The 141,184-nt window shown below is 44.1% G+C and overlaps 7 protein-coding genes across 12 annotated transcripts; 3 read left to right on the top strand and 4 right to left on the bottom strand.

The window, feature by feature from the left end:
* The first annotated feature begins 39,709 nt into the window (after window positions 1-39,709).
* haus7 (HAUS augmin-like complex, subunit 7) lies at window positions 39,710-44,826 on the top strand. Its single transcript, XM_084916472.1, has 9 exons — window positions 39,710-39,852; window positions 40,231-40,346; window positions 40,422-40,492; window positions 40,569-40,630; window positions 40,745-40,935; window positions 42,550-42,661; window positions 42,783-42,995; window positions 44,315-44,426; window positions 44,503-44,826. The coding sequence occupies exons 1-9, from the start codon at window positions 39,796-39,798 to the stop codon at window positions 44,562-44,564; spliced, it is 996 nt and encodes a 331-aa protein (XP_084772598.1). The 5' UTR covers window positions 39,710-39,795; the 3' UTR covers window positions 44,565-44,826.
* Window positions 44,827-44,920: 94 nt separating this feature from the next.
* LOC146364446 (ninjurin-1-like) lies at window positions 44,921-47,919 on the top strand. Its single transcript, XM_084916477.1, has 2 exons — window positions 44,921-46,209; window positions 47,641-47,919. Exons 1-2 carry the CDS (start codon window positions 46,003-46,005, stop codon window positions 47,872-47,874), a joined length of 441 nt encoding a protein of 146 aa, XP_084772603.1. The 5' UTR covers window positions 44,921-46,002; the 3' UTR covers window positions 47,875-47,919.
* Window positions 47,920-52,188: 4,269 nt separating this feature from the next.
* las1l (LAS1 like ribosome biogenesis factor) lies at window positions 52,189-55,154 on the bottom strand. The gene has a single exon (XM_084916471.1). It carries the CDS (start codon window positions 54,988-54,990, stop codon window positions 53,260-53,262), a length of 1,731 nt encoding a protein of 576 aa, XP_084772597.1. The 5' UTR covers window positions 54,991-55,154; the 3' UTR covers window positions 52,189-53,259.
* Window positions 55,155-57,270: 2,116 nt separating this feature from the next.
* Window positions 57,271-62,348, bottom strand: emd (emerin). 3 transcript variants are annotated; one of them, XM_084916473.1, is made up of 7 exons: window positions 61,646-62,348; window positions 61,384-61,462; window positions 60,930-61,025; window positions 60,534-60,568; window positions 60,407-60,432; window positions 58,466-58,519; window positions 57,271-58,378 (listed from the first exon to the last, which is right to left on the bottom strand). In XM_084916473.1, exons 1-7 carry the CDS (start codon window positions 61,712-61,714, stop codon window positions 58,213-58,215), a joined length of 525 nt encoding a protein of 174 aa, XP_084772599.1. In that variant the 5' UTR covers window positions 61,715-62,348; the 3' UTR covers window positions 57,271-58,212. The 3 variants fall into 3 exon arrangements, with proteins under 3 accessions (XP_084772599.1, XP_084772600.1, XP_084772601.1); XM_084916474.1 differs by having other exon boundaries at window positions 61,384-61,494; window positions 61,754-62,348; XM_084916475.1 differs by having other exon boundaries at window positions 61,754-62,348.
* Window positions 62,349-62,464: 116 nt separating this feature from the next.
* On the bottom strand, window positions 62,465-76,962 carry nlrc3l (NLR family, CARD domain containing 3-like). Its single transcript, XM_084916470.1, has 12 exons — window positions 76,634-76,962; window positions 75,360-75,545; window positions 74,732-74,827; window positions 73,953-74,127; window positions 73,125-73,272; window positions 72,653-72,745; window positions 71,439-71,788; window positions 70,557-70,769; window positions 69,532-69,707; window positions 69,167-69,443; window positions 68,396-68,611; window positions 62,465-63,062 (listed from the first exon to the last, which is right to left on the bottom strand). Exons 1-12 carry the CDS (start codon window positions 76,657-76,659, stop codon window positions 62,676-62,678), a joined length of 2,343 nt encoding a protein of 780 aa, XP_084772596.1. The 5' UTR covers window positions 76,660-76,962; the 3' UTR covers window positions 62,465-62,675.
* Window positions 76,963-83,666: 6,704 nt separating this feature from the next.
* LOC146364442 (zinc finger CCHC domain-containing protein 18-like) lies at window positions 83,667-85,346 on the top strand. The gene has a single exon (XM_084918055.1). It carries the CDS (start codon window positions 83,667-83,669, stop codon window positions 85,344-85,346), a length of 1,680 nt encoding a protein of 559 aa, XP_084774181.1.
* Window positions 85,347-93,539: 8,193 nt separating this feature from the next.
* On the bottom strand, window positions 93,540-135,922 carry flna (filamin A, alpha (actin binding protein 280)). 4 transcript variants are annotated; one of them, XM_084918050.1, is made up of 49 exons: window positions 135,625-135,922; window positions 126,384-126,854; window positions 117,317-117,568; window positions 115,386-115,483; window positions 113,816-113,963; window positions 113,576-113,694; window positions 113,424-113,501; window positions 113,128-113,290; window positions 112,847-113,047; window positions 111,328-111,465; window positions 110,584-110,710; window positions 110,374-110,510; window positions 110,091-110,287; window positions 109,532-109,645; window positions 109,306-109,449; window positions 109,106-109,229; window positions 108,757-108,917; window positions 108,579-108,669; window positions 107,510-107,679; window positions 107,243-107,360; window positions 106,911-107,023; window positions 106,465-106,614; window positions 106,026-106,344; window positions 105,639-105,812; window positions 105,372-105,534; window positions 105,136-105,314; window positions 104,839-105,006; window positions 104,612-104,735; window positions 104,050-104,206; window positions 103,791-103,980; window positions 102,679-102,702; window positions 101,961-102,208; window positions 100,803-100,877; window positions 100,056-100,155; window positions 99,843-99,983; window positions 99,623-99,751; window positions 99,349-99,522; window positions 98,782-98,943; window positions 98,439-98,642; window positions 98,205-98,357; window positions 98,000-98,122; window positions 97,587-97,853; window positions 97,358-97,495; window positions 97,067-97,182; window positions 96,076-96,208; window positions 95,811-95,987; window positions 95,500-95,718; window positions 95,207-95,404; window positions 93,540-94,820 (listed from the first exon to the last, which is right to left on the bottom strand). In XM_084918050.1, the coding sequence occupies exons 2-49, from the start codon at window positions 126,751-126,753 to the stop codon at window positions 94,636-94,638; spliced, it is 7,653 nt and encodes a 2,550-aa protein (XP_084774176.1). In that variant the 5' UTR covers window positions 126,754-126,854; window positions 135,625-135,922; the 3' UTR covers window positions 93,540-94,635. The 4 variants fall into 4 exon arrangements, with proteins under 4 accessions (XP_084774176.1, XP_084774177.1, XP_084774178.1 ...); XM_084918051.1 differs by having other exon boundaries at window positions 105,136-105,296; window positions 135,625-135,921; XM_084918052.1 differs by lacking the exon at window positions 102,679-102,702 and having other exon boundaries at window positions 105,136-105,296; window positions 135,625-135,921.
* Between the last annotated feature and the right edge of the window lie 5,262 nt (window positions 135,923-141,184).

Genomic DNA, 141,184 nt, shown 5'->3' with positions numbered 1-141,184 from the left:
AACACAATTCAGCAACTGTAACTGCTCTTCATTCTGATATCATAAATATTCAGGCAGAAGACTACAGAAAAGACCCACGAACGGGTGAGATGGTCCTCCTGGCAGAAATGATGAAAGGCAACAAAAGAGATTTACCTGATAACATACAGGCTGCACCTGGAGTGCGTGTTATGATTATTAGAAATTTGGATGTTGAAGATGGGCTTGTTAATGGGACATTTGGAATAATCACGAACATTGTGACAGCCACACAGGATGGACCAAAAACTGAAACTCATTGGACTTACACTGGACAATCAAAATTCTGGGCAAAAATTTCGCCAAAAAATACAAGGATCCTCAGACAACCTGGTATATATTGAGAAATGTGAAGAATGCACAAGTAAAAAGAGTTGTTGGCAGGCAATTTCCAATGAAGTTGGCCTTTGCATGTACAGCTCACAAAGTACAAAGCATGGCAATGGAGTCAGCAGTAGTATGCTTGAAGCGTGTTTTTGAACCTGGAATGGTCTATGTTGCACTCAGCTGCACAACCTCACTTAAAGGACTGTACATCACAGACTTTGATGAAAAGAAAATCTATGCTGATCCTGCCATCACAGATGCACTCAAAAATATGAGACATGCATCATTTGAGAATGCAAGACCACTGTTGCAATTCTTAAAATCAGTAGTTCCCACAGTCCCCCCGTTGACAATTATCCACCACAATGCACAAGGTCTCCCAACTCACATGGAGGACATGAGATGCCACCATGAACTCAGCCTTGCTGATGTTTTATGTATAACAGAAACACACTTGTCTGGATCATCTGTTTCTCCCCACTTCCAGCTGGAACAATACAACATGGCCACACGCAACAGACACGTCTCTTACACAAACCATACAGACATGGCAAAGGTAAATGGCGGTGGAGTTCCAATGTACTACAAGACAATTCTTACAGGTGAGTCTCGAAAATACCTGCAAAATGTGACTGACCTTGAATTTGTTGTTGTAAAGGTTGAATCGCCAGTCACAGCTTTGATTGCAACTGTATACAGGCCACCAAATTACAGCTACGTGAGGTTTTTACCACAAATGCAAAGTCTTTTGGACTCATTGGAAATGATGAATCACCAACCAATTATTGTTTGTGGAGACTTCAATGAGGACCTTATGAGCACAAGAAAAAACCCCATCCATGAACTGTTTCAGTCAAGAGGATATGCACAACTTATTACTACTTCAACTACCGAAAAACACACACTGATTGATCACCTTTACAAATCACAGCCATACGCCTGCCTCCAATCACGTGGTCTGAATACATATCACAGTTATCACAACCCCATTTATTGTGTTATTCACTAAAACAAAATGACTGCAAGGGTATGACGGATATGGACTTGCCAAGTGTGGGCTGTGTCGCCCATTCCTGTCAACCCTGTGTGAATGAGGAACTGCTGTCTCAGTGCAGCGTGACAAAGACCCTGCCCAATGAAAGGAAGATTGTAGGCCATTTAAACAATCCCCATTGGCCTACTCTCGACTAGAAGTCATACAGATGGACCTAAATACAGGGAGTGCAGAATTATTAGGCAAATGAGTATTTTGTCCACTTCATCCTCTTCATGCATGTTGTCTTACTCCAAGCTGTATAGGCTCGAAAGCCTACTACCAATTAAGCATATTAGGTGATGTGCATCTCTGTAATGAGAAGGGGTGTGGTCTAATGACATCAACACCCTATATCAGGTGTGCATAATTATTAGGCAACGTCCTTTCCTTTGGCAAAATGGGTCAAAAGAAGGACTTGACGGGCTCAGAAAAGTCAAAAATAGTGAGATATCTTGCAGAGGGATGCAGCAGTCTCAAAATTGCAAAGCTTCTGAAGCGTGATCATCGAACAATCAAGCGTTTCATTCAAAATAGTCAACAGGGTCGCAAGAAGTGTGTGGAAAAACCAAGGCGCAAAATAACTGCCCATGAACTGAGAAAAGTCAAGCATGCAGCTGCCAACATGCCACTTGCCACCAGTTTGGCCATATTTCAGAGCTGCAACATCACTGGAGTGCCCAAAAGCACAAGGTGTGCAATACTCAGAGACATGGCCAAGGTAAGAAAGGCTGAAAGACGACCACCACTGAACAAGACACACAAGCTGAAACGTCAAGACTGGGCCAAGAAATATCTCAAGACTGATTTTTCTAAGGTTTTATGGACTGATGAAATGAGAGTGAGTCTTGATGGGCCAGATGGATGGGCCCGTGGCTGGATTGGTAAAGGGCAGAGAGCTCCAGTCCGACTCAGACGCCAGCAAGGTGGAGGTGGAGTACTGGTTTGGGCTGGTATCATCAAAGATGAGCTTGTGGGGCCTTTTCGGGTTGAGGATGGAGTCAAGCTCAACTCCGAGTTGTAGGAGTGTTTAGCTGATTTTAGAGTTTAGAAATGTGTTAACATAGAATGTAGAACTATTGTAGAGACACTGCCCTCAATATAATAAAGGCCTCACTGTGTTGTGAACTTAGGAGTAGATTGTAGGAGACCCCTCCCCCACTTGAACTGTGAAAGTAAAACAGAGAGGAGTTAATGCTGAGTGGATATTTCCCAGAGAATGTTTGGGTGGGGGTCTCAACATTTGTAACTGGATAACTGTGGTCTGGAAGGGAGATGGGTTTTATGACCTAGGGAGTCACCTACACCCACAGTGTTTTAACTGTCACGCACACACATCCACACGCACACTCACTCATGTGCACTCACACATACACACAGGTATGCGTACACAGTCACACACGAGCACTCACAGACACGTGGGAACGCGCACATGTAGGTATTCATGTGCTCGTGCACATAGACACAGACACAGAGTTTGCAGCACACCGTGGGGGGGGGTTTATGATGGGGACGCCTCTATAAAGCTGGCTGTAACTAACAAAGGGGTGAAGATTTGCAGAGGGACACACCGGCCTCGTCTTCCCTTCTAGAAGTGCATGCTTAAATGAAGATGAATAAAGGTTTTGTGAAATAACTACTGAGTTCCGGTGCCGTCTCTGGAAGTTTCGACGAATAAAAGAACAGGGGTAAAACTGATTTCGTAACACAGTCCTACTGCCAGTTTCTGGAAGACACCTTCTTCAAGCAGTGGTACAGGAAGAAGTCTGCATCCTTCAAGAAAAACATGATTTTCATGCAGGACAATGCTCCATCACACGCGTCCAAGTACTCCACAGCGTGGCTGGCAAGAAAGGGTATAGAAGAAGAAAAACTAATGACATGGCCTCCTTGTTCACCTGATCTGAACCCCATTGAGAACCTGTGGTCCATCATCAAATGTGAGATTTACAAGGAGGGAAAACAGTACACCTCTCTGAACAGTGTCTGGGAGGCTGTGGTTGCTGCTGCACGCAATGTTGATGGTGAACAGATCAAAACACTGACAGAATCCATGGATGGCAGGCTTTTGAGTGTCCTTGCAAAGAAAGGTGGCTATATTGGTCGCTGATTTGTTTTTGAATGTCAGAAATGTATATTTGTGAATGTCGAGATGTTATATTTGTTTCACAGGTAAAAATAAATCATTGAAATGGGTATATATATATTTGTTTTTTGTTAAGTTGCCTAATAATTATGCACAGTAATAGTCACCTGCACACACAGATATCCCCCTAAAATAGCTAAAACTAAAAACAAACCAAAAACTACTTACAAAAACATTCAGCTTTGATATTAATGAGTTTTGTGGGTTCATTGAGAACATGGTTGTTGTTCAATAATAAAATTATTCCTCAAAAATACAACTTGCCTAATAATTCTGCACTCCCTGTATGGATATCAGCACCTACAGCAAGATGTACAGGCGAGTCGTCTTGTAACATTCTTTAATGTACTTCTATTTTATTATTAATTCTTTTACACTCTTAACCGAATTTGTTCAAAAATAAAGTCAATCATGTTCTCTTATACGCAGACACAATGGAACAGCAGCCTCTACATGGTGCAAAGCCTACTGCAACAAAAACGTGATCTTAGTGTCTTTGCGGCTGAGCACACTCTACCAGCAACAGTGACAGCTCACCAGTGGGAGCTAATAGATAAGACTGCTAATGTGCTCTCATCCATTGAAGAGCTGACCAGAAACGTGAGCAGGGAGACTGCAACTGCACCTGATGTGATCCCTGCCATAACAGGTCATTTGTATTTTTGTTTCTTACTTTATATTGTACCATTTATTGATATTGTTTGAAACAAACTATAATATTATCCATTCATTAAGTCATCCATTCATTCATAACTCCTCAGGTGTGTTCTGTCCAGTGAAGGCAGTGAAGAAGCCCTATACTGATGTTGAAACTGTGCCACTCTTCTAGAAACCAGCTACAAGGATGGGCAGGTATAGTAAAATTAAAATGCACCTTTTGTACAACATGTTTATATACAGTCAAGTGATCAAAAGACACCAACTGTCTTTTTTGATTGCAACTGTATACAGGCCACCAAATTACAGCCACTTGTGGTTTTTACCTCACATGGCAACTTACCTCATCAAAAGACACCAGTATTAAGGCAATTTCTTTTTTACTTCCTTTTTAATTTAGTTTTGGCTAATTTAGTTCTAAAGTTACTTTTGTTTTGCAATTATTTATTAGAACTTCATGACTAGGCAGTTGGCTAACTGAAGAGCTGCGCTTTGTGATGTCTCTGGTTTTATTGTTTTAAATTGTGTTTTACTTTTATCTGTTTCTAGCTTTTTCGCAGAGTCAGCCAACCTCTTGCTTGCAAAGGAACACCTTATCCAGAAGTATCCGTGAGTACCTCATCAGCAGAAACTAAAGTGGAAAACTACCTCTCAGAGAAAAACGCACACATAAGAAAAGCGACCCACTTCAGTACTGGAAAGAACATCCTAATCTGTTTCCCTCTATGGCTGCTGTTGTGATCACAGTGTGCCCCCTGTAGCTCTGTGGACAGTTTTTGATTTGTTTACATCTCACCCCAACCGGTCGCGGCAGATGGCTGCCCCTCCCTGAGCCTGGTTCTGCCGGAGGTTTCTTCCTGTTAAAAGGGAGTTTTTCCTTCCCACTGTCGCCAAAGTGCTTGCTCATAGGGGGTCATATGATTGTTGGGTTTATCTATATACATTAATGCTTGTATGCTTTTCATTTATACTTTTGCCTTACTCGTTGGTTCATAATATAAAGTTAGTGGAATTGTTTCTTTTTCCTTTTATCATATTTAAATGTAATACATTATTGTAAATAGTATTTGTACAAAATATAGTTTGAATAAGATAAGATACCTTTATTAGTCCCACACGGGGAAATTTCATAATTTGAATGTGGTATTTTCCCTTTTCACATTAAAATAACTTTGAAATAAAATTTGAATGCCGCTTAATGGACTTTTTTTTTTTTTTCCTACCAAGAAAACTTACCTCGGTTTACAATCTGCTAGACTGTTCACTTTAAACGACTCAAAACTGTAAATTCTAAATTGTAACTTATCTTGAACACCTGAGACTTAAACATATATTTATTTTCCTATTTCTTTTATATCTATTAACTTCTTTTGTAATCGTGTAACTGGAGCCTCTTTCTCTTGTCTCTCTGTATGCTGCACTGCATATAGCAGAGATCACAATACAGCTTACTTTGATTTAACTTGAAAATCAGCTGTATTCCATTTCCTTCCCTCTTGTGGTATAAATAGCAAACTACAGTCATGTTGCATTTTGCTCCCTCTAGAGTTATAAATGGCAACCTGCACTAATTGCACCACATTAAAGGCAAACTACACTCATTGGCAGCGGCATAGGCACACTTAAAATTTCTTCTGAAATTTTCGCTTTCTAGTTTTTGTTTTACTCCTCATCTTTCTGTTATACTGAAATTTAGTTTAAAAATGATAAGGTTCATTAAGATTTATTTTGTCGTTTCTGTCTGTTAAGTATTCCTTTCACTGTTTATTTTAATGTACTTGATTAATTTATCATGATAGACTTACCACCAGAATAAATAAATGATAATCTAAATGTCTATAGGTTGTCAGTCATCCAGTTCCTGGTGATCTAATCTCCTTATGGGAGGAACTGGTACAGGTGCAGGGAATGGCTGGACCTCAGCGGCCTGTTGAGCACATTTGATCGCCTGGGAGAATCACCATTTCCAAGCTGGCAAACAGACTCCGACCTTGATTCACAACTCTTAGTCCCTAAACACACAGTCACAAACACTATGACCATAGAGTGCTGGGTCAGATAACTCAGAACCATGACAACCTCCAATCATCGAGTTCTCCATTTCAGCGGTGCCCAACCCCCGGGCCATGGACCGGTACCAGGCCGCGAGAGTTAAGGCTAGTGATGGCCCGCTTGAAGCTGACGCTCCAGTGCGTGTGTCAAAAAAATCAACACACTGCTTCAGAAGCACTGTGTCGAAGCTTGATTCGTTTGGCCAGAGTCACGTGATCAGTGACGTCCGAAGCTTCATTTAGAACCTAACTGCTTCGGTATCTGATTCAATGGTTTATAAGGAAGTGAATCATTCGCGGGATTTGTGGAGCGTTTTGATGGTGACAGATAGCGAACCACTGATCATTCCACTGAGAGATTTGGAGCCAGCGAGGAATAGAGGAGGTTCTGTTGTGTGGGAGAATTTTGAATTGATATTCGTCAATCGGGTGGGTTTTCCAGCTTTGTGTTCTGGCCGTTTGCTTTTGTTTTGTGCGTGTTTATTTTATCTGAAAACGGGAAAAAGGTAAAATCTGCTTCCATAATATAAATATAATTAAATAACTTGGAAAAACTTCCACTTGACTCTTTACATGTAATGTTGTAAAAATATACATTTTATTGTTTAATTAATCTGAAAATGTTAGTCTGCCAAATGTGCAGCAATTGAATTTATTTATTCTCTTTATCTGATAGTTTGTGGGGCCCAGGTAGACTGTATAACTGCATCTCTACCAGTTTCTCTGCATTCCAGGCTCTTCTGTGCCATGTGAAGGGATTTTCCTTAATGCAAGAAAAATTATCTCCACGAAAAGGAACAGGTTCGGCCATCGCACACTAGAACAAATTCTCTTCTTAAATAAAAATGAAAAAAGGGCTACTTTAAATGCATCATGTTTTTAATTTTCAAGTTCATAAGCATTTTCCCTTTCCAGTTCACAATCAATTCTACCCCCAGGTCAAAAATATGTCTGGGAAAATTTCCCTAATATAATATTATTTATAAATATACCCATCTAGCGGTTAATTGCATAAGTGCATGGAGGCGGGACCTCACAGCAGAAACATACTCCATAATGTGTTGTACATTATCATATGTATATTATATGTAATGTGGTATTTTTCAATTATTGTATTTACCAACATCAAGAAGTCACAAGCAAAGAAAGACCACACAATGGTGCATGTTTAAACAAGGAGAGTTTACTGGTCAAAATTATTTATTAAACAAATAAACCACATTTTTTTTAACCACCAAAGAATACACGTTCAAAACAACACAACGGTGTTATCAATACCAATATCAGACAGAATTCCACTCTGTAGAGTGGGCAATCATAATGAAGGCTCTCAGAGTACAAAAGAACACCTTTGACCTGAAAGAAAAACCTTCATGTGCAGCGCAGCTGCAGCAATGAAAGACATGCTGTTAGGTTAGCAGCCATTTTATGGACTTTGGCCACGCCCACTCCAGGTGAAACCAACCAACTCAGATGAATCTTTAACCTCAGGCAGTGACTGAGAATGCACATGTGTAATCTGTGTGGAAACATTTTCAGCTGTTGCAGTAGATATCCCTTCTACAAGTTCCATCCCTGCTATTGAAGTGGACCTTTTTGCTCTAAAGCTGTAAAGATTATCATTTAGGAGATTAAATTTTGTTTTTGTAACATTTCTGAGAACTGTGGGAGCAGTGATGTTGGTCTATAATTGGTAAACTGGCATCTCTCTCTGCTTTTATGGATGGGAATAACGTTTGCCATTTTCCTTTTGGAAGGAAACAGACGAGTTCGAAAGAACAGATTACAAATGTATGTGAAAGATTTGACTATATATTCTATAATACTTTTAACTAATATCATGTCAATGCTAGAACAACCAGTGAGCTTTTTATTTTGAAGTGTTTTCACAATGTCAAGTATTTCTCTATGACTCACAGCACCAATAAACATGGAGGACACATTCTGAGTAATAAGTGTTTTTATCTCATTATTATTTCTTGGATCTGGAATTTCTTTTACTAAAATAAGCCAACATGCACAAAGAAATCATTAAATTCATTTGGTGTCTCTTCAGTTTTATCAAGCACAACATCTTTATCTTTTTTAAAACATGGAGCTTCACACAGACCATAATGTTCTAGACTCAGAAAAGGACATAAACCCGGAAAATAATTTCTTCTACAACATCAGCAATAACTGCTGCTACTTCACTGATGAACAGTTTAAACACACCATCAACACGGAAAACAAATTATCAATAATCCATTTTAATAGCAGAAGTCTGTATGCCAACTTCAACAATATAAAGGAATATCTAAATGAGTTGACAAATCCATTTGGAATTATTGCCTTTTTTTTTTTGGACTGGAGGGGTATGATGTGAATTTTGTAAATAGAAGGAACAAAAGTGGAGGGGCAGTAGCTGTGTATGTGGATAAAAACCTAAATTACAAGGTGGTGGAAAGTATGACAACTGCAATTGGTAATTTATTAGAATGTATAACAATTGAAATTTATAAGGAAAAAGAGAAAAATGTAATAATTAGCTGTATATATAGATCACCTGGCTCTAGTAGTCAAGTATTTCATGACTTCATAGAAGAAATATTCTCTAAAACAAATAAAAAAGTTACGTTTATCTGTGGTGATTTTAATATTAACCTGTTAAATCCGAAAAAGCATAAAATGACCGACGAATTTCTAAACACTATGTGCAGCTTGAGTTTACATCCTAAAATAACCAGGCCTAGCAAAATTATACCACATTGTGCCACCTTACTCGACAATATTTTCACTAACAATATGGAAAACGACATTGCGAGCGGATTATTAATTAATGACATCAGTGATCACCTACCAGTTTTTGCAGTTTATGACACTAATTATAAGAGAAATCAGCATGAAGAACAACTGAGATACAGACGTGTAAGGACAGAAGAAACTATGAATACACTTAAGAACGATCTATTAAATCAGGACTGGGACAATGTTTACAAAGAAACTGATATTGATATTGCATATGGCATATTTTTAAGAATATTCATGGAATTGTACGATAAACACTGTCCATCAATAAAATAGAACAGAAAGCACAAATATTCAGATAGACCATGGATCACTAAGGGTTTACAAAATGCATGTAAAAAGAAAAATACACTCTATAGGGAATTCCTAAAACAAAGAACGAAAGATGCTGAAAATAAATATAAAAAGTACAAAAATAAGTTGACCAATATTTTACGTGTATGTAGAAAGGAGTATTATAGTAAAACATTGATCAACAATAAACATAATATGAAGGGAATATGGGATGTTTTAAACAGTATCATTAAAAATATAACAAAGTTATCCTCAATAATTTATTGACAATGGCAATGTTATGGAAAACACTGCTGATGTGGTCAACAGCTTTAATCATTATTTTGTAAATATTGGACCAAATCTGGCAGAACAAATTCCTGAGTCACTGCCATCAGTAGACTGTAGTGAATGCCTGATCGATAGGAACCCTAACTCAATGTTCCTCACAGCAATGGAGGAAAAATAAATAATTGACACTGTACACATGTGTAAAATAAAACATCTACTGATTGTAATGATATTGACATGAAAAATTTTCATGTGATTTCCGGCTCTTTTTAGAGAACCGGCTCTTTCAGTTCGGCTCACCAAAAAGAGCCGGCTCTTCAGGTTGTTTTGTTGCTTTAATTAATTTATTATTAACAACAATATAAAATTATGCACAAAAGGAATTACTAATGTAAAAAAAAAAAAAAAAGTAGTTTTATTTATATATGTTTATATATAAATATATGCGGTGACCACTAGAGACAAAACACGTATAAACTCCAAAAAGCACATACAAACTCCAAAACACATTTCTAGCATGAATTGAACTTCCAAAACAGAGCTACCTAGATCACTTAAATTACACAATTGAAAGCATGAAAGCATATGTGTATTGTTTGTGTATTAATACACAAGCATTCATATATAGTCAAATAATTAAAAAAAAAAAAAAATTCATTTACCTGTTACTACCACACACCAAATCCGGTCGTTGGTACTTGCTGGCTTGTGTAGCCACTAGGTAACAAAAGCTCAACACTGCGTCTAGCATCCTGGAGCACTTCTGTTGTCTTTTGTACGTGTTTTGAGTTTTTATGTGCTTCTGAGTTTGTACGTGTTTTTACGTGTTTTGGAGTTTTTACATGTTTTGGAGTTTTTACGTGTTTTGGAGTTTTTACGTGTTTTTGGAGTTTGTACGTGTTTTGGGAGTTTGTACGTGTTTTGGAGTTTGTACGTGCTTCAGAGTTCGTACATGTTTTGGAGTTTGTATGTGCTTTGTCTATAGGGGCCACCGTAGATATACTTTTACTTATTCACTCCACATAAAATGTAATAAATAAATCATATAATACAAAAATCAACTATTTACATTTCAACTTTTAACTATTTAAATTTTCAGCTTTTTCCTTTTACAAATTTAAAGTGAAACAACACAAAACACTGCAAACCACAACACAATTAAATATAAATTATAATATGAAAACAAAAAGAACATGCATATTCTCTGTCATATGGGCCTGCATGAATAAACTTTCTGAATCCTTTATCATCCGCAACTGAAAATAGTTGTGGATGATTACTATACCTTTCTAATGTGACGTTGTTGTCCCTGGCTCTCCCTCCCGCTCTGTTCCTGTGCTACTGAGTGTAACTACCGCCCCTCCCTCCTCTTCCCAGCGTAAAGCACAAGGCTCGCATGCAGAGTGAAGCGGGAAAAAAGTGCGAGAGAGAGGGTGAGAGAAAGAAAAAAAAAAAACCACGGCTCGCGATAAGGGGCCGGCTCGCATCGTTCACGTCAAAGCTCCGGCTCTAAGAGCCATTTCGTTCGCAACCGACCTATCAGTAATGAAAATCGTCAAGAAGGTCATAGAAGGAATTGTAGGACCTCTAACATATATTTGCAACTTATCATTTCAGACTGGAAAAGTTCCAAACAAAATGAAAATAGCTAAAGTTGTGCCGCTGTATAAAACTGGGGATAGACACCACTTCACAAATTACAGGCCTGTTTCTTTACTACCACAATTCTCCAAAATCCTAGAAAACCTGTTTAATAAACGATTACACAAATTCTTAGATAAATATAAATTACTCTCTGACAGTCAATATGGATTCAGATCAAAAAAGATCAACATCTCTGGCATCATTTGAATCAATTGATGAGATTACAAATGCTATAGATCAGAAACATGACATATTAATCAATAAACTGGAACGGTACGGGATCGGGGGGGGGGGGCTGTACTGCACTGGGTGAAAAATTATTTAAGTGACAGGAAACAATTTGTGAAGCTGGGTGTCCATTCCTCATCATGCTTGGACATTGCTTGTGGTGTTCCACAAGGTTCTGTACTGGGTCCAAAACGATTTATTATTGACTTTAATGATATTTGTAAGGCATCTGATATATTAAAATTAGTATTATTTGCAGATGACACAAATATTTTTTGTTCTGGGGGGAATCTAAAGGAGCTGCTGGATACAATTACTTCAGAAATGTGCAACATTTAAAAAATGGTTTAACAGGAACAGACTATCGCTAAATCTAAGTAAAACTAAAATCATCTTATTTGGGAATTCCCTTAGAAACGTCCTGCTTCCTGACAGTATTCTAAAACTGTTTTCTAAAAGGGAATGGGGGTACAATTTGAGGGGGGAATTAAATTTAAAACATCCTTGTATCCGTACAACATTAAAAAGTTTTTGCATCTCTGCATGTGGAGTGAAGCTGTGGAACAGACTAAGTACAGATATGAAGCAATGTCCAAGCATGGTGCAGTTTAAACAGCGCTTTAAGGATATGGTTTTTACAGGGTGCAGGGAGGAGGTAGAGATTTGATAGGGTGTTCTTGTATTACTAGATAGTGGAAAAGGGGTGGGATTAGATAAGCTTGTGCTTCTTCCTGCTCCTTTTTGAACATGAAAGTTATTTGTAGTTGTGGTTGCTCGTTTTCCTTTTGTTTTGCTTTGTTCATTTGTCTCTTTTTAATTCTATGTTGTTGTACTTTTTCAACATGTTCAAAATAAAGATTCAATCAGTCAAACAATCAATCATTCTGGATGATCCTTATTTCATGAGCCCTTTTTGATTAAACTATTTAATAATCTCCATGTTTCTTGTGTTACTCCTGCTTTGCTCCAATAATGGTTGGTAATATTCTTTCTTACTTGTTCTTATAATATGTACTAATCTATTTTTATATGACTTTTACTTTATTTCAGCATCTTTTGTCCTCTGTTTTATAAATCTCTTATATAGATTATTTGTCTTTTAACATACATGTTCAACCCCCTTTGTGATCCATGCCTTATTTGATCTGTGATGCTTTCTACTGATTTTCATAAAAGGAAAATGTTTCTCTTAAAGTGAGGTTATAGTTGACAAGAATGCATCACAGGCTTTGAACTAAAAAGGGAGCAAAGCTAAAACTGTACTCTTAATGTTCTTTTGTGGTAGCACATTTTACTATCTGGAGAAGTTTGAGATGTAGTTAGTCTCTATCACTGAGTGTCACTCACTGACTGTATTTTCTCAGCTGATGTAATGATTTAACCGCCGACCTTCCAAGCACGAGCATTCAAACCCAAAGCAAAACTACAAGGACCCACAAATGAGAAAGACAAACAATTATTTGTACTTTCTTCCTTCGTTGTTCCAGCAGAGGTTTGTGTGCCTTTCATTCATAACAGCTGAAAATGTTTCCACACAGATTACACATGTGCATTGTCAGTCACTGCTTGAGGTTAAAGATTCATCTGAGTTGGTTGGTTTCACCTGGAGTGGGCGTGGCCAAAGTCCATAAAATGGCTGCTAACCTAACAGCATGTCTTTCATTGCTGCAGCTGCGCTGCACATGAAGGTTTTTCTTTCAGGTCAAAAGGCATTCTTTTGTACTTTGAGAGTCAAACATCATTTATGACAGTAGATTCATTCCTGACATGTTTTATGTCATTTATGTTGACTGAGAACCAGAAAATTAATCACTATGTAAAGTGCTGTGACCACCTTACCATCTTTGTGGAGCTTGTACTCGTATGGTTTGGGGTTAGCATGTTCCTATTTATTAAAGATTCAATTTATGTCATGAATGTCCTCTGTGTGAAATTGAGAATTTAATTAAATTTATTGCAGTGGTTCCCAAACATTTTTGCTAGGTCCCCCTCAGTTTTACAAGAAAATCTTCGCGCCCCCCCCCCAACCCACACATCCTCCAGCCACACATGCCATATTTTGTTTTCAAACTCCATCGCAGATTATTTCACATCTCAAACCTTTAGTAAACAAACTAATAAAAGTAAACTGCAATAAATTACAGGTAACAATAAAATAAACTCTTTTATACTACGTCCACACCTACACGGGTATTTTTGAAAACGCAGTTGTTTCTATGCATTTCGTCCACGCGTAAACGGTGTTTTGAATCACCGAAAAACTCACTTTTAAAAACTTGGTTTTTGCATTTACGTGTGGACGAGGAATACAGAGTTTGTCACGCAATGTCCCTCCATTTAGAAAAAACGCAGAGGCGTCACGTGAGGTTTTTTTTTTTTTTTTTTTTTTTTTTTTTTACATGTAGCTTATTTTCCTGTGTAATAATATTCAACATTGCGATCAATACATTCTTCAAAAAATGCCTCTCTGTGCAAAATGGGTTTAAAAACATAAACAGCTGTAGGATACTGTTTGTCCGTGATTTGAACAGGGGAACAAATCGTGGCAGGATCAGCCTGATGTTATTTGTATCCCGCTGTAACTTTACTGTATAAAGAGCTAATATCTCCAAAATGTCAGGAGTAGTTAGTCATTACAACAAGTGTTTGTGAACTAAAAATCAAGATTGTGGGATACTGTTTGTCCGTGATTTGGAGAGCCAGGCGCATGCTCCCCACGAAGGGAAAACCAATTCTGCAGGAGAGACCTACCTCGGCACTTGTGCAGGTGAAGCCAAAGGGAAGATATGCTTCACCATATTTTCTAGTCTTTGGCTTAGAATGAAGTTGGTTTGGAAACATATTAGGCTTTGTTTTTGTTTTGTTTTTTGTCATAAAGTTTGTGTAAAGGTTTCATTGAATAAATGTAAGCATCATCAGAGTATCTGTGAACTCTTTAAAAAGAATATCCGGTCTTTAAGTCTGCCGCCATTAGCCATTTCCCGGTCCAAACTATGTAACTCTCATTGATGCCGCAGTGATTATTTGACTGGGACCTGAAGCAAACAGTTTAAATTCTTTCATCTTTAATAAAATGATCAGTGTGGCTGCTCTACCACGTGTAACAATTAAGTTTAACATCCAGGCACAGTGGTTGGCACTGTTGCCTCACAGCAAGAAGGTCCTGAGTTCAATTCCACCATAAGGTCTTTCTGTGTGGAGTTTGCATGTTCTTCCTGTGTTTGCGGGGGTTCTCCCCGGGTACTCCGGCTTCCTCACACAGTCCGCAGACATGCAGTTAGTGGGGATAGGTTAATTGGAAACACTAATTTGTCCATAGGTGTGAAAATGCGGAAATGAATGTGAGTGTGATTGGTTGTCTGCGTCTGTGCATTATTCGTGGTGCGTTGGCTCCCTCTAGTGGTATGAGAGTATTTCAGATTTACAAATAACGTTTGTTTCAGGGTACCAAATCTGTCCTCCTGTGATTTCACTCAGGACAAGAGAACAAACTGCTTCATTTCCAATCTCCTACATGGATTTTACCAAAAGACCTGAAAATTTCCCTGATTGTTCCTCAAAGCCTGCTGATTCTTACAGTGCAGGAATGATATAGATAGGCTGCCGACCTCTGATGATATGGTATTTTCCACTTTTTGCACTAACATTTTCTCATGATGTCACAAAACACAACCCCACAATAACAAATATCTCATGTTCACCATACAGATGGACAACTGTTGACCTTGTAAAAAAAAAAAAAAAAAGTTTTCTATACTTAATTTTCTAACGACGACGACGACGACAACTGTTGCCATGACATTTGTAAATATGTACACAACCTGGAGTATAACTCTTCATTGAAACCTGTCTTATTAACCCTGCTTCTCAGATTCTTTCATAAACACGACACTGTATGTATTTACAACTCTTAATGTTTTCAGATAAACAATACACATTTAATACCTCTGTAAACTAACTTTTTGTCATTTTTAATCTATCACTACCATCTTTTTCAGAACATTTTAACAACACACACAAATCAATGCTTTTCTTTCACTACTGACGATCTGCTTTTCTGTTTCAGTAATATGCTTGCCTTTCACTTTGATCGTTACACAAACAGTGGGCTTTTCCAGGTCTTTATCAAATGGCTTCCACATGTCCGTTTCAATATACAGTTTCTCCACTTTCTAACAGTAGCTCCATCTGGTTGGACATGTCAGTGGTTATAACGGCAATCACATGCACCTCCACTCTGTCTTCTTTGGTCTGTCAATACACAACAAGCAACTACTTAGCATAAGGGGTGTCAGGCAGATTTCCAATTAATTTCCTAATTGTAAATTATTTTTTTTTTCATCCAGAAACAACCCCAATATGGCCATCACGGTTTCCCAAATCCACACATCTCTTTTGTGTGTGCGTGCGTGCGTGCGTGCATGCGTGTGTGTATTTACATTTCCAAACCTATGATTGTAAACATTTGTTCACATCACATTGCTATTACATGTTGAAACAAACATACAGTTTCTTCATACCTCAATCTTTGTCAAGGACATCGAGTGCAGCTCTGATCCATAACTCGACTGTTTCACCTTCAGACACCATTATTTGGTCTCCCACATGAAACTGCTCAGTGCCTGCCTCCCTCCACAGACACACTCGCATGGTACAACCATCCTGAGATCAAACAAATTACACAGCACCACATTTGTTTGTAACTAATACAGAAACTTTACATTTCATACATTGAATCACGGGTTTTAAAGTAAAGTATGCAGTGACACCAACATCAATGTCCAGTTTGCCACTGTCAGGTATGAAGTCAAAGGAGCTTGCAAAGAAAAGCGTCTGGACTTCTTTAAGTTTACTTGAAGACGTTTCACCTCTCATCCGAGAAGCTTCTTCAGTTCTAAGGTCAAATGGTGGAGAGTCCCAGATATAAACCTAGTGGGAGTATCGCCCCACAGAGGGACAAAAGGACCCCCTGATGATCTTCTAATCGCCTGAGCCAAGGTGTGAAACTGGGTGTGGGTCCCAATCAGCCAGAGTTTCGGGTGTGATCATTGTGAAACCTGGCCCCACCTTATCATGCGAATTCCTGAGGTCAGATGGCCCAGGATGTGAGTGGGCGTTAAGGCGTCTGGGAAGGGATCTCAAAACTGGATTATAGATGGCAGAGAGTTGGTGTCGTAAACCCCCGCCTCTGTTCAAAGATGGTCGCTCACAGTGGACATAGATGGCTTCTTTCACTCCTCTTTCAAACCATCTGTCCTCTCTGTCTAAAATGTGAACATTGGCATCCTCGAAAGAGTGTCCTTTATCCTTAAGATGCAGATGGACTGCTGAGTCTTGTCCTGTGGAGGTGGCTCTTCTGTGTTGTGCCATGCGCTTGTGAAGTGGCTGTTTGGTCTCTCCAATGTAGAGGTCTGGGCATTCCTCGCTGCACTGTACAGCATACACCACATTGTTAAGTCTGTGTTTTGGCGTTTTGTCTTTCGGGTGAACCAGTTTTTGTCTGAGCGTGTTGCTGGGTCTGAAATGCACCGGGATGTCATGCTTGGAGAAAACTCTCCTAAGTTTTTCTGATACACCGGCTACATAGGGGGTATGTAGCCGGTGTATCAGAAAAACTTAGGAGAGTTTTCTCCAAGCATGACATCCCGGTGCATTTCAGACCCAGCAACACGCTCAGACAAAAACTGGTTCACCCGAAAGACAAAACGCCAAAACACAGACTTAACAATGTGGTGTATGCTGTACAGTGCAGCGAGGAATGCCCAGACCTCTACATTGGAGAGACCAAACAGCCACTTCACAAGCGCATGGCACAACACAGAAGAGCCACCTCCACAGGACAAGACTCAGCAGTCCATCTGCATCTTAAGGATAAAGGACACTCTTTCGAGGATGCCAATGTTCACATTTTAGACAGAGAGGACAGATGGTTTGAAAGAGGAGTGAAAGAAGCCATCTATGTCCACTGTGAGCGACCATCTTTGAACAGAGGCGGGGGTTTACGACACCAACTCTCTGCCATCTATAATCCAGTTTTGAGATCCCTTCCCAGACGCCTTAACGCCCACTCACATCCTGGGCCATCTGACCTCAGGAATTCGCATGATAAGGTGGGGCCAGGTTTCACAATGATCACACCCGAAACTCTGGCTGATTGGGACCCACACCCAGTTTCACACCTTGGCTCAGGCGATTAGAAGATCATCAGGGGGTCCTTTTGTCCCTCTGTGGGGCGATACTCCCACTAGGTTTATATCTGGGACTCTCCACCATTTGACCTTAGAACTGAAGAAGCTTCTCGGATGAGAGGTGAAACGTCTTCAAGTAAACTTAAAGAAGTCCAGACGCTTTTCTTTGCAAGCTCCTTTGACTACGATGACCTGGATGACTGAGAACCTTCACAGACATATTGCCGTACATTTTGGGAGGAACACCCTTCAACTGGTGCGGGAGTATGAAAGGGAATCAAGGAAACTAGCGGATTATAGGAACCATCTCCGTTTCAACCTAAGATGTAGACAAAGCAGAGTTGTTCCTAAGAGCCTGCGCCTTGGATCCACTGTCAGGGGATACAGAGCAGACTTGATTCTACAGAGAGCACAAAATCACCTTTTAAGTGAAAGGATAAGACAGGTCCATTTCACCATAGATGCCCTCCAGATCAAGATCAGCCAGACCCTGCAGGAACTGGAAATCCTTCTACCCTCTCCAATCTTAGAAGAGGTTTACAAGTTTGTGGACAAGGCTCAGCGGGCCCAACACTCTAAAGGAAAAGAAAGACAACGCAGGAAATTTCACACCTTGCTTTCAAAAACACACACTCCTCATCCTGAACCTACACAACCCAGAGAAGAAAACACACCTGAAGTCAGTCAGGAGAAATGGGTTAAGAACTTTTCAGACAGGATTCTCACTGAACCTGAAAAGAGAGTATTAGCCAAAGGACTCAATTTTGCCATTTCTCCACAACAGTTGCCCATAGTGGACCTCATCACAGCCACAGAATCTGCCATACGGATTAATAAATTATCACAGACAGAAGCAGAGCAAATCAGGATGAAAGTCTCAGCCACGCTCTCCAGTGCCAAAGTCCCTCCATCCAACCTCACAATACAGGAAAAGAAGGCCGTCGCTTCCCTGAGCAAAGACCACAACATCACTGTTTTACCAGCTGATAAGGGAAGATGCACCGTGGTCCTAAACACTACAGATTACCATACAAAGATCACTACTCTCCTCAGTGACAACAATACCTACGAAGCCTTAAAGCGAGACCCCACAAGCAGCTACAAAAAGAAAGTTATAGTTTGCCTTCAAGACTTTGAAAAGGACAAAATTATTGACCGCCTTACATATCACCGCCTTTACCCAGGGGATGCCATACCCTGCATCTACGGACTTCCTAAAATCCACAAGGAAGCTGTCCCACTCAGACCCATAGTCAGTAGCATAAACTCAGCCACTTATAACATTGCTAAACACCTTGCTACCATCCTTGCTCCTCTTGTGGGGAACACCCCACACCACATCAAGAACTCCACCGACTTCACCGACAAGGTCCAGAAACTTACCCTGGATCCAGATGAAACCATGGTGTCCTTTGATGTAGTCTCTCTCTTCACTTGCATACCCACCACGGAGGCCGTGGAGACTGTCAGAAAACGACTACAAGAAGACAGCTCCTTGGAGGACAGGACCAACTTCACACCCGATCAGATTTGCACACTGTTAGACCTCTGCCTCACCACTACATATTTCAAATACAACGAAGGCTTTTACAGACAAAAACATGGCTGTGCCATGGGCTCCCCCGTGTCACCTATTGTAGCCAACCTTTACATGGAGGAAGTGGAAAGGAAGGCTCTTGGCTCTTTCAAAGGAAGAGTACCCAGCCACTGGTACAGATATGTGGACGACACCTGGGTCAAAATCAAGACACAAGAAGTGGAATCCTTCACTGCGCACATTAACGCTGTGGATAAAAACATCAAGTTCACCAGGGAAGACACAAAGGACAACTGTTTGCCTTTCCTGGACTGCGCTGTGCACATTGAAGAGAACGGCAAACTCAACATCGAAGTTTACCGGAAGCCCACACACACGGACCAGTACCTCCTCTTTGACTCCCATCACCCTTTGGAACACAAACTTGGAGTAATTAGGACCCTACACCACCGGGCAGAACATGTTCCCTCTAAGCCTGAAGGAAAAAAGAAGGAACACACACATGTAAAGGAAGCACTCAAAACGTGCGGCTATCCTAAATGGGCGTTCTTAAAGTCAGCAAAGAGGCACAGAAAAGACACCAACGAGGGAGGATAAGAAGGACAGACGCAACAACATTGTCATCCCCTATGTAGCCGGTGTATCAGAAAAACTTAGGAGAGTTTTCTCCAAGCATGACATCCCGGTGCATTTCAGACCCAGCAACACGCTCAGACAAAAACTGGTTCACCCGAAAGACAAAACGCCAAAACACAGACTTAACAATGTGGTGTATGCTGTACAGTGCAGCGAGGAATGCCCAGACCTCTACATTGGAGAGACCAAACAGCCACTTCACAAGCGCATGGCACAACACAGAAGAGCCACCTCCACAGGACAAGACTCAGCAGTCCATCTGCATCTTAAGGATAAAGGACACTCTTTCGAGGATGCCAATGTTCACATTTTAGACAGAGAGGACAGATGGTTTGAAAGAGGAGTGAAAGAAGCCATCTATGTCCACTGTGAGCGACCATCTTTGAACAGAGGCGGGGGTTTACGACACCAACTCTCTGCCATCTATAATCCAGTTTTGAGATCCCTTCCCAGACGCCTTAACGCCCACTCACATCCTGGGCCATCTGACCTCAGGAATTCGCATGATAAGGTGGGGCCAGGTTTCACAATGATCACACCCGAAACTCTGGCTGATTGGGACCCACACCCAGTTTCACACCTTGGCTCAGGCGATTAGAAGATCATCAGGGGGTCCTTTTGTCCCTCTGTGGGGCGATACTCCCACTAGGTTTATATCTGGGACTCTCCACCATTTGACCTTAGAACTGAAGAAGCTTCTCGGATGAGAGGTGAAACGTCTTCAAGTAAACTTAAAGAAGTCCAGACGCTTTTCTTTGCAAGCTCCTTTGACTACGATGACCTGGATGACTGAGAACCTTCACAGACATATTGCCGTACATTTTGGGAGGAACACCCTTCAACTGGTGCGGGAGTATGAAAGGGAATCAAGGAAACTAGCGGATTATAGGAACCATCTCCGTTTCAACCTAAGATGTAGACAAAGCAGAGTTGTTCCTAAGAGCCTGCGCCTTGGATCCACTGTCAGGGGATACAGAGCAGACTTGATTCTACAGAGAGCACAAAATCACCTTTTAAGTGAAAGGATAAGACAGGTCCATTTCACCATAGATGCCCTCCAGATCAAGATCAGCCAGACCCTGCAGGAACTGGAAATCCTTCTACCCTCTCCAATCTTAGAAGAGGTTTACAAGTTTGTGGACAAGGCTCAGCGGGCCCAACACTCTAAAGGAAAAGAAAGACAACGCAGGAAATTTCACACCTTGCTTTCAAAAACACACACTCCTCATCCTGAACCTACACAACCCAGAGAAGAAAACACACCTGAAGTCAGTCAGGAGAAATGGGTTAAGAACTTTTCAGACAGGATTCTCACTGAACCTGAAAAGAGAGTATTAGCCAAAGGACTCAATTTTGCCATTTCTCCACAACAGTTGCCCATAGTGGACCTCATCACAGCCACAGAATCTGCCATACGGATTAATAAATTATCACAGACAGAAGCAGAGCAAATCAGGATGAAAGTCTCAGCCACGCTCTCCAGTGCCAAAGTCCCTCCATCCAACCTCACAATACAGGAACAGAAGGCCGTCGCTTCCCTGAGCAAAGACCACAACATCACTGTTTTACCAGCTGATAAGGGAAGATGCACCGTGGTCCTAAACACTACAGATTACCATACAAAGATCACGACTCTCCTCAGTGACAACAATACCTACGAAGCCTTAAAGCGAGACCCCACAAGCAGCTACAAAAAGAAAGTTATAGTTTGCCTTCAAGACTTTGAAAAGGACAAAATTATTGACCGCCTTACATATCACCGCCTTTACCCAGGGGATGCCATACCCTGCATCTACGGACTTCCTAAAATCCACAAGGAAGCTGTCCCACTCAGACCCATAGTCAGTAGCATAAACTCAGCCACTTATAACATTGCTAAACACCTTGCTACCATCCTTGCTCCTCTTGTGGGGAACACCCCACACCACATCAAGAACTCCACCGACTTCACCGACAAGGTCCAGAAACTTACCCTGGATCCAGATGAAACCATGGTGTCCTTTGATGTAGTCTCTCTCTTCACTTGCATACCCACCACGGAGGCCGTGGAGACTGTCAGAAAACGACTACAAGAAGACAGCTCCTTGGAGGACAGGACCAACTTCACACCCGATCAGATTTGCACACTGTTAGACCTCTGCCTCACCACTACATATTTCAAATACAACGAAGGCTTTTACAGACAAAAACATGGCTGTGCCATGGGCTCCCCCGTGTCACCTATTGTAGCCAACCTTTACATGGAGGAAGTGGAAAGGAAGGCTCTTGGCTCTTTCAAAGGAAGAGTACCCAGCCACTGGTACAGATATGTGGACGACACCTGGGTCAAAATCAAGACACAAGAAGTGGAATCCTTCACTGCGCACATTAACGCTGTGGATAAAAACATCAAGTTCACCAGGGAAGACACAAAGGACAACTGTTTGCCTTTCCTGGACTGCGCTGTGCACATTGAAGAGAACGGCAAACTCAACATCGAAGTTTACCGGAAGCCCACACACACGGACCAGTACCTCCTCTTTGACTCCCATCACCCTTTGGAACACAAACTTGGAGTAATTAGGACCCTACACCACCGGGCAGAACATGTTCCCTCTAAGCCTGAAGGAAAAAAGAAGGAACACACACATGTAAAGGAAGCACTCAAAACGTGCGGCTATCCTAAATGGGCGTTCTTAAAGTCAGCAAAGAGGCACAGAAAAGACACCAACGAGGGAGGATAAGAAGGACAGACGCAACAACATTGTCATCCCCTATGTAGCCGGTGTATCAGAAAAACTTAGGAGAGTTTTCTCCAAGCATGACATCCCGGTGCATTTCAGACCCAGCAACACGCTCAGACAAAAACTGGTTCACCCGAAAGACAAAACGCCAAAACACAGACTTAACAATGTGGTGTATGCTGTACAGTGCAGCGAGGAATGCCCAGACCTCTACATTGGAGAGACCAAACAGCCACTTCACAAGCGCATGGCACAACACAGAAGAGCCACCTCCACAGGACAAGACTCAGCAGTCCATCTGCATCTTAAGGATAAAGGACACTCTTTCGAGGATGCCAATGTTCACATTTTAGACAGAGAGGACAGATGGTTTGAAAGAGGAGTGAAAGAAGCCATCTATGTCCACTGTGAGCGACCATCTTTGAACAGAGGCGGGGGTTTACGACACCAACTCTCTGCCATCTATAATCCAGTTTTGAGATCCCTTCCCAGACGCCTTAACGCCCACTCACATCCTGGGCCATCTGACCTCAGGAATTCGCATGATAAGGTGGGGCCAGGTTTCACAATGATCACACCCGAAACTCTGGCTGATTGGGACCCACACCCAGTTTCACACCTTGGCTCAGGCGATTAGAAGATCATCAGGGGGTCCTTTTGTCCCTCTGTGGGGCGATACTCCCACTAGGTTTATATCTGGGACTCTCCACCATTTGACCTTAGAACTGAAGAAGCTTCTCGGATGAGAGGTGAAACGTCTTCAAGTAAACTTAAAGAAGTCCAGACGCTTTTCTTTGCAAGCTCCTTTGACTACGATGACCTGGATGACTGAGAACCTTCACAGACATATTGCCGTACATTTTGGGAGGAACACCCTTCAACTGGTGCGGGAGTATGAAAGGGAATCAAGGAAACTAGCGGATTATAGGAACCATCTCCGTTTCAACCTAAGATGTAGACAAAGCAGAGTTGTTCCTAAGAGCCTGCGCCTTGGATCCACTGTCAGGGGATACAGAGCAGACTTGATTCTACAGAGAGCACAAAATCACCTTTTAAGTGAAAGGATAAGACAGGTCCATTTCACCATAGATGCCCTCCAGATCAAGATCAGCCAGACCCTGCAGGAACTGGAAATCCTTCTACCCTCTCCAATCTTAGAAGAGGTTTACAAGTTTGTGGACAAGGCTCAGCGGGCCCAACACTCTAAAGGAAAAGAAAGACAACGCAGGAAATTTCACACCTTGCTTTCAAAAACACACACTCCTCATCCTGAACCTACACAACCCAGAGAAGAAAACACACCTGAAGTCAGTCAGGAGAAATGGGTTAAGAACTTTTCAGACAGGATTCTCACTGAACCTGAAAAGAGAGTATTAGCCAAAGGACTCAATTTTGCCATTTCTCCACAACAGTTGCCCATAGTGGACCTCATCACAGCCACAGAATCTGCCATACGGATTAATAAATTATCACAGACAGAAGCAGAGCAAATCAGGATGAAAGTCTCAGCCACGCTCTCCAGTGCCAAAGTCCCTCCATCCAACCTCACAATACAGGAAAAGAAGGCCGTCGCTTCCCTGAGCAAAGACCACAACATCACTGTTTTACCAGCTGATAAGGGAAGATGCACCGTGGTCCTAAACACTACAGATTACCATACAAAGATCACTACTCTCCTCAGTGACAACAATACCTACGAAGCCTTAAAGCGAGACCCCACAAGCAGCTACAAAAAGAAAGTTATAGTTTGCCTTCAAGACTTTGAAAAGGACAAAATTATTGACCGCCTTACATATCACCGCCTTTACCCAGGGGATGCCATACCCTGCATCTACGGACTTCCTAAAATCCACAAGGAAGCTGTCCCACTCAGACCCATAGTCAGTAGCATAAACTCAGCCACTTATAACATTGCTAAACACCTTGCTACCATCCTTGCTCCTCTTGTGGGGAACACCCCACACCACATCAAGAACTCCACCGACTTCACCGACAAGGTCCAGAAACTTACCCTGGATCCAGATGAAACCATGGTGTCCTTTGATGTAGTCTCTCTCTTCACTTGCATACCCACCACGGAGGCCGTGGAGACTGTCAGAAAACGACTACAAGAAGACAGCTCCTTGGAGGACAGGACCAACTTCACACCCGATCAGATTTGCACACTGTTAGACCTCTGCCTCACCACTACATATTTCAAATACAACGAAGGCTTTTACAGACAAAAACATGGCTGTGCCATGGGCTCCCCCGTGTCACCTATTGTAGCCAACCTTTACATGGAGGAAGTGGAAAGGAAGGCTCTTGGCTCTTTCAAAGGAAGAGTACCCAGCCACTGGTACAGATATGTGGACGACACCTGGGTCAAAATCAAGACACAAGAAGTGGAATCCTTCACTGCGCACATTAACGCTGTGGATAAAAACATCAAGTTCACCAGGGAAGACACAAAGGACAACTGTTTGCCTTTCCTGGACTGCGCTGTGCACATTGAAGAGAACGGCAAACTCAACATCGAAGTTTACCGGAAGCCCACACACACGGACCAGTACCTCCTCTTTGACTCCCATCACCCTTTGGAACACAAACTTGGAGTAATTAGGACCCTACACCACCGGGCAGAACATGTTCCCTCTAAGCCTGAAGGAAAAAAGAAGGAACACACACATGTAAAGGAAGCACTCAAAACGTGCGGCTATCCTAAATGGGCGTTCTTAAAGTCAGCAAAGAGGCACAGAAAAGACACCAACGAGGGAGGATAAGAAGGACAGACGCAACAACATTGTCATCCCCTATGTAGCCGGTGTATCAGAAAAACTTAGGAGAGTTTTCTCCAAGCATGACATCCCGGTGCATTTCAGACCCAGCAACACGCTCAGACAAAAACTGGTTCACCCGAAAGACAAAACGCCAAAACACAGACTTAACAATGTGGTGTATGCTGTACAGTGCAGCGAGGAATGCCCAGACCTCTACATTGGAGAGACCAAACAGCCACTTCACAAGCGCATGGCACAACACAGAAGAGCCACCTCCACAGGACAAGACTCAGCAGTCCATCTGCATCTTAAGGATAAAGGACACTCTTTCGAGGATGCCAATGTTCACATTTTAGACAGAGAGGACAGATGGTTTGAAAGAGGAGTGAAAGAAGCCATCTATGTCCACTGTGAGCGACCATCTTTGAACAGAGGCGGGGGTTTACGACACCAACTCTCTGCCATCTATAATCCAGTTTTGAGATCCCTTCCCAGACGCCTTAACGCCCACTCACATCCTGGGCCATCTGACCTCAGGAATTCGCATGATAAGGTGGGGCCAGGTTTCACAATGATCACACCCGAAACTCTGGCTGATTGGGACCCACACCCAGTTTCACACCTTGGCTCAGGCGATTAGAAGATCATCAGGGGGTCCTTTTGTCCCTCTGTGGGGCGATACTCCCACTAGGTTTATATCTGGGACTCTCCACCATTTGACCTTAGAACTGAAGAAGCTTCTCGGATGAGAGGTGAAACGTCTTCAAGTAAACTTAAAGAAGTCCAGACGCTTTTCTTTGCAAGCTCCTTTGACTACGATGACCTGGATGACTGAGAACCTTCACAGACATATTGCCGTACATTTTGGGAGGAACACCCTTCAACTGGTGCGGGAGTATGAAAGGGAATCAAGGAAACTAGCGGATTATAGGAACCATCTCCGTTTCAACCTAAGATGTAGACAAAGCAGAGTTGTTCCTAAGAGCCTGCGCCTTGGATCCACTGTCAGGGGATACAGAGCAGACTTGATTCTACAGAGAGCACAAAATCACCTTTTAAGTGAAAGGATAAGACAGGTCCATTTCACCATAGATGCCCTCCAGATCAAGATCAGCCAGACCCTGCAGGAACTGGAAATCCTTCTACCCTCTCCAATCTTAGAAGAGGTTTACAAGTTTGTGGACAAGGCTCAGCGGGCCCAACACTCTAAAGGAAAAGAAAGACAACGCAGGAAATTTCACACCTTGCTTTCAAAAACACACACTCCTCATCCTGAACCTACACAACCCAGAGAAGAAAACACACCTGAAGTCAGTCAGGAGAAATGGGTTAAGAACTTTTCAGACAGGATTCTCACTGAACCTGAAAAGAGAGTATTAGCCAAAGGACTCAATTTTGCCATTTCTCCACAACAGTTGCCCATAGTGGACCTCATCACAGCCACAGAATCTGCCATACGGATTAATAAATTATCACAGACAGAAGCAGAGCAAATCAGGATGAAAGTCTCAGCCACGCTCTCCAGTGCCAAAGTCCCTCCATCCAACCTCACAATACAGGAACAGAAGGCCGTCGCTTCCCTGAGCAAAGACCACAACATCACTGTTTTACCAGCTGATAAGGGAAGATGCACCGTGGTCCTAAACACTACAGATTACCATACAAAGATCACGACTCTCCTCAGTGACAACAATACCTACGAAGCCTTAAAGCGAGACCCCACAAGCAGCTACAAAAAGAAAGTTATAGTTTGCCTTCAAGACTTTGAAAAGGACAAAATTATTGACCGCCTTACATATCACCGCCTTTACCCAGGGGATGCCATACCCTGCATCTACGGACTTCCTAAAATCCACAAGGAAGCTGTCCCACTCAGACCCATAGTCAGTAGCATAAACTCAGCCACTTATAACATTGCTAAACACCTTGCTACCATCCTTGCTCCTCTTGTGGGGAACACCCCACACCACATCAAGAACTCCACCGACTTCACCGACAAGGTCCAGAAACTTACCCTGGATCCAGATGAAACCATGGTGTCCTTTGATGTAGTCTCTCTCTTCACTTGCATACCCACCACGGAGGCCGTGGAGACTGTCAGAAAACGACTACAAGAAGACAGCTCCTTGGAGGACAGGACCAACTTCACACCCGATCAGATTTGCACACTGTTAGACCTCTGCCTCACCACTACATATTTCAAATACAACGAAGGCTTTTACAGACAAAAACATGGCTGTGCCATGGGCTCCCCCGTGTCACCTATTGTAGCCAACCTTTACATGGAGGAAGTGGAAAGGAAGGCTCTTGGCTCTTTCAAAGGAAGAGTACCCAGCCACTGGTACAGATATGTGGACGACACCTGGGTCAAAATCAAGACACAAGAAGTGGAATCCTTCACTGCGCACATTAACGCTGTGGATAAAAACATCAAGTTCACCAGGGAAGACACAAAGGACAACTGTTTGCCTTTCCTGGACTGCGCTGTGCACATTGAAGAGAACGGCAAACTCAACATCGAAGTTTACCGGAAGCCCACACACACGGACCAGTACCTCCTCTTTGACTCCCATCACCCTTTGGAACACAAACTTGGAGTAATTAGGACCCTACACCACCGGGCAGAACATGTTCCCTCTAAGCCTGAAGGAAAAAAGAAGGAACACACACATGTAAAGGAAGCACTCAAAACGTGCGGCTATCCTAAATGGGCGTTCTTAAAGTCAGCAAAGAGGCACAGAAAAGACACCAACGAGGGAGGATAAGAAGGACAGACGCAACAACATTGTCATCCCCTATGTAGCCGGTGTATCAGAAAAACTTAGGAGAGTTTTCTCCAAGCATGACATCCCGGTGCATTTCAGACCCAGCAACACGCTCAGACAAAAACTGGTTCACCCGAAAGACAAAACGCCAAAACACAGACTTAACAATGTGGTGTATGCTGTACAGTGCAGCGAGGAATGCCCAGACCTCTACATTGGAGAGACCAAACAGCCACTTCACAAGCGCATGGCACAACACAGAAGAGCCACCTCCACAGGACAAGACTCAGCAGTCCATCTGCATCTTAAGGATAAAGGACACTCTTTCGAGGATGCCAATGTTCACATTTTAGACAGAGAGGACAGATGGTTTGAAAGAGGAGTGAAAGAAGCCATCTATGTCCACTGTGAGCGACCATCTTTGAACAGAGGCGGGGGTTTACGACACCAACTCTCTGCCATCTATAATCCAGTTTTGAGATCCCTTCCCAGACGCCTTAACGCCCACTCACATCCTGGGCCATCTGACCTCAGGAATTCGCATGATAAGGTGGGGCCAGGTTTCACAATGATCACACCCGAAACTCTGGCTGATTGGGACCCACACCCAGTTTCACACCTTGGCTCAGGCGATTAGAAGATCATCAGGGGGTCCTTTTGTCCCTCTGTGGGGCGATACTCCCACTAGGTTTATATCTGGGACTCTCCACCATTTGACCTTAGAACTGAAGAAGCTTCTCGGATGAGAGATGAAACGTCTTCAAGTAAACTTAAAGAAGTCCAGACGCTTTTCTTTGCAAGCTCCTTTGACTACGATGACCTGGATGACTGAGAACCTTCACAGACATGTCAGGTATGAAATTACACTTGCCATAGATTCAGCCAAATGTTGACTACCTCTGTTGTACCTCCTTATATTTTTACATTACATTCACTAAACCCCTTTGTCTCTAAATTTATACACGAAGCTGTATAAACTCATCATTCAATTGTTATTAGCGACTACAGGATATATACAGTACAAACTGTTCATTGTAATCCAGCCCATGCAAAGCCCATGTAGGTGTGATGACCATGGACTGCATAAATACCACAAACACTTCCAAATACTAATTACAGAATAATAGTGGTTGATCATGTTCCCACTATTTACTGTTTGTTTGACAACAACAGATATTATTATTTATATACATAAAACCACTGATGCTTTCCTTGCAAAGCTGAAGCAATATCAATTCTGATGGAACCACAAAAACCTCACAATCTCCCCTTCTACTGTCATAAGCCCACCCATGGTTGAGCTCATCCTCACAGTTGTTACAGGGGCAGGAGGATGCAGAGCATCCTCTCCTTATGCAAAAACACTTTCTGCAACTGGAAGGTCAGGTGCCCTGAAAAACTGTCTCCTTGCGGTCACATTTATGACATAAGGTGAAGCTATCCCTCTCACTTCATGCCCCCTCATCACATATGACACCTCCTCATGGACTTTTGAGGAGAACTCAAATTGTTATTTTTATTATCATCTCCCCATCGGTGATGGCTGCCAGCTTATTGTACTTTGTGATGAGTGGTTTAGCCACTCCCTCTTTTACATCAAAGCTGATCACTCTGACCTGGTCGCCCATTTTCAAAACTCGAATTCGCAACGGTGGGGGGCGGAAATAAGGGGTGTCAGGCCGACTCACAATTAATTTTCTCAACGTCATTCTGAAAACAACAAAGTAACACAAACACATTAACAACTTAATACATTTTGCTGGATTCACTTGTGATATAATACAATAACACCTGTTACTTTCATGTAATCTCTTTGCATTTTGATATCAGCAAAGAAATTATTCACCTCTTACATTCACCTCTTAATGCTTTTGCTTTCAATTTTTACATGCCTCTAAATCTTTGCTACTTCAGTATTTTTTTTTCAACCCTCACAGAGTGAAACACACACATAGTAAACCTTGGAAGTGTGTGGGGAAGGAGGACCCAAGATGCAGGACTCTGCGATGCAAATACACCCATATAATATATAGTCCATACTGCTCACGGACCCAGAGTCCCTGGAACCGGGGACACATGAGTGAGCTCACATCATAAATAAATGTCCGTCCGTCCATCCATTTGCTTCCGCTTATCCTTTTCAGGTTCGCGGGGGGGCGCTGGAGCCTATCCCAGCTGTTATAGGGTGAGAGGCGGGGTACACCCTGGACAGGTCGCTAGTCTGTCGCAGGACCAACACACAGAGACAGACAACCATTCACGCTCACATTCACTCCCACATTCACACCTATGGGCAATTTAGATTTTCCAATTGATTAACAAAGCCCTCAGCTACAAATGCTACAGCTAAGCTACCGGTATTACATCCAGTCATGAATGCACAGATTGCTGAGTATTTTCAGCGTGGCTTCACAAATGATGAAGTCCTTGTGTTATTAGCTGAATCACTTGGCGTTACTATCAGCAAACGTACTCACGAAAGAGCCAATTTGTTGCGATCTGGTTTTGAGTGCGCGTTCCTCTGTGCCATATGCTTCCGGGTAACAAGAAAGTGACCTCATTCACGCAGATTACTGATTGGCAGAGCCAACTCGAAATTTTGACCAAGGCACCCTAACAAAAAGCAGGATTTGGATTTTGTAAATGTTTAAGTGATTGACTTTGTGGAGATCAGAGTACATGAGTGCGTTTCAAACACGTGGCCGTTACAGTATCTGTGGGTGGGGATGATCTGTGTCAGCCACAATTTAGCAGAAGGTGACACTGAGGATTATCACAATCAGTCACCGATCATCGATCGGCCGCATCACTGTGGTCATCTGAAGGCAATTGTCTATGGTGTGAAGATAAGAGATGTGCAGCACCTGAAACTATGGATACTGGATGCCTGTGCTGGCATTTCTCCTGCGGTGTTGCTATCAGTGTGTGAAGAGTGGGAGAAGAGGGTTGCATTGACAATCCAACACAACGGGCAGCACATTGAAGACATTTTATAAGTGGTCAGAAACTTGTACATAACTCATGAAAGAATAAAGTTACGTTGAAACCAAGCACACCATTGTTTTTCTTGTGACATTACCAATAAGTTTGATGTGTCACATGGCCCTCTTCCTATTGAAAAAGCAAAAGTTGTATCCAAGATGGCCGACTTCTAAATGGCCACCATGGTCACCACCCATCTTGAGGAGTTTGCCCCCTCACATATACTAATGTGCCACAAACAGGACTTTAATATCACCAACCACTCCCATTTTATTACGGTGTATCCATATAAATGGCCCAACCTTTAGATGACAACCAGAAGGAGCGTGTTTGGAGGCGTGGTCCTGCTCCTGAAATTTGATACATAATCTCTATTAAATGTCCAACTGCCCAAAACCTAACAACACAACTCCTATAAATACTTAACTTTAACACCAGATTTTCATATATTTACATTTCAAAGTGATTTCCTCTCCCGCTTCAACCGCCATGACTATCTGCAATGAATCCTGGGATATGGTGGGACATGAAGGATACACCGGACCCATCCTTCAAATTCGTGGAAAACAAGGACGTATTTGGACAGCCTTTGTCGCGTTGCTTTGACATCATTGCCCACAAATGCGGCCATCGAAGTATGCAACCTCTGAATTTGGACAAAGCCGCAGTGTACAGCGGGTGGGAGGAGTGAGGAGTGGTGTGTGGGTAGTGTTTGGGGAGTAACGGAATACATGTACCACTGTTACGTATTTAAAATACAAATATGAGTAACTGTATTCCTGTCACGGTGAGTAGAGTGAGCCGTGTGGAAATATTAAAGGAGGATCCAGTCGCAGACACTCGTGAAGGTGAGGTGGTTTATTGAACACAAAATAAAAATAGACAAACGGCAAACGGAACAGAAGGCTATCTAAACTGAGAACAACTAAGCTAGTGAACACAACCCAGGACATGAACATGAAGGAGGATGAGCAGCGGAGAATGACGACAGACAGCAGGGTGAACACACAGAAGGAGCACGGTGGATACACAGACAGACCAGCAACTACAAAGACAGAAGACGCAACTTAAATGCACACAGAGAAACACCGGGAGATTACACACAGGTGGGGGACACAGCTGGGAGTAATCAACGAGACGAGACAAGAGGTAAAACTGAACACACTCACATGAGACGCAGACCTTCACAATAAAACAGGAACAAGAAACCATCACACAAAAGACGCAGACTCGACACTGAGAGACAGACAGAAAATGACACATGGAACTTGAACTAAACCAAAAAACATACCAAAACATGACAACTCAAAATACTGGGTCAAACTGACCCAGAACCGTGACAATTCCGTTACAGTTACCATTTAAAAAGGTGGTATTTAGAATACTTACTTTGCTGAAATAAAGGTCGTGTCCAAATTCATGGGCTGCATCCTCCTGAGACGCATTTGTAGACCGATTGCGTCACAGTGACGCGCCGAAGGCTGTCCAAATTCGTAGAATCCTCCGAATGCAGCCGACAAATGCGTCCTCCTTTTCCCCGAATTTGAAGGATGGGTCGGGTGTGTCCTTCGTGGCCTACCATATCCCAGAATTCATAGCGCGGCCCAGCCAAACTCCAATTTCCAACAATGGCGGCAGCTACTAAGTTTTAAAATTACTCTTACTAATCTTTCTGGGTCACAAAATAAACTTTTATCATATTTTCAGGCGAGAATGTAGCTGTGTTAACATCAAATATCTGCTCGGTTTATCAAGATATCTCATATTTGCAAAAGTGCTTCGACATTCACTTAGACCAGCGGTCCCCAACCTTTTTTGCGCCACGGACCGGTTTATGCCCGACAATATTTTCATGGACTGGCCTTTAAGGTGTCGCAGATAAATACAACAAAATAAAACTAGTACCGGTACAGAAAAAAAGGAAATTTATTCATAACACATATGAAAAGACCAAGGAAAACCGAGTAAACGATAACAAAATAACGCTGAAAACCGATAAAAACCCTGAAAACTATACATTTCACACCTGAGCCTCAACTCTCGCGGACCGGTACCAAACGACTCGCGGACCGGTACCGGTCCGAGGCCCGGGAGTTGGGGGCCGCTGACTTAGACAACCTAAAAATGTTATTGTTTGGCTTTTTTCTGTGTTTTCTTTGTTCGTGAGTAAATTGGTTTGGCTGAGATTAAAGTTATGAGATTAGATTAGAGAAAATAAAACTATTAATCCCCCGGGTGGTTTTTACAAAGCTGAATAAACGTCAAACAGAAGTGTGAGATGGTCGAGAATTTACGTGTCCTGTTATATTTTAGGAGCAGACGGCCGAGTTTATTAAACTCCACCGAGACAGCAGAAGGCTAGACCGTCCAATTTCCCCAGCCGTTTACTTCCGGCCTATCCGACCTTCTGAGCACCCAGCCCATGCAGACTGCGAAGACTGGGTCCTCAGAAGGATGCAGCCCATGAATTTGGACACGACCAAAGTGATTACACAGCGGTCTTCCTGTTTCATATGTTCGGCTGTGCCCTCTCTAATTTTGGTTTCCACGCCCCAAACAAAACACGCATTAAGAGGCCTGTGTCTCAATCTCGCGGCCCATGTCACCTCTACTACACCCCGCATAATGATGTGAAGAAATATTTTTAAAAATTATTCACAAAAATTATTTAATATGAAGGCAATAGGCAGAGTGTTACAGGCATCGCACTAAAGAATGTAGCCTCATGGGCAGTGTAGTCCGTGCTGCAGGGAGAATGGACTGCCATACCCATTATGTGTCTGTGAGCGAGGGAGGGAGAAAAAAGGAAAAGTACGAGCTGTACCCGAGCAGAAACGGGAGCTGGAAGCATGCAAATATAATAATAACCACTGTAGCCAAAAAGAGTGCCTGACGAGCCCAGTTGTAAGTAAGCTATTAAGACTTGACTGTACACCGTGTTCGTGTTTTCCTCCCAAACAATAAGTTCCGTTGGAGCAGCCTTTCAACGCCTCTCTCTGTCTCTTGCTAGCAAAGTTGACCCAGACAACAAAGTAAAGCTAGTTTTCAGCTACAAGCCCGACACGAACCCGCCGTATTAGCCAGAGGTCCCTTTACTACGGTTCGGAGCCGCGGACCTGTTTTATATACGTGTGGAATAGTTTTCTATACAAGATCGCTGCAAAAAGTGCAGCCTTACCTAATGTCCACCCTACTGTTACTCATTTATATTAAGATTTTAATATGTAGTCAGTATTGGTATGGCGAGTAACCTTCAGTAAAAGTCATAATTCACACAGCAATAGCACATTCATGTAGTTGTAAAAGGCATGCTAGTATTATAGGTAATCCAAAGTATTCAGAATTCATTACTGTCATTGAGTAACGTAACGGAATACGTTACAAAATACATTCTGGGGCATGTAATCTGTAATCTGTAGTGGAATACATGTTAAAAGTAACCTTCCCAACAATGTGTGTGGGTAACCTTCACACAGCAATGACGGCCTCAGGTGATCAGGAGAAACTCACCTGGATTTCCTTTTTCCACAGCAGACTGAGAGCTGCAGGTGGACACTGAAGGAGGTCTCAGACAGAGGTTGTAACTTCAGTACACATACTACTGTTAAAGGACTGAATACACTCCCCATACCAGCATAGGCAAAAATACACATGTTCTGTACTAAAGTGCTGTAGTAGAATTTGAAGTACTGATTCAACTTCTTTACTCAAGTAAAAGTACTGAAATGTACTCGGAGAAAGAAAGTAAAAGAAGCTGTTTGCAGGATGTTTCAGAGCTCACTGAACCTTGTGCTATATTAATACCTCCAGTAGATTTTCGTAGTGTGATCAGGTGACCTGCTGCTCTCTGTGGATGGACACACCTGAATCCAACCAGATGTGAGCAGATGTTTCATGAGTTGTCCTGATTTCATCCTCCACACTGACAGTACACAGTTTATGCTGTCTTTATATTAGACACTATACAACCATCATCAGCTAAGTCATCTGAATCTCTGCTACACATGATGTAAGCTAACTGTGCGCATCCACAGCCACTGTGCAGCAGTCACACACTGTTCTTTACTTTAAACCATCGCAGCAAACTAACCTGTTTATCCTGCACTAACCTGCAGAGGATTTTCATGCAGCCTTTAAATGTCACAGTCGCCTCAGTTGGATTTCACAGTATGAACAAACATAATGTGACATGTACAGATTTGAAAACATGAGGACATGTGAGCTTTAAAAGCTGGAAAAACTGATCAGGAAGGATGGCTGTTGTTAGCATGAAGCTGGACACTCTGGTGACAGTGGCAGAGAAAAGGACACTAAAGAAACTGCTGGACATTATGGACAATGCTGGGCATCCTCTGCACACGGCCATCAACAACCAGAGGAGTCTGTTCAGTGAAAGGTTGCTTTTCCCAAAGACAAGAACCAAGAGACTTACTCTTTTGTCCCACATGCCATCAAACTGTTTAACTCCTCTCTGGAGGGGAGAGGGAGGGGAGACAGGAGGACAAAGGAGGGGGGAACAACTGAGCTGTAGTGCTTTTTCACTGTACAATACTTTTGTTAATATCCAACAGTGCACTAGACTCACAATACTTGAAATGTGCAATTCCCTTGTATTCCTACTCCTATTTATTCCTTTCGTATACTCTGTATTTATATATGTGTGTATATATGTTATATTTCTGCTCACATGCATCCTGTAACTTCTGTCGGTGCTGTGCTATTGGAAACCGAATTTCCCGGAGGAACCCACCCGAGGGATTAATAAAGTTCGAAGAAGTTTGCTCTTTCTTTTCTCACCCTGTGAAATAAGCAGCTGGACCTTTAGCTGCAACACACTGCAAGACAAACTGCACAAAAACAATTTGTGTGTTTGCTGATCTTTGTAGAGCTGATAGAAACGCTGTATTAAAAACTACCTGGCACTCCCTCCTTCTGTAGGGCTGGCTGGATGCTGAAGTACCACAAACACAACTTAACACCTGCAGTCCTTCAGATGTTGTGGGGAAAAAAGAGGGGAAAAAAAAAAAACACTGTCCCACTTTAATCCCTGACTTTGGCACACATCTCTTTTCATGCTCCATCTCCTGGTGATTAATGAATGAACAGGATTTCTGTTTGGGCTCAGATTGGTTTGGAGGCTCGCAGTGACATGAAATGACAACTCGAGCCAAATGAGCTAAACCTGAAGTAACAAGCCTGTTCTGAAAATGTGAGGAGTACAAAGTTCAGATATTTGTTTAAAAATGTAAGGAGTAAAAGAGGAATAGTAATAAGAGTAATGAACAGGTGCCGTTCAGTGTACCCAGCCAGGAGGCCCTATATGTATACATAAAGACTTTTTAAGCCTTATTGACTCTTTAACCTGGTGCAGGTTTGGATCTGGTCTCAGGACTGAGAGGGCAGCATCTACAGTGGCTTGCAAAAGTATTCGGCCCCCTTGAACTTTTCCACATTTTGTCACATTACAGCCACAAACATGAACCAATTTTATTGGAATTCCACGTGAAAGACCAATACAAAGTGGTGTACATGTGAGAAGTCATAGTTGGACTGGCCATCGGGCATACCGGGCATTTGCCCGGTGGGCCGATGGTGATTTTTCGTTTTTATGGGCCAATGGGTTTTTTTTGTTGTTTTTTTCCATAACGGTATAAACACTGCACATGTGTCCAGGCTAGCTGGGAACATTCCCGCGTCAATCAAGTCAAACTTCTGTTATTGCGCAGCTAGCCGCTCACAATGGTGGAGAGAAAAGTTGATTCTGAAAGCAGAGCCTTTCAGCGCCAGTGGGTGACTGAATATATGTTTACAGACATTGCTGGTAAACCCGTGTATCTTAGTAGTGGAGCTAATGTGGCTGTAATTAAGGAATTTAATTCAAGACGGCACTACGAGACAAAAGGTCAGGATAAGCTGAAAACCTATATGCAGAGCAGAAACTACAGAAAGTAGAAGAGCTAAAGAAGAATCTGACATTTCAGCAGACCTTTTTCACCACAGCAGTATCACAAAGTGAAGCTGCTGTGAAAGCAAGTTTTATTGTAGCAGAGGAGCAAAATCCACCTGGTACCACTCTGAAGAGCTGCATGATGAAGCTGTGCAACGTCTTGCGTCCAGACAAAACACAGATTTTGGCAAATGTGAGCCTGAGCAGAAATACGATTGCTGATCGGGTTTGTGAGATGGCCACTGATTTAAGAACACAGTTGTGTGAAAGAAGCAAAAACTTTATTGCATACTCTCTTGCTGTGGATGAAAGTACAGACATGATGGACATTGCACAGCTGGCCATCTTCATCCTTGGAGAGGAAATATTGGACATTAAATCGATGCACGGGACAACGACAGGAAAAGACATTTTTTAAAACGTATGTCAAAGTGTCACCGACATGAAACTGCCCTGGGACAAACCTGTTGGACTTACAACAGATGGAGCGCCGGTGCTGTGCGGTGAAAAAAGCGGACTAGTCAGCAGTCCGCTTTTTTCACTGATGCAGTGAAAAGATGCAGGAGGAGAACTGTACCGGTGAGTTAACAGCATATCACTGCATCATACACCAGGAAAGGCTGTGTGGTAAAGTCTTAAAAATGGAGCATGTAATGATCACCGTAACGCAAACCGTAAATTTTATCTGAGCTAAAAGTTTAACTCACCGTCAATTTCAGTCTTTTATGTGGGAAATAGATTCAGAGTTTGCCGACATTCCTTATCATACAGAGGTCCGCTGGCTGAGTTGGGGAAAAGTTCTCAATAGAGTTTTTGAGCTCATCAAGGAAATCTGTCTGTTCGTGGACATGGCATGTATGATGCGATGAAGGCATTTCAAGTGAAGCTGTCACAAATGCACCAGTGCAACCTGCCTCACTTTCCCTGTTGCCAAGTAATGTTGAACCAAGTCAGCGGACTTTGCTGAACTGCACCTGTGCAGATTCAGATGGAGCTGCAGTGTAATGATACACTCAAGGCAAAGTACGACACTGAATGGCCCGCACAGTTTATTAGTTCCATTCCTGAAGCAATGCCCAGCTCCGTCTACATGCGGCTCCAACCTTGTGTTCGCTTTCATTTATTTTTTCTGGGGGGTTTTGGCAGCATGTTCATATTTCTAATTTTTATGAAGAGCAAAATATTTAAAGTTAAAGTTTTTTTTTTTTTAAGTTTATTTAATCTGGAATAATATTCCTGTCTGTTTTTATTCATATTTTGTGGAGTTTATATACTGCTGGGCGGGTGCTCTGATGTTATTGATGTTGAACTTTTTTTTATCTTATTTTATTTATAAGGTTAGTTATTAGAGTTTCCAACCGTCCCGTAAAAAACGGAATGGTCTCGTATTCAGAGAAAATATTGCGCGTTTTTCGTATTGAGGTGAAAAGGAACACAGTTTGTCCCGGACTTCAGCTACAATGAAAAAGACACAAATCTGGAGTTATTCTGTCTTTGCTGCACAGCTGCCTCTTCTTCTCTCATTCTCTCCCCTCCCTCTCCTGTTTCTACTTCAATCATGAAACTGATCAATGATCAGCTGATTTTGCCAGTATTTTCCCACATTTTCTAGATACTGTACCAGTACTGTGTGTAAAATGCCATCAAAAAGTCAATTAAGTTTTATTCTTTCTCACCTGTCTTTCTATCTCCTTTCACTTTTTAAAGGTTGCCATGTTAGAAAAAATATTTTGCCCTGCCATGCTGTTTATTGATGTGGCAAATGAATGGTTTATGAAAATATATCTAAATCTGTCATCAGTCATCAGTAATGATCATGTCTCTCCTCTAGTCTTCTGTCTTAATTTCAGGTTTTCACCATGTGTTGTAGATAGTTTAGAAGGTTAACTCGACCAAGCAGTCTACTTTCGGGTACTGTTTAGAATACCAGAATAGGGAGGATGGTGTAGGTTTAAGTTTATTAGACTGATACATATATACCAACAAGACAGTGTACATCACTGTGACAACAGCGTTTGTTTTCATTCAAAGGATTTATGGTTTTTCCTATAATACCATGGTGGGCCATTCATTTGGACATTTCAGGCTATTGTTGCTTTCATGATATGACTTGACTAAAAGAAATGTTATTAAGGAACCGGACCACGGCAGGTTTTAGAAAACCCATCCAGAATAATTTTGTAGGCCCATACAGGGACCCCAAAGGTCAAAGCTTCTGTTGCCCTGCTCACGCAGTCCTACCAACAACTACCCACTGTGAAAACAGGCAGGTAATAACGTTTTGGCACATTATTTATGATAAGAACCCACCGTGAGGGGAAATGCAGTTGTGGAGAAGATGAAACCACAGAACATGTTTGATGACGCTGTCAGAAATATGAAATTGGGAAAAAGCGACTGATGCAAAGCCCCAGTAAAGTGAAAGTGAAAGTGGATCTTATTGATATACTGTAAAAGAACTGAAGAAATGAACGATATCAGGCTATATTGCATTTTCTCAGACAGACTAATTTATCTGATAGCCTTTGATTTTTGTTTTCTTTCTCTGAGGGCAGCTGGATTCACAGCGTATTGATTTATAGGATAAAATATCGAAGAAAAGATGTCTAGTTTGACTTTGGTAAGAGACATAAATCCCTTGAGGACTGTCAGGAACAGCACCCCGTGTAAACATCAGCCGACATTCCTGAGTGGCTTTCCTCTGGTCCTCACGTCACGCCGAAGGATGGCGGTAATGCACACGGTCGCTGTTTGACAACCGCCAATAAAACCCACGAAGAAGAACCCGAGGTCGGTTTGGATAATGGCGGGTGTTCTGACAGAGAAACAACTTGCTCGTCATGTGTATTCTTCATTGGAGGTAAACATTAAAGTCATAGTTGTGCTCACATAGCATTAAACGCTGCTCTGTGATTTGTTTGAGCGGTTGGACGTGAGCGGCTCATTAATGCACTGAAATGATTAGTGATGTTTTCTAAGGGACTGTGTAGCTGATTTGTCTTCGGTACATATTGGACTTGTTCTACATGAATATTTTTACAGCGGTTTTCCTGCTGCGTCCTATCTTCTTGATCTTTTGACTGCTGCCTCATGCGGTCGAATAGAAACCGTACTGCTGGAGCCACAGATCCGCTGTGCTTTTGGTCATGACTCTTTTCCTTTGCCTTGATGTGACTCTGTTGTCGTGTGTGTGTGTGTGTGTGTGTGTGTGTGTGCCGTGTGCCGTGTGCGTGTTGAGGCTGCTTCCTGCCCCTTGGTTGAAGGTCTGTACCTGCAGGAAGCAGACAGTATGCTGCAGCTGCTGTGCGCCCCCTCACAGCACCGCACGGACATACTAGCGTGGATCTGCAGCAGGTAGGAGAAGCTCTGCTCATGTACCACAAATAATCTGTTCATTATTATGAACTCGGCCGTGTGTTCACTTCACAGTATCAGCCCAAGCTTCACCAGTTCAAAGCCGATGTCAGTGAGATCCAAGGAGCCTGATGTTCTGACTAAAGGTAACGTAGCTGTGCACAGAGTCCACCAGATGTTTTTGCTGCTTGACACTAACTGTGGTGGTTTATTTCCAAGCAGATATGGCTGTTCTTGGGCAGGAACTTTTGCTATGCCGAGCATCTGATGTGGACCTGATTAGGGTGAGAGTTTGTATTCAATTAGTGATGTTATTGATTCACACATATAGACATGCAGCATCACAATAAACACAAACAGTAATCACACATCCATGGTTCTGTGTTTAATCTCTGAAGGGTGATGCAAGTCCGCGGCGGCAACTTCAGTTTCTGGAGCAGCTTTTAGCTTTCGTCCCAGGCTGCGTGAAGTCTGCTGGGCACACAGCTGATGGAGAGCTGCTGCTGAAGGAGTTCTTTGGTGCTGAGAATCTGCCGCACCTCACACAGACGCTCAGTCCTGCGTTTGACCCTTGGCCTACACACATCAAGTATGTTTGCTGTCTGATGATCTCTTCTTACACACATTGCTGAAAGACTCATTCATGGATGCTTGGTGAATCCTAATCGAATTCATTGTGTGCTGTTGTACAACCACAAATCAGAAGAAGTTGGGACGTGTGTTAAAGTAAAATCAAACTGAAACCGTGCTTCGTTAAATGATCTTTGACCTGTATTATATTGAAAACAGTACAACAGCACATTATTTAATGTGTTCTTCATGAATTTTATTGTTGTTTTCAAAATAAACACATATTCCAGTTTTGGTTCTTCCAACACATTTCAAAAGCATTTGGAACAGTAAAGCATGTACTGCTTTGTAATGTTGTCACTTAAAAGACGTTTAGAGACTGAGGACACCGAGCGATGAAGTGATTCAGGTGTCATTTTGTCCCATTTCTTCCTGCAAACAAGTCTTAAGCTGGGCAACAGTACGGGGTCTTTGTTGTCACCACACATTCTGGACTGGAGACCTGTCAGGACTGCAGGCAGGACTTTGTAACCTTGTTCTTTGGTCCGGAGCACACAGCATCCATTTCTCCCAAAAAACAGTGATTGATGGTAAACGGACTGGTTCTTTTCTACTCTTCTGAGCACTCAAAGTGCTGTACACAACTTGTGTATTCACACAAGCACATTTTCTGAGTGCTTTCTAACTAACATTCACACTCTGATGGATGCATCGGAGAGCAATTTGGGGTTAGTATCTTGCCCAAGGATATTTGGCACGCAGACTAGGGGAAGCCAGGAATTGAACCATCAACCTTCCGATCAGTAGATGACCTGCTCTACCGCCTGAGCTACTGCCACCCAATTGATATGAAATTATTGATGTGATCACAGTGTACGTTTCCACTGTGACGTGGTCCATCCCAGATGCCTGTGAGCCCAGAGAAGTCCACGGCACTTCTGTTAACACACGGCTTCCCTTTGGCTCAGTACAGTTTTAACTGCCGTTTGTGGATGTAACTACGTACTGTGGTACTTGACAAAGGTTTGCCAAAGCGGTCCTGAGCCCATGCGGTGATATCGCTTATAGATGAATGACGGTTCTTAATGCAGTGTCGCCTGAGGGATCGGAGCGGTTGTTCAGCTTACGCTTGCGCCCTTGTCCCTTACGCACTGAAATTCCTCCAGATTCCTTGAATCCTTTAATTCTATTATGCACTGTTGAAGGTGAAATATCCAAATCTCTTCCCATCTTTCTTTGAGGAACATTGTCTTTAAACATTTTATCTCGTATTTGTTGCAAACTGCTTCTCCTCGGCCCATCTTTGCTCCTAGAGACTCCAAGAAAGGACTAGACCTTTCTCAGATGTTGCTTAGACATCACCTGTTTCCAATCAGATCATTATTTAACCAATTTACGTGATTACAAGCACTAAATTGCTCCTGTCACAACCTTTTTTGGAATGTGTTGCAGGTCTGAATGACAGAAAAGGACAAAACATTTTGTGTTCATATTCTCTGCAATGATACACGAGTCAAAGGAAATTTAGAAATCACTACTTTCCTTTTTTAATTTGTTTTCCAAACTGTCCCAAGTCTTTCTGATTTGGTTTGTAGGTGAGAAGCCTCTCTGACTTCTTTTCTGTACCACATAGGGCTCTGTGGAAGAACACCAAGTCATCTTATAAGCCAAACAGAGAAGAAAATGGAGATATTGTTGCCCTTCTACAGGCGACTCAATCAGCACTGGAGCAGCTGCAGTCAAAGGTCTGACAAGGAGGAAAAAAAGGGAAACTGTTATTAAAGCACCAACAGAAAGCTCAAACATCTTGTTTGACATGTGCGACTGTCATGGTGGTAAAGCATGCCGTTTGCTTCGTCCCCTCAGTGTGTATTCCTGAACAGCGAGGCCCAGAGTCCTCCCGCCTTCTCTCCAAGCTCACTGCGTGTAGCAGCGTCTGACCTCCAGCAACTGATGGCCACCTTCAGCCATGTTTATGAGACAGACCTGAGAGTTTACTGCAGCAGAGACCCCCCCAGCTTCAGCTCAGAGACAGAAGTCTTCCAGAGGGTCCAACAGCTGCTGCTGGCCTGCAACACGGTACTCACAAATAAACCCACTCTGTTAAAGTCACACCTGTGTCATTTGGACACCCACAGTCCCAGAGACTTGCACATTAAATCATTTTAGGGCTGCCCTTAAATCATTGACTAAATATTAGCAAATGAGGAAAGTCTCAGTTGACCGAGTTTGGTGGAGGGAAAGCAAAGCAAATCATTTACCTTCTTATTTACAGACGTGGCCAAATGTTTTGAGAATAACACAAATATTAGTTTTCACAAAGTTTGCTGCTTCAGTTTTTACGATAGCAGTTTGCACACACTCCAACTTCTTTACCATGAACTTGACCGAGCAACCCAACAATCATATGACCCCCCTATGACAGGGGTAGGGAACGTTAGTCCTCGAGGGCCGGCGTCCTGCAGGCTTTAGATCTCACCCTGGGTCACCACACCTGAATCACATGATTAGTTCATCAGGCCTCTGGAGGACTTTAGGACATGTTGAGGAGGTCATTTAGCCATTTCAATCAGCTGTGTTGGATCAAGGACACATCTAGAACCTGCAGGACACCGGCCCTCGAGGCCTGGAGTTGCCTACCCCTGCCCTATGAGCAAGGACTTTGGCAACAGTGGGAAGAAAAATGGAGATGTGTCTTAAATCTGGGAGTGTGACTGCACCTCATACACTCCCCTTTTAGTTTTGTTACTGTTTGAATTCCTGCATTTCACAGCGTCTGTTCTCGTTTTTCGTGCCCACACTCTGCTCTTTTGTTTCGTCTCAGTAGTACCTGGGATCTACCTGCTGTCAGTCAGAGGGCTGCCGTGAAGCTTTTCCCAAACTCCGGTCACAGACTCAGATATTAGCTTCCAGCTGTTCTCTTTCTATAGACACTGATGATCTAAGTGAAGACACGGTTAAAAATAATACATTTACAGTCAGAAACAAAAACCTGTTTCTGTAGCTAAATTATTTTCCTCCTCCTTAAACTGAATGGTGTTTTGATCGTTCTGTTTTTATAACCCAGCAGTTGGTGCCACGTTGATGGGAAGGTGTGCAGACACAGGCGGCTGTACAGCCAACTTCTGCCTGGTCTGACCTGAAACCTCTTCAGGTCCTAGCTTTGCATACTAATGGCTTATTCAGGGTTGTTGTAGTGGCAGCAGATACCTTGGACGTGTTTCACAGAGGTGTTGAATCTATCCCACCAAACATCTCTGAAACAGTTAGTCTGAACCTTCATTTAGTCCGGACTGTTTGCAGGCCTGATAGCAGGTCGGTGTAACTAATAAACTGACACTGCTCGTAGGACAGGAACATAGTGACGTGTTCTGTCCTCTGGTGTGTGCGTCTGTCAGGAGCTGGAAATGCTGAAGGAAGTGTCAGAAGCTTCTGAGTCGGTGAGCGAGGAGGTGAAGCAGCTTCAAACGCAGCCTCGCTACTGGAGCCATGGAGAGAAGCACACGTTACGTAAGTCAGTTTAACACTCATATTTAGAGTTTCTTACATATTGTTTATTATTTGTTTCCTCTTTTTTCTCCACTAGCTGATCAACTGGAGAAGGTTATTGGGCGAATTGGAGGCTTTCTGTCTCAGCTTAGTTCATAACGTCATTCAGAGGGATGCACTCATCAGATTCACTGAGGAGGCTCTGGTGGTGTTAAGACGGAGACAACACAGCTTGGACGTGTTTCACAGAGGTGTAAGGGACAGACGTGTGTGTGGTCACTGCAGTCAGACACCCTGTTTAATCTGAGCATGACTGACATGTTGTTGTGTGAAACAGAAAGTGTCACTGTTGGTGAGTCGAGAGTTTTTACATCGTTTTTTTGGAGAAATCAGTGATGACATTAAACATGTTGCTATGCTTCTTTGTTTCATGATGATTACTGAAACTGACCATTTTACACTCAGTGGTCACATCACATCTCACTGCAGTCGTGCTGGGAAGTACTCCAGACCAGAGTGGGAAGAGAGTATGTTCCCTACAGTTGGGGTGAGGGAAGCGCCATGCGTCGCAAAGACCAAAATCACTCATGTACTGTCTGATTATTAGGATTCAACTTCGTCATTACACATGTATAAATACAGGGTAACTGGTGGACAGTCGAGTTCCTGCTGTATTGAGCCTGTTCACGTCTTCATTAGTCCAAAGCTGAAGTCGCCTCAGAGAACAAGGGCACAGTCTAGGTGCTCAGAGAGTAACAAACATGGAAGAATGAGGGGGTCATCAGTATCTGGGTCATATATACTGCTATTCAATTAGAAATCTACTCTCCTGATCTGTAACTGAGTACTGTGAAATTCACATTTATTGTTCTATATTTTGTTAAACACTCGACTACATGTTAAGAAAACAGAAATGAAAACATTGTTTATCACGCCACAATTATTAACAGTAGTTCAAAGGTCTTATTAGATAAACGTGAGCTCAACTTATCCTTGTTTTATATCTCATGTATATATGGCTTCAAGCTCATGTACAGGAGTGTGATTCAAATATTCAGCCTTCAGACCACCAGCCACTCTATTTCACACAGTTCTACTCAGCCTGCTTCATGTGACAGAGAGCAGCTATCTCATCCACCCTGTTTACAAGGGGAGCCTTTCCAAAGACACTGGCTGAAACAAAAGCAGAGGGGAGCTAAACCAGTCTGTCCAGCTCGTACACCCAGTATGAGATTGGAACACAGTCTAATAAATAAAAATCTAAAATCAGGAGCAGAGAAATGTTATTATGGTTAAAGAGATCTAAAAACAGCTGAACTCTTCACTTTTGGTGAAATGTTGAAACTTTTCTAATCACAGAAATAGACAGTTTTTAGGTTTTAAACTGGTCTGAATCCATCATAATGGGAACAAAAGGATAACAAATCCCTTGTGAACCCAACAGAGCACCTCAGTAAAGGACGTATAATTCTTCTCATTGCTGCAGGCAGGCTGGCACACTGATTCGTGTTGATTTGTGTACAGCGATATTAAAAGACAAGACATTTGAGAAAGATGAGATACTCCAGTTAAAGGGCTCAAAGTTCTTGTATTATGAATGACACGAGTGTTGGAAAGTGACAGAGGGGCATGCAGTGGGAGTTGCTTAACAATCCTACAGGAGGAGCAGCCAGACTTGATCCTGTCTCCAGCCTCGAGTTTTTCTGCAGCCAGTACAGCACAGACTCCAGCAGCAGAAAGAAGAATGGCAGAGCACACGCTTAATGCAGAGGACATGGCTCTAAATAAACTGGGCGACATAGAGGTAAGCATCAAGCCTGTCTCGTCCTCTCTGCCCTCGGGGGCCACGGTGCTCGTAGCTGAAATGCGTAAAGTTTGTCCAGTTTCTGTCAGCACATCATGAAGCTGTTACTGAAGGTAACGGCAGAATTGTATATGGAATTATAGCTTGTGTGGGGAAAAACAAACTTTTTATCCTGTCTTGGGGCAAACTGACCAAACTTCTGAAGCAAAAGTAAAGCTGTGGCTCTCTCCCCACCGATCATTTAGACATGGGGCTTTTTCATAGAACCAGGTGTAGCTTCTTTCTAGCAGGACTTTAGTCTCATCCACATGATGTTCTACATTTCTGTTTCTGAGGAGCCAAAAGAAAGGTGGATCAAAAAGGCTAAAACAGCTCATTTTTGACCTTCGATGAACACAAAGGCCCAGCATGAGATAAATATGGATCATGTTGAACTGTGATTCAATAATAAAATTAAGGTATTTGATGTGAGCTTAAGAAGTCTCTTTTAATCTCATCCTACCGATAAATTTAACAAAGGCTGGGGCCGTGCCGTCTTAATGTCTTTGGCTTTTGTTATTCCTGATTTATTTATATGGTGAAGCTAGCAATGGGCATTCTGAACCTGCTTTAAAGTAGCTGAAAGTAACTATGTGTTCTCTTAATGCTCAGATCCACGTCAGGCATGTGCAGGCTATGCTATAACAAAGATAACCTGTACAGTGATGAAAACTGAGAATGTTCAGGTGAACAGAACCAACCTTTTGGGATTTACCTGGATGTTTGAGCATGCAGCACTAATCCCTGACATCACATCAACCTCGAAGAACAATCAGAATGGCAAAGTCACAAAAAACAAAAAGATTAATGATTCAGTTCAGTGTCACTTCATCATTATGCTATTAAAGTCCATGATAACAGGGAGAGAAAATAGGAACGACCCCTCTCCAGTGTCTGTTCCACTCATCAGCTGTACAGAGAGCTGAATGATAGCTTTGGGGCTGAGACAGGGCTGCACCCCGGTGTGACGTCTCACACCCTTGTGCTACACAGCTGGACTTAAGTAAATGTCTCAGCTGGTTGAAACTTTCTCCCAGTATTTCTGAGATACATGGCGGCGGTCACCTGGATTTATCAGCTCAGACACAGGACCAGTTCAATTGTTCTCCACACATGCATGTTTTCATGTGATAAGTTGGCAGGTATGTAGAAAACCACACCTCTTTGCATGTTAGCACATGTTAGCTCAGGTGAGTCAACATATGTTATTCTGCCACTCCTACCTTTGTCCTTAATGCCACACCCCAGGGACAGGTAACTAAACGTGCGTGGAAAAAAGCGTGGACACGTGTGCAGAGACGTCACACTGTTAAAGAGAGGAGAAACATTGTGAAAAGTTATTTGACTTTGCATTTGTGTTCCTGCTCTCGTACCTAACCTGTCCTCTCACAGGCCCAGCCTAGAAAAGCACTCCGACCTTTTGACATGAATCACTACGCCACTAAGAAGAGTGCAGCTCAGAGCATGTTGGACGTGGCCTTGCTCATGGCCAACTCGTCTCAGCTGAAGGCCGTCCTTTATGTGGGTCCGCAGTATCGTTTCTATGTCCCCCTCATCGTGCTGCTGACCCTGTCCACCGCGTTACAGGTCATAGTGGGGCTGCTGCTCGTCTTCATTGGCAAGTGACATCATTGACTTTGTCTGAATGAAAATGGCTTAAAGAACAGCTGTGCTTCTCTCTGTGTTATTCCAGTTTGAGTGAAAAATACTTTCAAAGTATTTTTAGAATAGAAAAGAATAGAATAAACCTTTATTATCCCACGGATGAGAAATGTGGGTGTTACAGTTCTTATAGCAGGGGCAATATAAAATATAAAAGGAAGACACAAACTGTTCCTATATACATAAGCAACTGAAGTTCGTATATACAGGTAACAATGCACAGAGCTATGTATTAATTGTGCAGTACACAAACAAGCTGGTGAGTAAGATGATCAAAGAATGTTGAGCTGCATTATAGAGTCTGACAGCCCCTCTCCAGGCTGAGACTGAGGTTAAAGATGGATGTGGTAACCTCACAGAGTTGATCTGCACAGTCCCTCAATAGTCTGGAGCTGATTCCATCTGGACCCGTGGCCTTCCTGGTTTTCATCTTCCTCAGCTGACTTTGCACCTGGTCAGCTGTGACGGAGAGGCTGCAGTGTGGGACAAAGTAAATGATGATTGCTGCTAAAGAACTGATTGAAGTTTCTTCGTAACTTTTTAAAGAGCAGGATAAGTTCGGGGGGGGTCTCTCTTCTGCGTAGTGAAAAAATGACAAGAGGATGTGAATCTCAGATTGATTGTGATTTTAATGAAAGGAAGAAGTGACGCTGAAAAACTACAGGGAGTGCAGAATTATTAGGCAAGTTGTATTTTTGAGGAATAATTTTATTATTGAACAACAACCATGTTCTCAATGAACCCAAAAAACTCATTAATATCAAAGCTGAATGTTTTTGGAAGTAGTTTTTAGTTTGTTTTTAGTTTTAGCTGTTTTAGGGGGATATCTGTGTGTGCAGGTGACTATTACTGTGCATAATTATTAGGCAACTTAACAAAAAACAAATATATACCCATTTCAATTATTTATTTTTACCAGTGAAACCAATATAACATCTCCACATTCACAAATATACATTTCTGACATTCAAAAACAAAACAAAAACAAATCAGCGACCAATATAGCCACCTTTCTTTGCAAGGACACTCAAAAGCCTGCCATCCATGGATTCTGTCAGTGTTTTGATCTGTTCACCATCAACATTGCGTGCAGCAGCAACCACAGCCTCCCAGACACTGTTCAGAGAGGTGTACTGTTTTCCCTCCTTGTAAATCTCACATTTGATGATGGACCACAGGTTCTCAATGGGGTTCAGATCAGGTGAACAAGGAGGCCATGTCATTAGTTTTTCTTCTTTTATACCCTTTCTTGCCAGCCACGCTGTGGAGTACTTGGACGTGTGTGATTGAGCATTGTCCTGCATGAAAATCATGTTTTTCTTGAAGGATGCAGACTTCTTCCGGTACCACTGCTTGAAGAAGGTGTTTTCCAGAAACTGGCAGTAGGACTGGGAGTTGAGCTTGACTCCATCCTCAACCCGAAAAGGCCCCACAAGCTCATCTTTGATGATACCAGCCCAAACCAGTACTCCACCTCCACCTTGCTGGCGTCTGAGTCGGACTAGAGCTCTCTGCCCTTTACCAATCCAGCCACGGGCCCATCCATCTGGCCCATCAAGACTCACTCTCATTTCATCAGTCCATAAAACCTTAGAAAAATCAGTCTTGAGATATTTCTTGGCCCAGTCTTGACGTTTCAGCTTGTGTGTCTTGTTCAGTGGTGGTCGTCTTTCAGCCTTTCTTACCTTGGCCATGTCTCTGAGTATTGCACACCTTGTGCTTTTGGGCACTCCAGTGATGTTGCAGCTCTGAAATATGGCCAAACTGGTGGCAAGTGGCATGTTGGCAGCTGCATGCTTGACTTTTCTCAGTTCATGGGCAGTTATTTTGCGCCTTGGTTTTTCCACACGCTTCTTGCGACCCTGTTGACTATTTTGAATGAAACGCTTGATTGTTCGATGATCACGCTTCAGAAGCTTTGCAATTTTGAGACTGCTGCATCCCTCTGCAAGATATCTCACTATTTTTGACTTTTCTGAGCCTGTCAAGTCCTTCTTTTGACCCATTTTGCCAAAGGAAAGGAAGTTGCCTAATAATTATGCACACCTGATATAGGGTGTTGATGTCATTAGACCACACCCCTTCTCATTACAGAGATGCACATCACCTAATATGCTTAATTGGTAGTAGGCTTTCGAGCCTATACAGCTTGGAGTAAGACAACATGCATGAAGAGGATGATGTGGACAAAATACTCATTTGCCTAATAATTCTGCACTCCCTGTAGTTCATGCATTTATTACTTCCAGGCTGGACTACTGTAATTCATTATTATCAGGATGTCCTAAAAACTCCCTGAAAAGCCTTCAGTTAATCCAAAATGCTGCAGCAAGAGTCCTGACAGGGACTAGAAAGAGAGAGCAGATTTCTCCTGTATTGGCTTCCCTTCATTGGCTCCCTGTTAAATCCAGAATTCAAAATCCTGCTCCTCACATACAAGGTCTTAAATAATCAGGCCCCATCTTATCTTAATGACCTTGTAGTACCATATCACCCTATTAGAGCACTTCGCTCTCGCACTGCAGGCTTACTTGTTGTTCCTAGAGTATTTAAAAGTAGAATGGGAGGCAGAGCCTTCAGTTTTCAGGCCCCTCTTCTGTGGAACCAGCTTCCAGTTTGGATTCGGGAGACAGACACTATCTCTACTTTTAAGATTAGGCTTCAAACTTTCCTTTTTGCTAAAGCATATAGTTAGGGCTGGACCAGGTGACCCTGAATCCTCCCTTAGTTATGCTGCAATAAACGTAGGCTGCCGGGGGATTCCCATAATGCATTGAGTTTTTTCTTTCCAGTCACCTTTCTCACTCACTGTGTGTTAACAGACCTCTCTGCATTGAATCATATCTGCTATTAATCTCTGTCTCTCTTCCACAGCATGTCTTTATCCTGTCTTCCTTCTCTCACCCCAACCGGTGGCAGCAGATGGCCGCCCCTCCCTGAGCCTGGTTCTGACGGAGGTTTCTTCCTGTTAAAAGGGAGTTTTTCCTTCCCACTGTCGCCAAAGTGCTTGCTCATAGGGGGTCATGTGATTGTTGGGTTTTTTCTGTATCTATTATTGTAGGGTCTTGAGGCGACTGCTTTTGTGATTTGGCGCTGTATAAATAAAATTGAATTGAATTGAAGGCAAATTACAGCGCAGGAACACGAGAAAACACGGTGATGCAGGACGCTCGCAATACTTTGGTCACTTCAGTGCATGCAGTCCCACAAAACTGGATGTCACGACGCATAAATGTGACATATTTTACTCCATATTCATTCCTGCTGTCTTACTGTTTATATTTTACTGCTGCACAGTCAGCGTGCAGCACCTATCATGGCATTTTGCTTGTACAAGGACAGTAAAAGGCCATTCTACTCTATTCTATTCTATTGTCATTTGCAAACACTGATGCAGCCGTGTATTTATGTGGAACATTTGTAATATTTCTGGACATTTGAACCTAGGCCAATATCAACGAGTTACAGCAGCTTTGAATTCATTTCAGACTGGATGTAGCCAGTTACAATTCAAGTCTCACATAAGAAGTATTTTGTTAACTTTCAAATCAGATAAAAGCTTCGTTGAAGAGTGTACGGCATCACTAACACCTGAGGGTGTTCTATAGCAAAATCAACTGTGATGTGCAAACGTTTGGAGGCCTCGAGGGCCAACAGGTCAGATTGCTGACTCACTGACTCAGAACAGGACGTCTACATGGAACTTGCTTTTGACAAATATCACAGTACCTCCACCTTTTTTGGGTTGATCTGTCCTATATACATTATAGCCATCAATACTTATAAGCCTACTTGTAATAGATTTGTTTAACCAGTCCAATGTGCCCATACACGGAGCATATCCATCATGGAACATAAGCGACCAAGATGGATATGATGTGGTTTAACATTCCCAGAGATAAGAAGTAGCAGAAGAACGACACGCTTCAGCTTAAAGATTTCCTAGAATTATTTTTTAGAATCTAATTCTATTCTAAAATCATGTTTAAAGGAAAGTACAATTGTTGTGAAGAGCCATAACACAAATCATTTGGGGCAGTTCCACAAAAGAGAAGAACAAGGGCACAGGTAAAGACTTCATTCACCTCAGTGCACCGTCACTTTTGTACACCACGACATATATTTGTCCTTATTTATATTCATACCTACATCTCTGTATTCATCAAGTCAGCTTAATATTTATCTTACAATGTCTCTGCTTCGAGTTTGTTGTATATTTGCTGCTCTACGATGAATAAGGTTTCTCTGATTCCAGTTAATGTCCATTAAATCTGTGTGATCAATGGCATGCAATAGAATTTAATGGCAAAAAAGCATTATTTTTTTAACAGGTTGGGGGGTTTACATATTGTTTTAGTGAATGACCTTGGGTGAAAATAACTCTGATCAGCTGTATGGAAACAAAATAAACAGACTCTTCATATCAGAAGCTCAACCTGCACTGTGCTCACAGCACAGTCAGCGCTGAACTGACCAAACTATACAGTACCTGTATGAATACTATGAAGGCCGGAAGTGAGAGGCTGTGGAGTGGGACGGTCTGTGAGACTGAGATTACCCAGAATGCACCAGTGAACGACACAGGAAATCATTCCTGGCTGTGGATACCTCCCTGCACAGCTCCTCCATCTAATGCACAACACACACTTTTGTTCTACGGTGAAAATAACAATTTGTTACAGTTTAGCCTAAAATGTCAATGATATATATTTCTCCTCTGCAATATTTTGGACATTTATAATGGAGCTATTTATATATATTACAGCTACACCTTATATTTTGTAACTGTGTAATGTTTTGTGTTATTTAATTTTGTTCAGTGTTACTGCTCTTATTGACTCGGAGCGACTGTAACCACAGAATTTCCGCAGGGATTAATAAACTCTTTTTATTTCACTTTCCAGCATGCAGAGAATGTGTTAAACGTTTTTCTCTGCCACCTACTAACAACATACACAAAGAACATAAAGGCTTCCACCTGGCCCAAATGACCACAACTACGACATATTTTCAGTGTCAGTTCATCAGATGATCAGTTTTCAGGATTCAGATGTATTGTTTGGTCTATTAAATGTCACACACTTGCAAAGAGCATGGTTCATTTGAAGACACAGAGTAATCAAACACCTCATTTTGTTAAATCAGAACATTTTGTCTTCTGAACGTTTTATTTCTGCTTCTGCCAACATGTTTAGTTAACGAGCTCGACTGGACAGAAACAATCACAACTGCTGAACCTGCACTGTGCTCATGGTTAAAGCTCCCACAACATTTTGTCTTCTGAACATTGTATTTTTGCTTCAAAACTGCTTCTAGCACAACAAGAGTCAGCGGAGGCTGGAATGAGACTTAAAAAAGCTTCAGTCCACATTTCAGTTTGTTGAGCTCGCTGTTGCTCCAGAGGAGGCCCTCAGCTGGCCGGGCTGGAGCCGAGGCCCCGGGGATGCTGCTACGTGTCGCACTGCTCTCCAGCTCCACTGGCTGGTCAAACACAGTCATTATCGAATAATTGTCCACCATGAGGCACGACGGGTCGTCCGACTGTCCAGGAACTTTACCAAGGGCATAGTTCTTCCATGTGACATTATCAGTGCACACCTGCCACGGAGAACCTCTGAGGGCAAGTGCTCTTTCAGCCTGCACGTCTGCCCATTTGCGCTCCTCACTTCTCTCCGAGTCCATCGGTGAGGAATGCAAGGGACGGGCGTCCTGCCGGGAGTGTTGCATCTGGTCCAGCAGCATCCTCACAGTATATATGGGCTGCTGCTGCTTCTGCTGCAGAGGTGTGCTGGCCTCTGAGCGCTCTGTCTGTGTGTAGATGGAGCAGAGCTGGAACAGCTTCTCTCTGGTTTCCTGAGGGGGGGGATGCTCCATGTCATCCAGGACTAGCTGGATCAGGTGAGGTGTGCTGATGCAGGGGGCATCCAGACATGCAGAGAGAAGCTGCTGCCACCTCAGCTGGATGCGGTTGATGAAAATCCTGTCCTTCGTTCTGGCTTTCTTCTGCAACTTTGTCTCAAAATGATATTCAAATTTGTTGTTGTTGCAGAGGAGGACTTCTGAAATCCATGCAGAAATATAGAAACACCTGTGACCGTTGGGCTCTTTGCTGAGCAGCTTCAGTTCCACAAAGAGCTTCTCCAGGAAGAGGTGAATGAAAGATGGAGAGTTAAGCATCTTTAGCAGGGGCAGCCAAAAGCGCAGGAAGGTTTGTGGGACTCTGGGCTCAGTGGGACTGGCACTGTCAGAGGTTGCACAGCCTAATGTTTCCAGCTGCTCCATGGTAGGAACAAGAAAACCGTCTTCCAGCAGCACATCAATCAACAGCTCACTGGAGTCCAGTGCAAACTGCTTGATCTCACCCAGCAACCAACTCATGTCTGCTAAGGGGGCCTGCCACAAGCTCTTCTCCTTGTCTTCAGGAGACCCATCATCAAAAGCTTGGTACTGGTCCTTCTCATAAGAGATCAGCAGCTCCCGAGCGTTTCTGTAGGCATCCACTTCTTTCTGCCTGGCAGCGAGCTCATCTTCCTGGCGCTTGACGTCCGCTTCCTCATCCTCGCCATCCGACTGCAAGTCCCAGCGCTCATCGAGGGCTCCTCCCAGCTGTCTGGACCAAAACTCCTGCTGGAGCCACTCCAGGACCACCTTACATCCCTTTCGGCACCATTTCAAAGAAGGAAGCGTCCGATGCGTGATTTCGTGCCTCAGATCCACCACCCACTCGGGGATGTTCAAGTTTCCAGCCAATCGCCTCAGCGGCCGGGCCGTTCTCCCCTGCTGGCGCTCCGTGATAAGATTAACAAATCTTACCAGGGCCGTCCCGTACATCAGGATCAAGTCATCTCCGGTAAGCTGTCCGGACCGGTCCCGCACCTGGCAGCGCACGAGGTCCGCCGTGCAGTCCACGGCCACGGGAAAACTATTAGCGCACCTGGCCCTCCAAGCCGATATCCTCTCTAACGCAAACCTCTGCAGAGAGGAGTCCATCGAGTAAAGGTAGTCCCGAACCTGATCCCACTCCGCTTTGTTAAGCCAGGCTACCACATGGCGTTTTTTCTCAGAGCCCTTTTTCTTCATTGTGCGCGCTCCGGACCTCACGCTCAATCTCTCACTCACCGGGAAAAGCCGCTCGCCTCACGCAGAGACCACACGCAGATTTATATGACAGAGGACCGCGTTCAGAGCTTCGAGTTTTACCGTCGCTTGTCGCACAGCATCCAGGAAATGACGCTGACGTTTTCTTCGGCTTCGTTTGCGGCTGACGTTCACCCTGCCGGCACGCTGACGCCACCTGCTGGATTGGAGGATGGAGCGATGGTTCTACAGAGCGCTTATTTACATGATGCTGGTCATAAACGAGCTTTCTTTGGCTATGGTGATGATCACAGTTTATTTTCATACTCTATAAATTCACGCTGTTTAGTTTTAGACACTGCACTTTTTTCTTGCATCGCATTCATTTGGCCATTTCAGGCTATTGTTGCTTTCATGATATGACTTGACTAAAAGAAATGTTATTAAGGAACCGGACCACGGCAGGTTTTAGAAAACCCATCCAGAATAATTTTGTAGGCCCATACAGGGACCCCAAAGGTCAAAGCTTCTGTTGCCCTGCTCACGCAGTCCTACCAACAACTACCCACTGTGAAAACAGGCAGGTAATAACGTTTTGGCACATTATTTATGATAAGAACCCACCGTGAGGGGAAATGCAGTTGTGGAGAAGATGAAACCACAGAACATGTTTGATGACGCTGTCAGAAATATGAAGTTGGGAAAAAGCGACTGATGCAAAGCCCCAGTAAAGTGAAAGTGAAAGTGGATCTTATTGATATACTGTAAAAGAACTGAAGAAATGAACGATATCAGGCTATATTGCATTTTCTCAGACAGACTAATTTATCTGCTAGCCTTTGATTTTTGTTTTCTTTCTCTGAGGGCAGCTGGATTCACAGCGTATTGATTTATAGGATAAAATATCAAAGAAAAGATGTCTAGTTTGACTTTGGTAAGAGACATAAATCCCTTGAGGACTGTCAGGAACAGCACCCCGTGTAAACATCAGCCGACATTCCTGAGTGGCTTTCCTCTGGTCCTCACGTCACGCCGAAGGATGGCGGTAATGCACACGGTCGCTGTTTGACAACCGCCAATAAAACCCACGAAGAAGAACCCGAGGTCGGTTTGGATAATGGCGGGTGTTCTGACAGAGAAACAACTTGCTCGTCATGTGTATTCTTCATTGGAGGTAAACATTAAATACAATATTAACTAAATAAAGTCATAGTTGTGCTCACATAGCATTAAACGCTGCTCTGTGATTTGTTTGAACGGTTGGACGTGAGCGGCTCATTAATGCACTGAAATGATGCAATGTATTTATTATTTATGCATCTGTAGAAGTTTACTGGCTCAATGGCGCCATCTTTCAGAGGCAGTAGATAAAAGGCTGAGGTGAGCCTGAGGTGGCTTGTAGAGCAGAACGCTGTATATCAGTGGTGGGGAACTCCAGGCCTCGAGGACCGGTGTCCTGCAGGTTTTAGATGTGTCCTTGATCCAACACAGCTGATTTAAAGGCTAAATGACCTCCTCAACATGTCCTGAAGTTCTCCGGAGGCCTGGGAATGAAACAATCATTGGATTCAGGTGTGGTGACCAAGGGTGAGATCGAAAACCTGCAGGACATCGGCCCTCGAGGACTGGATTGGGAGACCCCTGGACTAATACCATTGTTGGTGAGCTTTTTACTCCCCAGTGGTCTGTACCATACAGCAGACCATAGTTTTATGGGTACAGTTCAGTAAAAATAGTCCACCAGGCCCCAGCAGTGTGCACACAGTGAGAAGGCTGGGACACCTATCACAGCAGCCGTACCCTAATTCAATTAATCAGAAAAGAAAAGAAATGACCCTACTCTCTCTTTTTAAATAAAGATCAAAACTATTAATACAGGCCAAAATGGTTTGTAATGGTTTGCAAACATGCTTTTTATGCTATACAGCTGGATGTTTTACATGCGGCCTCGAGGCCGCGTGTAAAACGTGTTTGCATGTTTGCAGACCTCTAAGCAGCACTTAGAGGTCCTGCAGTTTTTTGGCATTTCTTAATTTGGCTTCATTTTTCAGATCCAGAAGGGCCCAAGCAGGGTGTGCTGGTACACAGTACTTTAAACCACATCATGGTCAGTGTGTTAGCGCAGCATCCCATCTGCTGAGACATTCCAGTAACAGTCCAGCTCATTGACCATAACACAGAATCCACATTACTGTCATTCTTAGCCTACTGCTGTTTCTAGCCAGAAGAACATGGAAACATTAGATCACTAAGGTCTTTCAACATAGCAACAAAAATGATGTCAGATATGCAGACATACGGTTTCTCGTAAAATGTCTTCATTGCATTTTCTGATTTTTTTTATTTTTACAAAAAATACCTTTAATAATTTGCCTCGTTACATTTCTTGTTAGTGACATTTTATTAAGAGTGTAATTCTTTCTGCTTTACAGTGACTAAGAAACTGTATTATTGTTATTACACACTGTTACACTGACACACACTGTTTAGGAGTGATACTTTACAGAACAGCAGGAAGACAGCATTTCATTCTTTTGAGTCATTAAAGGACAAAGTAACATTTTAAATCCTATGGAGCAGGTTTGGATAAACTGGACAGAGGCAGGTGTAAACTTGTTACACAGCGCTGTAATCAACTTGTGTACTTTCACTGTGGACACAACGAGTCAGTGTGAGTCCAGTGTTTTGAATCTTCTTCGGTTTTCTTTCTCTGGTGCTACATGATTAAGTACATCTCAAAACTCGGGTAAATAGAAAATAATAAAAAAGAACACTCCTTAAAACTGTAATACAACAATTACATTTGACCCTGAATTGGATAAGAAAAAGGATAAATGGATGGCTTTAATGTTAGGAGCTAAAACAGATGTTTCAGACAGAAGATGCTCCAAAGGCCAGTAACAGATAAATAAGTATTATTTTCAACAGTAAAATGATTCCAGCAGAGGAATAATAACTGCAAGGTCAGCACAGATATTACCTGACAGTCCCACTTTTTTTTTTGTATTAATAACATAATTGACAGTATTACAGGTGTACAAAATCAAAACTGGCTGGTCACTAGAAGCTTTGGCTTTAAAGTTGGGCAGCAGAATCTGAAGCTACTGTAGCAGAGTCCAAGTAAAAAGTGGTGAAGCTCAAAAATAGAGTCTCGATGTGACATCGATGGAACAATCCTTCCACCCAAAGGAAGATGATTCCCGAATGAACAACTTCCACTGTTCATCACACGATGTAGGCGTAGGCGTAGTAGCACACAGCTGATAACACAGCTAAAGGCAGCAGCACCAGAATCATCTTCCACAGGCTTCCTGTGGACTTGTCTCCAGTGGGCTCCCCTGATCGTACAGATGTGTGATTGGTGGAGCTGTAGGTGACCTGCACGGCAGCCCTGAGACACAAAGGAGAAGAGGTGGGTTAGATCCGGCTATAAACTCACGAGCTCAAACATGTGACTGCTTCATACTGCAGGATTCACTCTGTGTCAGCGTCTGGTCCCTCCACTCCATGTTGCTCAGTGCTTCGCTTCACCCTGTGTGCAGGAAACACACAGTTCAATACTTAATGTTCAAGCCAGCACTGGGTTTGTTTCACTGCACTACATTTATGATGCATTTTAGGGAAAGTTACCCCAGGGTTTACCCTCAACGTGTCATCACCATTATGACTCTGAGCTGACAAGAACAGTGGATTTTATTAACACACATAACAGATTTGCACTGGTAGTTAGGTGCATGCACTTTTTGGTTTAAGGATGGCTGGGTATTAAAATGTTATCAAGTCCAATTAAACAAAATATCCTCAAACAAAGGTCAAGAACGTGATAAAGTCCCTCACGTGGAACAAATGGCAGTAAGTACCCTGGCAGCTGCATCAGCGTCAGCAAGCTAAAATAATGAAATGCTGCAGTTTGAGTTTCACATGTAAACCATCTCTCTGCTTCCCTCGTCACCTCCTGGAGTTCTCCCATTTTCACATGTAAATGATTTGATTGGCTGAATAGCGTGTGTGTAGTGAGTTACAAAGCACACAATTGGTTGGTGTACACACAACAAGAGATAAAGGAAAAAGTTGCACAGATTAATATAACGTTAGTGTAAATACTAGAAAATCCAACCTATCATCTTACAGTGTAAATCACAACACTGTACTAAGAAATGTGACTCTGCAGAGTTCTTACCTGCAGGTTAAGACTGACTGACATCTGGTTAAACAACAACAATCTGCCCTTTCAGTTTTACTTCCATGGTAGTGTAGACCATAACACAGATGAGGTGTGATAACACCAGTGCAGTTTGGGAGAATTTCATAGAGGAAATAAAAGCACAGTGTTGTATGTGGGCGGTGCAAAATAATCAGCTTTAAAACTATCCAACCGGAGCGGTGCATAAAGGCGTGCACATTAGCCTGCAGGGCTAGCAAAGCAGCACTGCTAATGTTCCTCACACTGCTAGTGCTGCCCCATTACTTGGTAATACTACAGTAACCAATATTATTTAACCGTGTGCTGTCAGTTAAGTAAACAACATTTAACTTCTTTTTACAGTTAACACTGAATGGAACGATGTTTGCTAACTGGGTATTAGTTGTTTGTAAACCAGTCTGGTGGTTGTTGGCAGGTTGCAACTGGTGTTTCTAAATGGTTAGTAAAGAGAGTGGTGCATCGAGAACCACCAGTATCTCGCCAGTCAAGGTGAATGTTGTTTACCCATGAATGCCACAAACCCACACTATCATTTTTATGTGATTCATGTTCTGTTTAATCTGCTTCACTATAGTTTCATGTCCACATTTGTGCATGCACATGCATGCACCATGTTTGAAATGCACGTGTCAGCGGAGCGGCTTCATCGATCCATCATTGTCTCAGAGCACGAGAGGATCTTAAATTAGAGCCTCATCCAGATGCTCTAACCCAGGGATGTCCAACTCCAGGCCTGGAGGGCCGGTGTCCTGCAGGTTTTAGATCTCACCCTGGGTCAGCACACCTGATTAGTTCATTACCAGGCCTCTGGAGAACCTCAGGACATGTTTAGGTCATTTAGCCATTTCAATCAGCAGTGATGGATCAAGGACACATCTGAAACCTGCAGGACCCTGACCCTCGAGGCCTGGTGCTGGACACCGTGGCTCTAACCTCTCCTCAGTCATGCGTTTGCTGCTGAAATAGTGTCACTAGTGTTGTTTGTGGGGACAATGAAGACAGGCCTCCATGAGATCATTAAAGAGTCACATTATAATCAAGGTAAACGTACTTTGCAGGTGATGATCTAAATAAACCCTCAACACCTCAGCCTCGCAGATCTCGACAGAACAGGTTGCTGCTCTTTTTCTGCTAACAGGTTAATCAGGATGTCGTGTTGCATCAGTGTCTTTAATGTGCCTTGTGATGTTCTGTGTGGGTTATAGCAGTACTCACGTGTTGGCAGAGCGCTTACGTGTAGCCTGTCGAAATGAAAGCAGGAGTAATTGTAAGATTATTGTCTTTTTCCAGAGTAGAGGAGTTGGCACAAAAACAAAGGGGTAGGCAGACAATCAGGACTCACTGCACTCTGGTATGTGATGTAGGTAACTTCCTCCTCTGTAAAAAACAACACGAAACACAAATCATGCAACTATTACCTCAAAGTTACACCTCCAAATCTGATCAGAGGACAGAAACAGGAGGAGCAGAGTGAGCCTGAGAGCGAGCTGCTGGGGCTGACCTCTTCATACAGACCAGTTATCATCACTGCTGCTGTTTCCATAACACTAACTGATTCAAACTTCAAATTCACAACTATGAAGGGAAGAGAGTTACAGTTCACCACCAAATACCACAGTCTCCTGACTTTACCCAATCACCGTTTGTGTGTTTAAGATTGGAGCTAAATGAGCCCGATCCTTAGTATTCTTCACTCTGACTGAAACACTGACGGCTTCTACCTCAGGCTGCTTCCTACCTTCCTCTCTGTAGTAGGTCTTATCAGAGGACGTCTTCACTGAAGCCTGCTCCATCGCCTTTTCAAGCTTCCTCTCATACAGATGCCGAGTGGAGTCTGTGTTCACACAAAAACACTTCTTCAGTATGTGAACAAAGTACAGACACTTATTTAAATAAATGCTCGAATGAATTAAAAGCAGTTTTTTGGTTCACATGACATTTTGTAATGAATGATTTTAATGTCACGTGGATCCATTTTTATGATGCAGTGTAAGCAGTTTCCACATACTGTCCACATATACCAAGCCAGACCTGACGTAGCGGTAGCCTCGCGTTATAAACTTCCAGTATGAAGGAAGTTTCCCGCAACATTTTCCTCATGTTTCAGATGCAGAACAGCGCTCACGTGGATAATCTGCGTGTGTGGAAAACACTTCACGGCGCAAAACTGCGATCCCTGTGTGTGTACTTACCCACGATGGGTCCGTGTTTGATGCCATACTGAGAGAGCAAGCTGCCGAGCTCCTCGTCGCTTTTCTCACTCAGAGACATCTGCAGACAGACAGACTCAGACATGCGCCACCCTGCGCTCCAGCAGGGAAACCAACAGGCTACATTTCAAAACCAAACTTTATCAGTCAACGTTTAAGACAGTAGTACATGTTGTAAAGCGTTTACTTCTTTGGGCCCCGTTAAAATGAGTTTCCCCGCAGAAACATAGTTCCGAGAACTGACCTGGCGGCTTTTTGCGTCCCTCTCGAGAGAGTAAATCCACGCTGCCACAAACAAATGAAAGCGGCGCATGAACAAAGCTGACGGTAAAGTGGGCTGAATGTCACTCACCTTTGGAATAAGACGACGGCTGTGCTGCGTGAACTGAGACGAAGGAAAGTCGGGCACAGCAGTAAAGCTCACATGTGGGCGTAACTTCTCCAGAATTTGGAGACGTTAGGTTGGCACACCCATAGAGCACTGCTGATCCTGCTAACCTTGCCTAGCCTTGTTCTGTAGCACGGTTACCAGTGCTTTGCTTTTAAACGAGTAAACAGCGCACAGAGCGGGTCCAAGAACCTTTGTTATCGGCAATCTGTGTAACATAATAGACATCCCCCTCCCGCCCCTGCGGGCGATCCATCCTTCCAGCCCGGGTCCTCTACCAGAGGCTTTGAGGGTCCTGCGCAGCACCTTGGCTGTTCCTAGGACTGCGCTCTTCAGAGACTGGGAGGACTCCGATTACCACTGGGACCAGCGGGAGCTTCATCCTCCACATCTTCTTGAGCTCTTCTCTGAGCCCTTCTAAGCAATTTCATGTCATAAACTTTTGTCTTCTCTCTCATAGCTTGTGTGTTTTTTGTTGTTGTGAACTGGTGCTCTATTAATAAAACAAACAATGAAACAATCTTTCATTCTTTTCGTGGAAGTTTGTTCAGTGTATGATACGCATTTAGTTTCTATTTCACTCGTCTGTAAATTAATATCGGCTCCCTTACATTAAGCTGGAGGGAAATAAAGACAACAGATGCTGAAAAATGGCGACTAAATGAAGTAAAGACATTGTGTGAATACATTTTTATTAGTGCTCTGTGTAAGACTTTATAAATATAAAGCAGTACTGCAAGTCTCCTCTGCTGGAATGCATAAAAACGTGATTTTGTCTGGTACAACGGTAAAATGATCATCATCTTTGATGTCGTACTCCAAACAAGAAAAACTTTAATGTTCATTACATTTATGTCAAGTTTTCATGAAACCATGCAGAGTTGAATCACTCATCGCTCTGTGTCATCTCTCTAAGGCACTCCTTCAGGTTATCCACCCTTTCAGGTGGAGCCTTCTGTATGGTCTGCTCCAGCAGCCGCTGTGCTTGATCCAGTCCTCCCACCTTAGGGGCGTTCTGGCGGAAGAGGTAGCCGCAGAGCTGATTGTCATGGCAGTCAGGGGAAAGCAGGCCACACAGAAAGCGCAGGAACATGTCAAAGTGACCCAGTGGGTGGTTAAAGGTTCGCACCAACGCACACTGGATCAGGCCTGCGATGGACTTGGTTTGTTCTTTGGATGCAAAGATCTTGGGCATGTGCAAGATCCCAGAGTCCAGGACGTTCTTCTCCTCTGTGCGAAACATTGTGAAGACATACAAAGCAGCCATGAACTCCTGCAAGAAGAAAGATAGAGCTTCTTAAAGCGTGATCTCTACAACATACAAGTTTTTCACATTTTTGTGTATGTCACAAGAAACAAACAGTTGATTGCAGTGGCTCCTCGTTTATCGCGGGAGTTACGTTCTAAGAGTAACCCGCGATAGGTGAAATCCACGAAGTAGCCAGCTTTATTTTTTTACAATTATTATAGATGTTTGAAGGCTGTAAAACCCCTCACTACACACTTTACACACTCAGACAGACACAAACATTTTCACACTTTTCTCTCTTGTTTAAACGCTCACAGTTCAAACCTTGGTAGGAAAATAAGTCCAGTATTATAGAATGAAACCAAACACACCCGCGGCTGCCTTTCAGGGTGCAAAACGTTTCGTCGACAGTGTTTGTTGGAGCAAACCTACAAACATACAGTGCAGCACTTCAGAGTCACACTGCTAGCGATCAAAGATTTATATAAATTATATAAGTTCAGATCTAATGCTCTGCTAACCACTCCCTGCAAACATGATATAAATAGAAATTAAATAGAAAATAAAAATCTACACACGGATGCTAGGGTAGCTGAAACAGAGGGAGAGATGGGAAAGTCTGCAGCTTCAACAGACCCCTACATGTGAAGTGTATGTTTGATATACTAGAAGGCGTGTTAGTGTGTAAGATGCAATGCAGCTTGAGTTGTGCTAGCTTCACTACCTTTATAGAGTCTAAGGCTACGTTCACACTGCAGGTCTTAATGCTCAATTCCCATTTTTTTATCAAATCTGATTTTTTTCTGTCTGGTTGTTCACATTACAAATAAAATGTGACAGCAAACATGCTCTACTGTGAACGGTTCACGGCCCTCAAAGCAGCCCGCATGCGCAAAAGAAGACGTCACACACAATATGTCTGTGAAGGTTCTCAGTCATCCAGGTCATCGTAGTCTAAGGAGCTTGGAAAGAAAAGCGTCTGGACTTCTTTGAGTTGCTTGAAGACGTTTCACCTCTCATCCGAGAAGCTTCTTCAGTTCTAAGGGTCAATGGTGGGGAGTCCCAGAGGGTCCCAGAGTCCCACACCAGCGAGGGAGGATAAGAAAGACAGACGCAACAGGCCTGTCTTTAAATCTGGGACTCCCCACCATTGACCCTTAGAACTGAAGAAGCTTCTCGGATGAGAGGTGAAACGTCTTCAAGCAACTCAAAGAAGTCCAGATGCTTTTCTTTCCAAGCTCCTTAGACGTCACACACAACGCGCTCTGTTTATGGAAGTAAGTAAGTAAGTAAGTAAGTAAGTAAGTAAAATTTTATTTATATAGCACATTTCTAGATAGAAATCACAAAGTGCTTTACAAGATATAACAGATTATAAAAAGAAAAAAAACAAACAAGATACAAACAAAGTTAGCAAAAAGCAATTTTAAAAAGATGTGTTTTTAGCTGTTTTTTAAAAGTAATCAATGAATCAGCGGATCGTAAGTCCTGAGGAAGGGAATTCCACAGTCTGGCGGCCACAGTAGCAAAAGCTCTATCACCCCTAGTTTTCAGTCTCATATACTGAGTGACAAGTAGGCCCTGACTACTCGACCTCAGAGACCTACTAGGGGCATAGGGCTGTAAAAGTTCAATAATATATGGTGGTGCTTGTTGTTGAAGAGCCTTAAAAGTTAAAACCAAAATCTTAAAATGGACTCTACATTCGACAGGAAGCCAATGTAACTGCATAAGCAACGGTGTTATATGTGAAAATTTAGAAGCTTTCGTCAAAAGTCTTGCTGCAGCATTCTGAACGATCTGCAGACGCTCCAAAGAACCTTTGTTTAAACAAGTAAACAGGGAATTGCAATAGTCCAGTCGTGATGAGATAAAAGCATGAATAACAATCTCCAGTTCGGTATAGGATATTATAGAGCTCAATTTAGAAATATTTCTTAAATGATAAAAGCAAGACCGAACAAGAGATTTAACATGACTATCTAACGTAAGAGCAGGATCAAGGATAATCCCTAAGTTCCTGACAGATGGTTTTACAAACGTTGAAAGAGGACCAAGAGCATTTATTATACTGGGTATATGTCTATCTGGGGCACATAAGAGGACTTCGGTTTTATTTTCATTTAGTTGGAGGAAGTTTTCAGCCATCCAGCCTTTAATGGTTTCCAAGCACACATTTAAAAGCCGCAGCTTAGAAGCCTCTTCCGGTTTAAAAGATATATAGAGTTGGATATCGTCCGCATAACAATGGTAACAAATATCCTCAAAAGGGCTCAAAATGTGCTGGAGAGGGAGTAAATAAACTAGAAACAATAAAGGCCCCAGCACAGAGCCTTGTGGCACACCAAAAGACAAGGACGCAGAAGATGATCTATACTTAGAAACTGCCACAGAAGAATATCGTTCAGAGAGATAAGAGGAGAACCATTTCAATGCAGTCCCAGAGACACCAACCCAGTATTTCAGCCTGTTAAGTAAAATATAGTGGTCAACAGTATCAAAGGCCGACGTAAGATCCAACATTAAGAGAACAGAGCATTTACCTGCATCGCTTTGTAACAAAATGTCATTAGAAACTCTAAGAAGGGCTGTTTCAGTGGAATGAACTTTACGAAAGCCAGATTGAAATTTGTCGAAAATACTATATTTATCTAAAACTGCTGTAAGCTGCTTAGCCACGATCTTCTCTAGAATCTTAGCAATTAACGGAATTTTTGAGATCGGTCTATAATTGCTAGTGAGAGATGGGTCCAGCATAGGCTTTTTTAACAAGGGATGTATAACAGCAGTTTTAAAATAGGCAGGGACTATGCCCGAGGCCAAGGAGGTATTAATTATAGTAAGAATACAGGGACCAGTAGAGTAAAAGACATTTTTGAATAATGATGCAGGTAAGAAATCAAGAGAGCAAGAGGATAATTTTGTTGCACTAACTATTTTTCCCAGCTCTGGTAGTGAAACAGGTGAAAAACCTTCTAAAACAACAGGCCGAGCTGGAGTGGGAACTGACAGCACAGACGCTGAAAAAGACAAGTTTTTCCTTATGTTGCTAATTTTTTCTAAAAAGAAAGCAAGAAAAGTTTCACAATCTTCAACAGAAGAAATAATGGCAGCAGGTGGAGCAGGAGTAATAATATTAGTAATAGTATCAAATAAAACTTTAGGATTACCTCTGCTCTTTGCAACCAACTGAGAAAAGTAAGCAGCCCTCACAACTCTAATAGCATTGTTAAAGGAGGCTAAAAGATCCTTTAAATAAAGGAGATGAACATTTAAGTGGGTTTTCCTCCATAACCGCTCAGCTTTACGACAATTACGTTTTATAAGATGAATGTTGTCATTTAACCAGGGTACAGACTTGGAAACAGGCACAGGTCTCATTTTAATCGGACAGAATTCATCTAAGATCGAAAGACAATGATAATTGAATAGATCTATAGAAAAATCAACATTGTTTTGTGGGGATAATGTTAAATCAAAAGCATCAGAGAACTTCTGTGCTGAGGAGGAGTTTAAGGTGCGGGAAATAACTGTCCGATGAACAGGAGACATAGGCTCATAAAAAGACATATTAAAAAAGACACAATAATGGTCAGAAATAAAAATGTCCTTAGAACAAATACAATCAATATTCAGACCCAAAGAAAAAACAAGGTCCAGTGTATGGCCTTTGTTATGTGTGGGGCCAGACACATGCTGGATAAAATGAAAAGAGTCCATGATGCTGGTAAAACCCCTAGCAAAGAGGTCGGACTGATCATCAACATGTATATTAAAATCTCCCACAAGAAGCAATTTAGACAACCTCATAGTAGAGGACAAAAAAATCACTAAACTCAGCTAAAAACGAGCTGTTTGGGCCAGGAGGGCGATAAACCAACGCACAGTAAAAAGGATCCTTCTTCCCGATTTTGATAAGCTGCAGTTCAAAAGACAGAAAGTGTCCAACTTTCACTGAACAGCAGTTAAACCGGCTCCGAAATGCCACCGCGAGGCCTCCTCCACGACCAGATCCTCGAGGCTGGCAAATGACAGAGAAGCCATTTGGGCACATTTCAATAGTAGACGAATAATCCGAACCCCGTTGCCAGGTCTCAGTCAAGAACAGGAAGTCCAGATTTTTAGAAACAATAAAATCGTTAAGCACAAACGATTTATTCGTCAAAGATCGGGCATTAAAGAGCGCCATAGACAGCGGGGTGAAAACATTGTTGTTGGAAGAAGCTCGAGTTTCTCGAATTAAAGGGCGTAAATTCTCGGGATCAGAGCCTCACGTTCATATATTCCACTCACCGAGGGGATGAAAGGCCAGTCGGCAGGAGAGTCTGGATAAACCCTTCTGAGACAACACGGCCTCGGAGAGCCGGGCCCCCTATATCCAAGTAGGGCCTTGGGAGACAGATTTCTCTCCGTATAGCTGTCATGTGCGTAGGCAACAGAAAACGCCCGACATCGCTTTCCAATCAGCCCCCGCCGCCAGAGGAGCCTAAACTTCACCTGGATGCCCGATCTCTTTCCTCTTCTTCTCCGTAGTCTACGGGGAACGCCAAAAACGCTGGCCGAAGATCCAGTCACAGGCAGAGGGTGGAAGGTACCAAAGGAGTGCGGGGGAAAGTGTGGAGAATGGAAAGTCCCACAAAAGGAAGAAGAAAAAACATCTTTGGCCGTCATTGACGAACGGATGGATAACAGCGTCAGACGATCGTAAACCAAGGCAGCCAGTACATCATTAAAACAGTTAAAAAACAGCAGAGTAGAAAGAAAAAACACAACAATAGAGCGAGACCAACTACACCCGGCAGCGGCGAAGCCAAACACAGGCGCCATCATGCCGTGAAGCACAAAAAGTAAAAATGGCGGCTACAGAGCGAGTAGGTGTTGTTGCAGCAGTCTATCAACTTCTGCACAGTCGTAACCGACATAATTTTGACAAATTAATTAGAGAAAGAAGGACACTGAGAAAACAGAGAGCCGTGCTTCAACAATGGCCGCCATGCTTTCTCGTTTGTCTTCTCCGGGCTTATAATTGGCGTCTGTCTTGTGTCACTGACGTAAAAGACGGATTTAATGCAACATGACCATTCGAACAGCAGTTGCTTTCTAAAACATCAGATATGTATCGGATTCAGTACCACAAAAGTGACCCAGATCGGATTTGTGCCGTTCACACTGTCATACCATGATGGGATATGGGTCGCATAGGGTCAGAAAAGTCCATTTTGATGCGCTTTCGCCTGCAGTGTGAACGTAGCCTTAGACAGTAAAGCTTATGGGAAGGTTGATGTCCGAGTAACAAGGACCTGTGAAGAGAGCTTATGTCAGGTCTGTTTGAAAAGAATAAGCACGAACATGTTTACCTGGAAGGTGAAGTGGATAAAGGAGTACACTGTCCTCCCATTGGCAGCTGGGGCGGGGAGCGCAGTGCACATGCCGCACAACACGGCCACCTCGTTCAACTTCAGGCCGTACTCCCTCACATCGTCTTCATAGAACACGCTGGTATCCTTCTCCAGCATTTTCAAGGCCATCCTTCCCAACTGTACCACCAGGTTTTTATCATCAGTGGACCATTTCTGAGTGCAAAGAGCACAAGAAGATAAATACAAAGCTCTGACACCGAACATAAGCTTTGCAGTTCCAGGGCGAATGCCTGTTCATCGGTCTTAATGGAAATAAACTGGGATTTGACTGTGTTTGATTTATTGCTCCTTTAAAGCTGGGCCACATCTGGACTTTTCTGTTTCAACAGCTCTTCTTTTCACAGCAGCTGCGATGTCATCCACTCTGCTGCTTTGGGACTGCAGCGTACACCCGACAGTCATACATTAACACTCAGTCACCGACAATATAAACATTATATGACCCCAGCACAGTTTCAAATGCCAGTCTGCATCCATGTGCTGCACAGAAACAAGCATCAAAGTCTTACTAAGGCTGTAACTTGGCCAGTTTAAAAACAAAGACAGTATATAAAAGATGGATGCATCCTCTGTGACATCACTTCAGAAACTCGTGTAATACACGCTGTGGACAAAGCCGCTCTTTTTCTCCTAAAGCTAGCAAACTAGAGCAGCAGTAGTCTGCAGCAGGACTGGAAGCTGTTTGGAAATGAAACACAGACACGTTACCAGCTCATTTTCCCTCCTGTCATAGTAAAACTGTAGCCTGCGATTCATCTGGACCATCAAAATGTTGACGTAGAATGGCGTCAGTCTGGGAGGATCCTTCCCGTAGCCCCGGTAACGGTAGCAACGCTCGAACACCGTGGCCACCATCCAGCACACAAACGGGTGGCGAGCGGCCATGACAAGTGTGGGGAGTCGCTTAAAATGAGACAAGATCTTTGCTCCCAGATCCGTATTGCTCTGCCAGCGATTCTTCAGGTAGGACTCTTTCATGTTATCGCTGCGGACAAAGGGGGCAAACGGATTAACTCACAGCACTGAAACTAAATCACGTGCACACAGACGTCAGAAAGAATCAGCCGCCATACTTGAAGCCCTGGATTTCTGTGACCGCATCGATGAACTTGGAAGGTATCTGTGAGACAGCCCCCCGTCTGCCCAGGATCCAGAGGCGGGCGCCGCGGAGCACAGTACCTCTGATGATGTTTACTACCAGGACGTCAGGATGTGCCGGAGTGTCGTTGTCATGTATGACTGGAGCATTCTGGAGACAGAAAAAGGAAACAGACAGAAATGCGTCTGATTGAGTCAGCCACTTATCTTAGCAGCCAGGTTTATTCCTGTTGGCTAAACCTGCTCAGTTACAAACAAGATCGTCACAAGTACTTTACTCCATCTTCATTTAACCTCCTAGGACCTGACCTCCACATGTGTGGACATCACATTTCCTTTAGAAACGTGTGGTTTCTTGCACATTGAATTTTGGGTTGTCCAGACCACAACACTGAATGTTGGGCCTGATATCCACTTACAGGGACGTTATGCTGCCACTGTTCTAACCAAATGTAAAATGAATGTCCTCGTGTGTGGATCTGATTTTTCTCAGAAACAAAAATCAGGTAAGAAAAAAAAAAAAAAATCACAAAATTCTTAGTTTTTACATTCATCAGGTCTCAGTGACAGAGCTCAGGTCAGTAGGTTAATATAGCTGTGTCATGCCAGGATATCATTGCAAAAACAACGCCATGTGCTCCTAGCACACACAATGCCACTGCTCAAGCATTGTCCTCTGTGGGGAACATGATGCTGTTTTAGAAGCAGAACAGCTCTGCTGTGAATGATGCCGGTGACATTGTGGGAACGAGATGAAGATGTGTTACACTGACACTACATATCAAAGATGGTTTGATGAGTGTGCAGCTTGTTGTGTGGTTGGAAGGAGGCGCTGCTGCTGTTCTGTTTAGTTAGTCTGAGAACAGGAAGTTAGTCTCACAGAATAAAAAGGGTTTTCACTCAAATCTTTAAATATCCAAGTGTGTTTGTTTCCTTTATGTGACTTGAGCCAATGATGTTAATAAGTCAGACATCAAAGTATGTGAATGGATGGGTTTACCTCCCAGTCCAAAGGACTCTGGTAACGATCAAATGAGTCCATTATGATGAGAAATTTACATTCGTCCTCCTCCAGGAAAGGCTTTACGTCTTTGCAGTCGGAATAAAAATATTCAATGATTTCCATGATGGACATCGTCTGAGAAGGAGGGAGGTGTTTGTTTCGCAGGACCCACAAAGATCTGAATGAAAGTTTGATGACAAACTGGATATCCTGGATAGAAAGAACAACAGAAAAGCTTTTGGTTATGAGCGAAACACAGGAACAGTAGCACAGCTCGTCTCTGCTGCAGCTGGAAAACCAAATACTGGCGACTCAAACCAACTACGCTGTGTGCTACTGCAGTGCTCAGGCTTCACACAGTATATAAAATGATAAAAAGGGAAATGTAGACAAAATATTGTGTAATTCCAAATATCAAACACATCTAGAACTCACACTGGCTTTCATTTATGGAACGAGCTAATTACAGCCCCTAACCCAGCATTCAGGAGGATGAATGGATGGATGACATATACAAAAAGATCGTTCCCCTTACAGCTGTTATCAGAGTGAAACAGACCGAGTGAAGCTGCTGGGATTTCTGTGTTCTTTCAAAGTAACTGCTAACGCTCTTCATGTATCAAGTGATCAAGCACGAGACTGGAAAATAGTTCAAACAGTGAGCTCCTGCTGGAGTGACGGTATAACCATGTGTTTATCCACAGCAGGGTCCAACCCGAACGCTTTTTCTTGTCAGGACTGGCCTGAGGCGCTCATTGGGTCAGGATACGCAGAATGTAAAGCATAAAGGCTCAGAGAACTCAGACCTCCCCACTCAGGACCAGCCCAGAACACACCCTGCTGTGGCTTTACTGAAGCTGTGATTTGTAAACATCTCACCTTATTGGCCCGCTGTTCAGCCCAATCCAGGCAGAATTTTCCCACACACACACTCATGCCAACTCCTGGAAGCCCTGTGGTCACCAGCGTCCTCACCGGAGCGCTGTCATCTTTCTTTAGTCGGATCAAATTGTTCAGTCCAACAAAGGTGTCAGGGCTGGGGACCGGGACAGGGGACGCAGGTGGTCGTAAATCATGGGTGGGATAAATTCCTCCACAACCAGAGGTGGAAATCTCCGGCTCCACAAAGACCTTGTCTAGAAAGTTCTGCTTCCCAGCTTGAATGACTCCCTCCCGGATGACTTGATGTTTTCTGAATAAAGCCTGCTGCAAGCGGAAACGCATCAACGCTGTGTCGGAAAAAGATATGGAGGAAAGTGAGAAAATGACATGTAGGAAAGAAAGAAACATTCAGTCCTTCAGGTACGTGTTGTCTAAATTCTGAGAGCTAAAATGAGATCATTGCCATCATTCAACAACACATCGCCTACAGGGGAAGTAAGAGGTTAAATCCAGGACGTCACACAATCTATCTACAAGTCAAGAAGCTTGCAGACAGAGCAGGGGTGTCCCACCCCAGGCCTCGAGGGCCGGCGTCCTGCAGGTTTTAGATCTGACCCTGGGTCAGCACACCTGAATCACATGATTAGTTCATTCCCAGGCCTCTGGAGAACTTCAAGACATGTTGAGGAGGTCATTTAGCCTTTAAATCAGCTGTGTTGGATCAAGGACACATCTAAAACCTGCAGGACACCGGCCCTCGAGGCCTGGGGTTGGACACCCCTGGGACAGAGGTCAGAGAATAGATGTTCGAGTGTCGGCAGACAGCAGGAGCATCAGAGTTGCACATCGAGCTACAGCAACTTTCTTATTTGTGATGATTGGAGCAGCAGATGCTTTGTAATGGCCGAGGCATGAAAATATAAAATGTCGTTTCATTTTACACACGAGTAACCCTGTTAGTATATGAATTGTTGAGCCATGGCCAAAAACAATTATATTGTCATTCTGACTTAAACAGTCTCATCTCTGACACAGCGACCACAGCGATTCTGAAGTAATCCCATTGAGGCTTCCCAGAGCTGTTCCCGCAGATATTGGATGTCATTTGCCATGAGGCATAAAAGCACTTTGACCCTTCTTGAAACAGAGACATGAACATACTCTGCTGATGATGCTGAAACCTCCTGAAAGCCCATGCACTGTCCGCTCACCTCTCTTACACGTGTTTGACAGCTCCTCTGCTTCTGGCTTCTTGTTGATATTTTCCAGATTTGTTATTGTGTGAGTCAGAGCTCGATCTTGTCCTGCAGAGCACAGTTTGCATCCAAAATAAAAGCAATAAGAATGTGTGACACAAGTGTCCATCACAGCAACGACTGTTTCAGCTGTGAAATAAACTTTTACACCAAAATCCCCCCACAGCTGTAAAAGACTGGTTGGCAGCTGTTGCTCCTAAGCGTGGCCCAGCCAATGATTAGGCTCAGGGGAACACCTTTCCACACGCAGGTTTGGATTTTCCCCCCATAAACTCCTTCATTTAGAAACTGCTGCTTTAGTTTACTTGTGTTGTCTGTGTTTGACATTTCAACTTGTTTGATGAGTTGAAACATTTAAGTGTGACAAACACACTTAAATGCAAAGACTTTTCACATCACTGTAGGTGCCACAGCTGTGCTTCCTTACCGAGGACCTCCATCAGCCGGTCTACAAAGTCCAGTATGTCTCCATCGTACATCTGGTTCAGCTTCAGGTCAGCCTCCCACTGATAAAACCACGACTTGAATTTCAGCATTTCTTCCCAGGACAGCTTGGTCAGGGTGCTCTGAATATTCTACAAATAAAGAGCACCTTATGAAAACACAACTTAAGACGCTGTCTTGTCTTGCTGAATGCTCACGTACTCAAACCCATGGACATGATTTATCAATAAAACTTGTAACAAAACAGCAAAGTTGCTCTGAAATTTGTCCCTCGACTGCCAAATGGACTATCGGGATTTGTTCCACCCTGAATGTTTCATGTGTGCGCCCACTGCAGGAGCCTGCTCTGCAGGACTTCACTCTCAGGTGTGTTTTGGGCAGAAAGATGAAGTAACAGCAGAACAAGTGGAAAAGTCTCAAATGGACTGCTTGGGTGTTTCAGGGTTTTCTGGCCCCGCAGTCCTCTGACTAATCCAGAGAAGCTTCATCTGTAGCTTTCTCTGACTCTGTGTCAGCCCCAGTGTGTATGGGACAGCTGTCACACACACCTGCAGCTGTGACCAATCACAGCCAAGATGTAAAACGTCTTTATAACCTGAGGAAACATGACGGCTGCTGTTTGTCATTGTGGCACTGATCTTCATCACACTGGAAATGCAGACAAACGTCTGAAGGAAAAGCCTCCTGACAGCAACAAGTTCCAAACACTTTGGACAGAAAATGGTGATTACACTGTGTTATTAAATGAAAACGTCTTTAGCGTGGACACCAAGCGATAGCTTCAGTAAAGACAGACAGGCTTTGTACCAACCCTAAAGACATGAGGCAGATCCTGTTCTGGGTGCAGCCTGCCGGGCTGGCTGTTCTCGTCAGGCATTGGATCATCTGGTTCAATGGGCTCAGGCGGTTCTGGAGAATTAGTTATTAAATACTCATCTTCTTCCTCATCCTCTTCATCTTTATAAAAGTCTTCCAGATCAACAGAGCTGGGAGACAACCAGAAGCACAGGGTAGAGTCAGAGACTGCTGCAAACATGGTTACTCAGCACGCGTCCTACCTGACCCAACACTGCTCTTCTAATAATAACGACTCTCTGTTGTCAATTGTATAACGTTTGTCAACAACATTTGTTTTTTTAAGTTTAATGTATTTGAAAAACAGAAGACAAACCAGCCCGGGTCCATCGTCATGTTAAACTGAAACAGTGTGTGTGTGTGCGTGTGTGTGTGCGTGTGTGTGTGTGTGTGTGTGTGTGTGTGCGTGCGTGTGTGTGAGCGTGCGTGCGTGTGTTTGTGTGCGTGTGTGTGTGTGTACGTGTGTGTGCGTGTGTGTGTGCGCGTATGTGCGTGTGTGCGCGTGTGTGTGTGCGTGCATACGTGCGTGTGTGTGTGCGTGTGTGTGTGTGCGTGCATACGTGCGTGTGTGCGTGTGTACGTGTGTGCATGTGTGTGTGCATGTGTGTGTGCGTGAATACGTGCGTGTGTGTGTACGTGTGTGTGTGTGTGCGTGTGCGTGTGTGCGTACGTGTGCATGTGCGTACGTGTGCGCGTGTGTGCGCGTACGTGTACGTGTGCGTGCGTGCGTGCCACCTGGTATCAATGACCACAGCTCCGGGCGCTCTGGTCTGCTGCGTGGTCATGGTGTACAGGGTTTCTGGAGACTCGGAGCGATCCTTGATCTGTATCCTGGTCAGTATGAAGAACAACAAGCTGTAACAGGCTGCAGCAGCTCATATCATCCACACCTGCCATCCTCTGTAACTCTAACAGGATATTCAAATGTACCAGATGAGCTGCTGTAAAATGACTGCCCTGCTTCCAAAAGCAGAAAAAGAATTATTGTCACTTCTGTGTTGCTGAGCATTGAAGAACAAATCCAGAATGGCTTGTGGCAGCGCCCCCTGCATAGAAACAGCGCAGGTCCAATCCACGACATTTTTTAAAAACTCTGTACTTCGTTAGCCTGTATTTAAACATGACAGTGAAGTTGAAGCCTAATCCTAACAGCAGGATCAGCTGTGTTTAGCTGCACTGTCTTGTGCATCGTGCTGACTGTGCAAACTTTCCTGCAGCTCAGACAGTGGACAGGCTTCATTTTTAATACGGACAATTAACTGGAACTAAGGGTGGCAGGCTAACTGTCCCAAAAACACACAGCAAAGAGCAGAAGTCTACAGACTGAAACTTCAAATCAGATAAAACACTCAGGACCAAGTACCCTGTCCCTGTGGGAGCTCTCGGTTCAGGTAGTTTTGCTACCACATCTGCAGCTTCCTGCTTCTCCTCCACATTGTCCTCCATGTCGTCACTCTCGCTCTTCATTGAACCGTAGCTGGACGGTGGCCTTTTCCACTTCTCCTTCTCCTCGTCCTCCTCATCCATCTCATCCTCTCTCTGGAAAATGCTGGGTGAAGGAAAAGAAAGTTTTAGTGTGCACCTGACTGTTTCTTAAACATCATTCTTCTCACAGATATTCACTCATATATGGTTTTGGTTGTCTGGCTGTGACAGAGAGGTGTAAAGGTAAACGGTTTTTTTTCTGAATTGCCACGTTGCTTTCAGAAAGAAGCGCCTGCACTTACTCGTTATTGTTTCGTTACTACATTATTGGCTCCCTCGTCAGCGCTGACGCTTTGTGAGCCACTTTATGTTTTCCTCCTCTGTGTTTCAGATTTCTGTGACCGAAGCTAAACTCGCTCCATCACATCCTAACTGGCTCCAACTTAAACAAATTAATTCCTGATGGTGCTAAAGACTGTAATACTAAAGCCAACAGGATGGTAAAGAACAGCAGACAGTATGAGAGCAGAGGGATGTTCAGAGTAGCTTTAACAGCTTTTTCAAATTCTAAATGTATGTGTAGCTTATGGCATTGAAACATGAAACATGATGTGCACTACTTTGTTAGTTCGGTGCTGCACAGCATACAGTTGTGTTCCTTTGCAAAGGACGGCCCAGTGTATCCAGGTACAACAAAGGGAGCAGTGAACATGTTTCTGGAGCACTCACAGCTCCCCGGCTGCCACGCACGTACTGGATCCATGACAGTGACACAAGCAGGAAAAAGAAGTCTGACTGGAAATTCATAGACTGGTTTTCAGCAAAGATGGCGGTTGGCGCACACCTGCCTCCCTGAAGTTAAAAGCTGAAACGTGAAACATCAGCCAGTCACAGTGACGTGACGTTTACTTCACTTTCCTCGCTCGCTGTAAACGCGGATTTCACTCGCTTTCTTGAACTCTTGCCCCCTGTGTCCACACAGCTGGGCTCTTTCTTTTCATTTGTCTCTGCTGTGACAGGGAAAAGGTCACGCAGGAAGAGGCGTGTCGGGGGGGCTCGCTGCATACCTGATAGTAATAAATGCGTGTTAACACTTGAGTCAGAGCTGAGTGTTCTGTAGCGCACAGGGAGAGTAAACTACGAGGTCCCGTCGGAAACACTGCTTCTCTCCTGAAGTCGCACACAAGCTGGGAAGATAATGACAACACCCACCTTTCAACCTCAGTGTCCGGGTCCATGTTTCTGGTTGGAGCAGACTGGCACGGCACGGCACGGAGCTTAGGCGGCTAAATGTTGCAGCACACAGTTACTTTAACACGAAAACAAGCCGACCGGCCTGCCGCGCTGATTACGCTAAACTATACCACTTCCAACTTTCGTTTTCGACTCGTTTCCTTCCGCGAGCAAAGTGCAACGCAAACCCTAAGACTTCCGGGACAGCTTTTCGAAATAAAACCATGATCGTCGTTAGATACGAGTATATTTTAGAAAGCTACGTGTGTATGAAAACAGACACCACGGGCAGTGCTCGGGGCTGCAACACCACTGCTGTAGACCGCAGAGCTGCGCATGATCGTAATCACGGTCATAGAGCAGCTCAGAGGTTAGTTTGAGACATATTCGGGCTTCATAAGTTAGTCCATCCATTTTTATTGTATTAATTATTAGTAGGATTTTTAAATAAGGTTAAAAATAATCCCAAATAGTAGAAAAATCAGATTAAACCAAAGAAATATTTCAATAACATAAGCATAACATTTATTTGTAACATTTAAAGCTATTGTTAGTGCTGGACATGACAAACGTGGACCTGAATGAGCTCCTCATCTAAGAGAGATGCAGTGTTATGTTGTGAGAAAAGCACAGGGCAGCTTAAATCACCACCTTTTCAGTGTTCCAGGGTCTCCTCTAAATAATTGTCTTTACATGTTCAAGTGTACCACTTCCTACTTTATTAGGCAGATCTGTAAAATCCAGTGTTGTCTGTACATTAGTAATTCATATCAGTTCTTAGCAGGTCAATTCAAACATTATTTTCTGTTTATTTTCTATTGTTCTAATGTCCTCATAAACACAGGACAGGCAAACTGTTAATGCATGAAAACACTGCAACACAAAAGTTCAAAGATGACTTTTTGTGGGGACTTTCCCAAGCCCTAGCAGGAAAACAAACTAAACAAAGGTGCAGCACAATGTCAAGGAATTGGCACATCTGAAGCCGTTAGACTTGTTTGGGAGAAATGTTTGTGCAACCACATTTTTAGCTGGTTTGTGGTACCACAGAGGATTCAGTTTTACCACCACAGTGTAAGACTGTGAAGTGAGCTTACAGCAGTCAACTACAGTGCAGGCCCTCTTTTCTTTAGGTCTGGTTTTCAGTGAGCCAGACTTACTTTTTATTTTTGAAAGTTTTCCAGGCTTTCTTTCAAAGCTTTGCCTTTGGAAATTTACTTTTTTTTTCTAACTGATTGCAGTCTAGTCTTTATAACATTTCGTTTGTGCGATATGCCTTAACACTAACATATGAACCATGTAAACATGAAACGCGCCAAGCTCAAGTGCAGAGGCGGAGGCAGACATTTGAAACACCCGGGGCTTAGCCCTAAAGGGTAGTATGCATGTGGGATTTGTGGGGGGGAGGGGGGGAGGGGGGGGGTTAGAAATGACTGAAAGATTTATTGGCTCTGTTTTGACTTTTGTTAAAAAAAAAGAATGACTTCATATAGGGAAAAATATATATCACATATGCAGGACACCTTAAACTAGATTTTAATTAAGCAGCAAGGCAGAACAAAATCAGGGCTGTATCAAGACACAGGGACTAAACCCCAATTCAACCAGACCAAGAACTAATCCGGAATTAAAACAGGACTACAACAGTTCAAAATCAGGACTACTTCGGATTTAACCAAGACAGAACCAGAATCAGAACTAGATGATAGTAGCACTAAAAATCATCATAGACCTGCACTACACTTATTTTTTAATTCTACCAAAGTACAGATTCAGAAAAGTTTATATAATTATTTAGCCTTGTTGTGCAAACAAGCCTGCATAACTTAGTAAATATAGAATTTGAAAAGTAACAAACCTAAAAAGAAACACTAGGTACGAGATACATGAGTACCTATGATACGGTGATACTTTTGGTAAACAACCATTTGACTAACATGTGTGTCTCACCTGCTCTTGTTCCCTCTCTGTTTTGTCCTCATTCTCCTCTCTCTCTCTCCCTCTCTGTTCCTCTCTCCCTCTTTGTGCTGAAAATCATCAAATATACAATTGAAACCAGATATTTACACACTCTTCAGATAAAAACAAACACTTTTTTAATTGTAACATCAAATCAGACTAAATGTTTATTTTTTTAGACTGATAAATATAAAAACTTGTTTGTTAACTTTAAGAGTAAAGAAAGAAACTATCTGTATGTCTTAATTGCAAATGGCACCAAATTGTATTCAAAATTGAGCCACACTTATGGAGCTCCACAATTCTTTTCCTGGTGTTTTGGTTGATATCTCTTGATTTTCCCATTTCAAAGAAACAGGCTCTGTGTTTTGCCTTATATGCATCCACAGCTGTGCCACCAATTTACTCACATGGACTCTACTAACCTATCAGAAGCTTCTTCAGCTCAGAATGGAATTGTCTGGAGTTTTCTTATTAATTAACAATAAACTTAGTGTATATGTACTCCTAAATTTGATGAAAGTGATAAAAAATAGACAGCTCTGTCTCTCTTTATTCTGACATTTAACTAATTCAAAAGATATTTCAATATTTATTTATCCAAAACAAAACAAGTTTACTCTAAATTGATGTTGTACAGTAAAAAAATATTCTTGTGTTTTCCATAAAGTGTATGTAAATATAAAATAACATCTACCTGAGTTTTTTCTTTGAAAGAAGCCCCTTATGTCCATTCTTGTATATCAGTGCATTACTGAAACCGATTTATTTAGCCGTGGAGGGTAACAACTGAAAATATGAAATAAACACACGTAAGCTAAGACTCTCTAAAGCAGACCTTCCCAAAGTGTGGGAGCCATGGGGGGGGGGGTGAAAAGGGAAAAAAACAAAAACAATGCTTGGACACTGCTAGCACGGGGCGCCCACACAAACGCAAAGCTGGAGATGAAGCATCGCTGAATATGTTTCCAAACCAACTTCATTCTAAGCCAAAGACTAGAAAATATGGTGAAGCATATCTTCCCTTTGGCTTCACCTGCACAAGTGCCGAGGTAGGTCTCCCCTGCAGAACTGGTTTTCCCTGCGTCGGGAGCACACGCCTGGCTCTCCACATCACGGACAAACAGTATCCCACAATCTTGATTTTTAGTTCACAAACACTTGTTGTAATGACTAACTACTCCTGACATTTTGGAGATGTTAGCTCTTTATACAGTAAAGTTACAGTAGAATACAAATAACATCAGGCTGATCCTGCCACAATTTGTTGCCCCTGTCTAAATCACGGACAAACAGTATCCCACAGCTGTTTATGTTTTTAAACCCATTTTGCACAGAGAGACATTTTTTGAAAAATGTATTGATAGCAATGTTGAATATTATTACACAGGGAAAAAAACCACCTACACATATAATAATTACACCGTGACGCCTCTGCCTTTGTAAATGGAGGGACAGTAACTGCATGTATATGTAAGCCTGTAAAACCTGCAGATAGAGACAAAATACTGTTAATCTGACTATCTGCCATTCTGCAATTCATCTCATGTAAACAATAACGTGGCGCACAGCGTGACGTGAAAAAAGGCACATACCTTTGACAAACTCTGTATTCCTCTCCACACTTAAACGCAGAAAAGGAGTTTTTAAAATATCCGTTTTCGGTGATTCAAAACGCCGTTTACGTGTGGACAAAACAGCTGCGTTTTCAAAAATACCCATGGAGGTGTGGAGTGAAAGAGTTAATAGTTTATTTTATTACTGCCTGTAACACATTGCAGATTACTTGTATTTGCTTAATTGTTTACTAAATGTTTGAGGTGTGAAATGAATGCAATGGAGCAAAATATGGGTGTGTGTGGTTGGAGAATGTGTTTGTGCGTGTGTGTGGGGGGGCGAACATTTTTCTTGTAAACCAAAAGGGGGGCCTAGCAAAAAAAAGTTTGTGAACCACTGCTCTAAAGAAACAGCATTGTTGTTGTTCGGCTTTTCATTTCTCCATTTGTTGATTCACTTGAAGAGCAAGTAACGTAATATGGGTCAAGTGATCCGTTTGATATCAATCTTTCGTGATACACCGTCATATTTACATTATTTGTACAGTACAAATGATTTGCTTTGATACCTGGTCAAACTTCAGTTCTCCTCTGTCTGCCCAGCTCCGTTTCTCCAACAGCGCACTTGCAGGCAGCAGCTCCCCCCGCCCCCTCGCTCAGTCACTTAGTGCCTGAGCTTGGATCATACCAATATTAGGGGGGATTTATGCACAGTCGTAAATTTCCACAGTGTGCACTATGTGCTTCGAATATTGTGTGTAGTTTTTTTTTTTTATATACAGTTGTCAGCCAGGCATCTAACTATGAAAAAATTACACTCCAAAAGACCCTGGGCTTCTGAAAAAACAACCTGGGCTTAAGCCCAGTAAGCCACCCCTCCCCCGCTCCGCCACTGCTCAAGTGTCTGAATATAATGTAAAACTTAGCAAAAAAAAACAATTGTAGATTCCCATGATGCATTGAGTTTTTCCTTTCCAGTCACCTTTCTCACTCACTATGTATTAATAGACCTCTCTGCATTGAATCATATCTGTTATTAACCTCTGTCTCTCTTCCACAGCATGTCTTCCTTCTCTCACCCCAACCGGTCGCAGCAGATGGCCGCCCCTCCCTGAGCCTGGTTCTGCCGGAGGTTTCTTCCTGTTAAAAGGGAGTTTTTCCTTCCCACTGTCGCCAAAGTGCTTGCTCATAGGGGGTCATATGATTGTTGGGTTTTTCTCTGTATCTATGAAGCGCCTTGAGGCGACTTTTGTTGTGATTTGGCGCTATATAAATAAAATTGAATTGAATTGAATTGAATAGATTTTCAGGCATGTTTGTTACAGGCGCCTGCTCAAGAATAAAAGATGGTCATACCATAATATTGCCTTTCAAGCTAACTGTCGGAAGTGTACAGCTGTATTTGCCTTACATGCTTTCCCCCCATTTGTTTGTACGTTTCAGTAAATTTCGGCACTTCCCAGTTTCAACAGCACAAAGCTGTCACGTGGTGCTGGTAGAGCCACCTGCAATGTTTACAATGCACTTCTGCATGAATCCTTGTTTTCAAAAGAGTTTCAAACTTTATGAAGTTAAACTATCAGAAGAATGCACATAAACAGCTACGATGTCAGTCCTCAAAGTATTTCGTTAGAGGTAAAAACAGGGCGTGGCTTTATTTTGGCATAAGACCACTTTTAACTACAAAATGGGAACCATAGTCAGCATCCAGTCTGTCCAATATTATTCAAGCTGGTATTTGGCTTTTTCAAAATCATGTTACTATTATACATAACCGACTTATTCTGACAGCCAGAAGAGACTAACGTTTTAGAATAGTTAGCAATAAGAAACTATTTCTAACATTCATTTGACAACACCGGCCGCCTGGAGCGGACACCTTCAGTAAAATCCTGCTGAAACACTGCCACCTTGTGGTGAAAGTTTTGCATGGGATTTTGGGGGGTTAAGGGATAGGGATGTGTAGCCCAGATGAAAAAATCATATTTACTCTTTATTTTAACTGTCCACATCAACAAGCGTCATATTTCCTATGACCATTGAATGCACCTCTCAGTTCACCCCACGTGAGGGCACCTAGCTCAGCGACCAATCAGAGCCTACCCAGGCCGCATTGACCCTGTCAGCCAGGAAGTGAGGTGAAGGTGCATGGTGCTCCCGGGTTTTTTTTCTCTCATCTCAGCAAGAGGAGTGGAGGCATCTGCTACTCAAACCGAGAAATCCACGGACAAAAGAGAGGAAAAACTCAGAATTGAGAGGAAGGAAAGCCAGCCTACTTACCTGCTGGAAGTCCGGAGTCGAGTGGCTGGATGAAGGAGAGAAGCAACGTCGGTAAGACGAGTGTTATTCCGACAGAAAAAACTTGTAGAGACTTACCGTCGTGATCACGCTAATGCTAGCTCGGTGTCTCACAGGCTAACCACTCACCTTTCATCCGGAGAGCTGCTGCAATTCTGACACCATTGTGTGTTGGGCTTTTGTGAAACAGAGCAACGGTGAGCAACATGTTCTTAGCCGCTCTAAAGCTAATTTTTGTCAGTTCACTGTGAGTTTAAAGTAATCTAGAGGGTAATTTTTAGTGCATTTCTCTCTCACGAATAGGCCTATAGTGTGGAGAAATTAAGCACACTGCTTTAATGCCTCTGAACTGAACTCACATGTATATTTTGTTGCTTATTTGCACATAGTTCTGAATTTGTTATGGTGTATTGTATTTTGAATGTCAATGGTTACTTACCATAAGTATTGTTTAATTAATGTTTACATGAATAGAGAAATATTTGAGCAACTTAGATGTTTAGTTCTCATATTTGATATACTTGAAAATTGAATGTTGTACAACATAACTGTGAGATTTGATAAGATTTAAGATGTTGATGCAATGAATATGAGGTTGATGCAATATTTTGATTTTGTATTTTAACCTTAAACAATGCATCTGAAACATACTGATTAGAATGTACATTTTATGACCTGGATTATAGGTCAGGTTTTTGGAGAGGACAGAAAAGTCCAAGGACCAGGACGATATTCTGGTTGTGATAGATGGCGAGCCAACCACTTTGAGGACGATCTACCCCAAAGAAGATACACACCCACACACTCATACATTCCAGTTACACTCACAAGGACCTTTGAAGTTGGCTATCGCCAGCTTAACTCTAAATTCTTAAAGGGCCCCAACGAATACTTTTATTTTGTTTGAGTGTGCACACTATTTATTTTATTTTATACTTTATCTGTACAAATTGGACAAATACCTGTTATACCTTGTAACAATACAAGAGTGGCTACTCAAAAGTTAACATTGTGTCCAGGTCATTATTGCTGCTCAATACTTTGGCTCCATACGAATTTGGTGTCTTCTGATTCTGGCCAGGGTCTTATTACGAGCCCAAGTAATTATTGCGCTGTAATTCACCTTTATACCTTAAAGTTGGTTACAGAAGTGGCGAGCCAGCCAGGAGCCATTTGATTTGAGCATCAATATTGAGGCAATGACCAGCATGGATTTCATACAAAAGTCTGGTGTCAAAATACCTAATGCGGTTGTTGTCGCTGGGATAACACGGGTATCTGAGAAAGATGAACAGGTCATTGACTTTCTGAAACAGTATGGTAAAATCGCAAGAGTCCTTTTTGTTGATGATTCACTGTCCGACTTCTACCAAAACCTGATCGTTGAATACTCTAGCAGTTCAGCCTTAGAAGGTTTAGAACCTTGTTTGCCATACACGTACACAGCACAAGTTGATCCCAGCGTTGTCTATGAAATTAAAACACTCAGTAGCATGTACACTACCAAGGTTGGGAGTAATGTTACAAAGACCTACTTGGCTGAACTCAAGGAACTAGCCAAGCTGAGTGGCAAAGACTACGGTGAGGTGTTGAAGGAGATGATGTGTCAGATTGGGGAGGATGTTGAAGCCATGCGACCTACCACTGAAGAACCTTCCCCCACGTATGTCGAGACTACTGTTGTATCTCTGCCCGTTCCTAAAGAGCGACAGTGTCACACCTCACATTCAGATGTTACACCAAGTGATATTGGTGCTACTGATCATGTTCCCCTCACTAATGGAAGGAGAGCAGCGTCCCTTTCAGTAAGTGACTTGAACCCACCTGACATTCAGAAGGTCGTGGTAGAGCATATCGTACGAAGGCAAGATGTTGTCCCACACATCCAGTCTCAGGTGAGACTCCGTTCTTTCTCCGGTAAGGTTCCCAGACCTAACAACGAAACTGATTATGACACATGGCGCACACAAATTGAACTGCTCCAAAATGATCCCAGCATGTCCCCCCTGCAAATATCCAGAAAGATCCACGAGAGCCTGCTCCCACCAGCAGCTGACATAGTTAAGAGTTTGCGGCCTGAGTCACCATCTGTGACTTATTTGCAGCTTCTAGATTCAGCCTTTGGCACTGTAGAAGATGGCGAGGAACTTTTCGCTCAATTCCTGAACACCCTTCAAGATCCAGGTGAGAAGTCATCCACTTACCTTCACCGGCTACAGCTAGCATTAAACAGAGCCACGAAGAGGGGGGGAGTCGCATGTGAAGAAGTGGACAAACATCTACTTAAACAGTTCTGCAGGGGATGTTGGGACAACGACCTATTCAGCGCCCTGCAACTTGAGCAAAAGAAGAGCAGCCCACCCCAATTCTCAGACCTGTTGTTAATGATTCGCTCTGAGGAAGATCGACAGCAAGCAAAAACTAGCCGTATGAGAAAACACATTGGCACCACAAAGCAGAGAACTCAGTTACAGTTCCAGGGTGCACATGTTTGTGAACCAGAGGAGAAACATGAGAGTAGCATTGCTGCTATTGAGGATCTGCGAAAGCAGGTGGCGAGTCTGCAAAGTCAACTAACTACATTCATGTCACAGAAAAAGACAAAGTTTGCAAACAGCAAGGGATCTGCAGGGAAGCCGCAGAGTAAGATGTCAAAGCCACATGATGTAGATGGACGTATGCAAAGACAGACTTCAAAGAGGCAAACGGGCAGACCCAAGCCCTGGTATTGTTTCAACTGCGGTGAAGATGGACATATCGCTCCATGCTGTGTTGACCCTGCTAACCCCAACCTAGTAGCAGAAAAAAGGAAGCAGTTGGAGGAGAAACAACGCCAGTGGGAAGCGCGAGATTGTACAGATTTGCCTTTAAACATCTAACAGTTCCTGTTGTGGGACAAACAGGAGCTGAGGAGAGTCAACAACGTCCCTCAGACGCAAACAATGGCGACAAATTCACAGCTGAGGTTAACAAAATAAGTACCCCAGTAAAGATTGTCAAAGCACAAACATGTTCTGGCTTAAACCATTCGGAGCAGAAACAATCTTTCCAACTCCCTAAACAGTTGATTGGTGCCAGAAGTACATCTCAAGTGACAGTGAGAGGTGAAGAAGTCAACTGTCTTCTTGACTCAGGCTCCCAAGTTACCACTGTTCCTGAGTCATTCTACCAGCAGCACCTTTCAGAGCAAAAGATCAAGCCACTACATGACCTCTTAGAAGTGGAAGGTGCTAATGGCCAGCTAGTGCCTTACTTTGGCTATATAGAAATGACCATAACTTTTCCAAAGGACTTTACAGGTGTTCCAGTAGATGTTAACACACTTGCTTTAATCGTCCCTGACACTTCACAATCCCTCATGCTCATAGGCACAAACACCCTAGATGTACTGTTCGACATCTACTCAAAGACTGACTTAGCCAATCGTCAACCCCTCCCACATGGCTACAAAGTAGTCTTCAAAATCATTGAGTTGAGACGGAAGCAGACAAGTGACACCCATCAGGGGGTAGTGAAGCTACTAGGCAAGATGCCTCAAGTCATTCCAGCTGGTTCAACTGTAGTGGTGGAGGGAGTCGCCCTTGGCAAGGGCCTTCAGGATGAAAAATCAGTTGTCATTGAGTACCCGTCATCGTCCCCCTTGCCCGGTGGCCTGCTACTTAAAGCCGGTCTGGTTGACTTTCCCCAGCGACGGCCCCACAAGTTGCCAGTTGTTATAAGCAACGAGTCTGACCACGACATTGTCATCCCTGCCAAGTGTACTATTGCAGAGGTTAGTGCTTATCAGACCATCCTATTAAAGGAACACAACAAGACCAAACAGTCAGAAACACCCCAGAGAACTCCAGAGACTCCGTCTTCCCAAGAGCCCACCATAACTTTCAATTTTGGTGACTCCCCAGTTCCACTGGAATGGAAACAACGCATCACTCAGCAGCTCAGCGGCATGCCTGAGGTGTTTGCACAGCATGACCTGGATTTTGGCCGGACGGACCAGGTGCGACATCATATAAAACTTTCGGATGACACGCCTTTCAAACTACGTGCCCGGCCAATCCACCCGCGGGACATTGAGGCTGTCCGGAAGCACATTCAGGAACTCCTTGATGCAGGAGTTATTAGAGAGTCAGAGTCCCCATTTGCGTCACCCATAGTGGTAGTCCGGAAAAAGAACGGCCAAGTCCGGTTGTGCATTGATTATAGGCGTCTAAACCTCCAGACTATAAAAGATGCGTACAGCCTTCCGAAGCTAGAGGACACGTTCTCAGCCCTCAATGGTTCACAGTGGTTCTCTGTTCTTGATCTAAAATCAGGGTACTACCAGATCGAGGTCGAAGAAGCAGACAAACCGAAGACGGCCTTCGTGTGCCCTCTCGGCTTCTGGGAGTTCAACAGAATGCCTCAGGGTGTGACGAACGCCCCCAGCACGTTCCAGAGGTTAATGGAGCGGTGCATGGGGGATATGCATTTGAAGGATGCATTGGTCTTTCTTGATGACGTGATAGTATTCTCCCGAACCCTTGAGGAACACGAAGAAAGACTCATGAAAGTGCTCACTCGTCTAAAAGAGTTTGGGTTAAAGCTGTCACCAGAGAAATGCGTCTTCTTCCAGACTTCAGTCCGTTATCTGGGACATGTGGTCTCCAGAAATGGAGTTCGGACTGACCCTGAGAAGATTTCGGCTCTTAAAACATGGCCTGTCCCACAGACTCTGCGAGAGTTAAAGTCGTTTCTTGGTTTTGCTGGGTACTATAGAAGGTTCGTTAAGGGGTATTCCAGCATTGTGAAACCTCTCCACAACTTAACTTCGGGGTACCCACCTAGCCACAAGAAATCAAAAGCAAACACAAGACAAAGTGCACATCAGTACCATGACCCAAAAGACCCTTTCGGAGGTCGCTGGACGTCAGCTTGCCAGCAAGCCTTCGAGTCAGTCATCCAAAGTCTCACCACTGCCCCTGTACTTGCCTTCGCTGACCCTCAGAAACCCTATATTCTGCACACTGACGCCAGTACCACCGGGCTCGGTGCTGTGTTGTATCAGGAGCAAGAGGGACAACTTAGAGTCATAGGCTATGCAAGTAGAGGGCTGTCACGGAGCGAAAATCGCTATCCAGCGCACAAGTTGGAGTTTCTGGCACTCAAGTGGTCAGTTACAGAAAAGTTCAGCGACTATCTCTACGGCAACCACTTCACCGTTGTAACGGATAGTAATCCGCTGACTTACATACTGACTTCAGCAAAACTTGACGCAACTAGCTATAGGTGGCTAGCAGCACTGTCCACATTCTCTTTCAAACTCCTCTATCGTCCAGGGAAGCAGAATGGAGATGCGGATGGATTATCACGCAGACCACACGGAGGGCTAGCGGACGATCTGAAATCACAAAAAGAGATTGAACGCATACAACAGTTCACTCAAGATCACCTTTGTGATCCAGACAACATCAATGCCGTAAATCAGTCTGTGGTGAAAGCAATCTGTGAGAGGCAGTTCACCTACAGCGTCAGTCCTGACAATGAAAGAGAGGCAGATGCAGATTGTGTTGCCTTGGTGGAGGTGCTTGCTATGTCTCCTAGTGCTGTACCTGATAGCTATGGGCAAGAGGAACAGTTTGGAGGTCTGCCAACCATTCCCCATCTAACTGAGGCAGGGCTGGCAGACGAGCAAAGAGCCGATCAGTGTATAAAGCATGTTATTTCTCAGATCGAATGTGGGGACACACCACCTCCAACCGTGCGTACACAGCTCCCTGAGCTTCCACTGCTCCTCCGAGAGCTTAACCGTCTTGAGCTCCGCAACAATGTCTTGTACCGGCGACGCCAAGAGGGGTCCCAGACAACCTACCAGCTTGTACTTCCAGCTGAGCTTCGCAACACAGTCCTCGCCAGTCTGCATGACCATATGGGTCACATGGGAGTTGATCGTACACTGGACCTTGTAAGGACAAGATTTTATTGGCCAAGGATGGCTTTGGATGTGGAAAGGAAAGTGAAGACGTGTGGCAGGTGCGTGCGGAGGAAGGCACGGCCTGAAAGAGCGGCCCCCTTGGTCAACATTAATACGACACGACCTCTTGAACTCTTGTGCATGGACTTCTTGTCCCTGGAAGCTGACAAGAGTGGAACCAAGGATATATTGGTGATCACGGACCACTTCACTAAGTTTGCAGTTGCTATCCCAACACCTAATCAAAAGGCCCGCACGGTGGCAAGGTGTCTGTGGGAGAACTTTATGGTACACTATGGCATCCCAGAAAAATTGCATAGTGACCAGGGTCCAGATTTCGAGTCCCGCACAATCAAGGAACTCTGTCAGGTGGCTGGTATCCACAAGGTGAGGACAACCCCATACCATCCTAGGGGCAATCCTGTGGAACGATTTAATCGTACCATGCTTGACATGTTGGGCACTCTCCGGGATCAAGATAAGTCCTGTTGGCGTGACCATGTAAGACCCCTGGTCCACGCTTATAACTGCACCAGGAATGAAGTGACTGGTTTCACACCGTACGAACTGATGTTCGGGCGCCAACCTCGGTTGCCAGTTGACCTTGCATTCAACCTGCCAGTACAAGAGGAACAACACTCATCTCACTCTGAATATGTGCAAAAGCTCAAGTCACGTCTCAAAGAAAGCTACAAGTTAGCTATGGACAAGGCTGCAAAGATAGCTCACAAGAACAAAATGAGGTTTGACAGACATGTAATTGCCTCAGACTTGGAAGCTGGAGATCGGGTATTGGTCAGGAATGTCCGTATCCGGGGCAAACATAAGATTTCAGACAAGTGGGAACTCACTGTGCATGTAGTGGTGAGAAGGGCAGGCAACCTCCCAGTATATACGGTTAAGCCTGAAAACAAAGATGGTCCCCTAAGAACACTACACCGGGATCTCTTGCTACCATGTGGCTACCTACCTGTGGAGGAAAGCAGTGAGCATGTACAAAAGCCAGTGTCACGCAGGCCAAGAACCCGTGCAAATCCAGCACTAGAGGAAGAGAACTCCTCAGACGAAGAAGATGATTTGCTCATTCCTGTTTGGTTCAGTTCCCCTGTCCACACAGTGAGTGAGAGTCCTGTCAATGTTCCTGATATTGACAACCCACCTGTTTTTGACAGCCAATCTGATTTTGGCGACATACCTGATATGCCTAACAGTACTACAGATAATACTGAGTCCTTATCTACCAATGGAGTCACACCGACCGAACAAGTGGATGAAGCAACCTTAACTGAAAATGACTCACCTGTTGATGACCCAGACGTCCAAGAAAGGCAACTTCCATTTCAGGAGGCTGGCACCAGAGGTGCGAATCCTGAGGAGAGAATTGAGGAGATAGTCCCAGTGGATACAGGGGAAAACACAGATACAAATGATTCTGTAAGGAGATCTGAGAGAAACCGTCGTCCGCCACGACGGCTTGACTATACGGAGCTAGGCAATCCTCTGATCACTGCAGCAAAATCATTCTTGCAAGGACTGTCTTCAGCTTGGGCAGATGTCATCAGTGATGGTGAAGAGCCTGTTCCGCCCTCTTCCTTGACCCGTCAAATAATCATCATTTAACTGTCTACCATGCACAGGGACGTGCATGAGTTCAGGAGGGGAGGGTGTAGCCCAGATGAAAAAATCATATTTACTCTTTATTTTAACTGTCCACATCAACAAGCGTCATATTTCCTATGACCATTGAATGCACCTCTCAGTTCACCCCACGTGAGGGCACCTAGCTCAGCGACCAATCAGAGCCTACCCAGGCCGCATTGACCCTGTCAGCCAGGAAGTGAGGTGAAGGTGCATGGTGCTCCCGGGTTTTTTTTCTCTCATCTCAGCAAGAGGAGTGGAGGCATCTGCTACTCAAACCGAGAAATCCACGGACAAAAGAGAGGAAAAACTCAGAATTGAGAGGAAGGAAAGCCAGCCTACTTACCTGCTGGAAGTCCGGAGTCGAGTGGCTGGATGAAGGAGAGAAGCAACGTCGGTAAGACGAGTGTTATTCCGACAGAAAAAACTTGTAGAGACTTACCGTCGTGATCACGCTAATGCTAGCTCGGTGTCTCACAGGCTAACCACTCACCTTTCATCCGGAGAGCTGCTGCAATTCTGACACCATTGTGTGTTGGGCTTTTGTGAAACAGAGCAACGGTGAGCAACATGTTCTTAGCCGCTCTAAAGCTAATTTTTGTCAGTTCACTGTGAGTTTAAAGTAATCTAGAGGGTAATTTTTAGTGCATTTCTCTCTCACGAATAGGCCTATAGTGTGGAGAAATTAAGCACACTGCTTTAATGCCTCTGAACTGAACTCACATGTATATTTTGTTGCTTATTTGCACATAGTTCTGAATTTGTTATGGTGTATTGTATTTTGAATGTCAATGGTTACTTACCATAAGTATTGTTTAATTAATGTTTACATGAATAGAGAAATATTTGAGCAACTTAGATGTTTAGTTCTCATATTTGATATACTTGAAAATTGAATGTTGTACAACATAACTGTGAGATTTGATAAGATTTAAGATGTTGATGCAATGAATATGAGGTTGATGCAATATTTTGATTTTGTATTTTAACCTTAAACAATGCATCTGAAACATACTGATTAGAATGTACATTTTATGACCTGGATTATAGGTCAGGTTTTTGGAGAGGACAGAAAAGTCCAAGGACCAGGACGATATTCTGGTTGTGATAGATGGCGAGCCAACCACTTTGAGGACGATCTACCCCAAAGAAGATACACACCCACACACTCATACATTCCAGTTACACTCACAAGGACCTTTGAAGTTGGCTATCGCCAGCTTAACTCTAAATTCTTAAAGGGCCCCAACGAATACTTTTATTTTGTTTGAGTGTGCACACTATTTATTTTATTTTATACTTTATCTGTACAAATTGGACAAATACCTGTTATACCTTGTAACAATACAAGAGTGGCTACTCAAAAGTTAACATTGTGTCCAGGTCATTATTGCTGCTCAATACTTTGGCTCCATACGAATTTGGTGTCTTCTGATTCTGGCCAGGGTCTTATTACGAGCCCAAGTAATTATTGCGCTGTAATTCACCTTTATACCTTAAAGTTGGTTACAGATGCAGTGGCGGTCCTAGCCTGTTTGGCGCCCCGGGCGAAAACGCTCCCTCTTGCGCCCCCCCCCCCCCCCCACACACACACACATAAAACATATTAAGGATTATACATTAACATAAAACTGTTGTAGGAACCATACTGAATTTCTCCAGAGAAACACACACACACACACATGAAGAGAGAGAGAGTATGCATTGTATGCAAACGGCTACCAAACAGCCATCATAATTTGTCATACAATGAGAACAGGACAAATCAACAATTGACACTGACTAATTAATATTAAAATCTGTAACATAATGTATTGTTTGGAGTTTAGTCTGTTACTGTTACTATTTTTACCATTTCTTTTTGGAGCAACTGTAATCCACATTATTTCCTTAGGGAAAAGTATTCTGATTCTGACTCTGATTGTTTCAGGATGACCTGCCATTATCCAATGACACATCTGCCTACCTGTATCTTTTGCTCCTTTCTCCTCCTCTTCTTTTCTATTTTTTTCTAAACTGAGCACCTGATGGCGTTGAACTTTTGTCCATCTTACATTGGTTTTAATTTTGCACTCCAGTATGAACACAAATCCACCAACTCGAGGATCACCACAACATAACCTTATAGACCTACACCTTAGTTCACAGATTCACTTTGTCTAGGGTTTATTTCTGGGATTTCACACAACCCAGGATTCAAATCATGAATACATAATGGGCTTGGATTTACATCATTATGAATGAAATGTGCTCTATTTGGAAGCAGCCGCCCCCTATCGACGGGTTGTGTGTGAGACTTTAAATCATCAAATTGTAAATTATAAATTTTAAATTGTTATTGATCCCTTTACCCCAGTCCTAAAGTGTATATTTATTTTCTTACTCTTCTTACATTTACTGTTTGTTTACTTGCACTGCTGTAACTGGAGCCTCGTCGTCTCGTCTCTCTATATACTGGACTGTATGTAGCAGAGATGACAATAAAGTTTACTTTGACTTCAGCAGCAAGCAGGCGCACCGAGGGCTCTCGCGCTCACTTTTCGTGTATAGAATTTCAAAAAATTATAAGTCTGTATCATAATGTCTGGTGTTTTCGTGTTTGTCGTTTTGTTTTTATTTTGTGAGTTGGTTATTAGATGCTGCTCCAGCCAGCCAGTGAATCCCCCGCCGCCCCGCCCTCTCCTCCCTGTGCCGCAAGCAGCAGGCGCACCTCGCAAACGGAGGGCGCCCTTACTCCCAGCAAATGGGCGATGGAAAACCGATCGGTGCCTATGCCATTCCCAATATGCGCTGGCTGATGTCGAGGCAGCATGAGAACGAGCAATTTTTTATTTTTTTTTGCCGATGCCCGTGATGCCGCCCCGGGCAACCACCCGTGTCGCCCGTATCAAAAACCGCTATTGTAGAGATGGGTTTAAAAGTATCAGTTTCCGGATTCAAATCAATTTTAGTTTGAATAATCTCATTTCAATCCATTAAACCCTAAATGCATTTTGCCAGAAACGCCAGAATCTCACCGAAGTAGTTCAACAGCCGCCAAACAGCTAACCGGTTGTTAAGTGATGCCGTATGAACCCTGCTTCCGGGTCCAAACTACTCTGCGTTAATCAAGGCTGATGTGTTTTTAACATGTAGTGAAGCTTTCTGAAGCACCGAAGCGTTTCAGTCCTCTTTAGTGACATCTGGTGGCCAAAAGTATGAATCGCAGCTTAAAACTCAAACTGCTTCATTATGATTGCCCACTCCTCAGAGCTGAACTGACAGCTTCGGTTTGATATTTTCTTCAATAATAAATTATTTGTCCTTGTTTAAATGTGCCATGGTGTGGTCTCCTTTTGCTTGTGACTTCCTAATAAAAAACAGGGGTGGAGGTGGTTATCTGCTACAGAAAGCCAGAAAATTAAAATCTCCTTGTTTTATCCTCAGTTACTTGGATAAGCGGAAGAGAGTTGATGGATGTACAGAAATGAGACAACCATTAGAATGACAGAAAAATACTTAGACAACTTTATTGTGTATCAAAATACTGTCTTACAATCATTTATAAAGCCTTTTTATTTTGGACAAGATTCTTTTTTTTGTTCAGAAACAGATTAGGCACAAAGCGGAGCTGGAAGGACAAAGGGAGGGGAGGAGGGAGGGGTGGGTGTTGCTGAAGGGGAAATGGGTGAGATCTAAAACACTGAGCAAAAAAACCACCATCTGTCCACTCCCTCTGACGCGATGAACCACACCATCATCGTCAGCCCTTCTGTTAAGCACAACTTTAGAAACTTCCCTTTTTAACATACGAGGCAGTGAGCCATTGCACACTCCTGTTTCATGCCGGGGAATCGGGCTCTTTATCCGAGTTCTTACAACCTAATGGACATGGATGGCCAGTACTGGTGCCACGCTTTCCACAAAAAAACAAAACCGAGGAAGTGGCATTTCCAGGCAGCGGTGTCGGGATGACGAGCAAGCTACTGTGAAATGCGTCTTCCCTACTAAGAACAGCAGTGGCTAAACCTGGATCACACTAGCAGCAGGTAAAACAGCTGGGTTAGTAACAGAGCATCATGAATACTCTGGTGTAATGAACAGACATGCGTGTGTTCTCATAGAAGCTCATATCAGAGTGAATCCATTATTTACTGTGTGTATGTCAGAGTAGCTCCTCCAGTGTAAACAGTAACTTCCATCCAAAGCAGGGGGCCAGACTCTACTGGCACTACACTAGCTTCTCATAAATCCACTGAAAATAGAAAATCGCCTAAGGCACGACTGACTGCTAGCTTACAGTAATAATGAAAAGGTGCGTCGTTTTCGTCCCCAAGTTTACTGAATGTGTTTAGCAGAAGAATGAAAACAGAAAATGGAGCAACTGACTGTAGACAAAGGAATATTCAATGCACTGAACTTTGAATGGAATTTTAAAATATCCAATCCTGGAATCTGGCTGAGGGCAACACTGATGAAGTCATTGGTAACATGGGAGGGACGTGGAGCTCTACACAATGATGGCTTAAACTGGAGAAAGTCGTTTTAAACAGTGGTACAATTCTAATCTGCAGAGCTGGATTTTTGCTTTTTTATTTTTTTTAAACTGTGATGTGGTAGGGGCTGCCGGGGATGTGCTCGTCGCCCCACTTCACCACCAGAATGTACTCTCCCTTTTCCTTGAGCTGGTAGCTCACGTTGTACATGCGGTTGCCCAGATGTTTCACAAGGATCTCCTCACATGGGACCTTAGGACCGTCCACGCCAACCAAGAGCATGTTACGACCTGCAAAAGATGTTATCAGGTGAGTGATTGCATCAGACCAAAATCAGCCCCAGAGCGTGTCGTGCAGAAGCAGCCACACTGCTGAAAGGTGTGCAGAATTCCTCCATTGTTGCGTTGCTAAAACAAGCACAGCCTTTCCTCGGAGACGAGTCCTGACAACAGCTTCACCAAACTACCATCGCTGAGTGCTGGCAGTACGGGCCTTCCTTCAGATGTCCAGTTGCAGGAACAGATTAAATGTCAAGTGAAAGCAGCTCATATGAAAGCTCTGCCACACCGCTGGATTTTCTATGGTCATACTTACGACTTTACCACAAAATACAACATCTGATCCTGAATATCGCTCTGACCTGTGTTCTGTTCATGCATATCCTAGCTTTACACACCTGCTTTGCTGCAGTCAACGCTGAAGTTGTTCTTCTGACCAATGAAGCCTTTTGTCAGGCCCGGGCCCTTAGCCACAACCTTGCTGGCATCGGATTGGATAGGAGCGCCCTGCTGAGAACAGCTGATGGCACGGGTCACAGGGTCTACAGTAACAGAGGAGGTTTCATGCATACTGTGGCTGGACACAAGCTTGGAACCTAGAAGACAGAGAGGAAGAGGAGTGTGAGTTAAAGCTGAAGGCATTACAGTATTTTACATTTAATAAAATAATGATGAAAATATTCCTCCTCACCAGTGATCTTGGCCTTGAAGGGGCTTCCCACAATGTGGTAAGGACCGCCATACTTGATGGAGATGAGATAGTTGCCGGGTGCCATCGGGGTGTACGTGACCCTGTAACCCTCGGGACACTCCACGCAGTCCATCTTCACCTTGGAAGGCCCGTCGATGGTGACCGCTAAAGCCCCGGGCCCTGCGTTGCTTGTGTTCACCACAAATTCACATGATGTTCCTGGAGGTAAATGACACATGACAGGCAGGATATAGGGGACATCAAACAGGCAAAGGAATTTCATTGATTTGCACTCAGGGTGAAAGTGCTACCTGTGGTGCCTCCCTCCAGTCCTGGTCCGTATGCAGACACCATCCCAGGGTCTCCGGCCTGGCCGGTCTCTCCGACTCGAATCTTGAACGGACTACCGGGGATGTGACTTCCATTGAACTTCACATCAATCAGATAGAGACCATTCTCTCTGGGGATGAACCTGACTGCATATTTATCTATCAAACAGAAGGCACATCAGTCTAACGCATCACATCAGCTTAGCAAGTGCTTTGATTGGGTAAGGGTTGGTTTTCCTGAGGTTACCTTGGTCAATCTCAGTGACGCAGCACTCCTCCAGCGCTCCTGACGGGCTGTGGACCTTGGCATCAATCGCACCCTTTGCTCCGTTAAGGCTGACAGCGAATGACGCTGGTTGGTTCACCTTCAGACCCGATTCCTGCTCAACAACACACTCACAGAATCAAACACTGCATCGAAGGACAAAATGAACCCCCATGCCTCTGCTGCCCACAGCAAGTCAGCAAACGGTCACCACATCATAACCACCACTCTTACATAGCTTACCTGAAGTCGCTAACAAGGCTAAAGAGGAGGGCTGTGCAGTGAAAAGGTGTGCATGTATCATATTTTTGCTTGTGCGCGTCCGTGTGCACATGAAGATTCCTGCAAGTGTTTCTAGTAGGTGGTCTGACCATTCATTTTGTAATATATTAGAGAACGCGCGATATGCTTTCAGTGAGCAGCAGGTACTTTGGAGTCGTGCTACCCAAAGCCTACGTCCACACAGTGTCTTTGTCATCACTGCATACATGCGTGATACCAAGGCCTGTGTGATGATGCGACACTGACACATGGCTCTATGGGTGAATGAACAGGAAGAACAGCCCATGTTAAACCTCTTTAACCCTTTAGCGCCCACAAGACTTTCAGAGACGAGAGGCTGTTGGGAGCCTTTAGAATGAGGCACGAGAAACACACACAGTCCTTTCGTATTCCAGAAGCCCTTGCACTGCCCAGCAATGCAGCAGCAGCTGATGGTGATCCTATGTCTGTACCTTTGCTACCAGTGCATGCAAAACAAACCACTACAGCTGACTTGCTGTCAGAGGTATCCACGCTCAAAACGTCATAAAAACAAAAACCCTCACCGAGCTGCTACAGTAAAAAGAAATAAAAGGCTGGTCTCTTTACATGTGATCTAGCACAAAAGTCACCAACACTCTGCTGCTGCAATGCGGTGTACTGTGGCCTGGTGGTGTGTGCATACGGATGTGTGCGTGTCTCAGAGCCTCACCTGAAGACTGGCAACAGTGAGTCGGCGGGCATCATCTGACGGCGAAGCCACGGGGACGATGAAGGGGCTGTCGGGGATGTGCTCGTCGTTGAAGCGGATCGACACCTCGTAGTCACCTACAAGGGGAACCATCAGAGAGTCAGTGAGAGTGTCACTCAAGCACAAAACAGTGACAGGACGACACACACACACACACACGAGGACCAGAGTCAGAGTACGACTGAAGCATAAAACCACACTATAAACTAGAAATGTGATTCAGTGTGCAGCACAGGCTCTGTCTTTTCTCACCAGGCTCCTGCACGATGTAGGAAACCCCACTGGAGCCGTCCTTGCGGTCCTCAAAGGCGATTTCGGCCTTGCTTGGCCCCTCCACAGCAATACTGAGCCCTCCGGCCCCAGCCTCCCGCGTCCAGATGCTGAACTCAGCTACACACACACACACACAAAAACAGAGTTAGCTATACAGTGTAAAATTACACACTGGATTCTGCGCTCACAACCCAGACACCACACCAACCTGGTACTCCAGCCTCCGCTCTCTCCAGGCCTGGCCCTCCAGCACGCACTTTGTGAGCGCCACCCTCACCCAGGGGGCCGACAGTGAACTGGAACGGGCTCCCAGGCACATGCACGCCGTTGTATTTCACACACACGGTATGCACACCGGTCTCAGTGGGCACAAAACGAATGCAGTAGGTGTTATTCTCTCCCTCCATGATGTCAGCCTTGTGAACCTGACCAGAGGGGCTGGTCACCTGAGCGGTCATGTCCGCTATGCTGATCTCTGAGGACGCACAGATGTAGACATACAAACATGAGGATCACCTAGCGTCAGCTGCATAAGAGAACCTAACCGTGAGAAGGCTGTAACCTCCCCCTTTACACCCGAGCACAGATGGAGAATTAAATACGAGTTCCTGTTTGTCTCACCTGGGATCTTCAGGCTCAGGTCACACTGGCTGCCAACGTTTGCAACCGATGCTGCCCTCTTCTTCCTGGTGATGCTCTCCTTCATTCTGCCCTCCCCTGTTACCTTCACCGTGAAAGCACTTCCTGTGTATACACATGAACAAATTCACTTTTACAAAACCAAAACATGTGCCTCCTCTGTAATCCGACTGTTTCATGTAAGCACCTGGCACATGTTGGTCAGCAAACTTGATGTTGATGATGTAATTTCCTGGTTCAGTGGGGCAGTAGGTGACCTTGCAGGTGCCATCCTCCTGGTCCTCAGTGTTAATGTCCACTTTGCTGGGGCCTTCAATGGAGAGGCTCAGGCCACCGTAGCCTAATGCATCAAAGATGAGCATGACAAATATGAATGTGTAAAAATAAAATGACAGCATCTATGCTTTCACTGAGCATATACCTGCATCACGAGTGTCGATGATGAACTCTGCAGGCTCAAAGGTCCTGGCCTCGCTCAGCCCCTGTCCACTCACACGCACACGGCTCGCGTCACCAATCTCTGACTGCTTGATCATTACAGAAATTGGGCTGCTGGGAATATGACGACCGTTCTTCTTGATGTTAACAAGGTGCTCGCCAATCTCCTTGGGAACAAAGGAGATTCCTAAGACAGACAGAGGAGGGTTAACAACGCGCCAACCAGCATGCAGCCCGTTTTAGCCCCCCCGTCTTACTTAGGGAACCATAAAATAATTGGATTCTGATGACTCATTGTTTAGCAAACTTATCAGACGCACACTCACCAACGTGACCGTTACGCAGCATCTTCAGCAGGCAGGGCTCCTCTCGCCCTGAGGGTGTTGTAAGAGAGGCTGTCAGCTGGCTGAGGTCGAGCTCTCCAATGTCCAGTGGAATATCTGCAGCCGAGCCCACCTTCAGATGGGACATCCTCATCGAATCGTCACCTAGAGATGCAGCAGTGATTGTTAGGGCACACGCTAATGGCATAAATGCACTTTTTCTATCATTTTGTGGGGGGGTGTGGTTTGTGGCTCAGCTGCAGGGGAGGGGGGTGGAGCAGTGGGTTCAGGGGAGGCCGACCCACACCTGACTGGAGGAGAGGGTGGTGTGTGCTACAGGAGCAGTGGGAAAGCCAATAAAAACGTGTTAACAGCAACGCTGCTGTTGTCGGCTCACACACGTATCCTTACTAAATTAACTGGATTTTTATCATTTCAGTTTGGGCGTCTGATCAGAATGTTTCCAGGCATGTAGTCTTGGAACATCTCCGGATCCAGCAGGAAGGGAGGAACTACGTTACTGTAGTGTGTGGGCTGCATGGATGTCTACTCTGATGTAGAAAGAGTTACCAGTAATCCTAGCAGAGAAGGGGCTGCCTGGGATGTGCTTGTCATTGTATTTAACAAGGATGCTGTAGTCTCCCGGCAGCACTGGCAGGTAAGACACGGTGCAGGTTCCGTCCTGGTTGTCCACACAGCTGATGTCAGCCTTGGACGGACCCTCGATGGCCAGAGACAAACCCCCTACAAAGATGATCAGCGGGCGTCACATGTGTTCAAATCTGAGGAGGCAGGTAAGTCATAGCCAATATAATTGCACTCCACAGGTGTGACTGTTACCCACCTTCTCCAGCATCTTTGGTGTTAACAGTAAAGACGGCTGGCTTGTTGACAGTCCCGTGGATAAGGCCAGGCCCATAGGCACTGACATTACCACTGTTCATGTAATCCACGTAGAACTGCAAGGGACTTCCTGTTGGCAGACAGAGCGGTTAGTGTCGCACGTCCAAACCATCTTCTCAGTGCACTTTAGAGCCCACACAGTCCTAAATGTGTACAGATACCAGGGATGTGGATGCAGTCATATTTGATATCCATCTCGTGCAGCCCGGCCTCTGTGGGAGCGTACTTGACAGTAACCGTGCCATCTTTGTTGTCTGTGATGTCAGGCTTAGCCACTTTGCCCGATGGCATTCGGACCTCACCTGAAGCAGAGGACAACACAATGACACACACATCACTATGATCAAATTACGCGTTTATAAAGGAGACGTTACCTGTGATCTCTCCTTTCTGGATGGTGAATGGGATCACCAGGTCAAACGGTCTCAGACTTGCCACATCCAGCCCGTTCATTCCCATTGGTCGGTCTGTTGCCTGAGAGACAGAGTGCACCAGTCAGATCACAGGTTGTTAAGAGATCGTGGCAACCGTTCTGGTTACAGTGACAACATGTCAGACAAAATGAACACAGTGCGGGATGGAAGAGGAAAACGCCAACAATGAACAGAGGATGAGACGATGAGATGGAATGATAATGGCGACCGTGGTCAGGATGATGGTACGGACAAGCTGCAAGAGCAGGATGGGGACAAAACATCGGAAAGCCATTTTGAAAAACGTGGAGTAGCTGGGACGGCCAAATTTAGGATTTTCAAAATGGCCTTTTTCCCTCTGAAGCCAGGTCGACATGGAGCACTGTCCACAAGGGCTGCATAATGCTTGAGAAAATATATAATTTGGTCCCATGCTACGAAGGAAACCACTGTTCAGCTCATACAGTAGGCTTTGGACCCTGAAATTTAACATTATGCAGCTCTGCTGAACCGTCCATGTGTCCTTGGCATCCTGTTTGGAGAGAGAAACGAGAGAAAGCACCCTCTCAGTGATGAAACACCTGCAATGAGACACAGCAGACAATGATGAAAGGAGACCATGTGCGCCATAGACGACAAAGGGACAACAGGGAGAAGCAAAACTGAAGCCGAGAAGGCCGAGAGACTGGAGGCTGAGGATTTAGATACCCAGGGCTGTTGAGTGTAGTACTGGGGCATTTGGCTCTGTTGCATGAGCTGGTCTGATGGAGCTCCTTCCAGTGCCTGGAGGGTGTAGGTAGGGATGGTGGAGGGAATTGAGAGAGTGAAAAAGATAAGGCATTGGAGCGGATTAAAACGGCAGTCAAAGTGATTTAGAGAAACGGCTGCAGGCGTCAGGACCAAAGCCTCTGTAGGGGAAGTAGTTGAAAGCATCTGTGGTCCAGGGCTCTGACAAACCTGTAACTGCTGGTAAACAACCAGCTCAGTAGTTACTGTACCGACGAGCAACACAAACACTCTGCATCAACTTGTAATTCTTACCACGTCTACATCAGCTGCTGCTCATTTGAATTTAAAATCTGTCCTCATAAAGGCCCCGCCCCTCTACACCATCTTACTGAGAGTACTCAGTCAGTATGAAGGGGCTGAGCAATGACAAATGAAGCCAATACAGGCGTGACAAAAGCTCCACCTCCTCATTGTCCTATAAAGCTCCCACGTCCACCTTTACAGCCGGAAAAACAGAACGTGCTTACACTCTGCCCATGCTGACCAAAGCTGCTTTTTGGACCCACTTCCACAGCAACACAACATGTGTGACTTTAAAACATTAAATCAGGGCTTTGGCATCTCGGACTGTGTATGAGTTTTCTTCAGTCGGTGGTTTCTGTCACTCTTACTAGCAGCAGGGCTCGACTAACCCAGCGTTGAGCGCAGAACGCACAACCTTTGGACAAACTGCCTGAAATGTATCGACAGAAACATTTCAGGGATTCTGAGTGATTCTGCACTCCAGATGGGTTAATTGCAATAAAATAAATTTGATCGTGATGACGGATTAATCCACACTAACACGTTAACGTGGACAGCCCTTATTAGTGCTCACTTAAATTGCTTGCCTAGAATTTGAGGACAGTTTATCTTGGGCCCACTTCCTGTCAGTTATCTCGCCCATAATCGTCTCATGTCGGTGACTTTGTATTCTCGCGTCACAAGCTTCAAGCTGCAGCCTGCTTTCACTGTGGATGCAGCTTAAGACTGAACTCTGCTTCTCCAAGTTGAGGGTCATTCTTGATAACTGTATCTGACACTGAGAAGTTTTCATGAGATTCTAGCAGAGCAGGCTTACACGTGCAGATCACTCACCGTGACTTGGAACGGACTGTTAGGGATGTGCTCCCCTCCAAAGCGGACGCAGATCACATACTCGCCAGGCTGTGGCGCCGTGTAGAAGATGTCGAATGTGCCGTCCTCATTTTCAACCACGTCCACGTCAAGCTCCGCCCCCTCTGGCGTGCAGACGCTGCACGTCACCTTGCCTTTTCCGGCAGCCTTGGCGTCCACCGTGATAACCGTCTGTTCGCCAATCTGGATAGTTGGGCCAACACCGGCACCTTCAGATAAAAGTCATAAAATGCATTTAAGTTGTTTCTTACACAGACACAAACGCACTGCCAGACGCAACATTCAGCATGCACATTCCACAACCAGAAGACCAGGTTAAAGCTGAATCTAGTCATGTTATTACCATCGCTCATATATTGTTACCAATAACAGTTACAGTTTCCATGTATGAACAGAAAGCTAGATTAGCCAGAGTGCCATTCCACCATGCCTTTCTACCTACTCTGTTAGTCCATTAGTTTGTCCAATATAAAATGGAGACACACAGTTATGAGAGAGGAAGCGTAAAATGAGATGGAAGGCGGGAAAACAAATGGTCTGGGAAAGTGAAATATAGAAGAGAAACAAGCAAAAGGATGGGATGTCCTGTTGAAAGCTGGTGCCACTATCCTCCATGCTGAGAAAAAAAAAAAAAAAAAAAAAGACAACAGAAGGTCCTCTACATGATAAAAAGGCTTACCTAAACCGTGACCGCCGATTGAGACTGAAAGTAGGAACAGTGAGAAGCAAGGGAGCCAGAGAAAAGTGACAAATAAAAGACAGTCAGGTGGGGTGGAGGTGACGGGTGGCAATAACTGTGCTCCAAACAGTTGGATGAAACAAACGGTGGGGGAGTGTGAAGCGGGGCGGTGTGTGTGTGTGTGTGTGTCTGTGTGTGTGGGGCCGGGCTGAGTGAGGAGTGTGCAGGGTGCAACTGAGGAGCACAGCGTGAGAAATGCCACATACCAATGCACAGAAAACTGATGAGATACGAGCAGCAGGTACACTGAGAGGCACTCTAGATCATATGACCTCCAACAAACCACTCACATAATCATCTGTGGAGCCAAATGTCCGTGAGCCCTCAGGTGTGGGTGGGTAGGAAGACTTTCAATCGTTGCCATTGTAGTTAACCAAAGAGTGTCTCATTCATGCATGTTTGACTATAATTCATAAAAACCAAAAACAGGATTTCTATCATCTGAGCTCAAACTCACTGATGTCATGCATCAGGTGACTTAAAGAACCAAAGCAGGTAGTCCTACCTGGCTGTTAGAAAACATTCAAGCTTCACTTTCAGAACCAGAAGTTACTCATGTGATTACAGCTGACTGATTAAACTGGAACTTCCTCAATGCTCGACTTTAAATACCAGATCCTGACTCTTCAGTTCAAAGACACGCTGAGCGCTCAATCCTTGTGTTCTGTAGACGCATTTATAAGTATTTACCCATTTGTAAATCTGCACCGCTCAAAGAACTGTGCAACATTTTCTGTAATATATAAAATCCTGTACGAGCAACTATTCCTGCATGAGAGAGGAGAGAAACGTTTTGTGGCTCTGAGTAAAAACCCTTTGACCTCTCCCGGCTGCAGGAACTCTGGATTTTAATAGCAACAGGTGGAAATGTGGGGCATATACTGTTGATAACAATCAGATATGTTGGAAATCATTGTGTGTCAGTATTCTACACAATATGTTTCACTAATTATTCCTGCTGAGACGAGACACTGATCAGCAGTACAGCCGACTGAGTTGGTAGAACAACAAAACTCAACGTCTATGACTGCAGCAGCCCGTCCTGGACATACCTGTGACGGTGCACTTGCTGGCATCTCCGGTGGGCAGAGCCCTGATTCGGTAGGGTGAATAAGGGATCTCGTCTCCTCCGTACTTAATGAGAATGGTGTATCTGCCAGTCATGTCTGGCACATAAGACACCAGGTAGGTCCCATCATGGTTGTCACGGATATTTGCCTTCTTGGGCTTCCCCTCTGGGTCCTTCAGGAGAAAAAGCGTTAGCTAAACATCGCAGCTCTGATTCCATGCTTGTGTGGTCCAAGCACTCACAGTGATCTGCACTGCCAGCAGTCCCTCGCCTGCATCTTTGGCATCGATGGTGAACTCCACCGGCAGAGAGGCGGGCACTCCAGTGGTGTTGAGGCCGGGTCCGCTTGCACGCACCTTGCTGGCATCATGGGTGGGCAGCACCTTCACCTTGTACGGGCTGACAAAGAGAGAGAAGGACTGGCTGTGGGATACAGTCTCATCGACAGAGCCGAGTAAACCACGGGCAGGTTAGATGTTTCATTAGCAGCCTGATGAAACGAGCTGTGTCGTTAGCCGAATTCAGCCATGCAGACAGATGACCGTCTATGGTAAAGCATGCAGATCACCCGGACAGCACAGTTATTATTCCAGCCAGACTTCAGCTACTTCATTCTAATAATGCAGGAACTACAAAGATTTATTACTACTGGCTTTTGAATGTGGTTCTATTCAGAAAAACAAAACTAACATCGTTTTGTGTTTTCTGTGTTGGTCACAGGCAGACATTGATCATCACGGTTAGATATTAGGAAATGGATTAAAATTTGTGCATATTTAGGCTGATACACTGCCTGACAGTTACCTGCGTGGGATCTCCTCATCAGCATACAACACATTGATGGAATAGGGTCCCTCTCGAGTAGGAACATAGTTGACTGTGTGAGTCTGGTCACCGTTATCCACAACCTCCACAGGCTCCACCACACCTGAACACACACAGAAAGAAGCCAAATACCAAGTTTAACATCTTCTAAGAGCTCTCTGGTACACAGTTAATCATAGATGGAGAAATGTTAGAAGCCAGATCACCTTTGGGCCCTTGTACTCGGACCTGCAGTGGGGCAACTCCAGCTTTGGAGGCATCCACTGTGAACGCCTGAGGAATGTTAGCTCTGACATTGTTGCCGAGGCCGGGACCCTGGCACTTCACCTTGGTACTGTCCACTGTGTCGCTGACGGGCACAGAGAACGGACTTCCTGCTCAGAACAAGCACGAGGGAAACGATATTTAAGGCCTCTGCTTAACAACAGGGGATGGAGTACATTTCAAAAGGATGTTCTTCTCACAGTTGTATTTCTTACTACTACTAAAACAGTATTCGGTACCTGCGATGGGCTGTCCTCCGTAGGTGATGTTGAGGTTGTACGTGCCAGGCTCGTATGGGATGTACTCCACACTGCAGCTGCCATCCTTGTTGTCAGTGCAGGACATTTTGGCCTCCGACGGACCTTCCATAGCTAGACCCAGGCCACCAGTACCTGCTCCTCTGCACGGGGAAGAAAGACTTTCACAATAGGAGTAGGAAACAGATTTGTGACACGCCACCATGAACTCGTCTCACCTGGTTTCCACGGTGAACTTGTTGGGCTTGTTGGTGGTGCCACCTTTCAGACCAGGGCCGTGCACACGAACACGAGCCGGGTCGCATCCTTCAGTCACAGCAACACGGAACGGGCTCTTTGGTACCGGAGAGCCATCATAGCAAACTTCCACAGTGTGTGGGCCTGAAACACACACACACACACACACACACACACTCACACTCAACTCAAAGTGGAGAAGAAGAAAAACACTCAGTTACTGTACCCACTGCTGCACTTGAACTCACCCTCCTCGTAGGGAGTGTACTCCACATTGTAGGTTCCATCCCGAAGGTCCGTGATCAGGGCATCCGTGCGGCTCCCTGAGGGGTTGCTGATGTGGGTTTTGATGTGGTCGCCTCCAGTCTGTGTGAGAGCGCGAGCATCCACAGTGAAGTCTGTAGTGGCCTCACGGAAGACTCCTGAAAGGACAGAACATACAGTACACAGATTATCTCTAAATATAATATATATTCTTCACATAACGTTATTCACACAAGCTGGGGCCCGATTTCATCTGAATTCTGCAATAATCTACAGATCAGATCATCTCCCATCAATAAGACTATGGTGATAATGGGAGGAAGAAACCAGCACCAGCCCCACAAAAAAGGAACACACACACGTTATTTCACCTTTGCCTTCCACTCCTGGTCCGAACACCAGAACACCGCTGGCATCAACGGCAGGCTCCACGTTGAGCCGAGCAGGGAAGTTGGGCACATCCTGGCCACCATAGCGGATGGTGAGCGTGTACGAGCCAGGGTACAGAGGGATGTAGGTAATCGTGTAGGTTCCATCTCCGTTGTCTTGGATGTGAACCTCGGCCTCAGTGCCGCTGTCCGATATGATCTCAATAGTCAGCTCAGCAGGGCCGGCATTGGTACAGTCCACAACGAACTCCCCTGTCTCGCCAACCTTGGCACGCTCCAAACCTGGGCCTGAGCAACGTACCTGAGAGGAAAGGTGACACGGAACAAAGATCAATGATTCCAATCTGCAAGCATGTCAAGCTGAATTAATTCAATTCACTTCACACAGGTTTAAGAACATCCAGCAGCGCTTGTGGCTAACCTTGGAGGGGTCTGTTGCAGGGTAAGCTGTGGGGGTGAAGGGGGAGCCAGGGATGGGCACTCCATCATAAGTCAGTTCAACCTGGTATGGTCCTGATTCCCGGGGGATGAATTTCACCTGACTAGTCTCTGGGCTCAGCCCAGGCTCCACCTGGAACAAAACACATTAACGTGACTTTACCAGAGGCATGAGGAGAGAGAAATACGTGGCACTGAAAGAGTGCTGGAATACTGGGAGAGTTCTCCAACATCCAAGGAGAACTTCCAGGGGGACCAAATAAGTGGCTGGGGGTGTAAGACGGCGGTGGAGTGGACTTTGATTTTACCAATAAGGATAAATAAAATGTTTATTAAAAACCAAAAGCAGGATGAAACTGGTTTAAGACTCAAAGAGAAAAACATTAACTCCTATATTGTCCTGTTAAAAAAGGAGATTTGGTGTCATACTTTGCTGGACACTGGTTTCCCTCCTGGCCCAGTCACTTTGGCAGCAACCTTGCCCTGACCCCCAGCACCCTTTGACTTGACAGTCACTTCCTGATCTTTGCCGACAGTCATCTCTGCAAGAACACAGACCAAAGAAAACACACTGACACTTCTGATCTGCCTGAAAAGCTTAGATTTTTTTTTTTTTTTTTTTTTAAAAACACATCAACATACTGACAACCATGCAAGGGAGAAAGCCATGGTGAAAACATTCATGTTAGACAGTAGGCTTTATATAGGCTGAGGTTTGCTGTCAGGTGTGGCTGGACAAGAACAGTGACACAGGTACATACTGTCTCCCAGGCCGGTCACGTTGACCTTGCTGAGGTCCAGTGTGGGCGCCACACCGACGCTGAAAGGGCTCTTGGGAATGTGATCTCCACCGTAGGTCACAGCAACTCCCAGTGGACCCTGTCACAGCAAAGAGGAGCGATCCACACAATCCCATTTAATATGATGCATAACAGCCAGAAGAATGCTTTACTGCTCTGATAAGAAGCCACATGATACAACGTAGCTACAACTGGCAAATCCTGCATGTGGGAGCATTCTTCTCTCACCTGTTGCACGGGTGTGTATTTAACAGTGTGTGTGTTGTCGTGGTTGTTGATGATTTCAAAGTCTTTCACAGCCTCTCCTTTGGTCGGGCCGCTGAAGCTGCAGTCCAGGTTTGCCTTTCCTGCTCCTTTAGTGCTGACGGTGAAATGAGTGGGCTTGTTCAGCTCTACGCCTGAAAGACACCATTCAACTGGGTTAGGGAGTCTAATTAGAATAAAAGTAATCACCCAGCATGTCATACAAGCTTTTGTATCAACACGTTTCAATAAGCAGGAAACTTTTACAACTTAGAGGAAATGCTCGGGGTGCTTCAGGGTCCACGGGCAACAGCTCACAGCAGACAAAAGACTAAGATTAAGATGTGTAAATGTAGCTCTGCAGATACATAAAAGACTTAAAGTAACAGATTTAAAATGCTACCCAGCTTAGCACAGCGTTTCTTCTGCAGTGTAAAATAACACCAAACTACCTTGAGCTAAATTAAAATGATGCATTTAACTGAAGCAGTTGATGACTGATTTGAATTATATTAGTTCAAATAAAGTCTATTTATATGCAGTGTACAGTGACGGATTATAGGTGTGCAGTACCAGTCTGACTCTTAAGAGATTAATAAGTGTGATCCAGCTTCATACATTTATTCTGGGATGCCACAGCTTTACAGGAGTGTCACAAAACACTCATTTCAGCCCCCCGCCCCCCCAGATGACAACATCTTAAGCTAATGAGCAGGAACAGTGACTTGTACAAATAAATCCTATTATGTGGCTCATCTTTGCCATCTTACCTCTGTCAGACTGTCACATGACAGCTCAGAAGGACCTGTTTCTATTAGCATAGCAGCTCTAACCCTGTTTATTCTTGTTTTTAAATCCTTGTGATTTTAATCTGGATCTTGTCAGTTTCGTCAAACATGTTCTTGCTACAGATGTTAAAGCATTAAGAGAGCTATGAAGAGGAGTTCCATGCAGTTTGACACTGACCGTCAAACCTTTCTGAGCGTTCAGTCTACAGCCAATCGAATGTGGCCACGCCTGTTTTTGTTAGCGCCCTCTGGCTTGGTGTTCTTACCACTGCGGCTGAGTCCCGGTCCCTCCGCCTTGACTTTGCTGGCATCATGAGAAGGATCCACTTTGACCCTGAAGGGCGTCATTGGAATAGCCTGAACGCAAACAGGAAGACACACATTACAATAAACCCCGAGTCCTGGAAACAGTCTGCCTTCCAACCGATATAAATTCAGAGTCACCTGGTCAGCAAACAGCACCATGATGGTGTAGCTGCCTGCTCCAGGAGGAGTATATTTGACGGTGAAGGTATCATTGTCGTTCCTGATGATGTCAAAGTCGATGTCAGCCTCTGCAGGTCCCACCACTCCCGGGGCACACTTGATGCCTATGCTGATGTCACCTGATGGCCGAGGGCAAAGGTTAGCACGTTAGCATGTTATAGGTAACGCTCTACAGCCTCAAACAGCAGCTGGGTGAAATACATTTCCTATAATATCTGTTCATAAACATGTTATTGTTGTTTGGAATATTGCTTTGACCGGATCTTTTGTTTGTGCGCTTTACTCTCACAGTTTTCTGGAGCTTTACCTTGACCAGCCTCTGAGCAGTCAACAGTGAAGTATGTCGGCTCGAAGGCCTTGAGGCCCGTCTTTGCCACTCCAGGCCCAGAAACCTTCACCTTGTTTGGATGACAGCCTGCTCCGATATTCATCTGTGGGCACAAACACCAAAACTCAGGAGATTCAGTGAGAAGAAAAGGCGAAGCCTGCATAGCAGAGCATACTCACCCTGAACGGACTCTCAGGGATGTTAACGTCTCCCCAGGACACCATCACAGTGTGCTTCACAGGCTTTCGTGGGGTGTAGGTGCAGCTGTACGTGCCGTTGCCATTATCCTTCACCTGGACGTCCACAGAATTGCCTTCACCATCCTGTGCAGAGGACGAGGGATTAGTTCACTCAGATTTAATACATATTTACCATATTTGTGGTCATAAACAAACCCAGACATACCTGAGCTACAATTTTCAGAGGAGCTTTTCCTCCTTGCTTGGCATCGACTGTGAATTCAGTGGGTTTTCCAACAGCCAGTCCACTGCTCTGAAGGCCTGGGCCGTACGCCTTAACCTAGACAAAAAAAACACAACCAAAAAAACCCCACATGTACTACAGCCAGAAGAGCATTTACACACTACAGTGCTGTGAAGACATATCTGCCTCCTTCCTGATTTACCATCTTTTTCCATATTTATCACACTGACATGTTTCAGATCAGTTTTTAATATTAGACAAAGAATGTCTCCTATTAAAATGCAGTTTTCCAAACACACTACAGGAAAAAGTAATTCATCTAAAACCTGAAACCTTGTGTCACCTCTGACACCAAGAACTGCAGCAAGTGTTTGGTGCAGGAAGTCTCCCTTTGCCTTCACACAATCATTTTAACCCATCCACTCCCACCATGATCTCAGGCCTTGAGGCAACAGTCATGAAAACTAATCTTAACTGAAGAAAGATTGTTAGATGGACTCGTCCATGATCTCCATGTGCATCTCTCTGGGTGGGCGTATACCTTGTCTGGGTAAAAGTCTTTCCCTGGTGGGTTGACGATCTCAGCCATAAAGGGAGAGTGCTGGATGTCCTCATTGTTGCAGAGCACATGGACGGCATACTCGCCAGGCTCTGTGGGCCAGTAGCGCACGTCACACGATCCATCACCCTTGTCATCACACTCGATCTTGGCCTGAGACGGACCTTCCACAGAGAAACCTGAAGAACAACAGTTTCAGAGAAGAAACTGAAGATGATCTGCACATGCTTTCAGGACCGACCCCACGCCCGCGTATGGCACTTACCCAGTGTACCGACATTGTCTCCAACAGCCTCCACCACAAAGTCAGCAGATTTACCAACAACGCCTCCTTCCAGTCCAGGACCCCAGGCCCTCACCTTCTGCTGGCCAGCCTCAGTGCCAATCTTGACCTCCATGGGACTAAACAGAGCATCGAATGGTCAGTCACAATGACAAGGTGGAGTCAGTGTTTTGTTTGCACGCCCATGTGTACCTGCGTGGAATGTGCTGTCCTCCCCAGGTGATGGTGATGGAATATGTTCCAGGTGTGGTGGGGTAATACTCAAATCCATACACACCGTCTCCAAGGTCTTTCCGTTTACACGGCTCCTCCAGACCCTCTGTGAACAAGATGCCTTTGCATTATTTCTTTAATCCAGTCTTACTTGATCATTTTAGGAAGGAGGAAGCATCCCCAGTCTGTTTGTAGTGAAACCACAAAAGATAGATTCATTGGCCGCTCAGAAGCACATTTAAAAAAACAAAACCATAGCTCAGAGTAGAAATCCTCTGAGGCGATCGTGATTTTAGGTTGCATTAAAAAAGGTACATTTTTAAAATGCTTTATGCACAAAATTGTTCCCGTTGGACACAAGAAGCAGACTGTGCAGCCTGATCAGGCTGGTGTTTGTGCAGCTGGCTCACTGTGCTGTGATAACAGTGCACTTGTCAAAGACTGATGTGAACAGTGAAGACAGTCTGAATGTCAAAGAGCGCAGAGGAGGGCTGCAGACGTCAGGAGCTACTCTTTCAGTGACAACAGCTGGCTGTGCTCGTTCGTCTTCACTGTTCTGTTGGTTTGTTGTCAGTTAGCTAAAGATTATCTGGGGCTTTGTAAATCCAGCAACCTCATTTACTGATGTGTTTATTCATTTGTTGGGTTTTCCCTCTTCAGATTGCAAACATTAATCCCACCTCAAGCACAAAAACCAATGTGAACTTTTGGATTAGAACTCACTGGGGCCCTTGATGGTGACTTTCAGCTCCCCAGTGCCGGCTCCTTTTGTGTAAACCTTGAAGTCTGCAGTCTCCTTCACCCGGAGGCCCTTTGGCTGCAGACCACGACCCTTTGCTCTGCAGAGGCTGGGGTTACACGCTGTGGACAAACAGAGCGAGTGAGACGGGCACAGCTCCGAGTAACATTATGACCACGTACAAGTTCAGAACACGTTTCAGTGGGGACAAGACCAAAGTGTGAGGTGAATGACATTAAACACAAACCATCCATCACACTCCAGATCTGCTGGAAAGCAAATGTTATTTTCTCCTTCCTACTACCCTGCATGCCCCCCGTTATCCACCCATCCTTTCCTGCAGAGGGAATTCTTAGACCACAGGGAAGGAAGTGAGCCATTATCCTCACACAGGAAGTGGGATATCCCTTCATATCACTTTATTAAAACTGTAAAAAGCAGTGCTGAGTCACAGCGAGACCAAGTGCAGAAAGCAAAGGAAGCCTTCCAGGAAGATAAAGTGTCTCAAGATATAGTCCATGTTATTGTATTCAGATGTGTTGCACTTGCAAAAGCTACTGGACACAGAGACACCACATTAATGGCAGAAGATTGTTCTGTGTTTTCTTTTAAACCAAAGTTACATTGTTTTTAATGTCTTTCAGCCCAATCTAAGGGGACCTTCTGGTTAGCAGCAGAGCTGCCTTCCAGGAAATTCTTTACAAGCTCTTGTTGTTTCCCCACGGGCTCACTTTAAAGGACGACCATGATCTAAACGTTATCAGTTAGTAGGGGATCAGCCTATACTTGGCAAGTGGCAACCCTTAACTACTTTGTTAATGTAGGACCCGTGCAGCTCTTTCCATTTAACACCAAAGCAAATGCATTTGTTCTGTGAGCCCATTATACAAGCTGAATTTGTTTTCTGTGTCTGACAGACTCGGGCTACATGGACGTCTTACTGGATCTCAAAAAGACAGTGAGTTACTATTAGGTAGCAGCCACACCCACCGTTCTGCTAAAAGCTATATTTAAATCATGTAAATATAATTCTTAGTAACCCAGGTCACTGTTAACTTAAGACCACAGATTGGCTGTAATGAGGAACTGGTTTCCTGATCAAACACACTACAGCTTAATTTTCTGGGAATGCGTTTCTTCATGAATGTGCTGAAAACACCAAATAAGGAGATTCACACCACTGTGGACGCTCGAGTCACGTGAAGTTTACAGGCAGCCGACACACACAGCAAGTTTACAGAGGGGAAAAACACACACACACACACACGACAGAGTAGGTACCAAAGAGATCCCAGGAAGGAAGAGGCTGTTCCAGAGAGAGGACAGATGCCAGCAGGCTTCTATCAAAGAGAAGAGGACATGACATCCAGCAGAGGAACACAGCAGAAGTTAGACACAGGAGAAGCAGAAACACATTTTAAAACAGCTGCTGTGGTAGAAGTGTTCAGTTAGCAGTGACATCCTCCCAGATTTACACTCAGTGAAGCTGTAACATATGCTCACCCTCTCCCACATTAACTGTGAAAGGACTCTTGCTGATCTGACCACCAGCAAAGGTCACGTAAATGGTGTGCTGGCCCTCCTGGGTGGGTTTGTAGGTGCAGCGATAGCTGCTGTTACCCTTGTCCTCAATGGTGCACGTCACCGTGTTCTTATTCCCTGCAGGGTCCATGATCACCACTTCCACCTCTCCAACACCAGCACCTTAGAAAAACAGGAGGAAACACACAGTTAAACACTCCATGTGGCCTGATGTTACAGCTAGCTGCACAAACCTACATTACCTGCTGTGTACACATCAAAGTAAGTGGACTTGTTAGCAATATTTCCTGAGGGCTCGAGGCCCGGTCCCTGTGCTGTGGCCTTGCTGGAGTCTCCCTGAGCCATGCCGACCTCCACCTCGAAGGGGCTCTTAGAGATGTGTTGCCCTGCAAACAGCACAGTCACCTACAAAGGAAGGAGAGCAGGAAAATGGCATGTTAGCTGTAATCACTGCTTTGTGGAGCAAAACCCATTTTCTACCTGAAAGATTACTTTAGGGATTATTTCTCACATCTTTAACATTAAATTCTTCACTCACCTTGTGCATGCCTGTCACTTTGGGGACGTAGACAACAGAGTAGGTACGGTTCTTGTCATTGTTGGCCGTCACTTTAGCCTGAACACAGACACAATCGTTTTTAAATGAACAAAACTGAAAGTAGAAGTTACACACAAGGATGGATCACAGACCTCCTCTCTGTGGCCTGCAGGGTCCTCCACGTAAACCAGCACCTCTCCCATTCCTGCGCTGATGGTTTCCACGGTGAACGTAGCCTTTTTCATCACTACATTACCAATGGGCTCGACGCCTTCACACAACAGACAACATGTTAAAAATGTCTCACTGCAGTATGAGGCTCACAGTTTCTCTGTGGATACAAGCAAAGGTGCATCAGCTGCATGTGGTGATGCGCGTGCATGCCGACGTACCTGGGCCATAGGCACGCGCCTTCTTGGGGTTGAGTTTGGGTCGCAGAGGTGCTCCAGGCTTGAGCTTGGCTTTGGGGAACTGTGACAGGTAGGTCATGACTGAGTGCTCGTCCACATTGGGGTCCACGATCTCTTCAGGGGTTATCACCTAGGAGACGAGGAGGAACATTTTTCTAAATGTAACGGCGGGCAGCCCTCCCCACGACTTGTTTGCATGTTTGTAGTAGGAGAACCAAGGTGACAGCTGTGCAGACGGAGGCAGGGCTTGATCAGTTACCGTGGAGATTACCCACAGGCAAATCCAGTGATGTTTTGATTGTGTGATTAAAACCACACACACGAGCCTGTACGCATTTAGAAAGTACCTGAGACAGTCGCACGCAAACCAGGAGCCAGACAAACCACAGAGTCTGGAGGGGAAGGACGCCGACAGTTTCTTAGCAGAAGCACGACTGAAGGCGGAAACGCCAGCGACCACAGAGCCAACTGTCAGCACGCTACAGCGTGCCAATCATGCCAACAGTACTGACACACACACAGCACAGTTACGCCACACAGGCGGCACAGGAAACTGAGTTCACTTTCAAAGCTCCCTGGTAAATGCTGAAAAGGGGCTCAAATGTCAGGTTTCCCCACATGACTGCACCAGAACAGATTTACCATTTCTAGTTTGCCAAAGACCCTCTGTAGCCTTACATAAGACTGAGGGGGTCTTTGGGGGGGGAACCAAGAATCGGACAGGTATGAAAATGACCGCTCACGGACCAATTTACAAAACAAACAAAAAAAAAAAAAGAAAAAAAAAAAAAAGAAAAGAAGCCATCACCTGGGACCGTCACTCAGATAAGAGAATACTTGCACCCCTGTGTAAGGATTCAAAAACGAGCTGCTGTACAAAGATAGATGTTGTGATGGTGACCAAAAGGAAAAAGCTTCACTGCAGATAACAATCACCCTCAGGAAATGCACCACTTCCTTGTGTTTGGTGTCGGAGGGAGTGAAGTCATTAGCAGGTGTGGATAAGAGTTCAGTCATAGTTTCCAGAGCGTAGCATGATCACCTACACCAGCCTAATGGCAGACTGACTGCAAACGATGAACAGTCTGAAAGAACACGATGAGTTTACTGGTGAACAACCTCCACACTCTTATTTTAAAAAGTTCACCTGCTGTTAACCAGAGGCCCAAAGACCCATCAGTCAGCAGCTTCTGTAAAGCCTCTCAGCCTGTGGATGAGAGTCTCCAACAAGTTTCAATGACCAGTCCTCAGTGAAAGGCTCCATCATTTCACCTCCATTTAGATTAACTGCAGATGATGGAGTCATCCTCAAAGTCACCTTAACTCAAATCAGGTTTTTGCTTTATATGCAAAATCTGTTCAAAAGTGAACGGTTGCTTATTTGTAAAACACTTGTGACTGGCCACAGTGACCAGCAGGAAGCAGTGCATTTACCTCCAAAAGGCAGATAATAACTCTGGCTAAACGTTAGCTATGGAGAAAACATGATTGTGATTGAACTGTGTTCCAATATCCAGCTTTTTTTAATGTTACTCCTTCATTATCAGGTCACCTGTGGAATGCCGAGCCAGTCATCAGCTTGCTGCATGGCTTCACGTGCGTTGTCCACTGGTTTTGTCTGATCCCACTGGTCCCAGTCAGGACACAGACCTGCAGGAATAAGAGGTCAGATGGATTCACTATATGAAGCAGAAGGGTTCATTTATAGTACTGGCTGTACTGATTATGACGAGTATAAGATCTCAATGAAAAAAGTGTTTAATGATATTGAACTTGCTAGAAATGCTAATGCAGAGTGGACATTTTTCCTGATGACATGTATAAGCTCAGCTAGCTCTGCATTTCACCACCGAGAGTGGATCTGTCGTGTCTTTGCTAATTTTCTGTCATTGCTCCATATTTTTATTAACACTTGCATAATTTAAAATAATGTGTCCTGGCTTCAGAGGGCTCCAACACTTAGATCTCTTGACAATGAGAGCAGAAATCCCCAATATGGTCATCTGAAGCATACAGCTCTGCCCCACCCAGCCACTGTTTAAGGTTGCACTGAGGAGCTGTGCCAGGGCTGTATAAGATAAATAAGAAGTTTGAGTAAAAGCAGAGTAGATCCCCTTTACACAGTGAAACAGCATTTCTGATTAATTAGACATGGAGTGCTTCCTGTTACAGCCAGTCTGTCTAATTAAGGACAACATGTTGACTCCAAACTTGTAGCCTTGATGATATCCAGAAGATAAAGGCAGAATGTCTAATCTCTGCAGCAGTACGTAGCTGTGGGCAACCCTGGCTCCCAGACATGTCTGCCCTTGAATGATGAGCCTGTCCTGGAAATGCGGCCATGTCAGCAGTTATTTACTTGCTAGTAAGTCTGATGGCTGTCATTTCAGGACGCTGCAGTAAATCTGTTTGCTTCTGTCGAGGCCTCGTCTCCGGCTTGAGGTTGCTGGTGAGCCATAGCAACGCCAAACACTCCAAGCATGTAAACAGAAACCCCCGTTTGTCCCCCGACAGAGCTCTGTACCCCCTCTGGCTGCTCATTATCACTCTTCCCATCCGTTTTATTGACACGTGAGAATATCATGCTTTCCCCTCACCCAACCTCCAGCTGTCAGTCACTGCTGCGTGTTTAATGTTAGACGTATGAGGCGAGGTTGGTGTGCAGTTTGAGGAGTGGTAGTGCTGCGTCAGTGCACTGCTTAGTTCCACAATCTTTAAGTCCTCTCTAGCTGCTGGACTGAAATGTGTCACTATGTGACACCTGCACACAGGTCGAGGACCGTTTCACACGTCAGCTTTAAATGAATGCTGAACTGTGTTGGCCTGATTATTGATTTTAGCATCTCTACAGACACACACACACCTCAGTATTTCTGCTGCTTTGTGACGGGGACTGTTTCACTGCAGTGTCACTTACTGTGATTGGCTCTTGTTTATTATTGTTTGCGTAGTTATTTACTACCTTTGTGTCTCACTTGGTGAGCCACATTACCAAATGAGAGCAACATGGTTTACACATTCCCTCGGGAAGTGAAAGACACAAGTCCCCTCTGGGGTCAGGTCAGGAAGGACTGGTGTCAAACTCAAACATGCAGACTTGCTACTGTGAGCCTGTGGGACAAGCTGAAAGTAGCTTCTCACCACACTAGTGTGATCGTTGAACACTCCAAATTTAATGATTCTTTATCAGTTAACATAAAAATAAATAAATAAATAAATAAATAAATAAATAAATAAGCGACTAATTTTTAAAATGGCCTGTATTTGTATAGTGCTTTAAAGCATGTGTCCGAGAACATGTTTAAAAATACTGAATCTTCACTGGAGCAGCAGAACATCGAGACAGGAGCCTCGTCTTTCTGAAATAAATGCATCTCGTTCTTGGTACTGGGCTCGTCTCAGGCTCAGCCCCTAGCAGTAGGGTAAACACACCCACACACCAAAGACCCCAGAACACCTCAACACATTCACGGTTTAGCTCACCTGGAGCACAGCTGTCAACCAGGGCTCCCAGGGCCCGGCCGGTCTGCCAGTCTCGGTTGAAGTTGGTGATGGGGAGCTCAGGCAGCTTGTTCTGGATCCATCCCAGCAGCCTCTGCTTGGGGGTCTTCTGCTTGCCATCATCTGCCTCTTCCTCTTCATCCCACATGGGCATGGAGATGGAGTAGTGCAGGATCAAGGTCCAAATCAGACCCAGGATCAGCTTCAGGTTTCCATCAACAATGGCTTTAGAGTCTGGGGACCAGATATGAGTCACGTTAAACATTCGCACAAAGTTCCTTTATTTTAGAAACCAGCTTAGACCACCATAAAGCAAAGCACGACTAGAAGGTCTCAGCCAAGGACATGAAGTAATCTGTACTTCAAATACTCAGATTCCTCCTGCTATCTAATGTTTGGCTGGATACATGCCCCTCCCCCTTTAAACATATTTCAGATGGTCTAATTTCCAGTGGTTGTCATAAGTCGAAGATGTGGCCATTCTTGGAGCACTGCATTTCACAAGACATTAACTCAGAGCCCAAACCTTTTGTTTTTTTAAAGTAGGAGGATAACATCAGTGCAAATTAAAAGCCGGGTTTCTGACACTGGTGGACAGAGTGCACGTCCTCAAATGGCAGTACAGCAACACCGTTTGTGGTTTGGTCCACCGCTGCAAAGCTTTAATATGAAAACCTTGGAGGATACGTCGAGTGTAAATGCATTTGTTTCAAGGACGGCAGATTTGACCACCATGTACCAGTCATGGACTTGGTTAACTAACTACCTCATTATTGCTTTACATCAAAGGAGATTCAGTACATTAAACTCCAGGATGTACACAGAGTCCCGCTGACTCTGTAAAAACAGTCATTTTCTAATGGACTCTAGGCTGCTCCACTATTTACCCAGCGGTTGGGGATGGACTCATCTGATTTTGTGCCGGATGCCCTTCCTGATGCAACCCTCCCAATTAGCTGGGCTTGAAAGCAGCACTGGGAGTACACCAGCTTGGAATCCCCACAGACTGGATTTATGAAGACGCCAACAGATTCCTTTCATGGTGTTTTATTAACTCAGTGTGGATGACTCATGAGCACAGTGAGTTTAAGTGTAATGAAATGTGTATATAAATAAAATTGACCTTTTATTTGAACTAATTTTAATTTCACACGTCTTTGATGCATTTTTGCAGTGTAATAAAACTTGACCATTTTTGAAACTCCATTTGTGTTAATGAAACCGTGATGCTGAAGCGTGACAAAAGACATGAAATTCATCTGAATGAGAGCCTGAACTGTCTGAATTCAGACGATAGCGTGAGAACTTCCAGAACAGAGTGCCGTGATGAGTGCAGAGCTGAATCACATTAAAACTGAGACATACTGACACACTAGTTCCAGTTGTGACAACCACACCAACAGCACACCGACTTCTGTATTTGCATTTTTCTATTTTCAAGTCTAAACCACATACTGCTACAAGCTGAGTAAAAGGTGATGCAACCATAAGCTAGCCTGGGCATGAGCACACATACCGGCCCACATAAATGCTACTGCATGCACATAGCTTGCACAAGAAGCAAGACCAATGATTCCTAAGATCAGGTCTTGAGGAACGGGTGTGGCGCAGTGTTTGTGCGTTTCCAAGCTGATGTTGGTCAAATTATTAGTTAGAGAGGAAATAATGGGGCCAAGTTCAGATTCTTGGAAGAACCTGAGATCCAGTTCTGAAATACGAACAAATCCCCACTTTTACGTGCAGTGTTTTTGTTTTGCAGGGTTTGGGAGAGCTTTAGTCTTCATTGCGATCTTAACTCCCCACCCCCGAATTTACAGCTACACTGGAATAACTGTTGGTGACAGCAAACCAGCCTCAACCACAGTGACACCACCTGAGGCCTGGGCTGGAGCTACTGCAGCATTAATGGTCTTCTCTGGGAGTCAGCGAGAGCGTGAGGATGCATGATGCAGATAAAGATGAGGAACAGAACAGCAACAGGAAATCTTTTCCCCATAACAACCTTCAACAAGTCGAGCTGTTTGTGCACATGCAGAACTGGGACAATCTGTCTTAGCTGGCTGCTCGTCTGAATCCATGCGCCAACAGAAAAGCGTGCTCTCGAGCAGCCAACGCTGCTCTACATGACATGTCAGCTGCCTTCTGTTTGCCGTGGGTGGGTGAGAGACACTCCATAGGGGTGATCAAACAGAACTGGATCAGATGCTTGGATGGCCAGCTACTGTGGGAACTTTGAGAAAGAAGCAAAGAGGCAGCAGCGGAGGAGGGGGGGGGGGGGGAGAGATATGTTGCCTAGGGACAGATATAAACCCAGGACTTATAAACTGTTATTAGTACTGATAGCAGAGTCTGAATAAGACCACAGGTTGGTACGTGTAGCAAGAATGCAGAGCAGCTAAGCAGGGGCGTGTCAGCCTGCCAGCCATCCCAGCAGAGACACGACAACACTACTAGTTTTAGTGCTTGTACAATTAAGAGAACACAATCTGCTGCTTTTAGTTCAACACGACAGTCCCCTATAAAGGAATATTGTTAGGACTTCATTCAGCTCCGAGTCTGTGTCTTTGATTCATGTCTTGCACACACAAAAGCCACTAAACATTCAAGGAATCTGCCAGCATTCCCAGCAGAGCACAGCTCACCAAGCCTGACAGAGCCCATATATGGACACATGCTGCCACAGACTCCCCCCTCTGCTGACTCATACACCCCCTGCAACAAGCTTGCTTGTGTGTGTGTGTGTGTGTGTGTGTACACACCACGGAGGCTACCGTATGGAGTGTCTGTGGTCCTTTTACTCCTAAAACTCCCATGATTCATTGGTATGGCTCGTCGTTACTGCAGCAGCCCCTCCACAGCCCTCCTGTGGCATTACATGACATCATCACAACCCGTGACCTGTACCCTGACCTGGTCTCAGCAACGAGACCACGGGGAGCGAGAGCGCTCTGCACGGTTCAGACTGTACAGCAACATCTGGAGCAGATTAGTCCTGAGAGCTTGTAAACGGAAGAACAAGCAGCAGTCCCGAGGCCTCTCCCTTCCATGTTATCCTTACACAATAATGATGAAGTGTAACCGTAGCATGACTGTCACCATCTCTGTACGTTCATAATATCATCTCCAGCTCACATGTGGAAAGGAATTCTAATGAAATTCTGGTCATGTGACATGACCATACGTGCATGTGTAACATACATATGAGGAAAAAATAAAAAGATTAGTGTTGAAGTCCCACTGAGAAACAATGGGACCATCATTTCCAAAATGAGCCTTATGTTGATTCACAAAGATTTGAAACTCATCAGTTTGATGTCAGAGTTTGTTTCCTCTGCTGCACGACTCCAGATTAACCATAGAGCAGCTGCTGAGAACGTAACTGCAGTCACAGGGAGACGGAAGAAAAGACATTCATAATAAAGCTTAAAAAATAAAGTCATTTGCTTTGTTCATGCTGGCCCACATATACCAATACACTAAATGTAATCTATTGTTATACCGAGTTCAGGCTAAAAGATCCAAATGCTGAAATCTGTGGCCTGCAGCTGTTCTTCCCCTCCCACTTCTTCCTCTGACTGCACCAAGCCACACTGGAGCTACTACACTTCCTCCTCTTCCTTTCTACTCCTTCCACTCATCCTCCCTCCCCTCAGCACTCCCTAAGCTGGAAAAAAAAAAAAGTTCCTCCTGGTTTTTTAGCCTTAAAAGGGCAGAAGCACACTGGATTTGGCAGGGCCCCCCCACCACCCCCAATTCCCTGGGCTCTGGTTACAGACAGGGAGGGGAGGAGGCAGGACAGACAGGGAAAGGGAAGGAAAGAGGCAGAAGGGGCGGAGGTCTAAAAGAAAGAAAAAAGGTGCGGGGAGTAAAAGTGCTGCATGGGACATTTTTATAAGGCTGCACTGACAGCAGCACACACTGAGGATGGGATGTGTTCATCTGAGTGAAGCAAGCAGAGAAAATGGCCTTGGACAAAAAAGGATGATCAGGAGGTGAGGGAGGACATGGGTACCATGTCAAATGATGGAACACAATACAAGTGTTTCCTGGAAACAGCTGAGAAGTACTATTAAAGTACTGATTATTCCCTCCAGAATCTCGTCTGTATGTAAAATCTTATGACATCGTAATAAGAACAGTAACATAAGACATTATCTATGAAAAACAATGTGTCTGCTGTTTATGTGCAGTTTAAATGTGTGCTGGAAAAAGTGCTTGTTGAGTTTGAACATGAGGCATGGGGAGTTGTGGCAGTTTTCCAAATATGATGTAATGGAATAGCCAGAATATCTCTGGACTGAATGGGAACACACTCTGCTAATTCCAGGATCCACATGACCAACCCCCTCTGCCTGTGCAGACAGGAAGTTGTGCTAATGATAATGAGCTGGCAGGAAGTGATCCATTTTGACCTAACTGAGTGGCTAAGAGCTTATCGCAGCCTGACCTGCATTCCTCTCTGCCCTCATCACCAAAGGCTCTCCTTTCCTTCATCGTCATGTTTCTGAAAGATTACATTTAAGATCATAACATCCAAACACAGCAGGCTAAACTGGTGAGTGAGTGTTCCCAGTGGACCTGTGCAGCACTCATCGTGTTATGACCAAAACAGGAGTTTTCCGGGTTTCGGGAGTAGCTTAACTTCAAAAAGGAACCCACCGCTCGGTGAAGTCTGCTTATTAACATGGTCCAAGTTTCAAATAGTTTTCCACCAAGCTGATAACTGATGCAGCAACAAGCATCAGTGTAGCTTCATATGTTGGCTAATGAGCAATAAGACTGAATGTGCCAGTTTGCTCCATCTAGCAGCTCAGGTGTCACTGCAGCCAGGAGAATCTGACTTTAACCAAGGAAACGTATTCATCTCCATCACATGGCTCTTTAAACACCTTCTCTTTGGTTAATGTCAGAGATCAACAACACTGGCTTAAAATTAGCATCCATTTCCTCAGGTTATTTGTAGAGTCATGGTGCCACACTGTGTGGACATTCAAGTTGCAAAAGTAGAAACACGGCAGAGGGAAGATAATGTTTGACAGTATGAAACTTAATTGTGCAAAATCACATATTTGTTGTATACAGCAATTACAAACATCTTTACGTGCTTTGACGTTTCCCAATCATCTAAGGAACACGTGCAAGCAGCACCTTACAGTTGTGACAAACTTCCTTAAATGCTTCATCGTCCTGGGATCACTTCTATAAAACTTTTCATTATCATGGGACAGCATAACAGGAGGGAGCAGCTGGCTATTACTACACAGGCGTCTGTCTCAACCTGCTCACCTCCACTACCAGCAGACACAAGGAAGCTGCCATTTATGAAGATGATTCCACACCAAGCCTGGAAGAGCTTGGCACAACATTCACTCATGCACCGTTTCTGCATTTTCTGCACAGGCTCAGTCAAGTTCATACAAAGCAGGGTTTCAAATCTGGGTTTGGCTGACGGGCTGGAACAGAGATGCTGCTGACATGATTATGATGGAGAATGAACCTCTGCACAAGCAGAGGAATATTTGATGAGGACAACAAGTCTTAATCTGCTGAACAGCTAATGTTTGTTAAAGCTCCATTTCACTTAGACACAAATAGATTGAAGCTTGTACAAACATGGGTGTGATGAGGGCAGGGGAACAATCACTTACACCGTCTTTGCACAAGGATGCAACAGGAATTTCCTCACAGCTAAAGATTTATACAGAAGATGCTTGTAAGATGTTCTATAGTCACAGCAAACTAAACGACTGCATGAGATGTGCTGTTGGATCACTGCTAACACCACTGCCTGCTGCTGGCAGCCTCTGTGACTGAACCCATGTTAGGTCTTTGGATTCATCAGTAGTCATGAGTCTGCTGCTGCTGCCAGATCATGTGGGGCTTTGTCAGAGAGATTACCTGTTAGGCTGGAGCCTGGTTACAGTGAAGCCTGGACTCTGTCACTGTGGCTGGATACCACGCTGGCCGAGCCGTGCAGCATGACAACTTCCGCAGTGTGCAGGAACACGAGTGATGCGAACCACACATGCAAAGGCACCATGTTTACAGCTGAAGGAGCAAACAAGGTTTGGCAGGAAGAGTCTCCTTTAACCATTTATCTCCTGTGGATTTACCGTCAGCAGGCCCATTTGACAAGTTCTGTTTAAGTGAAAGCGACTCTTCTGGTTTGTCCTACAGACAAAACTCAAATGGTTCAGCAAAGATCAGAAGACGAGCTTTACAGGCATGTTTAGTGTCACAGTCACAACCTACTGATGTCTGAACACACAAAGCAGAACTGACCATCTTTGCTTCACATTTCGTTTTTCAGAATATTTACATTGTTCCTGAAAAGTGATGATTTTTTAAACTTTACAGCCAAAGGTGTGTAATAAGTCCATTTGGCCAATATTATTATTGGTTAATAAATCTGGGAATCTTAGTCTGTTGCTGTAAGGTGGATTAAAAGACACACAGCATCTCTATGGGAGATTCTGCTAGACTGATTTTGTTAACCTTTCAGTAAAGTTGGCCTAAAGGGAAAAAAGAAAAACCATCAGACTAAAGCTGACACGCTGCTGGTCCCAGTGTTGCATTTCCTGTGCAAAGAAGAACATGACATATCTGTAAGAGGAGCGTTTGCCAAACAGCCTGGCTCAGCCGGTGAAGGAGAGCCCTTTGTAACAGAGCTCAGTACCGGTCGGCGGTCGTCCCTCTCCAGATACATCTCCTGCAGCCCGTCCACGGAGCCTCTGCCTTTAAACCAGCAACATTAGTTCCAGCCTCTCTAATGTCACCCTTCCCAAAAAGCAAAGTTCATTTGTTTTACTGTCAGACTGAGGCAGCATGCTGAAAGGTGACATCCAATCTTTAGAGAGGTTCAAAAAGCTGACTGTAGAAACAGTGACACTTTCTGCTGCTGGTTTGGACGTGCATCTCTCTCCTTCATTTTGTGTCAGAGTCAAAAATCTGGCATTAAAAAATGAGATTTGACAGAACAGAAATCCACTGATGGTTACAGCACGGTGTTTGTCAAATCGTGCTCTACCTGCTGCTGACATGCAGCCAGAGTCAGACATTTACATGAAAAATTCTTGAAATCCTGCTGATGCTGAAAATATCAGCTGTCAGAAAATACCAAAGTACCGAATACGATAGTTCTGTTTTCACAAAATGATTATCCCATCTCTTATTTGTAGCCTGCACTCCATTAAATCCCTGTAATACTTCCCAGTTAGAGGCTTTGTGAGGGCGTGTACGAGAATGGGAGTTTGTGCTGACGTTCGCTCTTTATATTGAGAGCAGAGTGAAGCCCGAGTGAGAAAGACAGAATCTCACACATGAAAATCTCAAGCAAGCACAGTAGCCAAAAATAAGACTGTGGATAAGGACAGCCAATCAGAACAAAGTGGGCTTAAAGGGGGAGGAGTCGTTATTCCAGACAGAGCTACACCAAGGCCGTGTATGAGATAATGGTTAATCACTCGGAGCTATTCTAGTTTTTATTCTTGGAGTGAACAAGTTATAGGTCACGTACTGAACGTCTGTCAAGTTCAGTGAGGACAAGTTTGCCTTTTCCTCCAGTGCAACGCTGTAAAATAAGAAACACTGGACACCTGCGTCTCTGGGGTTGGATGGACTACTCCACAACACACAGCTGTTATTTGGAAACTGTTGCATTTTCAGTAAACGAGAAAAAGACAAGTGAAATGAGAAATGAAAGGTGTGGCCATCAAGATGCAAGATGAAAGGAAACCTGATAAGTTATCAGCGAGAAAATATGCTGAAAACCAAACTGGGCAAAGAGCAACAAGAATAAAGCCCAGAGAAGCAGAGAGCATGTGCATCACACTGAAGAGATGTCAGTTTGGCAATTTGTGGTGAGCCTTGCTGCCTGGGTGTGTCCACTTTCTGCAATGAAAGGAGGAAGTAAAAGAAAAGCAGGCTCCTCTCTCATCTTCAGATTAAATGAGTCAAAGAGCAGCTAAGGATGAGTGAGTCAGCAGGAGGAACAAACAGAGGCTCACTCATGCTTCGCCCCAAATACCAGCAAAGCACTGCTTTCATTAAAACACACAAACGGCTGCATGTATTGAGAAAATGAGGGTGATGTGTGTGAAGAGGGTATCAGATGTGTACTTTAAATTGTCAACCGCAATTTCTGCAGCAGCACCTCCCAAATTTAGAGCCACCCCATCGTCTCCCCTGCAGAGCAGCTGGAGGCAGGAGCGTGTTCATGGAAACCAAGTGAGCCAGACACCAGAGATGACAAAGACCCACTCATGTCTGAGTCACAGAGCTATCACGCATTTCCACCCACAGACTCTGTAGATAACACGGTTACAGACTGTCTTTACTCCAAGTAATGAGGCAGCATTTTATTTGCTCTTACAGACCCTGCATAATGAACTATAGTGAGGACTCAGCTGTGTGACATCTGCACTGTTCTGGGAGAAATATGAGAAAGCAGAACATCAGTAGCGCTGTGAGCAGGCATGCAGCTGCATGTAGGCAGAGCCAATTCAAACTTTATGTCTGCTGCAGTCCAGCACCAGCCCGAGCTCTCTCCACCACATCAACACACACAGTAGGTCTGGGGCAGGCCCACAGAGCGTGGCTCTGACAGGCCCGGCCGGCTCAGGCGGCTGAAAAACACCCCACCCACCGACCCCACAGCACAGTCAGACCCCCTCCTCCCAAAACAATCGGCCTCAAACCTGAACAGCCCGAGACAAAAGCCCTGCGCCCCCGGTCACCCGAGGGAAACGCCTGCTGCCTCACTGAAAATCCTTTCAGAAATGCTGGTGCGCGTTTAAACACTTCTGTTACAGAAAACCTTCTAGTGGGCTCCATAACTGGTTTTCCTGCGCCCCACGGTCGTGGGCTGCTCTTAAAATGATCACCATTTACTACAGTGCAATCAAATGTGACCACTTCTTTAGGAACAGCAAACATTTCCCCACAGACAGCAGCGCAGGAGGGAGCAGAAGCCATCTGAGTAAACCTGTTGGAGTAAAGCTGGATCAATCACGCGTCCTGGCACTCACTCACACACACTTATCGGACCCACCTATGGACACCAGCTTGATGTTTTCCTTGTCCAGGAACTCCAGAGCCACCGACACGTTCTCCAGCTGCATCTGGCGAAAGGTGGGCCTCTGGTTGTACTTTCGGAACATTTTCTTCTGAGACAGGACCTCCAGGAGCCCGATGAGCCGCAGCCCGTCGCTGAGATCCGTCTGCAGGTTGCCGATCCTCTTGTTGACGCATTTCAGGTGTTCGTTACACCAGCGGGTGAAAGTGTTCTGCTGTATCTTCTTCCACGGCGCATCCTCGGCCAGGTCTTTCTCTGTAGCGGGCATTTCTGCGTCCTTGTCCGCGGAGAGAGCGTTTGGAGCGGGCGCGGCGCTCTGGTGGAGCCGGGGGTGGGAACCACTCATTTTTATGGTCTCGGCTGTCTCCTGGTTCGCTGGCTTCTCTTTTTTTTCCTTCGCCCTGGGTGGAGTCTTCTCAATCTTCCCTTTCTCACTTTCTAGCTCGTCTGTTTGTGGAGAAAAGAAAAAGAGAGGAGAGAACAGTTACTAACAGCCTAGAGACAAGTTTCGCAAAGAAAGTAGGCGGCTGAGGACGGAAAGGGACGAGTCGGCTCCATTATCCGTGTTACAATCAGGAAAAAATGGGAAACAAATACGAAGAATGGTATTTAGCCCCGTTAGACTGTGTCCCAAACTTATGCCTGGCTCAGCTAAGGAAACCCAAATGTCCTGTGTTGGGGCGGTTAAGGTGTAAGAAACCTGAAACTTGTTCACATTCTAACTTTACGCCATGTTTAACAGCAAACGAGCATCTCGCTAATTTTACTACCGAGTTTAACTCATTGCAGTCAGAACAGCTGCTGTGTTTGAACATTTAGCCATTTTTAATAAAGACAGTCAGCGGTGTCCAGAGAAAGAGCTCCGGGCTGACAGAAACCTCAAGCTGCAGCTTCAAGTCAGAAGTACGCGTAGTCTGAGAGTCATTGTTCGGTTTGCCCTCCGCTGAAGCACCTTTGTAAACAGGCTCCTGTCTGAAGCTAACAGTCATGGGTACAATAAACTGTCCCCAAACTAATGGACAGCGCTGGCTACACCCAGGACAAACACCAATGATCATAACCATCAGGCCACAACGTGCCAGCAGTATTGTGTGGAGGAAACAACAACTGTGATGTCACTGAAAATCAGAAAGCAGTGAAATTACCTCTGTGGTCTTTGTAATGTCTTCATGTGTGTTTGTCAAAGACTGTCCTTATCCTGGACCTCCTAGCGTCCCATTGTGGGACTATGTGACAGTTTGCACACCGTTAGTTCCTCCTGTGGGTTTCACCTGCTCCCTTCTTTGACCTGCCCTCATTAGAGCCTGAGTGATTTCACCTGCTCAGCCTCAGCTGTTGTTTCCTTCTGTGTTTTAGCTCCTTTTTACTTGTTATTAAGGTTTTTATTTTAATACCTGCAACTTTGTTTCTGTCCGTGTGTGCTTTGAACTGTATCACAGTGTCACATATGATAACTTTATGTTTGTCTCACACCTGGTTGTGCTCCTGTCTGAGTTTCCAAAATGGCTTCAGACAGTAAACAAGTTTAGCTGAATCTAACTAGCATTATTGCTATAGCTCCCCCCAAATAAATCCAATAATCAATGCTGTTATTATGATTCAAATTTACAAAGTACAGCTGTGAACATGACTGCTCTGTAAGCTGCAGTGGAGTGTTTCTGACTGGACGTCTTCTAAGTTTTCTCTGCAGTTTTTTGCTGTTTTTAAAAATGAAACTTAATGGTGCCATAAAGTTAAAACTCTTAATATTGTCATCTTAATTCAGTTTTTACAAATACCCACAAGTATTTCCTTCGAGGACATAACCCCCCCATGACCTTTATCCCTAATGCCATGCTGTGGCTACAGAAGCAGAGGGGCTGTTTTCAGAGCTCGACAAACAGATTTTCCAGCAGACGTACTGCACGGTCCCTGTGAGGATATGAGCTCATCTTGTGCTCGGGGTCCCAGGCGAAGTAAATATTTAGGCTATCTGGAAGGATAAGCAGATCGGGGATTCACTCTTGTTTGTTTGTGTGCGTTGGAATGCATTCAATGTTGTTCAACTTTCCTTTTTTGTGCAAGCATGGACAGTGTGCTTATTTGTGCATTTGAGCGCACAGTGTGAACCTCTGCCTTCGTCTGTGTGTGACATCACTGTGCTGTGTGTGCAGCCCCGTCAGTAAAGACAGGACTGTGGACCAGTGTGCTGTACTGGCCCAGCAGCGTGATCACAGATCAGCTATGTGCTCTACACTAACACATGGTAGGCTAATTATGAAGTCTGATAAGAGCCTGGATCGACTGTTTTCATCACTTTGTCTTCTGCATTGGAGACACGTGCTGATTGCTCTTTTTATGTTTACCAAAAAATATGATGGCCAATATTATAACGAAGCATCAAGCAAGCTTTGAGGTGAACAGTTAGCAGCTGTCAGCCTGGCATGGTGAGGTACTATACTGGTCACCAAGGAAGCTTACAGTTTTTCACCAGCTCCATGCACGCTGCTCTGTGACTGCTTTGACCTTCAGAGGTAAGGAAGTAAGCTGATGGCCAAAACTGTTGTTCCTCTAATGGGCACAGTCTCGAAAAGCTCGTCCCTCCACACAGTTTTCTTGATTTCATAATAGAAATAAACACCATCACAGCCTGGTGATGGAGGTCTCTATAGTGCTAGTTTCTTTCATAAAAACTGTACAGTGGGTAGATCTGATCCATTTACATTTTGTTAAGTGTTAAATCAGACGTGGGTAATCCATTGGTGTGCTTGCACGGGCAGATACCTGTGAATGGGACGTGTTGACTATGTGCTCTGGTGTCTTTTAAGCATTTTTAAGGAATCAGCTAACAAAAAAAAATCTTTGCTGATGATTCGCGATGTTGCTGCTCCACTTTTTTTCACCTCACCAGCAGATATGCGTGCCTGCGCATTGCAGTGATGCAGTTCATGTATGCAACTGTCTAACCAACCTTACTAACCATAGCTGATAACTTAAGCAGTCCACTGTCTGATGCAAATATGCTTCTAAAATGACTGGTTCTTATATAGCGCTTTTGAGCACTGAGCACTCAAAGCGCTTTACACAAGCACATTTTTCTAGGTGCTTTCTAAGTAACAATCACACACACTCATACTCCGATGGATGCATCAGAGAGCAATTTGGGGTTAGTATCTTGCCCAAGGATATTTGGCATGCAGACTAGGGGAAGCCAGGAATCGAACCACCAACCCTAACCCCCTAACCCTACCCTGCTCTACCACCTGAGCTACAGCCAAGCTGTAACATGAAAGCTCTGTGCTTTATGCCATCAGATGGGTGCTTCTAGTGATTTTTGAATGAAATTATCTGACAAATAATAAGTCTGTACCACTGTTGTGGTACAGTGTGTCAGAAGTTTTTGTTAGTCCACTCCTTCACATACAACTTGTGGTTGAAGCTTGCTAAACAGGCTTGTTACTATTAGTTGGGAACTGGGGAATTCACCCTTTAAAGGTGAGTTTAAATATGGCCACTTTTGGCTCCTCAAAGCAAAAGGCATCATGGTGGTGGCCAAAAGTCTAATGTACAGCATTCATAGGCACATAAATAAGATACGGACATGTTAGCAACTTATTTCCAAAGTGTGACCAGCAGGACTGAACAGGACATTTGATGAACTACCAGATTTGTAGCTCAGTGGTTTCTGTTGCTTTGTAGTGTCCAACATCTGATTATGACTTCTAAGCAGGACGTCAGTATTATCTGTGTACCCTGACCTTTAAATTCCTTTTTTTCCTGTGAGTAACACACCAGCAGCAGCTCTACAGATGGGCTTGGATGTGACTCTGCAGCTTTTTGACTAAATAAGGAGTTCAGTGCCAGGAGCCAAAGTGCGGCCAGCAGCCATCAAGAATGCTTGGCCTTTGTGTGTGTGTGTGTCTGGTCAAAGGAGAATCTGAAGAATGCTCTTCACCCCCATAACAACCCCGGAACCTCCAGACTTAATAACACCCCAATAAAAGCGTCCCGTTAATGCTACACACACCAAGTGGCACCAGCATGCTTCTATCATCCTGTGGTCACTTAAAGAATCGAACAATACAATTAGATCGTTTTGGTTTTAATTGTGTAATTCACATCATTTTACAGTGTGCAATGTGCGACAACAGTGGCAGAGCAGAAAACAGGCCAAATAAACACAATGTACCAGAAAGAAGAAGTGAATAGATGCATGGAGTGGAAATGCTTGGAAGGGGGTAATCTGTGGTTTGTTCATGCCAGAGAGCTCAATGAAGTTCTGCCTGGAAGTAAGTGAAAGCCGAGGAAGCTGGCAGAATATCCAGCACATATAGAGGCCTATTGTTCCAGAGGAATTTAGAAAATAAACAGGAGACAACAGGCAGGGCGGGACGGCAAGAGCTCACCAAGGCAAGACTGAGCTCTCTCGCTTGTCATTTGTCTCCCCCTAGCATTTGATTATGGTACTACACTTCTCTGTCCTGGAAGTGTTCCAGTTATCTGCTTTTTGGATGTATCCACTTTTTATACTGATTGTTGTAACGTCATCACTGAGTTCAAATGTACAACAGCCTCCTCTGCTGAGTGCTGTTGAGGACTTTGCCACCACCACAGAAATCTAATTAGAAAATCACTTAAAATCACTTCATTAAAGTGCCCAAAAGCTGCATCGGTGTTAATCTAACTAATGCTTCAAGACAGACTGAAAAATGTGTCATTCAAGCTTCTTACCCACACATCAGGACCTCAGTTTAGACTCTAAGCTCAAAGACAATAAGGTAAGAACATGAATGAGTGCTGTAAAAACACAACCTGACCACGTCAGTGTTGAGAAAGGATTTCAGAGAGCCAAATCCAACAGAAGGTTACAGAACTAAATGTGGCACTGTTATTCTCTGCTTGTGCAGGAGGCCTCCAGCCAAAGATCACAGTGAGTACAACAGGAGTATATGCCTCATTCCCTGGATCGGCCGAGACGAAACCCAGAGGCTGGAGTGCTAAGACAGAGGTACGAGTGAAGACCTGAGAGATGAAAACCACTGATTTATGGAACAAATAGAAGAAGGGAAGAGCTTTGGATGTCTTGTAGTATTTTTCATCAAATAGTCAAATGTGAAATCTATCGACCTGTCTATGGGCCATGGTATATATGTGTGTGTGTGCGTGTGTGTGTGTGTGTGTGTGTGTGTGTGCGTGTGCCTTCATACAAATATCGAATATAAGCTCTATTCCACAGAAAGGTGTCGACTCAGTCTCCACTTGAGTGAATCTTATATAGCTGTATAGCACCAGCCTGTCCCAGCTTCAGCTTCTCATCACTTACCCCACCCAATCAGCCACAAGTGTGAGCAGAGCAAAACTCAGCACAGGAAATGTAACACTGCACGCGATAACACTGCCAGCCACATTACATGCAAGACAGTGTGGAGACAGCCAGTCAGAAGCAGAGATTACACCTAAATTATGGTTTTCCCCTCCAGTTTCTGTAGACAGTGTGGTAACGGTGGCACTTGTTAGCTGAAAGTAGGACAAGACATGTCAAATAAGGACGCGTTTGATTGAGTTGTTTACATCAGATGAACCACGCCAGCATCCTCTTTTGTCTTCACAGTATATACATCTTTATATTTATGAGAGAGAGGCAGAAATCGAGTAGTACCACATTTGCCTGGTGCTTGTCTGCATGCAGGTGAATCCATTTGTAAATCATAAGAGGAAGTTATAAGCCTCGAAAGCATCAACAGTTTAGCTTTCATTGTCCTTTTTTAGTTGGCGTTGCAAATATTAATAGCTGCACAGAACAGGAAGTCTTTGGCCTGACATCTGTGGTGTGCTGGCTACACCTGACCCAAACAGCGGCTACTGACCCCACCGCTAAGCCATGCTAGGACAGCCATGCTAGGACAGCCATGCTAGGACAGCCATGCTAGGACAGCCATGCTAGGACAGCCATGCTAGGACAGCCATAGGTCCTCAAACTGTGGAAAAGCTAACTCGCTTAGCTTAATGCCTCTCATTCTAGTGGATTTAATTGGATCTTTGCCTTTAAACAACTTTTTTAACAAAAACAAATGTATCTATAGATACCTATAGATAAACTTTCTGAAAGTTGATTAAATATAAAGACAGTGGTATGCAGAAGTCTTAAGCCGCCACTCACTGGATATATTTTGCTAGGAAATTGGGAAAAGGTGCAGCAATTAACTGAGACATCTGAAAGTGAACATATATAGAAACACAGTATATGAGGCAAAACCTGAGAATCCTAACGAGCTTGGAAGTCAATATTTGGTGTGATCAGCTTTATTCAACACAGTCTGAACTCTCTTATTCAAGCCTTCTGTGATTTCATTAAGTAGTATTTAGGAGTAGTTTCTTGGGGGACGTTTCAAAGTCTTCTTTACAAACCGAATGCTGTTCAAGGTGACCCCACGTTTCTTCAATAATGCTGAAGTCTGGAGCCCAGTCCACCACTGTGTATTTCTCTGTTCAGCTTTGCTTTTACTTTGTTGGCAGTGTGTTTGGGATCGCATGCTGAAAAATTAAGCTGTTGCTAATCGGATGTTTTCCAGATGGAATTGCGTGATGGATCAACATCTGATGGTAAGGAGCCAGACATTCTTCTCTTTAAAAAAGACCCTAAGTCTGGACCACCAGTCCCAAACCATGACAGAGCCTCCACCATGTGTGACAGACATCTGTAGACACTCACTGTAGTATTTCAAAATCGTGGTCATCAAAGCTGTTTCCAATGATTTTTAGTCACCTTCTTGTGTAATTTAGCATAATTCAACCTTTAGAGTCATTTCCTTTACTCAAGAACGGCTTCTTAGTAACTACCCAAACGGCCCAGTGTCAGCTCTTTGCTGGATCTTTTCCTTTCTTAACGATATGACTATGACATACTTTTCATCTGCTGTATGTCGTTTTTCAGACCTGATACTTTTTTACCCTCCACTCATTTTTTTGTTTTGTTTAAGGCCACATAGCTCATCAGCTCATCAAACACCATTTGATTCCTGACCGAACTCTGTTTCCTGGAACTGCTACAGTGCCTAAAGATGGTTTAACAGATGAACAGCATTACAAATGAAAATGTTACTATGTGTTGTCACACACTGGTTCATTCTTAGCTGCCTTTTTATGCCTGATTGAATCATAGGTCACAGTGAAATGGCTTAGCAAAGGTAAGGCACAAGGACTGGGCTGAAAATGAAAGACAAAGCAGCCAATGCCCACACACTAACATCTGAGACGTACTCCCTTAAGGACCACTTTAAAAAGATCACAAGAAACAAAATTGAATAAAATGTGGGGGTGGCTCGAGACTTTTACTGTAGGTCTTATCTCACCATAATATTTTTGCAAGAAAAACACCAAGTCTGCATACATTTTTCTGTTTTAGGGAATTTAAGTTTTAACATGTCATCGAGTTTGTTACAAAGCATTCACATGACAAAAGCTAAACTTTTAAATTTGCTGTAGAGAGGGGGGGTTGATTTCATTTAAATCACACATGTTGTATGTGACAATTAGTAACCAGTAAAAACCAAGTAAAGGTGATGTGTCTGATACAGGTCAGCTGAGGAGCTCTGAGTTTGTGTAGAGCACAGGAAGCCCACAGTCCTCCACAGCGCTTTAGATGAAAGCTCAGTAGGAATGTTATGACCTCACCATAAAATCACCTGCCAGAAAAGCTTTAAAAAAAACTGGTTATATTTAAGAACAAAAGAGGCGCATTCAGGTCCTGCAGTCTCATCACCAAACAACCATCATGACAGCACTTTTCTGTTTTTGGAAGCTTACTGGTGAAGTGGACATGACTGTCTGGACTGGACCTTCCTTAGATTATCTCCTACACTCTGCCATGAACTGAAAAGAACGTTTGTGTTTATATAACTGTATATAATATGTCTATAGGCAACAGTTAGTTCTTTAGAGGCTTCTTGCAACTGCTAAGTGAAAGGACACTGCCACACTGTAAACTGGACTTGGATCAGAGCGTTCAGTTTGCTTCATCACAACTTATAAATAGTAAAGTACTGATACATAGATGTAAGCCTCCCAGTCTTCGAGTGGCATGCTGTTGAAGTTTAATCTGCAAATGATGTCAAGAACAGCAGAGCTGAAACTAAAGAGAAATGCTGCCTTGCTTCTATGGTTATTAAATGTGGATAAATGAAGTGTAACGAAGGTCATGCTGTCCTTGAACATGGGAGCTGCGTGAAAGCTTTCCTCCCATCTGGCCACGCTTTGAGAAGCTGCTGACCATAAGAACCAAAACATGTTGCAATGATGTGCATCAGGTGTAGGCACTCAATGAAACTGAAGCTTTATTATGATTATTACCGACTGACTGACAAATACTTGGCAGGCATCTTTTTGATAATTGCCAGACTCATTATTTTTATGTTTTCATCGATCAGTTTTCCTATGCCAGCTATCACAGGATGAAAGGTGTGGTCCACTAGGAGGGGTCTAACCTTCACACTGCATAACTTATCGTTTCTTTTCCTTATTTTGAGAATTAGATGATCATCCAGCTGTGTTTCTGAAATGTGTTACGTGAAAATTCAACCATTCTTCTGAACAATATCCAGATTAGATCAAATGAGTCCAGACTGGAAGGAATAATTATTTCAAGCAGCCACGAGAGTAAACTCTGGGACAGGTGCACTTTTAGAGCTGACTTTGCCGTTTCGAGTCTTCAGTCGGGCTGCTGTCAGGGATTGCTGATACTTCGGGAGGTCAACACTTGGTTCATTTTCAAACGTCCTCAACGTAAAGTGGACCGGGCGGCGCGCGTGCTCTTGCGGTTTCCCGCTCCCGGCGGCGGAGGGCGCACGCGGCCACCACTTGGCCCCCCAGTAAAACAGCACCAGTGGCCGCGGATGACCTTATTTGGTGTGGAACCCCTAATTGTAACACCGGTGAGTCCGCTGCTGCGGTGCACGCGCGCAAAAACCAGCAAATAAAGTTTACACGCAGGAACAGCGTGGGGCTAATCGTGGACCACCAGGGCAGTCAAGCCCTCAGCGCACTCAGTAAACCTCCTTCAAAGTTTAACAGGAAAACCCATCCACCGCACCCGCGACAGAAGCAGCGGACACTCACGGCTGAGCCTCTCCAGCCCGCTGCAGACATACCCACGGAGCTGACACAGAAAACTTCAGCACACATGCCACGCAGGAAGCCTCACAGTGTGAGAGGAGCCTCCTCACATCGGGACCGCACTCACCTGTGTGCTGGAGCCTGTGATCTTCAGTCGTCTGTGTGTGCGTCCTCCGCCTCTCTGTCCGCTCCGTCTGCGCGCAGATGTTGCTGTGGTCACAGAGGGTGTGTTTATGTGTGTGTGTGTGTGTGTGTGTGTCCGCACCGAAGTCCCGGAGCTCCCTCCCCACGCTCAGTCCCGGTGGGGGGAAATGTGTGTATTGGTACTGGTGGCGCAAAAGAAAAGAAAGAGATAGCTCTCTTTCTCTCCGCTCTTTTTCTCTTTTCTACCTCCACCTCTCGATTCCCCCCTCTCTCTCTCTGTCTGCACCGTGAGAGCCTTAATTGGTAAACGGGTAAAGCATCAGAGGTGCTGGGGGTGTTTCTCTCTCTCTCTCTCTCAGTCTCTCGCTGTGTCTGCCTTTTTTACTTGGTGACGTCACGACCGCGCCTGGATTTTATAGGTATGATGTCACCGGTCTGTGCTTTGCTCTCATCTCATCCACTTTTATTGTATGCTGGTGTGTGTGTGAGTGCGTGTGTGTCTGTGTGTGTGTGTGTGTGTGCGTTTGTGTGCGTGTGTGTGAGTGTGTCTGTGTGTGTGTGTGCGTTTCTGTGAGTGTGTGTGAGTGTGTGTGTAAAGCTCCACATCCGTCTTGCCTGGTATTTCTGTGTGGTCATATGTCTTTCAGGCCCTGCTCTCTTTCCTTTTATCTGTTATTGTTAAGCGAGACTGAGGGAGCTGAGTTTCTCTGTCAGGTCCTGCTCTGACTCAACATGGGGAGGTTGTATGTGTATGTGTGAACACACACACACACACACACTGTGTTTCAGTGCTCTCCAGCTGAGCATTGGCTCAGGAAACAAGAATGTTCGGCCTCTGCTGTGCCCTCTACTCACAGTTCATCAGTCTGGAGGGAGGATGGACGGAAGGGGGGGGAGGAGGTAGAGAGGTTTAGGGAGGTGAAAGTGAGAGTGGAGTCAAGAACAGAGAGACTGTATTATGTAGGGAACATTAGGAATATCTTTTAATAGTTTTCCTAAGTGTATTAGAACATATTCTCCATCCATACATCAAGTCCACTTTCTTCTTCTTATGTAAGTTCAGAGCCTGTCACAGCTGTCACAGTGGAAAAGGATATCTTCATGTATTAGAAGAAGTGTGATCTGCATAATGGTGGTATTTTCTCTATATTGTCTTCCTAGAAATGGAGTGTGAGAGAGGACAGGACCTAGAGGAGAGGGAGCCAAAGGAGGGAGGTTACAGAGCTTTACAGAAAAGTTCAGTCTGTGCTTTAAGGTCACAAAGTCCCATCTGTGTGTGTGTGTGTGTGTGTGTGTGTGTGTGTGTGTGTGTGTGTGTGTGTGTGTGTGTGTGTGTGTGTGTGTGTGTGTTTACTGCTACAGATGAGCCTGCGGTGAGGTAACTGCATACACATGATGTCACTGATCGACTGGACCAGCTCACAACTGCAGACATATGGCTCTGATTAATACATACTGGTTCACACACGCACACATACACGCTTGCAGACATGCGCATATAAGTGAGTGGAAGACAGATGAAGCAAAAAACAAAGGTTTCGTTTTAGGGAAAAAAATCTGTGTCAGTATATAAAACATGAGTGTAGCCACTGTGACATCATTGACTGAGGTTTCATTCAAAGCCTTGAGATGAATGTTTTCACTGTCAAGATCTTTGTGTTCTGAAACGCTAAATGGTGTATGAGGCACACTAAAGACATGCTTTATATTGTAAGGTAAAAACTCTACAATAAGACAGAGAAAACAAAGAAAACCCAACAATCATATGACCCCCTATGAGCAAGCACTTTGGCGACAGTGGGAAGGAAAAACTCCCTTTTAACAGGAAGAAACCTCCGGCAGAACCAGGCTCAGGGAGGGGCGGCCATCTGCCAAGACTGGAAGGACGACAAGCTGTGGAAGAGAGCCAGAGATGAATAATAACTAGTATGCCTGCCATTCTACTTTTAAATACTCTAGTATTGTCTAGTACAGTCCAAGTGCAAACTGTTCTAATGGGGTGATATGGTACTACAAGGTCATTAAGATAAGATGGGGCCTGATTATTTAAGACCTTGTATGTGAGGAGCAGGATTTTGAATTCTGGATTTAACACTTTGGTATTCAGTAAAACGATGAGTAGCAGAGGGTTTGACCTTTGACCTGGGGGTTGGTGCCAAATCTGCATGTGACAGAGTGCTAGCTACTGCTAAGGCTAATGTCATTTTTATGCATTTTTAATGAAATAATCATATTTAAAAAAATATGCACATGTTCAAGAACATCTGAATCCTATTTTTAGTTGTTCAGTTGTTGTAATTCATTTACTAAATCAGCCTTTCTTGGTTTGTTTCCTCAGGGCAACATTGTGCAGTTAGGCCACTGTCTTTAGGCAATAATGGTTAAGAGAAATTTTATGGGAGGAAAGAATTTGATTGGACAGTTAAGGTCAAAAGGTCAGCCCCTTGGTGAGGACAGTGAACTGGATGAGAGTGACAGCGAGCAGCAGAGGTCCCCAGAATCAGGTCTGAGGAACAGTTCAGAGATGAGGGGTCAAGTCAGGGAAAACATGATGTGAACCCCAGCTGAGTTTGTAAGTTTGCCCACCATCAAAGAAATGATCAGTCTATAACTTCAGGGGTAGGTTTACTTGAACAGTGAGAGAAAAATGAATTTATAACTTATTAGAACATTATAAATTCAACATGTGCATCGGATTCAGTTATTTTATTTTTGATGGATGGGAACCAGAAAACTAAAATTGAAGCTCCTGGCTCTGAAATCCAGAATTAGTGAGTGGCATCATGGTATCTTTTATAAATACTTCATGGTTTATTTCGATACTATGGACCATTACTGTGTTGTGAAATGAATTCATCGTCATCTTTGTTATCTGTTTGCAGCTACAGAAATAAATTACTCATAACTGGAAATACAGATCTCAAGAAAGACAGCGCTGATCCGATCTTCTTCACAGGGTGATAGAGGTCTGATTAAATCAGTGAAGAGTGAAAGCTGATATGAAAGTGTGTGATAAAATTGTGGAAAACTCACGTCACTGAGGAATGAACGAGCTCTAATGCCACACGAAGGGCTTCTCTCTTAAAGAGTGTGACAACTGGGCACTAGACTGTAAAAGAAAAGATTAAGTTTTTCCTGTCGGGCTGTGTCTGACACACTGTGGGCTCAGCAGCTGTACCTAAACACTGTGACTTGTCCTCCTTTAAAAGGAGCAGGGCTGGCCTGACTGCTCCTTTTAAAGGAGGACAAGTCACAGTGTTTAAGTACAGCTGCAACTAAACAGACCAAAAATGTCACAGGCAAAGAGAAAGACATTCCGAGTGGGAAGGGACCGCTGATGAGAAAAGACGTACGTAAAGATAATGTGTTTGAGAGAAAACAGCGAAAAATCAGGAACGAACAAGGACAAAGCTTCAAAGCTGAACTCTTCAATTATTAAAGTGATGTCAGTAATGGTTACTTTGCAGTTACTTTTCATCTCTTGTTCTTGTACACACGCATATGCACACACACACACGCATACACAAACACACACATACACGTGCGCACGCACACACACACACACACACACATGCACACACACGTGTGTGTATGCGCGCGCACGTGTGCGCGCATACACACACACACGCACACACACTCGTAGAGCTGGACAAACTGTGCACATGTAGTCCTGCACACAGACCCTCGGCCTGAGCTCTTGGACCCATAAAAAGTGCATTAAAAGCCACTTGCAGGTTATTAAACAAATGTGCCTCTTTACTTGCATTCCTTGTTCTCTCATCTAGCTCCCCCACTTTCCATCTGAGTCGAACTTAAAGGATGTTACACGTGCACATAAAAGTGGCTCCCATATTAAAGCCTATATTTAGGTACAGAGTGGATTTTAGGACCAGCTGAGGCAGAACAATGCATTAAAGAGAAACCAAACAAATTTATTAAGGTGGTAGTACATTTGAATCACTGTCTATTTGCTAACAGTTTTTAACATTTGCACACAGCTGGATTAGCAGCTGCAAAACGAGGATAAATTGTGATGGTGATAAATTGTGATGGTCAAAGCCTCAAACACATTGTGCTTTGGTTCTTCTCTGTGCCAGCTGCAGTCTCACAGTGTCTTGTCTAAGGGCCACACTGTATTCTTTAAAAATGAATTGAATTGAATAAAAAAATATTGTCCACAGTGAGGCTGCACATGCTTTATTAACTGAGCACAGCTTTTCAAGAGTCAGCTGGTAGAGGTGAAGGCCTGTTCTGGGAGAAAACATATTGTCAGGCAATCTGTGGAAGACTTGGGTTCACAAGTTCAATTTAATTTTATTTACATAGAGCCACATCATAAAAACAGTCGCCTTTGCAAGGTAAAGACGCTGCAATAATACAGAAAAATCAGAGGGAACTCTAAGAGCCATATAGTCTCCTATCAGCAAGTGCTTCAGCGACAGCGGGAAGGAAAAACTCTGCAGAACCAGGCTGAGGGAGGGGGGGAGGGGAGGGAGACAAAGACGCGCTGTGGAAGAGAGCCAGACAGGATTAAATGCATCACGTATTGTGTACACATGTTAATGAGTGCAACAGCTGACTTTGTTAATGTTGTGTTTTATCCTGAAAGAGGAAGATGACGAGTATGAAGAAGAGTCCTGCATGTTGTGAAGCAGGACATGTTGTGACATAAGAGGATGTTAGGGATGGGTTGAAATGGAGGCCAGTTATTAGGTGTGGTGGCCCTCAGAGGGAGAAGCAAAAAGAAGAAGAAGATCATTAAAACATGGAACCTTTATAGATGCATTTGTGCTGAAAGCAGGTTCAGTCTTTGCATTGGCAGCCAAGCAGAATGATTAGCTTTGTGATGCTTCACATGAATGATTTCTAAAGCCCTGCCTACATATAAAGCTGACAGATGGTAGCTTTAATACCAATAAATCATAATAGGAGCTTCACTTGCTTGCCTAGCCTTTTGATACTGTAGCTGCTAGTCTCTTCCTCTATCCCCACACAGCCTGAAGACCAGTACAGGTCCCTCAAACTAGAATGAAGTTGGTCCAGTTTATTAAGTGCAACAGTTTCATAATAAAAGCCTTTTCTTTTTTTCTTTGCCACGAATATTCAGGTTAAAATATTCCAGGTACAAAGAGGCTGTTACTGAAATATGTGAAGCTACTTGTAGCCTGATTGTTGAGGATAGCCTGAGGAGTGAATGGGTATGAAATTCTTATGAAAGAGTCAATTAAGCCAGCTGTGCCAGCTGCTGTAGATGAGCCTGGATAGACAGAATGTATCATTTCTAACTGTTTGTTATGGTTATAGAGCAGTGTAGCTACACAGTAACACTGGAGATGTATAATGAGTTTAACATTAGTGGACTTCACCACACGCTCCTCATCTGATCATCAACAGACTCAAAACAATGCAAACTGCTGAGAACGGAACAGTTAAAGATCCAAGCAAACATCAACATGAACCCGCGCTCACTTTCATTACAGCACCAAGCAGCAAGTAAACCCTCCTGCACCTGCACTCTTTTAACACATGTAATATGTGGTGTC

Source organism: Perissodus microlepis, chromosome 20 (assembly GCF_051167445.1).
Source record: "Perissodus microlepis isolate ML-2025 ecotype Zambia chromosome 20, ASM5116744v1, whole genome shotgun sequence".
Lineage (NCBI taxonomy): Eukaryota > Metazoa > Chordata > Actinopteri > Cichliformes > Cichlidae > Perissodus > Perissodus microlepis.
This window is presented reverse-complemented; position numbering and strand designations above follow the sequence as displayed.

What these genes read in the sequence shown, in the direction of transcription:
- nlrc3l (XM_084916470.1), bottom strand. Translation starts at nt 76,659, where the DNA reads ATGGACCCGGACACTGAGGTTGAAAG. An exon ending in ATCTGCCTCATGTCTTTAGG is followed by an intron (nt 73,273 to 73,952) that starts GTTGGTACAAAG and finishes CTTTATTTGTAG; the next exon opens with AATATTCAGAGCACCCTGAC. An exon ending in ACAGGAGGGAAAATGAGCTG is followed by an intron (nt 68,612 to 69,166) that starts GTAACGTGTCTG and finishes CTTTGCACTCAG; the next exon opens with AAATGGTCCACTGATGATAA.
- LOC146364446 (XM_084916477.1), top strand. Translation starts at nt 46,003, where the DNA reads ATGACACGAGTGTTGGAAAGTGACAGAGGGGCATGCAGTGGGAGTTGC. An exon ending in ATAAACTGGGCGACATAGAG is followed by an intron (nt 46,210 to 47,640) that starts GTAAGCATCAAG and finishes GTCCTCTCACAG; the next exon opens with GCCCAGCCTAGAAAAGCACT.
- LOC146364442 (XM_084918055.1), top strand. Translation starts at nt 83,667, where the DNA reads ATGACCAGCATGGATTTCATACAAAAGTCTGGTGTCAAAATACCTAAT.
- emd (XM_084916473.1), bottom strand. Translation starts at nt 61,714, where the DNA reads ATGCGCCGCTTTCATTTGTTTGTGGCAGCGTGGATTTACTCTCTCGAG. An exon ending in GGGACGCAAAAAGCCGCCAG is followed by an intron (nt 61,463 to 61,645) that starts GTCAGTTCTCGG and finishes GTCTGTCTGCAG; the next exon opens with ATGTCTCTGAGTGAGAAAAG. An exon ending in GGACCAGACGCTGACACAGA is followed by an intron (nt 58,379 to 58,465) that starts GTGAATCCTGCA and finishes TTTGTGTCTCAG; the next exon opens with GGCTGCCGTGCAGGTCACCT.
- haus7 (XM_084916472.1), top strand. Translation starts at nt 39,796, where the DNA reads ATGGCGGGTGTTCTGACAGAGAAACAACTTGCTCGTCATGTGTATTCT. An exon ending in ATGTGTATTCTTCATTGGAG is followed by an intron (nt 39,853 to 40,230) that starts GTAAACATTAAA and finishes GTGCGTGTTGAG; the next exon opens with GCTGCTTCCTGCCCCTTGGT. An exon ending in CTAGCGTGGATCTGCAGCAG is followed by an intron (nt 40,347 to 40,421) that starts GTAGGAGAAGCT and finishes TTCACTTCACAG; the next exon opens with TATCAGCCCAAGCTTCACCA.
- las1l (XM_084916471.1), bottom strand. Translation starts at nt 54,990, where the DNA reads ATGAAGAAAAAGGGCTCTGAGAAAAAACGCCATGTGGTAGCCTGGCTT.
- flna (XM_084918050.1), bottom strand. Translation starts at nt 126,753, where the DNA reads ATGAGTGGTTCCCACCCCCGGCTCCACCAGAGCGCCGCGCCCGCTCCA. An exon ending in ACCGGGACTCAGCCGCAGTG is followed by an intron (nt 107,680 to 108,578) that starts GTAAGAACACCA and finishes GGTGTCTTTCAG; the next exon opens with GCGTAGAGCTGAACAAGCCC. An exon ending in CGTCACTGAGATTGACCAAG is followed by an intron (nt 95,988 to 96,075) that starts GTAACCTCAGGA and finishes TCTGTTTGATAG; the next exon opens with ATAAATATGCAGTCAGGTTC.